We start from the raw sequence: 144,179 nt of genomic DNA, 5'->3' as shown, positions 1-144,179 counted from the left end.
ATGCAGTAGGGCTGGGACCATATTTTTTTAGCTCATACCGACTTGCATGCATATTAAAAACACGGCAGATTTCACATCCTGATAATGACAGGCTAGAAGATGCAGAATTGGCATTAACTTCCCTGGCCGCTGCATCGGCCGCAGTGTTTCGTTGGATAGGGCAATGCCCTGGTATTGATTGAAAGACTACTAAAAGATGCATCGCCTTGGAGATTTCTTTAAGCGCATCGTAAACCAAATTTGTCTTACATGCTGCAGAACTTGCGCTGTCGACGAATTTTAATGAAGCTTGTGAGTCGCGAAGATTAACTACCCATGTGCATTTCCCACTGATAGTATCAACTGTAATAAAAATAAATAGCATGCATCTTCGCTGTCATTGATGCTGCTGTGCGGGCCTGTTCAAAGTGCTCGTAGCTCATTCAGCTATGGAATTATGAGTACAAGTGCCGATGAATTTTGAATCATCATACGTAAAACACCCTTATTTGCATAATGTTTATGCTGACGGGACGCTACAAACAAGAAACCAAAATACATAACCGCTAAAGCAGTCGTTTGTACACGCTAAGCAGGAGGGAAAGAAAACATCTTAGACAAGTAATATTATGATAAATTGGTTACTCTCTGTTATATGCACCATTAATTTCAAAGCTACTTCAAACTGGAGCGATTGCGTTTTCTCGTCTTCAGTGCAGAAAATAATAATTTATTTACTATTTTTATCCGCAGCTTGAAAAAATCCTGAAATAAAAAGATCTTTAGAATAATTTGGTGGCTTCTAGTGTATTCGTTTTCTCGCCAAAAAAACAATATTTTTGTCAAGAATGTCCAACGCAACAACAATTCAGGAAACAACCATAGAGGCAATTAAAGGCCAATGCACTTTTTTCTTCCCAGAATCTCCAGAAAGGTAAGCTTGGCTCAACTTATGGAAGTGCCCAGTTAGCGAGAACAATCCCGACGAGATGAATGTACTAAAGCATTATATGTTGCGCAGAACCTTTTCCATCCGACTCCAACAACATTGACAAATGATAGAACTAATATTGGATGAGCCTCTTCCCTTCTGGGGAGAGGTTCATCACTGTACACTGTGCTTCTGTGACTGTCATCTAGAGGTGAATGCAATCTAAGCAACGCGCTAGCAGTTAGGAGGCACGACGGGCGCCTTTCGGTCCTTCAATCACCTAACTCTAGTTGCATTGCTTAACCCTGTGTACAAGCTCCGAGTGCATGCATGCGCTGGTTCAATCGCCCAAATCTAGGTAATTTTATCTAACCCTGTGTGAAAGATCAGTGTACGTGCAGGTCATAAAAAGAGAAACCGGCATCAAAAGAGTTCCTACGACTTAACAGAGAAGCCTTCAAAGAGAAAACTTGTTTTTAATTTCCTTTTCTTGTATTCTGTATCCTTGTGGTACTTGCGCCATTTGTAGAGCATGCGCCCAAATACAAAAATTAGAAATCTGCAAACACGGCACTTCGCAAGCGCTTTTGGGTTAGTGACAGCGATAAAGACTTTTGAAGTGGAAATTCACGCAATCTCCGGGCTGGCACCGTCCGATTAAAGCGAACCGTGAAGCGAATCACCATGACTGTTTTTGTTTTAAATCCGTAAGGCTTGTTTTTTAGGCGCAACTTGGTGTACCCGGTCTGCTTGCGGCAGGTTTTCTGCAAGCGCCTTGAAAACTTCCTCCAAGACATTCTGGCTTAAGGTTTGGGCTCCGTGGCTATGTTTTGGCGCTTTTTTTTCTGCCTGGAATCGAAGGGCATCTTTGATGCTAGTCAGGAGTTGAGTTGCTGACTGCCCACCCACTTGCAAACCACGCGGAAAATATTTGGGTCTTATCGTTTCTACTGGTCGACCTAGCATACTCTGCCACTGAAGTGTGTTAGAGCTTTTAAATCTAGAGTTTCACCAAATATAATCTACAATATTTAAAAACAGGGTTTTGAAGTTGGAAGAGGGCTTTATTCGGCATAAGGTGGTCAGCGATGTTGCTGTCAAAATACAGCTAAGACGTTCTAACTTGTAGGCTCTGTAAGGTTTATTGAATAGTTCGCTTTTTACTATTCTGGTTACTCTAAATTTTATAGAGAGGCTAGGAGCCCACATTAAGTGATTTTCATATCAGTTTTCAGAATTTCAAAAAGGCAGTTGCCCTCGGCGCTGTGGCGAAATGAAATTTGGCCACTTCTATCAGTTATGTGGACTGGAGGGGCTGCCAGTGCATGCAAGATTTTCGAAAACGCATGTATTGATTCCTGATGTAGGCACAATATTTGGCCGACATTGAGCAGGGCCCGAGCAGGTCGATTCCCGCCTGTGCGAGAAGTACTGTAGGTCTTGGTAGTGGCTTGAGAAGCCCAGAAAATTTCAAGGGCGCCATTTTTCGCCGCTGGCATTCACAGCATAACTTCACGTAGAGTTCTGAAAATAGCAGCTGGGGCCATCAGTACCTCACACGTATGAATGTGAATGTTCGGGTGAAAACCAAATGGCCGGCGAAAGGCTTGTCGTACCACGCATGCAAACATTCTTGGGAGAGTTAGGATAGTACAACGAGAATAAAGGTTTCCTAGTTACTGTTCCTTTTGCTGGACGTGATCCAGGAGGCTTTACAAGCCCGAGCACTGGATAAAAGCACATCTAACAGCGACGTCACGGCATTTGATATGCTAGATAGGTGGGCATAGTTTGTAGTGAGCCCATTGACGCCGGACTGATTTGGACGCTGTGAGGGCAGCAAGAAACGGGAAGTCTTGAGCAGTGTTGGGGGGGGGGGGATTAAAGTTCGACAGACTGGACACAGAAAGATGCACAGAACACAGTGTGGTGGCCATCCTTCTTCGTCCCGCCTGTCACCCTGTAACCATGGGATACAGAAACCAACTTACTTAACTTGTATTGTCGACCAACGCCCGCACGCGACAAGCACTCGGCACCATTGCGCTTATGGCCGTACTTCTACACATCTGCGATGAAGTGTTCTTTTAGCCGGAGGCTCCACCCAGCAAGCTATCCGGAGGGGCCTTCTAGGTTCGCTAGCGAGCATGAGGAACGGTCGTCACTCTGAGCTCCAATAAGGTGCCCACAAAGAGAAACCCGCATTTAGGTGAAGGCCCAGACTGCAGTAATACCTTCCATTACTGATGTCGAGTAGGTTGCCTCTTATTTGTTCTAATACTTTCACACTGCCGTTTTGACACTAAACGAGAACAACGCCAAGGCAAAGATTACTACGGTGTGTATGGATTTTCATGTCGGCTAGTTCATCAAAGTGGGCGAGAGCTAGGACTATCTGTAGCCGCCTGCGTAGCTCGGTGAAGGCGTCCCCTTGATCATCTTTGGATGAAAATGCACGTCGCCTTTGGTGCGTAGCGTAAGGGCCTCGGAAAAAGTTTACAAATTGTTGATGAAGCGCCTGTTCTGTCAAAGGAAACGAAGCTTAGGTCCAAAATTTTAGAACAGACTTTGTGCATAGCTCGCCGGAATATTTCCGCGGCAGCAGTCTTGGGGTGCAGACAAACTCCCTTAGCACTAATCACTATCCTGGAAAACAGAACGCCTGAATTCGGAAGTGATACTTCTTGGGTTTGGTCGTCGACTGCGATAGCCGCGGGACTGGAGGCAACGCTGACGCACTTGATCGGCTTGGCTCCGAATTTTTCTAAAGAATATTTTATCACTCGTTTCATTTTTGCTAGTTTCCTATTGCTCTGGACGAACGGCAGGAAAAAATTTCTGGAAAGATAGCGGTCAAAGTGCAGCCGGTAAATACATCCTTGCAACAAGATTCTTCTCTGATATTTCGTTCAGATATATGATATGTACATTCAGAACTTTTAAGACTGGCACCAATATTCCACAGCACGGAGTATCATTGCTATGTTAATGCCTGTATTCAGGTAGCCGACGTCAAAGTGACTATTGACGTCTCTGTATACCACGCAGGGATGCAAGGCCAACTGTAGAGGGGCTGAGAAAGGCTTGTAGATAGAAGGGGAAAGTAGCGAAGGTCGTCGCTTCTACCGGTGTCACCTCTAGACAGTCCGTATTCTGATGTATGGTACTGGTGCACCGCTCACACCCACGGTCGATGCACTCGGCACCGTGCACTGCTTGCACGCCGGTGCGTGGGCCGAAGTTGGTAACTAAGGTGTGCCCCTCTCCGAAACGCGCTGTGGATCAAGCAATCAAGCACGAGAATAATGTTCGGCAGCATCACCGTTTAACAGCATTTATTATTACCGGCCTTTGATGATCCTCACAGCATGATTAAGATGTGAGCGCTGGCAGTGAGGGCGCAGAGAGGTAGAGCATGTGCTGCGCTATAGAGGGGACCGGGGTTCGAGTCCTAGTACGGCGCATCTCGACCGGCTTTGGAACAAAACCTCCGCGTGTCTATGGAATCGCATAACCGGGCCTGGGGTGCGGCCTGCGTGCAGTGGCCACCACAGACAACGCACTCCTTCACCAGTGCAGGACTTGGCCACCGTGGTACAGAAATGGGTCACATATTTTCTATCGACATACCATTTAACACTCGGCCCCAAGTCCCCAGCGACTGCGGATCAACTGACCAAGGTGGCGGTCCAGATTGTGACACAGCGGAGGCTGCTAAGAATCTCTGGCTCCGTACGGCTGCCATTGCACACAGAACCTGGCAAGTTTAATGCTAAAAAATTATCCAGTGAGGCTAAACTACCAGTGCTGTTCGAAGAACTATGGGTGCTAGAAACAAGGTGCGAGATTCTTCCTCAATATGGATATCGCTGGCAACATAGAGTTCTGTAGTATTAACCTTCTATAGTATACAGGAGAGGGTTGCAGCTATCGTAATTAACTTTAAAAAGAGGTACAAGCTGAAGGTGGTGCAGGTCTATGCGCCTACGTCCAGCCATGATGTCCAGATTGTTGAAAACTTATTTGAAGACGTACACTCGGCAATGAACAAAGTTAAATCACATTACACTGCACTGATGCCGGACTTCAATACGAAGGTATAGGCAAGAAGCAGGCCGAAGACCAGGCGGTAGGCGACTACGGCATAGGCTCCAGGAATATCATGGGGAGTTATTAGGAGAGTTCGCGGAGACAAGTACTTCATGGATCATGAATAGCTTCTTCCGGAAACGAGAGAACAGGAAGTGGATTTGGAAGAGCCCTAATGGTGGGACTAAAAAAATGAAATCGACCTCATGCCATGCGCTCACCCTGCTATTGTTCGGGGTGTGGAGATCCTCGGAAAAGTGCGTTGTAGCCACTACAGAATGGTAAAGTCTCCAATTAGCCTAGACTTGTAGAAGGAAGGTAAGAAGCTAGTGAACAGGCAGTTCATTAACGAGTTAGCGGTAAGAGGGAAAGTACTGTGAATCAGGATATCGCAGCAGAACAGATATTCAGCTCTAACTGAGGAATACGATACTAACAATCCAACAATGCACGGCCATATTACAGCTATCATTCCGAAGTGCACAGTTGAAGTAGGAGGTGTGATGGCTCGACAGGATACCTCAAGCTCTCTCATGAGACGAATGATCGGATTAAAAACACCAAATCTTGAAAGCGTCTGACCCTGCAGACAGAAGCGAACTGGCAAAGATATAAATGTTAATAAATAAAGGTAAGGTATGGCCGACATAAGGAAGTTTAATATGGATAGAATCGAGCGGGCTGTAAAGAAGACAGTTAGCCCAAAAACAAACAAAGAGGAAACTAGGCATAGGTAAAAAGCAGATGTATGCACTAAGAGACGAATATGGCAATGTCTTTAGCAATATGAACAAGATAGTTCAAATCTAAAAAGAGTTTTACAGAAATCTATACGGGGCCTCCGCGGTGGCTGAGTGGTTACGGCGCTCGGCTGCCGGCCCGAAAGACACTGGTTCAATGCCGGCCGCGGCGGTGGAATTTTGATGAAGGCGAAATTCTAGAGGCCCGTGTACTGTGCGATGTCAGTGCACGTTAAAGAACCCAAGGTGGTCGAAATTTCCGGATCCCTTCACCACGGCGTCTCTCATAGCCTGAGTCGCTTTTGGAGTTTAAACCCCCATAAACTAAACCAAACCAGAAATCTATACGGCAGCCAATGTAAAGGTAACGTTAATGAGAGAGGCAGTAGCGCTCTGCAATGGGACATACCGCCAGTAACGAAAGACGATTAAAGAAATCATAGGAGCAAGAAAAGGGGTGATCAGCCATTCAGGATCAGTTAACAGCTAATCTGTAAGGGCGGAGGCTTTACTGTGCTAGAAAAAACTAGTCACCCTTTTAACACAATGCATTAAGGCCAGGAGTGGATCCGAAGCATTGAAGAACGTTAACGTTATCTTAATGCATAGAAACGAGGACGCCAAAGATTAGAAAAATTGCAGACCGATCAGCGTAGTGTCCGTTGCCTGCAATACATTTACTGAGCTAATAGCTAGCACAATCAGGAGAGCCATAAACTTCAATCAATGCAATTATCAGCCAGGCTTTTCTAAAGGGTACACCATAATAGGCCATGCACACACTATCCATCTGTCCGTTACCTTGTCCGTTGCCTACCAAGTATTTACTGAGGTAATCGCGTATAGAGTCAGGGCAACCTTAGACTTTAATCAAACAAATGATCAGGAGGGCTTTCGTAAAGGATATTCTACGATAGATCATGTTCAAGCTATCGACCAGGTGATAGGAAAATTGCAGAATACAACCAAACCCTAATTATAGCCTTCATTAACTGCGAGAAAGCATTTGACTCAGTGAAAACCATAGCAGTCGTGCAGAGCCTTATGTGAAAGTACTGGAAAATATCTATAACGACTGCACAGCTACAACAGTTCTCTAAAAAATCAGCAATAAAATTCCAATAAGGAAGGGCGTCTGGCAAGGAGACACAATCTCGCCAATGCTATTCACCGCCTGTTTACAGTAGGTATTCCGAAGCCATAATTCGGAACACTTCTGGATAAGAGTTATAGAGAAAAGCTATATAATCTACGATTCGCTGATGACATTCCGTTGTTCAGTAACTCAGGGGTGAACTGCAAATCATAATCAATGAGTTAGACAGGCAGAGCAGGGCGGTGTGTCTAAAAATTAAGATGCAGACAACCAAAGTAATATTCAACAGTCTAGCAAGGAAACAGCAGTTCACAATTGGTAGCTAGGTGCTGGAATTGCTAAAGGAGTACGTCTACTTAAGGCAGGTAGTGATAGCTGATCCAGATCGAGCGAGGGACATAACTTGAAGGATAAGAATGGGTGTAGCGCATATGGCAGGTTCTCCCAGATCATGAAAAGCAGTTTACCAATAAAAGTGTACAAGAGCTGTATCTTCCCTGTACTTACCTACAGGGCAGAAATGTATGGGCTAACGAAAAGGGTTCAGCTTAAGTTAACGACTACGCAGCGAGCCACGGAAAGAAAATTGATAGGTGCAACGTTAAGAGAGCGGAAGCGGGCAGAGTGGGTGAGGGAACAAGCGCGGGTTATTGATATCCTAGTCGAAATCAAGAGGAAGAAATGGGCTTGGGCAGGGCATGTAATGCGAAGTCAGTATAACCAATGCTTCTTAAGTGTTGCGTAGTGGATGTTAAGAGAAGACAAGCGTAGCTGGGGGTGGCAGAAAGTTGGGTGGGCGGATGAGTTCGTGGGGATACAGTGGCCGCAGCTGGCAAAGGACGGTTAATTGGAGAGGCATGGAAGATGACTTTGCATTGCAATAGGCGTAGTCAGCCTTATGATGAAGTGAGAGCTATGTTGCCACGAATGTAGCTGATAGGGTGCGTCGAGCTCGGGACGCTGCGGGGTAAGACGAAGACGAGTGCACTCAGACGAGCACCGAGTGAAATAGGTTGAACGCGCTCTGAACGCTCGCTGCAAACACGCCACGCGACATAATTCTTTGCAACCTACGGTACAAATATTGGTACATACGCGCATTTTGTACTAACGCCTGTTTTCAGTCTAACCTCACCCGGACTTTCTTCGGGTGGACTCCCCTTCCCCTCACATTGCAGCCCTTGAAGATAACCTGCGTTTTCGCGATGCACTATCTAAGTTTGTATATTAAGGAGAAAGTTTAATTTGTGTTCCAAAAGCATTTATGGTGTTGTATTCAATGTTTTCCTTTATTTTATGTAACCAACTGCCCTCTGTAATGCCCTTGGCTCTGAGAGAACAATACATAAACAAATTTATAAAAGAAATGAAGAAATAACACGTGCCGCCGCCACTGTCATTGAAATTTTTGTTACAATTGATAATAGTCATAATTTATTATCTTGCTCCTGCGATTGGATGTTTGTTCTGGATTAGATGTTTGTTGATTGAGTCAAACATCGGAATAATTTTTTTTATTGTTGAATTAACATTTCCGTCTCCTAGAAAACCATACCAGACGTAAGGGTGGTACAAATATTTATTTGTGTAATTGTCGAACAGAAGTAAAAGAATTGTGCGGCTGCACTCGAAGAACGTTCAAGAATTGAAAGAAAATACGGCACTCATTACGAAGTCGAAGACGTTGTGTCTTGGGGGGAGTGATAGGTGGCGCCTCCTTGATGCAACCCCCTCTCCAGGCTAACTGCCTTGTCCGCCACGCACGCCACCTGCACCTAAATAATCAGGGATTAAGTTGCGGCCTACCCTCTTTTTATAACGGGAGAGTTGGGAACACGGCGGCCAGAATGCTGCAAATTCATGGCCTCCCCAATATACTAAAATACGTTTTTGGACTCCGGGACATCAAGCCCAGTGGAAAAACACAACAGAAATGTTTCTGTCGTCAGAACACACTTTCGGTGATATTTCTGACCCTGAACTTGCAGTAACAACAGAAGTTTTTGGAGTAGCAAAAGAATTTAATGTGGTTACTGCAGAAAAGTACTACAGAGCTAGAGAACATTACGGCAGAAAAAAAAGTACTACAGAAAAATACTGCAAAAGAACAATCGGTTACAACGACGGAGTAAAAAAAAAACAAAATTTTCGTTATTTTTGACACAGTTGCCGTTTCTTTTAAAAAGGGAACAGTAGAAGGAAGGCAGAGCGGTTATCGCGCTGCCCGAGCTCTTCTCCCCCGCGCCTCTAGCTGTGTATAGTCAGATACAACTCAAGAACCCAGCGGTTTTTAGCCTTGATAGGACGCTCTTGCAACCAATGAAGTCGGCCGGTTTCATGAACCTACTAGTGTGACAATGTAGGCAGCGGCGCCACAATGAACCGATCAGCTGCTACTAACCCCGACCACCGAGGGAAGATATCGATTTTCATTTACCACCCCTGTGAGCAGGCAGCAGTCAGTGAAGAACAGCGTTTATTGCTGATAGGAAACGGCTTTATGAAGGGAGAGGAGCGTGACGTAAAGGGTAACGATGCTAGGTAGCTGTCAACATGACGTCAGAATGACCCAGCTCCTCCTAATCCATCTAAATTCAGCTGAATCGGCCATACATTTTACAGTTGAACGTGAGCAGCAGGGCAGTCTGCTTTTTCTCGACGTTCTAGTCACAAGGCACGACAAAGGCTTGCGGTTCTCGATATACGGAAAACCAACCGACACGGCACGGTACCTCCATTTCAATTGCGAATCATCCCAGTCCCCACAAGGCATCTGTTAACATCTTTATTGAAGAGAGCTGATATGAGCCGATTGAAGAGAGCCTTCTAGTTCTTCACATGAAGGAAAAACAACCGAGTAGTCTCCGATCTCCAAAAAAATTGGTACCCCAGTTCATTCATCCGGCGCGTCAGCCAAAAGCAAAAAAGAAAAAAAACAGAAACAGCTCTATTCCTTCCGCAAGCACACGCCAGAACGGGAAACGTGTTTGCATGCCATACGTGAAAGGCGCGAGCGAGACGCTGGCTCGAATTCTCGGCAAAGAAAGGGTGCTAACAACGCACAAACCGGCTACCACCATCGGACGCTTCCTCCCCCGCCCGAAAGACCGTCACCCAAAAGAAAGGGCCCAAGGGGTTGCATACAAGATTCCCTGCTCGGTCTGCCCGGCTTCGTAGGTGGGGGAAAAGAACTTCGCCGAAAGAATGAGGCAACACAAAGCGGACGTCCGGCAAATTAACCGTCAGCGCAGCGCGGTGGCCGAACACTGCGAGGAATGGGACCACCGAATTGACTTCAACGGCACTACTCTACTAGACACCGAAGCTAGCCAGTGCAGGAGGCTTCTGCTGGAGTCGTGGCACATACAACAGACACGGAGGAATGTTAATCGCTCACTGGGGACACTTCCTTCGCCTTACATCCATGGTTTGCGACCATTGACCAGGAGGTACTCAACACGAGGGCTTAAACAGCCGAGCTGCGCCTCGCCCGTAGTCACACCTTGAAGAAAGGACCGAGCTGGTCCCGAAACGTCGTGTTTTTCAAAAATTAACCTGGTTGGCGTCAGTCATCTTTCTACTAAATTAATTTCCCAACCAGACAGACTTCTGTCAAATGTTTTCTTTTGAGCTCTGCTACATCTTTCTTTTCCTAAACAATTAGTTTAACGTCTCTACGGCAGTGGGTATCGGCGGGGCTGGAGACAATGTTGTGTGTTTCGCCGTAGCTCTGGGGAGTCGTGTGCGACGTCTGGGTTGTCAGACGCTGGAGGATCACCTGGCCGAAGGGTTACGTCGCGTATATGTTCCCGGGTCCTCCTGATCTTCCGGACGTCTTCCGTTTTCAGGATCGCGAAACGCGATGTCTCCGCTGGCCTCAGGAAGACAGCAGATGCCCAGGTCCGAAGAAGAGTGTCTTACGTTATCTGCTGTCCCTGCGACAGGGGAGGCAGGTGTCTGGAGCCACGGTTGTAGTGGGTCCTCTGGCGCTGGCGAATTTCCTGGAGTCTCTTGTGCACGGTTCTGCTGGGCACCGTCTCTGGAACCAAGTGTTCTGCCGGTACCGGGAGCAGAGTTCTCGTCTGCCTTCCCATAAGCCTCTGCACAGGAGACTTCAGCACAGGATCCCTGTGGTTATTGCGCCACTCGAGTAAAGCCATTTGGAAGTCTGGCATCCTACGCGAGAACTTTTTCAGTACCTTCTTAGCCTCTTGGACTGCCCTCTCGGCCATTCCGTTAAAGCGCGGATGGTACGGGCTCAAAGTGACGTGTGCAATACCTAACGTGGTTAGAAATGCCTTGAATTCGGCGCTGTCTAACGGTGGGCGTTATCACTGCACAGCTTTGAGGGCAGTCCATGAAGAGCGAAAATTTACGCACACCACGATTTGAGCAGTTTCGCTGCCAGATGTTGGAATTCGCTCATTTCAAAGAAGATGAATAGAAGTCGATAAGTATGGCAAACTGCCGGCCAACGTAAAAGAACAAGTCGAATCCCACGGCTTCCCATGGCAAGCTAGGTACTTCGTGGCTCAAAAGTGACATCTTCGCATTGCGTGGTTGATGCGTTTGACAGATTTTGCAAGCTCTAGAGTACTGGTCTACCTCTGCACACTTGTTTGGCCAAAACATGACACTTACCACCCGCTCTTTCATTTTATCTGCTCCCGAATGTGCGGCGTGAAGAAGACACAAAATTTCTGCTCTCTTCGAGTGTTGTATGATTACCTTATTGCTGCGAAATTACAGGCCGTCCTAGGTGTGTATCTCCTCCCGGTATGACCAGTATGGGCGGAGAGCTTCGGGGACATTACGCTTGCCATCCGGCCAGCTTGTTTTCGCATATCCACGCAGCTGGAGCAGAGCAGGATCGCCATCGGTTGCTGCAAGGAGGTCCCGGAGACGGTCATTTGAAGCAGAAACAAAATCTAGCACATTTACTTGAAACTGCTCTGCCTCTTCAGGCATGTATTCTTTGCTGGGAAACCGTGACAAAACATCTGCAAGAAGTAGTTCTTTGCCCGGTTTGTAGATAACATTGATGGGATAGCGTTGCAGGGTTAGTCTCATGCGTTGCCATTGAAGAGGACACTGATGCAACTGCCTCTTGAATATCGGCACCAAAGGGCGGTGTTCGGTCTCAACGGTTACTTCTGGCTGGCCGTAAATACAATCGTGGTATTTCGTGCAACCGAGCACAATAGCGTCTGTCTCTTTTTCAATTTTCGCATAGCGCTGTTTTGCGCCTGTCATCGACCGAGAAGAAAAAGCTACAGGGCTGCCTTCTTGAATTAGAAGCACTCCAACTTCCAATTGGCTGGCATCGACTGAGAGGATAATAGATTTACTCCGGTTGAAGCACTATAGCACAGGTGCTTCTACCAAGGACTGCCGCGACCTCTTAAAACTTCTTTCCTGCTCTTCGGTCCACACTCACGCAATGTCTTTGCGCAGAAATTTTCGGAGCAGGGCAGTCACATCGGACATGCTGGGAATGAACCGCTGCACAAAATTAATCATGTCAAGAAATACTTGTAGCTCCTTAGAGTTCTTGGGCTCTGGAATTTGTAGTACATCTTGAACTCGTTGCTGGTCTATTTGCAGGCCTTCTGCAGTGATGATGTGGCCCCGATAACGCACTTGGCGCTGCAAAAACGCTCATTTTTTGAGGTTCAGCCTAAGATTGTTCTCTTTACAGCGTGCAACAGGATTGTCAAGTGGTGGTGACATTCCTCTTTAGTTCTTCCCCAGAGCAATCTGTCGTCCATAACTACAGACACGCATGGTAACCCTTCTAACAAGGGGTGCATTACTGCTTGGAAAATCTCTGGAGCAGAGGCGATTCCGAACGGCATGCGAAGAAAACGTTGGCGCCCGTACGGCGTGCTCATTGTGCAGAGTTTTGAGCTTCCCTCGTGCAATTTAATCGACCAAAATTTTGATATGGCATCTAAAGTAGAGAATAACACAACCCGGGAAAGTCGCTGAACTACGTCCTCTAATGTCGGCATAGGAAATTGTTCTCGTAAAAGCGACTTGTTTAGTTCTGCTAGATCGAGAAAAATGCGTACTTTGTACTTTTTAACTAAAGTGATCATGGGACTAGACCTTGTCAGTAGGCTCGGTTACCTTTCTTATGATGCCTTGCTCTTCCATACGCTATAGTTCCACTTCCACCTTGTCTTGAAGGGCCACAAGAAATCTTATAGCTGGTACGGCGGCACCCGCGGCACCAGGCTTCAGCTTCATGCTGCACTCGAAGTCTTTCAGCTGGCCTAGCCCTTTGAAGACTTCTGCAAAAGGCTCTGCTGGTGGGTAGAATTGGTCATGCTGAATCCTCTGCAAGCGGCTGATAAACCCGAAACTTTGGGCTGCTGTACCACTCATTGTTACTGGCATCTTCTGCTCCACAATGAAAAATCTTTCTTCCCGAGCTTTGCCGTTTGCAGAAAGCAACAGACGTACTTTCCCACGGGAAGTGGTTTTGTGCCCAGAAAATGCTGTAAGCGTGACCAGGCTGGTGTGTTCTGGCTTATCTGGCAGTTTTCTGATGTCTTTTTTCTTATATAAAGCAGCAGTTTGCTCCCGTGTCTTAATTTGCACTTCATTGGTGTGCCGTCAATGTCCACAATCGCACTCAAGTTGTCGGCCGTTGTGTGTGCACTGTCAAAGTTTCCAAGTAAACCTCGTCTTCTACCTGCAGCTCCCGCAAATCTTTTCTTCTCTGAATCGCGCTTCGTGAATGCGGCAACATACTTGTTCGAAGTAGTTCCGCCTGCCGCATTTCTTGCAGGTTTTACCGTTCGCGGGGCATATTCCACTACGGTGCGTCTGATAACCGCGTCTATTGCAGACGTCGTTTTTAGCAGCTACTGCATGAACTCTAGTTTCATAGGTGGTTCCTCTCGCTTCGCTTATCTCGCGGACAACTTTTCTCCCTTGTTCTAGGGTGCGACATATTTCGACAGTCTCCTGATAGGACCAGTTCTCAGCGACTAAGTTTTGCTGCAAGTTTCTGTCTCGAATGCCCAAAATAATGCGGATGCGCTGCATACGGTCTTTTAGCTCTCCAAATTCGCAATTTTTTGCCAGTATTTGTAGTTTTGTCAGCCACTCACTCAAGCTTTCGCCTTCCTTTTGGTTTCTTGAGCCAAAGCGGAATTTGCGAAATTTTAGGTTGGTTTCGTGATTATAGAAATCCTTAAACTTTTTTAGTAGGACGACCTGCTGTACGCCTCTTTAGATTCTTCACCAACCGTCACAAGCCGTATGGCTACCTGCACCTCTTTGCTTTGTTTGTTCAGCAGGGTAGTGGTAGAAAACAACGTGAACTCACTCTTCCACACTTGCCATCTTAGCCAAGCGTTTCCTGATGTGTCCAAGGGCTTCGGTGGCGGAAGAAGGGACGCTGGCGTCGACATGCCGACTAGGGACCGCTGCCACCATGTGAGCAGGCCGGCAGTCAGTGAACAGCGTTTATTGCCGATAGAAAACGGGTTGATGAAGGAACAGGAAGGTGACGCAATAGGTCACGTTGCTAGGTCACTGTCAGCGTGGCGTCAGAGTGACTCAGGTGTACAGTCCCTTGCTTTTTCATACTAGCAGGTTCATAAGAATCGGCCGATGCCACTGGCTGGAAGGAGTTCCTTTGACAGGGAAAAGCCGCTGCGCTCTTAAGTTTTATACAACTATAACTCGCTCCCAACCTCACCCCGGCCCAATAACGACATATGGCAAGAGGCTACAACGCTGCAAACTACATGTATCTCGCAGAAAATATCCGCCTCGTCAAAGGGGCTCTCCAAAGCGGAGGAGGTTGGATGACGACACCTCCAGACTGGGACTTGCAAGTTAAACGCCCGTCTCAACTAATAAGCCTCGGGTCTTACGACCCAAAAGGCAGATTGTGCGGGAAGAAAGCGGGCCTGCTACGCACGGTGTCGGCCGGCCCAAACGATCCAAATGCAGTGCAGCTACTGAGGAGTGGAAGGTTACCCTTTCCAGTTGTGAACTCAAGGATGAAAACAGGCCTTTGTAGCACGAGCACGGACTACAGCGCCAGCCGCTGGTATACTGAACTAGGAACCGCACCCACACTACCTCTCAAATCTTCCGTTTTGTTTTCTTTCAGTCATTCTCCAAGCTTGGAAATAGCGAGGTTTAAAGAGTGGCCTGGTTTGTTGCCTTCCGCCCATGCAGCTGTAAAAGAAAAGAACGCAAAATTCACTGCACACACGGAAAAAAAACAGGGAGAGAGAGCACACCGTAAGTGTCACTGTGAAGAAGAAGCAGCGCAAGGAATTAAGGTACAGTGAATTAGTGCGTTTCACCTATGCCTTGGCAGTACAGCAATTTTTATTGTTCAGAACTGTTGTTTTGAGGGTATCGACGGTGCACTACCCGAAGGTTATTTAAAAAATCTAATAATAAAAACACGCCGATTTGGCAATTTTGGGCATCGATGCCAGGGCAAATATTGACGCACGCACTGAAGAGCGCTACCTGCGAAGTCTTCACGTGCATATTAGCAAACATGACCTTCTTCGAACAAGCATTTCCTCTAAGCAGAACATCCAGGCTAAAGCTTGCTCTACGATGTGCTGAAACACAGCTGCTGTTTTCACTAAGGAAGCCTAAGAGAAAATCCCCACTCTATTTAGCAGTTTGGTAGTTGACATTTAATCTTACCTGCTGTTATTCCTTATACCTGTATATCCTTAAGAAAGACAATGGTTACGTATTTTGGGCTCTGTTCCCAGCAAAAATATCGTGTTCACCTGTTCGTTGGCCCCCGAATCTTCTTTCTCGGTGATGGCGAGAAAGACCACTTGGTGGGAAGCGCTTTATAAGTGGGGCGACGAGTCGCTTTGCCATTCCCGTTTGGCTCGAACTTGGACAAAGTCGGTCGTGGTGACACCGCTGGCCGTAGGAATGGGATACCCGCTGTCCATATAGAGTATAATCCCCTTTCTTTTACAATTGTCTTGTGTCTGGGTGCCCTCAGGAAGAGGAATCGCACACACTTCTCAAGAGAATTTTTGCGGCGCCATGGTTATCCGCATTACCTTGCAGCTTCTGAAAAAGTTCTTAAGAAGGTGGTAGTTTGGGCTTATTGGTATAGCGTATTAAAAGAAAGCACAGCGCTGCACAACGGGACAGAGAAAAGGAGCACAAACGACGAGCGCTGACAACAGAAGGATTATTCCAAGAAACCACTGGAAGGAAACAGCAAAGCATATCTCCAGCCACATTGCGAAACAACGTGACCAGACCCGCCGCAGTAGATCAGTGGTTAGGGCGCTCGGTTACCGATCCGGAGAACCCGGGTTCGAACGCGACTGCGGCGACAGCGTTTTGATGGAGGCGAAACGCAAAGGCGTCCGTGTGCTGTGCGATGTCCGTGCAAGTTAAACATTCCCAGTGGTCAAAATTATTCCGGAGCCCTCCTCAGCGGCACCACTTCCTCTCTTCTTTCAGTACCTCCTTTATCCCTTACCTTACAGCGCGCTTCAGGTGATCGCCGAGATGTGACACAGATATTGCGTTATTTCCTTTCCCCGCCAACCAACTCAATTCAATTTTGTGAACACAAAAAGCTAATCAAAAATACCACTACAGTCGTAGAAAACAATAACATAGAGGGCTCTAGAACAATTTCGACCACCTAGGGATCTTTAACGTGCACTGATCTCGCACTGCACACGAGCGCTAAGGCGCTAATGTGCAGTGCGATTTCCGTGGAAGTTAAAGATCCACAAGTGGACGAAACTTTTCCGGAGCCCTCCACTACGGCACCAATTGCTTCCTTTCTTCTCATAGCCCCTCCTTTATCCCTTCCCTTACAGCACGGTTCAGGTGTCCGCTGATATATGAGACAGATACGGCGCCATTTCCTTCACCCAAAAACCAAATTTCCATTTTCAGACAGCCGGAATAAGATAAAAGTAAAGGGATACTACCCTGTCTGATATGCCCTGTGCTGTATTGTACGCCTTTGGGTTGGTCCAGAGAGCCAGGACGGCGGTTTCGAGAAATGGGATCACGCACTAGGGACACAAAGTAGCATGTGGGTTCCAATAGGGGTCCACACATCTTTAGTGTGCAATTAAGGTTCTTCATTACCACTACCACTGAATGGACTTTGATGAGGACGACGATACCCAAGTCTGATCACGAGGCAATAGATAACTTTTATGAACGTTAGCTCTTACTCATCACGTTTCGAGATTTCGGGGGGTCTCCTACCCCCTCTGAGATCAAAGCATCATCTGTGGCTGCAACTAGAAAACAGCGCATCTCGCATTGAGACTTGTAGCGCCATCTACAATAGCACTGGAGAAACAACCACCTGCCGCGTGCCAATTATCACGTCAACAGCCAATATGGAGGATAGAGGTGGAACCAACGTTTTTACATAAGGACAGTTGGAAAACTTGCCCCCGCGATGCGGCCTTACTTCTGCTGCCGCTTTCATCTCCACAAGACGCGACCGCCATCTCTAGGGTTTTGACATTAGCAAGGTAGTTTTCTTAGTTTTCTCTGCGCCGCCGCTACGGCCATTGGCTGCGCTTGGTCACGTGGACAGTTTGCTGCATAACTGGTATACGCAGGCTCGCGCCTCGCATCGATTGCGCCGGGCGCGGCTGCTTCAAGCAGCAATCGTCTACGTATTGCAAGGTTCGCGTGCGCTCTAAGCCTGCGGTACGAGAGTCCAGGATGCTCGGGGTTGAGCTTGTGTCTGTAGATATTGGCCGAAACTTAAAGCCCTTCTTTCCGCGGTACCACGCGGGTAAAATCAGAGAAACACAACGTGCCGCTTACCCCCTCGTTATTTGGGTTCCTCGCGTGTGTAATATGCGGTTGTGCAAAGTAGACTGTAAACTTTCCTCTATTGATTAGATCACTAAAAGTGGAGCGTCTGTAAATAATTCCTAGCAAAAGCTTACAAAGACACTAAATGCTTTCTATTTCTTTTTTTCGGCATACGCACTTTAGTTTCTTCTTAAGCCACTTTGTGTTAATGCGTCGAGATTTAAATATAATCGTCATGGTGGTTTAGGCATTTTCTATAAGTGATCGAAACTGGGAGCACGTTAGCTTTACTTCTTGAATGCGTATCAAATACGCATGTGATAAGCTGTTTGCTAACGCGTCTTCTACGTACCCGGCTAAGGTTATGGCTATAAATGCTACTAAGCCGTCTTGTTTTATTGATTCCGGAAATACCAATCATGTGAAATCCAATTAGCTTTGTTCCTGCATGACATTCATTCCTATCTTGACCGCAATATTCCAACTGATGTGCAATTTCTAGATTTCGAGAATGCTTTCGATAAAGTACCCCATTACCGCCTTTTACTTAAAATGTCTCTGTTAAACATTCATCCTAGAGCCTTGAACTGGATTAGAGGCTTTTAAACTTACCGCATGCAGTTTGTTTCCGCTAATGGCTTCTTATCATCTTACTCACACGTTCCTTCAGGAAAACCCCAAAGCACAGTTCTTCGCCCCTTGCTCTTTCTAATCTACATTACAGATTTGCCTTCCACAGTAACATCTAGCATCCGCCTTTTCGCGGATGTTTGCGTACTCTACCGCCCCATAACTAACGCCTAGGATGCTTACATCTTCCAAAATGACCCGGATAACATACAGCAGTGGTGCTCTACGTGGCTAATGTCCCTAAATACTGCAAAAACTGTACAAATTTCTTTTCACCGCCGCCGAAATTAAAATTCGCCTACTTATAAAATTAACGATACTGCCATTATTTCCACTAACTCTTTTAAGTATCTTGGTATTAACCTCACTAGTGACTTATCATGGTCTTGCCACATTAACCACATAATAAACTCATCTAATCGAGCAGTTGGGTATCTCCGTCGTAACCTGCGCATGCCACCTTGTTCCTTAAAATTACTAGCTTATAAAACGTTTGTGCGACCTAAACTTGAATACGCTTGCGCAATATTTGACGCTTATCAGTCTAACCTTACCTCAGCCCTTGAAACTGTTCAGAATCGAGGCACTCGCTTTATTCCTTCAAAATACTCGCGATAGTCTATCATATCCGCCTTGAAGTTCCAACTAAAATTTCCTTCTCTCGCTTCTCGTCGCCGAATTTCACGTCTCTGCCTTTATCACAGGTTTTTCCATTGTTCTCCCCGTGACAGCAAGCTCATTCTACCAGTACGTTGAACACCCCGCACAGGTCATACAAACAGCGTCATCCCGCATCGGGCCCGCACTACTACATTTCAGAAATCATTTTTTGTCCACGCAGCTCGCGACTGGAATGACCTTCCCCGCAACTTAGCACTAATCCCTGATGCAGCCCATTTCAAGACTGCCATCGAGGAAGCCATGTCATTGTCATGATTGCCATGTAACAATCATTGTTAACAGCTGTTTTTGCGCCCGCACCAGGGACTCTTAAGGTTCAAATAAATAAATAAATACAAAAGAGACGAAGGCGCAACATACGTTTGTATTCATTATCATTACGTTTCTGTACGCACTCGAGTCACCGTCTGTTACACTCCTCAAGTTGGGAGTAGCAGACGACGCGCCCATCCCAAAGCGACCGCTGCGCCACCGCCCATGCGGCACCCGTTTTTGGTCCTCTCGGCGCCCGGCTGCAATTATCTAAAAACGTGGAGCAACGTTTTTAGATAACGTTGTATAAAGCAAAGAAAACTAACGTGGCACTGTCAAAACCCTAGAGATGGTGCTCGCGTCTCTTTGAGATGAAAGCGGCAAAGGAAGTGGGGCCGATTCCCGGGGGTAAGTTATAGGCAAGTTTTCCAACTGTCCTTATCTAAAAAAGTTGGGTGGAACTATGTGAGTATTACCTCAGGCGACGAAATGGAGGCATAGTTATCGAATCCAAGATGGCGGCCATTAAAATTGGTTGTGCCCTCTCATCCCTTCCCCCACTAACCAAAAATATCATAAAACGAGTAGGAAAACCTTGCCCTTACGAGACCGCTATACAAGTATACATTCGTTCCGCTATACCGGGTGTCCCAGCTAACTTGATCCAAGGGTTCAAAAATAAATTATTAGAGGCACGCGAGTGGAACAAGTTGCATATCGGTGACAGCCACGTTGCGCACCACAGGCAATTTTTGTTTTCTAAAGTAATGAATCGTATAATTAAGTTTAATGATCTAAATTAATACTGACCTCAGACAAACAACTGCATTTGAAGAGTTGTCGAGCACCTTCAGAGACCCCCCCTGAATGATAAGGAAATCCTCACGTGCGTCTTATTTTCCCAGCTGCAAACAAAGCCGGCGAAACAAAAAATAAACCACGTGACTAACACCTTGCGCGCCATGATCGTGCTGCTCTCAAGCGTGGTTTGAGCAAACAAAATCACCTGCAGCCTTGACTCGAAGGCCTCACACCAGCGGCAGGCCGACATGTTGGCGGTGGTTTCTCGTCTGCGTCAGCCACTGGCACACATCGCAGTGCGAGCTGCCGCCGCCAACTTATCGGAATGCCGCTGCTGGGCGAACCGGCGAGGCAAGGCTGCAGGTGATTTCGTTTGCTCAAACCACGCTTGAGAGCAGCACGATCGGGGCGTGCAAGTGCTTTAGTCACGTGGTTTATTTTGTATTCCGTGAGCTTTTTTTTTTTGAGCTGGGAAATAAGAACGCTGTGAGGATTTCCTTATCCTAAATGATGGAATGGGGGTTTCAAAAGGCGCTCCACAACTCTTCAAATGCACTTTGTTTCCTAAATTTAATGTTGCTTAAGTAAGATAATTAAACTTAATCTAAATATTAGTTATTTGCGAAACAAAGATCTTCTGGTGCGCAAGCTGGCTGTCACCAATGTGCAATTGATTTCACCCGCCTGCCTATGATAATTGATTTTTATCTCTTGGCTCAAATTAGTTGAAACACCCGGTATATAACCCGACAACAACGGGCAACCATACGGGGACAGTTGTAGAACGAATTTTTTTGGCAAATAAAACCCTAATGGGTTGTTTTATAGACATAAGACTACAATTAAAAAATAGGTAAACATTGTATACATGCAATTACTAATTGAAGCGCCGGCATATCGCACCGCAAGCCTAATTCTAGGCCCACCTTGACCCCCAAAATGAAGGAAACTTCGTTTCAGACGTATCTTGAGGGAATGCAACTCGAAATAGGGTAGACATGCATCGTAATTTCTCTTATAAATGGCGTTTGGGGGCAATCGTTCCGCTAGGCGGCGTGCGTGCGCGGGTATCCGAGTATCTGTAGAAACAATAGAACACCTTATTCTAAAATGTATTTTAAAGAAAATGGCGAATTTTATTAACAACTCACAGCAGAGTTAAACAAAATAAAGAGGAAAAAACTGAGCATGGTGGCAACAACCACTGCCCCGTTTCAATGGGGACGCTCCTACCTTCCATCCATCCATCCGAGCATGGTGGCAATCCACCCCGTTTCAAAGGGTATAAAAATTCCGCTTCTCGAGACGAGCGGCGCGTTCTTCTTCGTTTTCATCATCTAAAAAACCAAACAGCTATAACGCTCGTAAGTTCAACATCTTCCAGACGGTGGCGGCCTTTTTTCCTCTTTTGCCGGGGATTCGCTTCTCTCCGTAGACTATACTTGGAGATGCCGCTCGCTCGACTGGGGCTACCTCAATGTATTCTGAACCTCCTGTCCTTCGGGGCAAGCGCCAAGGGATATACCTTGAAACCAATGTGCGATTTTATTCGCGGATATATAATTGCATCAGTTAGATTCTTATGCTAGAATGTGTATTCACAGCTTTTTTTTTCGTCTTTTATCACCTTTTTTTAATACAAATTCGGTTCTTCGCCAAAAAATTATCTAAATACTCCACTCCTTGCCCAAGTGTGCACTTGTATCAGCAATGCACCCTGGCCAATTCACCGCCGCGCACGTATGCGCCATTCAGCCTGAGGACATCATCATCCCGAGAGACTGGAAATTATGAGAGTTCAATGTGTTTTTCTGCGGGGATGGCTTACCACTCAAATGTAGAGGCCAGCGAAGCAGATCTTTTCGAGCCCTACGAATGGAAGTTGATGCAGACAGCGCTACTGAAACCCAGCGGGAGAGACGCAGTTTAGCGCTGAGGCGTTGCGCTGCGGTGATGGCGTAACATTCTAATGCAGTGGCCAACGAAGCTGATCACTTTACGCACACTCAACAAAAAATGATGAAGACGACGCTAACAAAACCCTAGCACTAGAGCCTGGTAATTTAGCGTGAGGGTGTTGTGCTGCGGTAATGGCGTACTACTGTAATGCCGAGGCCGGCGAAGCAGATCTCTTCGCGCCCTACGAATGGAAGTTGGTGCAGACAGCGCTACCCAAACCCGGCGGGGGAGACGCAATTTAGCGAGTGGGGCGTTGTGCTGTGGTAATGGCGCAACAATATAATGCAGTAGCAAGCGAAGCTGATCACTTCGCGCATACTGAATAGAAGGTGATGAAGATGACGCTACCGAAACTCTAGCACTAGGGACAGGTAATTTAGCGTGAGGGATTTGTGATGCGGTGATGGCGTGCCAGTCTAATGCAGAGACCGGCGAAGCAGATTTTTTAGCGCCCTATGAATGGAAGTTGATCAAAACGACAATACCCAAACCCGGCGCGAAAGACTGAAAATTCAATGCGCGAGCTTGCGGGCTACGATGATCGCGTACCACTCTAATCAGTAGGAGAAAACCTTATAACTCTGCAGCTTTGGGGCATCTTCAAAGATGTTCTCTCCTTGGCTGTAGCCCTAGGAGTCTTCTCTGTCAAGCTTTTCCTCTTTTAATCAATGGTGGGTTGCCCTCAGTCCAGGGCTTCGCTGGCCACTGCCGCCCGATGAGCTCGCTGTACCAGACCTTGTTGGTCTTCACTGCGGTCGCTGGACAGCAGAGTCTCCCAGTACTCCGCACTCGGGTTTTGTATTTTGGGAACCACGTCTGTGCTTTGACAGGCCCGTGGGATGTGATATCGAGTGGGTTTTTCGTCGGCCCATGAACATCCGCGTATATCGTAGGGTGTATTTTGTTACTATGTGTAGGTTTGGATAACAACCTGTCTGTAATTGTCTCGAAGAGACAGCTTCCTCTCTGTTGAGCAATTTGTGCGGCGAGAGATATCGGATTCTTCTGCCTCTGTAGCATTGTAGTGTGGTACAGTATTCCTTGGGTGCTGGCACGAGTTCCGCGGTCTCGTAGTATGCATGGAAAGTAATGTACTCTCGAGCTATCTTGTCGCCCTGTTGGTTCCCTGCCACCCCCATGTGTCCCGGTACCCATACAATTTTGTGCGTGGTCTTCTAGTTTTCTTCTTCGTGGCTTTTAGTTCTGTCGCTCTTAGCGAGCAGTATGCGGAGCACATGACGACCTATCCTGCCAATCATGTAATTTCAGCAAGCGGTTTGAGAGTCCGTCAGTATCGTTAGCGACTGCCCAGTTCTATAGCCCTCCGCCACCGCTAGAACAACGGCTCTTTCTTCGGCCTCTGCTACTGTGCAGTCTCGCATAGACGCGCTGGTTATTTCCTGTAGTGACGAATCGACCACCGTTACCACTGCAATTTTGGTGTCTCCTCCTCTCCAGGACGCGTCTCCATAAATGGTCGTATTGTGAGGCGCGTATGTTTTCTGGATAAATTCGGCCGTCACTTCTCTTCTGCCTCGGTGGAGGTTGGGGGTACATGTTTCTTTGTATTGGCGCTACCTTGAGGGACTTGCGAAGCTCGTCGGGGGCCGTTTCCTTCCTTGTCATTGCTCGCATCTTCTCGCGGTATCCGAGTCTGTGTAAGAGCGCTCTTCCAGTCGTTGTCTGCAGCAGCCTGAGTTCTTGCGACTCAAGCTGCGCCTCCCGTCGCTCCTCGAAGTTGTTTTGCACTCCCAGGGCGATGAGGTTTTCTGTAGACGTGTTTTGGGGTAGTCGGAGCGTTGTCTTATAGGCTTTGCGCGCAGGACGTCGGTTTGTTGTATTTCGCTCTTGTTGAAGCACTGATGGGGTAGGCTGTACGTGATTCGACTAACGACCATCTTTTTGAGTAGTTTTAGTGTGCCCTCTTCGCGCATGCCATGTCGCCTGTTGGTGATCCGGGTGATCATGCGTGCGACCTGGAGCGTTGTTGTTTTGAGCAGGAAGAAAGTGGGGGTACTGCGTTGGTAGGATTGAACCCACGTGCCCAATATTCATATTGTTTTCTTTTCCGGTATAGGCGATCCTTGTAGATAGACCTTGAGTTCCATATCCTTACTGGTTGAGACGGTCTGGTTTTGCTCCCTCTCCACACTTGCAGCAGTTGCGATTTCTCAGTCGAGCATGTGAGTCCTCTTTCTCCGACGTATTGCTCTACACATTAGGTCACTTCCTGTAGCCTGTCTTTCTTCCCCCCGAGGGAGCCCGTGCTTGTCCAGACTTTAATGTCGTCTGCGTACATGGCGTGCCTTATGTCTTCGCTCTTGTCTAATTTTTCAACTAGGCCTATCATACCTATGTTGAACAGTAAAGGTGAAATGACTGACCATTGGGTGTTCCCTTGTTTGGCATGTGTTTTTGTCCGGTCGAAGATATTCTATGCCGATAGTGGCAGTTCTATTGGACAGAAAGGCTTTTACGTAGCCGTGGATTCTGCTTCCGCAGTCCAGGTCGCCTAGACCCGTAAGGATCGCTTCGTGGCTGACGTTATCGAATGCCTCCCATATGTACAGGGTCATTATTACATTTCCGCCCATTCGAGGTGCGTTTCGGAGTACATCTTCTTGTATTTGAAGAAGCCCGTCCTGCGTCGAGAGTTTGATCTGAAGCCGAACATAGTAGGAGTACACGGTCGTTATCTTCCATGTAATTTTGCAGTCGTATCGTCACCACCCGCTATAAAATGTTGGAAGCGCTCGACGTGAACGAGATGGGCCTCAGATATTTAATTTGTAGCTTTTTACCAGGTTTAGGTATTGTTTTTACTTCGGCGTGTTTCCAATCTTCGGGAACCGTCCCCACGTCCCATTGTTTGTTAAGAAAGTTTACGAGCTGTTGTAAAACGTCGTCGATTACGTTGCGGATTAGGGCGTTGTCGAATCTGCCCGCTCCTGCCGCCGTGTTTCTGGTGTGGTTCCTTATGGCTGCGTAAACATTTTGGCAGTTATAGAGAGGTCGAGTCTCTAGTTTTCGGCTCCCCTATACGTTCATTGGTATCGCGGGGGGTTGTGATCGCGGACACATTTTTCTCGTGCCATCTATAGTAGGGCGGTGGCAAAACCCTGGAAGTAGTGGATGAACCTGTGAATAGCTTTACTATTTTCTGATTTGATTTCGTCGGGTCAATTAGTGCTCTAAGGAGATTCCAGATACTGGCCGCGCCTAGAATTCCCCTAAGTGAGTCGCTGAGTTGTTCCCAAGTTTGTTTCCCTAGTTGCGTCACGTATTCTTCAGCTTTTGCGTTGATTTCTGCTACGTTTAGTTTTAGTTTCCTGTAGCGTTGTTGCTTCCGCCATCTTTTGGTGAGATTGCGTCTGTCTTCCTATAGCCTGAAGAGGCTCCCGTCTATATCGGTCGTTGCTGTTCTCCTCATACTTTTTGTGCATTTTTCTCCCGTTTCTCTCAGCATGCCGCTCCATTCCGCCTAGTGACTGGATACCGCCTTTAGATTGGCTGCACGCCCCGCGAAACGCGTTCCAGCCTGTGATATTTCTTTTTCCACTCTGGCGTCTTATCCTGTCCGATGCTATTCGCGTCCGGAGGATAATGTTATCGCTGCCTAGGTTTTCTATCGTGTCTTTTTAACCACTGTTATTCCGTGCTTTTCCTTACGAAGATGAGGTCCGGGAAAGTTTCCGTGCTCACACTATACCCGATTCTCGTGGCGGCCGCGGGATCTGTGATTAGACCGCAGCCAAAGCATTTCGTTACCTCCGCTAATGTTCTTCCCTTGATATCTTGTTTCTGGTTTCCCCAACTTCTGTCCATGGTGTTGAAATCTCCTACGATGATAAGTGCATTTCCTTTGGTGAGATTTCGAAGAATTTGGCTCGAAAAAAACCACTCTAATGAAGTGGCCAGCGAGGCTGGTATGCTCGCGCCGCCCGAATGGAAGCTGATAAAGACGACTATCACCAAGCCCGGCGAGAAACCAATTTTCTAAACCTTCTGCAGGTTTTGAGAAAAGGAAAGGCGCAAAACTGCCTCCATGCGTAGGTGGATGCCACCGCCTGCTCAAAGCGCGACTGTGTTGTCCCTGACCCAATGATCCAATCGGACTTGCTACTCTGAGACTTCACCATACGTCGGCAAAATCACGAGTGCTCACACAGGATCACTCACAAAAGTTTGGTCAATCTACAGGCTTACTCAAACTCACACTCACAGAGTCTCGGGCTCACCCGAACTCATTAACTCAAACTCATTAGGCTGACAACTCACTTGGGCTCGCTCAGACCCACCAGTCATCTGGGGTCAACCACGCATAGCGACTCACGTCTCACTGAGATTCACGGCTGATCTTGGCTCACTCAATCAATTCATCACTCATTAACTCATCACTCACCTGGAATCACTCATTTCGACTCGCGACTCATTTGCACTCAATAATTCGAGCTACCTTGCGCATTTCAGTTTAAGACTCACCTATGCTCACCTTGACTCAGGATTCTTATAAGCCCACGCGTCGGACAGCTGAATCGTTTTTACGCTGAACGGCTCAAAGGTATTAAAACCGCGGGGATGCGATGAGCTCTTAACTGCTGCCAGCCTGTAGCGCCAGCAGCCAGGCCTGGCTCGGAAGCCTAGAGGCCTGTAGCTGCTCCTCACGGGCCGTAAAGATCTAAGCCCGCTGCATGTGTTCTGCAACCAATTAAAAATAGCAAAGGAAGAACTAGAGCAACGCCGATACAGCAAGCCACGGCTAATGTCCAACGACACCAAGCGCGGAGGCTAATAAGCTTTCTTCGCCTTTTATTAATGGTCTAGAACACAGCACCCACAAAAACTACATACCACGAAACAATGAAATTGCTTTACATCACCATCTTGACCAAAAGTGTATTCAGTATTATGAGTGCACAGGAAAATGTAGCGCAATAAACGATATGAATTCACTTGGGATTGTGGGATAGTTCAACCTCGCATCACTTACTTGTTTTATTTGATAAGCCCACATTCTACCGGTCTAAACAAGACGCAGATCGTGATCTGAATGCGAGCCCACACTCATGACTTGCATCGTGAACTGAACGTGAGTCCGGACTTACTCACGACTCCGATCAGTACCTGCACATGAGTCCAGGCTCACTCGCGACTGAAATCATGATCTGAATGTGAGTCCGGACTCACTCACGACTCGGGTAATGATCTGATCATGAGTCCGGACTCACAACTCAGATCATGATCTGAAATGAACCTGACTGAGCCCGAGTCGACTCATGAGTGAGTTCGCCGACCTATGGGCTTCACGCACTTACATAAACACAGACCACTGAAACCCGTGAAGTGCGACTGGACGTGCTGAAAAAGAAAAAAAAAATGCTTACCGCCGGGCCAGCCACCATCATCTGTGGGTAGCCGTTCTTTGTCAGCGGGTGCTTCTCTGGGCACAAAACGATGCTGCTGCTCTCGGCTTAGATGGTCGCTAAGGCGGTCCACAAATCTGCGCCCCGCGGAAAATGCGAGGTTTAGGTCGTCGTGAATTCCGTCAAGTAAATTGAAAGAATCGCCGAGAAGCGCCACCTTCAGAGCGTCCCTAAAGCGTTGTTCAATGCTGGCACCCATCAATCGGACTGCCAGCAACGGAAGTCCAGACCACAGGGTGATGCAGACCACCTTGTGCTCATACAGCCGAGTCTCTTCCTCCTCAGTCAGCAGACACGCATAGTATGTGCCATGCTGAACGTACCACGACATCGTGACGGTGTGCTCGGGAAGGCGCAGCGCAGCTGCGATCCGCTCAAGCAGCGTTGGGCAGTCGATGGACAAGTCCACGTTGGCATTGAGCAGAAACATCCGCCACCCACGCAGTATATACCGCGGCATAAGCCAGCAGTACGTCCGGGCCATACGATGCAGGCGCTCTTCCATCCGAACGGCATCCTGCAGAAAATTGTTTATGTCGTTCATTACCATATCAGGGCGCACTCGGTCAGCGTTTGAAGGCTGCGGTATATGTACGGCTCGGTAGCGGAGCAGTTCATTTCGATTCAACTGGCTCAGATGTTCGCGCATTGTTACCAAGTCTCTGGCTGTCATGGCGGTAGAAGCGGCCTAACAGACACAGTGATTTTTGGAGATCTCTGCCAGAGGCGATGCAGCGTTGCTGTGCAAGGGCTGCTATATTCAAAGTCCCTAGGAAGTCGACCTGCAAACTGAACTTACGAGACGAATTAACGCTCGTTAAGTAAACGAGGAGAAATTGAGACAGAAACATGAACACACATGGCAGCTTAGCCTTCCGACTTATGGTTTTTCCTTGAAAACAGGGGACATATAAAGCCCACAACTGAACAAGCAAAAGCACAATCACAAAGCTAACACGCCCCGAGGTATCGGTGAAACGTCAAGCGTGAGTGTACTTGCTGACGTCAGAGCAGATTAAAGGGCTAACCTTTGCCATTCCAAAAGTCCAGATCTTTCTGTAAAAGTGCTAAAGAGGAAGAGCTAGCCCACATGTCACCCGCTTGGAGATAGATAGATAGATAGATAGGCTTCGCTCAGTGCTCTTTCTGTACTGGCCTTAGCCTTCGAAAGATAGTCTGTCTTTGCGAAAGCTGGTCTACAGCTTCGGCTTCTAAACCTTTTCCTGTGGAGACCCAGAATACGGTCAGTACGTCTCGGCAGGGATTGGTTATGTTCACGGACCTGCTAGCTGTAGTATCCATTTCTTTTGCCTTTACACACACAGCTTTGAGAGCAATACGTCGTAGATAACGTTTGGAACACATACGGAGGTTTATATGAAGATTTGATTTTGCACGCGCTTGATTTCGTTCTTAGAATAATACCAAGACCGAAAAAGATGGAACTGAAGCGTCCCATATCTGTTAACGTGGTGGCAAGTGTGTCGCATTACCGTCATTTATATTTCACAAAAAAGAAACTGTTTAGATAGCGACATTCAGATTTCCGACCTGCTCCTAGTATGTACACGCTCCATCTTTTATTCATTGATGCCCTGAAGGTTATAAAGATGCTGTGCTTTTGTTTGTTAATTTACTAGACTTTATATGTCCCATAGTTTCTTCTAAAAGGATCGGCCGAACGTCTGCCTGTTATGTATTTCATCACTTGTGTTTCGCCTTGGCTACATTTATTTTGCGCAGTTTTATTAGCCCACAACAATGAACCAACTAGCCTGCTCAAATTGGTTTCTTAAGCTGACACTTCCGAGACATTGATGCCATATCATGCGAGCGTCTGCGTGCTGAATTCACAGCTGATTATCATTCTAGACGTAGCCATCTCAAATATCGAGCTGTTACTGTGAGATTATCAATACGAGTTGACCTGTTTGGCGGTAAGTTTGGCAATAATTATTTTGCTTCTGCCCTGAAATATTAGTTGGTTGGGAAAGCTGGTCTGCCGAAGCGGCAGTTGCAACTTTTGCAATGCAGAGGCACGCCACTGGCAGTAGTTCTACAAAGAAAAATCTTGTTTCGATAGCCCGGTTGCTGAAAACGCGGCCTGTTTGATCTTTATACGCCCACCAGGAAGATAGAAGTAACTCGTAGATAACATTTCAGAAACACTTCCTGCGCTTTGTCTTATGATTCTCTTTATGCCTCGTTTACTTCATCAAAGGCTACCGCCAGTGACACAAAAGAAGAGGCTGAAACTCTCAATGTCTGCAGCAAGTGGGGCCAATGCTTCATATCACCATTGTTATCACTTTCACAACAAAAGCTGAACTTTTAGATAACTACGTTGCAATTTGTAATTTGCCTAGATGCCAGCATGTGCCCGCTCCATTGTTAATTCATCGATTCCCCGGTGCGTGTGAAATTCGAGATTTTGCTTTTGCTTGCTCTGCTGCTGGACATTATATAATGCTATGATATCATACAGTAATATCAGTTGCTCACGGCGCTGTCGTAATGTTCACTGCACTTGTGAATATCTTTGTCCCGGCTCAGTTCGCAGAGGTTATCTGCCGAAAACACCAGAGTTCCCGAAAAAGGTCTCCTTCATTTGATTGTCTCCACTCTTGTGAGCAAAAAAAGACACAAGTCGGAAGTTGACATGAAAGGCGCTTCAAGGACAAGTAAAAAAATTTAGCGGTTACGCTTGCATTTAATGCGCGAATTGTAACTGCATAATGCAGTGTATTTGTCACACCTGAAACTAAACACCAATGATGCAAGTTACATATAAAATAACACGCTGGACACGGCACCACATTCTTGATAGGCATCAGCTGTTTTTTAATCAAGAAACAGCAATGTACTTACCGAATAACACTGGAAACTGAAGGTTTCCTTAGAAAACGACCAGAAAAACCATTAATAATTAGGCAACGGGAGAAATTCATGGTGTACGCTGCATATACCCCTGGCAGACAGTACGTTGTAGATAGTCTTATTAGATTGTGGGTTTTAGAATTTTTTTGAAGACGCAGGCTTCAGCCTGCGTCTTCAATTCCAATAATACAACTGTAAGCGTACAGCAGTTTATGGGAGCTCAACTTCCTCGTACAAGCGTGGTCGACATTGCCGAGTTGTTCACCTTTCACATTCTTCTGATTTGCTTTGTGAAATGAATTACCAGAAAAAACGTCCCCTTTTTCGCGTGCAGAGAAGTATTTTCTTTCATGCGGGCCAAAAATTCGCGATGCGCGAATGAGGCGTTGATGAGCCTTTCACCTTCAATTTCTTCCAATCTTAGAATTATCACTATGCCGTCCTATTTTATTTTTCAGATATAAAAATTGTCTGCATCGTTCTGGACAACTGCCATGAAAGACAGGCCCCTCAGAAAGCGAATGGTTTCCATACATTGCGGGTCCTTACATTTAAAGAAGAATGCGAAGAGCTTCTTGATTCAGTCTGAATTTTTTTAACCATTACCTACAGTTTATTACACCAGAAAATCACGCTTCGAGACAGTGAATTCCCGAATTCTCTCGGTCGCTTCAACACTCTGAACGCATGTCCTTAGATTTTATGTTTCAAACTAATGAATTACTACTCGCAAATAGGCGGTGTAAATTGTGTGCCAAAACTTCTTCGTGGCAATAATACTCACCACTGTCTGAAGTTTTTGATTTTTTACGACCTTTATTTTTAAATTGAAATTTCACGTTTGTTACGTGAACCCCGTCATCCTGCATTTTCTGCTGCACTTCTTATCCAAACGCCAAGGTCAAACGCTTTAGCGAACGCAACCACTGTAAATTTCGGTGAGAATAGGAAAATTTTGGCCCTTTCTGTGGCTGTCGCGGCAAATAAGGAAAGCGGAGTGTGCACTGGTCTGGTTTGTTGCCGTGGGTTTTGTATGTTTGTATATTGACGATTAGTTTGCAGGCCATCCCAATCGATGGTGTTTGCGATGAACCAGAGTTATCCTATCACGCATGCAAACATTGCCTTTGGCTTAGCATTTTGTAATACCGGGCATCGTCTACAATCGGAACTTTCCAGTTTATCCTAATCTGTAAACTTAGAACATAGCTTCTGTGCGCTATATTAACGCTAGAAAGTGCCATTCTACTCTTTGTCATACTAAACTGCCTCGATGTTCTTTGCAAATTGTGAGTCATCCATTTTTTATGATGTCGCATGGGCATCATCACCATCATCAGCCTGACTACACCCACTGCAGGGCAAAGGCCTCTCACGTGTCTCTACAATTAGCCCTGTCCTTTGCCAGCCGCGCCACCCTATGCCTGCAAACTTCTTAATCTCTTTCGTCCACCTAACCTTCTGCCGCCCCCTGCTCCTGCCGGAGCGTTTGACGCTAATTCTTTATACACCCAAAGTATGGATAGTTTTCACTGAACGGGAGAAAGAATGCTAGTAATGAAAATTGCAGTGTTCGTCGAACTGCTCGCCACGTAGAGCCAGAAATGTTGGAATGCGAATATTATATTAATCCTGCACACCCATGATACATTGCCGGGAAAAAATTACCCCACTTTCCACTGACCCAATCGGCAGAAAAATTAAAAGATTAACCCAACGTTTTTCCTTGCGATGACTGCCTACTGGGCAAACTACAAACTATGAAGAGATGAAGTGGCCTCGCTCTCCTATTATAAGAGTTTAGCTGGGTTTGCTTTTTCGGGTTTAACGTCTCAAAGGGACTCAGGCTATGAAGAAATGCCGTAGTGCAGGGCTCTGTATAATTTCGACCATGAGGATTTTTAACAGGCACTGACGTCGCACAGTACACCAGCCCATAGCATTTCGCCTCCCCCGAATTGCGACCGCCCCGCCTGTCGGGTCAGCAGCTCGGCACCGTAACCACTGAGCCGCCCATACGGTGATCACTCACTACTGCTAATCTTTTTCCTCCGAATTGTGCATCTGCAGTACGAACCGCTCATCTACCGCCATTATTTTTACCTACCAATGAAAGTCTGAAACAAGACAAATAATTAGTGTATTTTCCAGCAATGTGCGGAGAACTGCGTTGAACCTGCGTCATTCGAGTCACCATTCGACCATCATAGACACTAAGTCGCCACTCTGGTGTTCATTAACCTGCGCTAACATTAAAATCGTAACTGTAAATCTGCAGTGTCAACCACTGATCGACCGCCAATATGTGTTGCCTACCGATGAAAGGTTAAACACAAAAACGTTTTAAAAATGATTTTTTTGGCAATCGTTGAAAAACTCGGTATACGTGAATAAGGGCATTCCTTTCATATTCTTGAAGAAGGTCGATTGTCATTTAAATTTAGCTGTGATTTTATATTTCAGCCAAAATACATGCATATTTAAAACTATTTGGAAAATTCTTTGCATGAACAGGGTGTGTGGTTCCCGTTGCGTGAATATGAATAGGGAGGCTGAAAACTTTTTCTGCGAACCTCATATTACCGCACTACGATCGCTTTCTGTGATCGGCAATATAGAAAATTTTTCAAGAACGTCTGACTCGTTATGATTTCTTATCAGTCTCAATAAATATAAATTCGCCTTTGCAAAGCTCACGCCCTCAGAAGCCACTCGCTATCAAGTATTCAAAGATGCTTTTTTTCTCACTCCATCACACTAAACCATTCTGTAATACAACTTTGATTCATTACCGAGTACCTTTTCAGTTTATTAGAATCCTTATGAAATTTACTCGCGCTAATGATTGCCACAGTTTAACTTTTCAAATGTACACATTTAAGAGAGACATTACACATCAATAAGCAAATTTTGGTAGCTTTGCTTGTTGGAGAAACGTTACATATGCCATCTCTGGCTAGAACAACTTGGACCTTCAAAGTTGTCTGTTGTCGTAGTGTCCTAGAGATAATTAGCACGTTACACTGCATCCATGTGGTTTCTCCAGTAATTCTTAAAACCATTGCCCATAAAGATTTATCAATATTGCCTGAAATAAAAGTTGTAATATATTGCACTCTTTTTTATTAACTCGGCAAACTATTGTGTAAATTTGTGCTCTATTTCATTCACAACGGCATCCCTTTAGATAAAGCGGACGCTGCCTCTTTACTTTTGGCAGACGCAGACGCAGAAGGCAGACGCGCATCAAATGAGACACAAGCGATGACCGACAGCTTTTTGAGATCTTTACTAGAACCCTGTCTAATCGCTGCACGAAATTCCTGAACTGCCATCTCACTGCTGAGCCCAGTGAGAGCACCAAAGATGCACGCTGGAAGGAAGCTTTGTAAGGACGTCATTGAAAATATGGTTGCGAGAGCATAGGGTGCATGTAACACGTACCAGCACTGGTGGCTGTACAGTGTCGACAGTTTCTTTTTTTCTGTTATTGCATGACTGGTATGCACGGCAGACCAAAGGAGCTCCTTTCGTTATCAGGAATACCAAGTTGATCACCGCCTACCGTTCAGCTAAATGTCCACAGGGCGTTGATGAATCCTTGCGTTTTTCTTCCCGATATGGAGTCGAGGGCTACAGCCCTAACTAGCTCACGTGTGGACTCAGAAGAGGCGTAGTGTTTTAGTGCGCTAATTGAAAGCAATGTTAAGGTGATGCCATTGCCATGTGGATCTTAGGGAGCACTTTGCTGCGACTTTCAGCACGCGCTACCTTCGTTTCATGTGGTCCGTGTTTGTCCTTTACGGAAAGGACAAATTACTGTTATGGCGCTTGCTTTTGTCCCTATAAAAATTATTGAAGCCTAGTATTAAAGCTTGAATACATTTCGCAACCAGTATAGAGCAAGCGAAAATGACGTGGGGTAAGCAATTCCCTCACTTTTGCGCCATTAGCCCCAACGGCGCAAAACTAAGTGATAGCTTTTCAACATATGCCCGCAGTGCATACATATTTTACCTATCATCCTCTGTATACGAATTTTTGGGCACAAACTTAGGGGTGTTATCGACCTGCGTGTTTCCGGGCGAATCTCCAGAAGACACTCCCAGTTAACCATCCGCTGCATATTAGTGCGCTCGCAGTTTCCATGTACTGTAGGTAACTACAAAGCCGAACGTATAGAGCAAAGTTCAGGGTAAGCGGATGAGGTGATCGTGTGTTTATTAGTGAGCGTGCTTAGCACTCGCCTTGAGAGATTGCTTTTAATCATTTTGTGATGCCACCAAATGTGTATGTACAATCTTCTCCCGTCTCTCTGGTCACCACATCGTCAAACATCATAACCCTCTTTCTTCCCCTCTTCATCTTCCCCAGTGCAGAGTGGCAGGCGAGATATGAATCTGTGTGGCCGAACTCTTTGCCTTCGTTTTATTAAATTTATTGATATATTGGAAGCTTCGACTAAAGCTTTGGCATAAATATATCTTACTGACTCCACAACCACCACTAAATAAATTCATAAATTTTGCGCTAGAGTTTTACGGAAGGCTATTCTGTTATGTAGTTGCACATACAGGGAAAAATATCCAGCGTCCTGCGCTTACTTCGCTACCATGAAAAAAAAACAACCTTTTTCAACAGAAACGATAAGACCTGGCACACTGAAGTTTTAATACCCGGAAACACTATTTTCGGTCTGTAGTCGAACCGAGATGCAGAGTAAAATAATCAGCATCTCATGCACATGCTAGTACCATGCGTTTATAGATACTCAGCGTGTCTGCTTTTCGTGAATCTGCGCTCCCTCTTTTCTTTGTTTTTGTTGTTTTGCTTTGCTGCATCGCAATGTATAACACTCTATGCTCATAACACACCTGCCTTAGCCATCAAAAGGCGGCTGGCAACCGACATAACGTATACTTCTTTTTAGAGGGTTGTCTGAGGCTGTTACCAAAACATGTCTACTGCACTGCCTAAAATAAATGTCTATTCATTTTACTTTCATTGAAAAATATCGTCTCTGAATTTCTTATAGATTTCCTTACCTTTTGTACTTTCTTTTTGTGATGACAGTTTTTCTTGCATCTTTTACTCCTGCAAGTCACTGTGCGTTAGAAAACAAGCTTTTCAAAAGTATATCTCGATACAGTCTGTATAGCCGCATTGTCAGATTCCGTGCTTTCTCTGCGTGTCTTAGATTTATTCTATTATTGTCATTTTCTTGAATCTTCGTACTTCTGCTCAGTGTCACAAACTACGACGTTGCTGCAACAGCCACTGATGTTTGTAACGGGGCTGCAGTGCCCATCAAGGCGACGATGTTGTTGGCTTTTTGCCACAATTCTAACCCCATGAAGTTGGGCTGAATAAATATCTTAATTTGGATTAAATTGAATGTAGTAGATATTGAATTAACCATCAAAGTTGTCATCAAGTGCTGCTTTGAGAAAAGTTTCGCCAACCGTGATAGGTGTGTGCCGACTAGCGCTCCTGTTTGAAAAACGACATGTTTCAAGAAATTTGGGGTGTTCAGTATTTTATGTTGCGAACAAGAATACCTGTAGCACAGTGAACTGCTTAGCACCATCGAAAGAACGTACCATGGCACTTAGGCTAGCTTCCAGCAACCTCACGTTAGAGCCAGTTCATTTAATTTTTCCTTTCTTAATATACCGGTGCCATATCGCCAATCAATGGCATAACTAGAAACCAATCACGTGCAAAAGTGGGTTGAATATTCAATAATACAACACTACAATAAGTCGCCAAAGCAAGAACCTTGATACGTTTTATATTACTGTATGCGTGAGGTGTGCCTACTTTCGCTCCCTACATAAACAGAAATCTTAACAATGATCAGACAATCTGTCGCAAGAGCAATGGACATGTCAGTCTTCCAGTATTCGAGACGCCCTGGCGCAGCAGCCGTGTGACCAAACTAGCAACTGTTACATTCAAACCGTGTGGACAGGTACCAACAAAACAGTCCCTACATGCGACGCGGGTGACTTCATTACATGCCACTAGCTAAGACACAATTCTTCTCCAAACATCCAAGTTTTTCAAAATAGCATAAAGCAGGCTGGAAGAATCGCAGACTAGCCATGCGTTCATAACAACCCTAAAACGACATGCAGTGGTAGCTCCGTACACTAGAACTCCAAGCAGCGGTAGTCCAGACCACAGGGCGATGAATACAGCAAGTACAAAATTTTATCTTCAGCAAATGTTGGCGATAAGCTTCCAGAGCCTGGATCCCATTGTCCAGGGCCCCACTTTCCGTAGATGTTTCGGCCTCACTAGAGATCTGTTCACGCTGCTCGTCCAGCACTGCGTAAGACAAGCTTGTGTGCGAAGAGCGGCGTCATCTCCTCTTCGGTGAGAAGACGCGCATAGGACCCACCTCTCCGGAAATTCCACGTGTCCCTGACTGTGCACTCAACAACGCGTAGCACGACTGCAAAGCGTTCTAACATTGTTGGGTGAGTCCACCTTTAGGCTCGTAGTTGAATTAATAGACACGCCTGCCAGACTCATAAAATGTTGCACGGCATGAGCCAACAGTAGGTCGGGGCGACACTCTGCAGGCGACTTTCCGTCGAAAGAACGTCCAGCAGGAAATTGCTGATGTCGTTCATTAGCCTATCTGGCCACAGTCTTTCCGCACTTGAAAGCTAAGGGTAAAGGCACGACTCCGCGAACAAGTAGCCAGCTTTGGTTCAAGTGGGCCAGATGGTCACGCATTGCCGCCATGTCCCTTGTCATCGCGGTAGACACAGTGGATTTTGGCGATCAGTGGCAGAGACGGTGCATTTGGTGCGGAAGGGCTGCCAAATTTAATGTCTCTAGGACGCTGTGTTGCAAATTCATTGTTGCTGATTAACAAAACTGAGCTATGTAATAGGTGAAAATTAAGAGAGAGTCAAATAGCACGCAACAGCGAAGATTTTCGGATCATCGTATCGAATAAGAACAAGGGACTTAAAGGCTCAGAAACACGACAACCGGAAGTACAGTCACTAAGATGACAACTCGCGGAACATTGATGACAGATCCTGCGCGCGTATACTTGCTGACATCACAACCGGTTTCAAGTCTGAACGTGGCCACAGAAATCAAGATCTTTGGTTGAAACTGTCAGGGTTAGCTTACACACTTGTAACTGCTTTTAGAAATTTGATAGGCAATAATCGCTTATTTTCCTATCCCATTTTATTCTGAGAAAATATCTTTGTTTGAAATGGGGGCTGGCTCTTATCGCTATTAATAAAGCTTCGAGGGGATCAATCCTGTTCGAGGGCCACGGGGAAAAGCAGTGGTTCGTTAACTTTTGTACAACCGCCTGCAAGATAGAAGTGTACTGTAGATAAATTTTGAGACATACTTCTTGCCTTTGCAAATTGATTGTTTTTACACGCGCTTGATTTCTTTAGAGACTAAGACCAGTGTAAAAGAAAAGTGGTTCTTTTCTGTCCCCTAAACAAGTGAAAAGTTCGTCAGATTGCCCTCCTTATTTCATTCACATAAATAACACGGAATTCTTAGATAGCTCCGTGCAGATTTTTGGCCAGGCTTGATGCCAGCATGTAGTCTTTCCTTTGTTGCTCGTACATGATCTGTCCTTAGCGTCGTCATATGCGCTACGTTTGTCAGCGCAAGACGCTTGTATAAAGAGCACATGAAAGACGTTTACTTGTTGCGGTGTATATAATCACACATGTATCCACAATTTGCAGCTTCCTTTTGCGTATATTGGTGAGAATTCACCAACGTTGCCGGTCTTTTCGAGAAAGAAAATTATTGCGCTGCTTTCTTCGGCGCTGTGCCTTTTAGCTTGCTATCACCTTTCGTGGGCGGCATTCGTAAGTTCCTATTCTTCTATCTTATACCAGATTTCTTCTTTCTGTTTTGAGCCTCACGCTGAGATTTGTGTTCTGTACAAAAAAATATGATTGCGCTCCTTTATATTGCACCTTGCTTATCAGCCAGTCGTTCTCGTCGCCTTGGCGAGACTGTGGCAAGATGTTTCTTCCCTTCTCAACAGGCAGCGTATTGATTTGTCGCTTTTGGTCATATAGCTGATCATACGTTTATCAGACAGCGGGGGCCGTATTCTATCAGTGTCCATTGTTCACTTGTCTATTTCAAGCTGTGCCATTGGTCACAGAGCTATATCCGCGGATTTGAAGCGCCCCTGGGAAGAGACCCGACCTCACCGTTGGCTGCCATTGGCTGCGATATGTTCCCACTGGTGGCCACTGGTGAGGTGCATAGCAACGCTCTGTCAACAGCAGGCGAACGGATCTTACCACTGGCTGCCTTAAGGTGCGGTCGCCAATCATTGAAAGGCCGGCTCTCTTCAAGCAGAGCCTTGAATGCTGCGAGTATATCTCAGTGACCACTGACAAAGGACCAAGTGGAGAAAGGACAGGCCATGCTATGTGGCCTCAGACGTCGTTCTCCAAGCACAGCACTGGAGAGGGAGAGCACAGCAATCAAACGTAAGCCAAATGGATTAGAGGAACAACGCTTTCGGAGCGCTGCCTGCAAGCGGGCTGCCCGGTAAGATCCTGCGCATCCATTTATACGTGCCGCTGATATCTTCGCTAAACGACAAGGCCCGGTTACACTACCATCCAAAGCTGTAGCTAAAAATCAATTTAAAGCTAGTAACAATGGTGCTAGATTTTTTAGCGCATCTTTCAGAGATATCGCCGCTAGCTTTATCGTATTTATTTGTAAAAGCACCATTGAAATGTAGTTATTTCTCTTTTCGATTCACAGAGCAGTCTGCCATAGGAGCAAGCCGATCGCCCTAATTGATCAAATAATTTACAAATGTCAAGGACTAGTAAAAGCAAACGATGCATCTTTTCAAGTCACGTGCAAGAATTAAAAACCAATATCAGGTCAACACAGCGAGAACCAAAGATTGTACAGAGCGCAAAACACATGTCTAGAATGACCGAACTGTCTGTTCTGAAACTCCCAGATTGAACGGACCAGAAGCAAAAAATGACGATGAAATTCTATGAGTCTAAATGAATGTGCTTACATCCAGACCATATTTAACCTAATTTTATTTCTAGATCTCGTATATTGTAGCGATAGCTACATTTCGCCAGCCGCTTCGCGATGTCAGCGTCGCTGCGCGTTGTGCTGTGGCACCACCACTCCGCCAGCTATGCGCATGCGCGGAGTGACGTCATACCACGCAGCTGGTATTACAATAGCATTTAGAGCCTTCACCATGGCTGCGCCGTGGTTGATCACGTTGTCGATCACGTGGTGCGGTGGAGCGGCCAGCTGTGCGGCGCGCTGCCGAAACTGAGTGGGGGAGGAGTAGAGAGGAAAGAAGGAAGAGAGAGTGAATCCACTTCCAGGAAGAGAGAGAGAAAAACAACTTCATTGAGCCGTGCTAATTACGACGTCGTCTTAGATGGCGCCGATGAAAGTGGATCCGTCTTCACGGGACCCATATGCTTCCCTTGCCGCCTGGCCCCTGGAATTCAGCACGAGCTGGCCTTCCAGGTCGAGGCTGGTTAGCAAGGTCTGCCATTACTCGGGGAGGGAGGATGAGGGATGGGGCGGGATAGTGGGGCAGATAAGAGGTGAGGGACTGCCATGACGAAATCGCATACTCCAATGATGTGTTGGAGCGTGCCTAACTGGGTCTTGCAGAAATTACATTCCTTCTCGTATCTTTCCGGGTACATCTTGTTTTGCAGGTAAGGGAGCGGGAAGGATCTTGCCTGTATCTACCTGTAGATCGCTTGCTGGTCTCTGCTAAGCCGTTTGTGAGGATTGGGGTAACGTCGCCTCTCCGTCTTGTAAGGGTTCGTAATGTCCCTAATGCTATTTATTGACTGTGGCTCAGCTTCCTCTACTCTTTGTTCCATCTCTCGGACGAACCGGTGGGCAAGTTCGTTGCCCTCGAGCCCAGAGTGAGCCGGTGCTCATATCAATTGAACTTTCCTTTCAGGTACGTCGCATTTACTCTTGAGAATATCTAATGCCGCAAGAGACACCCACCATTTTCTGTAGCTTTATACGCCTCTTGCGAGTCAGTGACAGTTCGTCCCACTTTGTGCTGCGCGAGTGCTGGCGCTATCGCGGCCTCTTCTTCCACCTCCGAAAAAGACGTCTCGATGGAGGCGCAGGTTACGAACACATCCCACGTCGTAACTGCCAGCGTGGCTTTCTATGAAAACTTGGGCAACGAAGCGTCTGTGAAGAGAGTGACTCCCTCTTCCTCTTCTGTTTGATTCGTCAAGGCCGCTACACGAGCTACTCTGCGGCCGTCGTTACAACCCGTTCTGATGTTTCAAAACTACGGCTTACTGACTTTCTTATACATCCGCAACCTGGGTAACGGCCCCGTTTCCTTCCGGTCTGCCTCTTGCCAGCCCGAGTTGGCAAGAACGCGACGTCCCACCGAAGTTTGACTGAGCCGAACTCTTTGGTTAAACAGATGAGCTTCTGTTAACTCTTCAACGACGTTGTGCTTGGCCATGCCGAGAAGCTTGTCGATCGAAGAATGCTCCGGCATGCCCAGCGCCATCTTGGTTGCCTTGCGTATAATGACGTTCAACTGGTCCCTGTCTTTCTTGAGTAACTTGAGGTACGGAGCCGCACAAACGATGCGCGGCGTCATGAATGCCTGGACGAGCGTCAGTGCATTGTTCTCCTTCAAAGGCCTTTTTTCTGTTTGTGACTCAACTGAACATGTTCGAAATTTGTTCCTTTGAAATATCGATCTTGTCGGGCGACGCCCCGCCTTGCCGTTGTTCTGGAAGATGACACCCAGGATACGGGCTTGCGTGGTTTGCGTTATGTTCGTCTCGTCGATGGTGATGCCGACGTTCTCTTGGACTCCTTTCTTTCTTCTTGGCTTGATGACTTGTAACTCCGACTTCTGTGGCGAGCAACTGAAGCCGCTCGATTTAGCGAACTCGTGCGCGGTTTTTGCCAATCTCTGAAGGGTCTCCTCGATCCAACCCTCCGTCCCGGCCCTCAACGTCCACACATTGATAACGTCTGCGTAGACGAGGATGAAGCAGGGACGCCCAGTGAAACGGAGCGGTGAAAGACAGACTGTGCAATTCGACTGAGCGAGTTCCACTCGGCCAGCTGCAGCTATCTCGCAACTCCTGGTTTAACCTGAACTAAACCACAGCCATTTTTTAGACGGAAATACACCCAAAGCGTGCTCTGTACAGGCGCTCTGCCCTATATACGATATAAATTGCGGTACAAAGGGCACACGTAGCGAAAAGTTCAACAAATGGCGGGAAAAGGAGAAACAAGTAAGACAGCGACATTACAGTAGGAAAATATGTGACCAGTGCGCAGTTAGAATTATCAGCGGAAAAGAAAATATTGGCGAGAGATAAATATATTAGGCGGGGGGATGCCGAAAGAATTAAAGATTTAAATCAAAGCAAGCTGAGCTAACAATTTTGTAGTAAAATTTACTTTTTTTTTCAATGTGTTGCGTGTACAGGGCAGTATTGGAAACCTCAATGCTATGTCTATTAACACCCTCAAAATGAAAAGAATTCCGAAAGCTGTAGTTAAGAGCGGCATTCGGAAGTAACTAAACAATTACTGTGGTAACCTGGTGGTCCGAAAACATAAATGCAGTAATTATGATTGCATGTCACACTGACAGCACCGAAGCACAGAGCGGCCACACATTATGTACACGATACATGTTCACTTAAGCTGGCTTCTATTTGTGCAATAAAAGTGCAATTGATTACTTTCACGTTCTAAAGCTTCATTCGCCCTTGAGGCTCGTTGACTGCTCTCCTCGAAGTAAAAATGCGTAACTATTGAAAGATTAATAAATATGTTTGCAAAACAAAATATTCTTCGATCCATGACGTGTCACCGCATGTAATAAAAAGAAAAGCGTTCATTTCTGAAGAGAAAATATGGAGGCCAAGGTAAAGAAATTATATCTTATAGGCGCCAGGCACCTTGCTCTTATACAAAGCAGTGGTATATTTATTCTTGCCACTTCAGGTCAGCGAAGGAAAGGTGGAAAGCCATTCTGGTAATTCTTGTGCGCTTCGAACCTGCAGTTTTTTTTTTTTTTTGCAGAAATTGCCCTTCGGCATGCTAGGCCCAGAAACACCATGAAGGACTTTATAAACTGTACGGTTCCTGACTTCTACGCGGTGCTAACTGAGAGCGTGACACTGAAGCCAAGGTTGCTTGTCTTGGGATGCCACCTTGCAGAGGTTTGAGCGTGGAGAGGTCGATGGTGCTACCTGGAGCCGGGTCGCTTTTGTTCCCTTGGTTGCGGAGTAGTTTCAATACAGCGTTGCTTTGAAGGCGCCTTGCGAAACCGCAGCTGCTGAAAAAAAATATAAGAATCTTTACAGTGCAAAAGAGCATAAAAGTACGCTTAGAGATTCGTACTGAACGATCATGAAAAAAAACAAACGCAAGGAGAGATTCCACGACGAAGGCAATAAATACCAGCCATTTTATACGTGAGCTGTCCGCGCCGCATTTTTTTTATTCAAAGTGGTTATCTATTCAGAATACCCCGTAAATCAGCATTAACCCATTAAGGCTACAGCATAATAGAACAGATCTTGGGACACTGTCCAAACCAAAACATTATTTATTTATTTATTTATTTACTATGTATTTATTTATTTGGTTATGTATTTCACAATTTGTCCTCCGTTGAGAAAAGAATATAATGAAACTACAAGTGCCATTTTTAATATTTACCGAATAAAAGCGGGTAAAACGCATTATTTGCGGCTCCACATGTGAACACAAAAGAGCAGCAGAAATACAGCTGTTACTGAAGATCCGCCGAAAGTCCGGGATAGTGTTTATTAAAAATATCCCATAAATCTTTCCTTGCGGCCTAAAATTTCGTAAAACATATTTACCTCTTTTGTCCGCCAGAAAATGAAAGCTATGTGAGAGGAAGGCACAAAGAAAGGCTCAAGAATGAAGGACGCCCCTGCACAGCAGATCTGCCTCAGCGCTCTGCAGAATTTCTCTTAAAGAGCAGTGGCCAGGCACAAGCGAAAGAAATGTGATATGAAATATATGTGGTTCCAATGCAGCTCATGAGCTGCGCCTCTTTCATGCTCAAGTACTAGTACCTAAAGCTAATTGTGGACGGACACTCTTAACATGGAATAATTGAAACATCCCTGCACCCTGCACACGCACTTAAATATAAATACAGCTTCATCTCTTTTGGGCGTAGCGTTTCATACGTTGGTTTCAGTTGATTTGAACACGTAAGCTACATGCCACCAGCATTTTAAATTCCTTTCGTGTTTAAAGTGTTAGGCTTGAATTTTAATCCCGTGTCGTCATGAAAATCTAGCGGATTCCTATAATTTATAGTCTCTCGTGTCGGCTATCGACAACGAGTAAGCAGCCTCCATTAGATTTGCAACCGTGGAGTCGCACCCTTGCAATGAGTCGCCCAAAAGCAAGAGGGATATATGCACTTTATAAAAACTTTGCCACCAACAAAAAAGAAATTCAACTTTTGTTTCGCACGGAGAAAAAAGGAAATCGCTTACCAAACTTTCCGACAACCTCGTCTGCGGGCAGCTGGTCTCTATCACCGGCCGCTTCTTGAAACGCACCGCACTGCTGCCGTCTTCGGCATCAATAATCGCCAAAGGAAGCCACATGCGTGCGTGCACCAACAAACCCAGCATCTATGCTTTCGTGAAACCGATCCAGGACTGTGAAATAATCACCGACAAGCGCCGTCTTCAGAGCGGCCTTATAGCGACTTTCAAGGCTGGCTCCCTCCACTAGAACTGCCAGCAACCGGAGTCCGGACCACAGAGCTCCACAGAAAACCTTGTGCTCCATGTGTTCAGTCTCATCGTCCTTGGTGAGCGGTGAAGCGTAGACAGTCCCAGCCGCTGTGCCCCACGTCATCCTTGCGCCGTAGTCAGGAAAGCCAAGAGAGTCTGAAAGACGCTCCAAGAATGATGGGATGTCAAACTTCAAGTCTGCTGGCGAACTCTGAAGACAGAGCCGCTACACGCGTAGTATGCCACGTGGCATTAGCCAGCAGTATGTTCGGACAATACGGCACAGGCGCTCATTGAACGGAGCGTCATCCTCCAGGAAATTTCATATGTCGCTAATAATCTTGCCGGGGCGTAGTATGCCCGCGCTTGAAAACTTCCGCATAACCGTGGTTCGGAAAACAACCAGTTCATTTCGGCTCGCCAGGCTCAGGTGTTCACGAAGTGTGAGCAAGTCTCTGGCTGTCATGGTGGCAAAAGCAGGTAAAGCAACGCGGCAATTTCAAGGACCCGTGCCGAAGGCGATGGAAAATTTCTGCGCAAAGGCTACCAAATTTTAAATTGCTAGGACGTCCGCGTGCAAAATAATTTCCAGAGAAACCAAATTTTCCTAAAAAACCTGGAGAATACGGGATAAGTAGATCCACACTCAAAAGCCAACACCTCCGACTGGTAGTTCTTGCTATGAACAGGGAACTTATAAACCCAGCAACAAAAGAACGGAAACGAGAGGCACGAACTTGACGCACCCCTAAGCACGCATGAATCCTCAAACGCGCTGAAGCTTCGCAGTATCAGGTATGAATGAAAAACTGATCAAGGCAATCTAATCAGTCGACCTGTTTTTGTCAAAGTGTAAATCAGAGCAAAGAGAAGCACTTGTCACTCTTTTTAGAGATAGGAGAAGCTTCAACCACTTCTCTTTTTGTCCTCGTCTTAGCCTTGTGACTAACGTTTTCAGGAACGATTTCTGCAGCTGCAGCTTTAGCACTGCCGAGGCAGATTAGTGCCAGAATCTTTGCCAAGACCTCGCGTTTTTTTTTTTTTCGTGTGCCCCTTTCCTGACTCATCGGCACGTTTGACTTGCTGATAGGCGCTCACAAGACAGAGGAATCTCGTAGATAACTTCTGGGGCGTGCTTAGTGAACTTCTATAGCTTGAAACACTCGTATTTTTCTCCCCATCGGAGTCTCGGAAACATCGGTTTTCGGAAATATTGTCTGCAGCTGCAGCTTTCGCAGCTTTTGGAGTGCAGAGGAAGATGAGGCCGGAAATTACTGCTAACTTATCGTTTTTTTTTTGCTACGCCCATTTCCTTACGCATCGGCACGTTTGACCGCGCCCGCAAGATAGAGGTATCTCACAGATAACTTCTGAGACCTATTTACACAACTTCTCCAGATGATTCAGTTTACACAAGCTTGGTTCCTTTCGAAGCGCGAGTGCAGGAACGATCGAGAACTGTCAGAAAGTTTCGATATATCCAAAATTTATTACGGGTGCACCAGATGCTCTCATTGCTAGTTTTAAGCTCGGCTTTTAAAATTTCATAGCATTAAGCATAAAATACTCTTATTGATCGAAAGTAACACGCTGGCATGATGTCACAATGAGTGCCTTAGAGCGCATTAAGGGGTCTGTTTCTGCGCCACCTTTTACTTAGAGAGATAGCTGTCATCAGCTCGTTCTTCCATTTCACACTGTCGTCTTTATCGTCGGCATGCAGAACGCCACCTGCTTCGGTCGGATGGTGGCCCGCCACACTCTTCTCCTATTGGGGTAAATACCGTCCTAGCAGATATAAATATCGGTTTATTTCGTTCCTCCGCAGAGATTTAGACCTCTCCAAGCGTGGTTATTCTGCGGTGTTGAAGGAAGAGGTGATCAAAGATACAGATGATTAAACGAAGAAATATATTATCTGAAATATACAAAGGCAAACTGTAAGTTAAGAAAGTCAGATAGAAACTACAAACAGTAAGCTAAAGGTACACAGAACAAGAATCTGAAACCATTTTTCTCCCGCGGTAACTCAATCTACACTCTCTGAGCATTCGTAGAGTCTCCGAATTATGGTCCTGTGCAGCCGATTTCCCTATTAAATCGAATAAAACGCCCCGACTGCCGCCTTTTTTTTTTTAACTCACCTTCGAAAAAAGGAGGGATCTGTGGTTTATGGTTTATGGGGGCTAAACGTCCCAAAGGGACTCAGGCTAAGACAGACGTCGTAGTGAAGGGCTCCGGAAATTTCGACCACCTGGGGTTCTTTAACTTGCACTGACATCACACAGTGCACGGGCCTCTAGAATTTCGCCTCCATCGAAATTCGACCGCCGCGGCCGGTATCGAACCTGCGTCTTTCGGGCCAGCAGCCGAGCCCCATAACCACTCACCCACCGCGGCGTCTAAAAGGAGGGATCTGCCAAAGCATGGAGTTCCTTTCAGCCAGTCGGGAGGAGGCTTCGCTTTCTTTTTATCTTCTTTTAGATTTTTTTTAAAGGGACACTAAGGAGAACCCCATCAAATTTTTTTGTTAGCAAAATCTGATATTTCGGCATTTCATGGCTTTGTTGCCGCTGGTCCGGGAGCGAAAGATGAATTTACTTCAAAGAACACTGGATTCGACGTTAAAACCGTTTTTCCCGCCGCTCCGATTTAAACTCGAGAACTCTTATGACGTCACGAAGAACTATAATGATGTCACAGGACGAAGTGACGCAAAACGTGACGTCAACGGAGACTCCGTGATTTCTGGCGGCTATCGGTGCAGTCTAGCACCTGCCAAAATGAAAGCTATTGCCACCGCAAGTTGAAGGCATCTATCGGGAATCGCTACCGTGGCTTCGTTTACGTTTGCACCGGCGTCTTGCCAGTGTTACGATAGATCCCGTTCCCGAACCCGACGACGTAGTCCTCGCAAAATCTCCGGCCTGCATTTCAGCGACCTCAGCCCCACAGAGCGTGCGATGCTTTTGAGGGAGCACGGTTAGGTTAGCCGCCGGAGGGTCGTTACCCCGTTCCCCACTGGGCAGCCGTTGCAAAGTAAATATTATAACCCCAGTGCGGGGAGTCGCGAGGCGCCAGTAGAAGGACGGGTGCCTTGCGCCCTTCGGAGACTGGCCGGGGCTTTGGGTCCAACGGATTGTGATTCCTTGAATGGCGCGGTTGCACGGTCCAGCAGGCGGCGTCGAGGTCTCCCAAGTTTGCAAGGGCCAAGTTGCTTATTTACATTTTTGCCACAAAAAACGGATGGGTGCTCCATGGCGGTCGCGTTTAAAGTTCGCGGCATGAAACTAAAGCCGGCGCACGACGCTTCAACGGCTTCCGCAAGATCCAACGGGTCCACTGGATCGGGCTCTCTCGCCCACTTGCATGTACCTTCAGACATGTACTGTGATTGGATTAAATTAGCCGAGAGATCGAAAAGAACAGCTCCGCCCAACTGCCGAAGCTATTGAATTACGTCATAACGCGCACCTCGCCGCGGAGCCGAATCAGTCTGGCCGGGCCGGCGGCGGCTGGCGCACTCGGCGCGAAATAGAGACATGCTCCAAGTCTGCCCGCCAGTGCGGTCAGAGAGCGCTGAAGGCGCCGAACGCGTCGGCGGTCAAGCTCAGTTGGAGTATGACAGTCTCGCTTTGGCCGACGTGACGTTGCAGTGCAGCGCGCGCGCGCGCGTTACGCCGGAGCATAAACGCGCCTTAGCAGAGCCTTCGCCTAACCGCTAACCAACGTATTCGGTGGCGGCATCTATGGGAGCCACTGAAACCCCCTCCAACTCACTGAATAAAAAAAGAATGCTGTGCCAAGGTTCGGAATCGAACCAGGACCTTTGGCGTTTGAGGCGGAGACGCTACCACTCCGCCACGAAGGCCAAAATTGTAACTGTAATAAAGGCGCATCTAGTGAATGCACTCTTCCGATGCAGAAACCTCCGCGCTTTGGTAACGCATATCCTGGTCTAACAGAGCCAGGCCATCAGCAATTTTTCTGAACTGCCTTGTACATTGCCTCCCGTCTCTAATAAACGATTTCTGTTAGGTTGTTTGAAGTTGACTGGCACAGCCGGGAATGTTTCGCCGGGCGAGCGTGAGAAGACACAAGTGCTGCCTTGTACGATCACCGACCATCGTGCGATCATAGTTTTTCATCGACCGTGGTGATCATTTGACAACCCTTAACAGGCTGCTTCAAAAGTTAACTAGCACTTGAAACGGCACCTGGAGTTCCTCTGCTGTTTGGTGCTTGTAAATCGAGGCGAGTCAAAAACAAAACTACGGCGCACGCAAAGCTCATAGACGCAAAGCGCCATAACAAATCGAAACTCTCCTGGCCACCTGTGGAGCCGCCAAGCATCGGTTTTCCTTGCTTCCAACATTCAGGTTGTCTTTTGTCTGCTTTCCTTGTGTGATAAAAGTGCACTATAAGTTTTAAAACAAAACTTACTTTTAATACTGAACCGCGGAACCTTCCTTTGTGAGCTTCAGAGATTCCCGGCCCCATGTAGGAAGGAAAATTCCTCCAAGGTGGCGTCTCTTGTCCTATGACGTCACCATGCTTGTACTTGCGAGATTGGCCTGTGGCGGCGATACCTGTATTTTGGTTCTTGCTATTTTCTACCTTACAAGAGCTTTGTTTTCAATAATAGCGGCGTTTTTGTGGTTAGGAGCTAGTACTCTATCGACAGAAGCCAACTTCAATTTCTCCTCAGTGTCCCTTTAATATATAGTTTCAGTTGCATACCACACAGCCCCAAATTATTTCTACGGAAATAAAAATACGCGTGGACTCTTTGCTTTTAGCCGATGTCTAGGTATCACTCCATCGACAGCAGAGGAGCAAGCGGCAACAAAGCTGGCTGCAAAGCAATCCACGCGTTGGCTAACACGTCCTATTTTCGGAGGTGAGTCCAAAAAAAAAGAGCGGTCTGAGACGTTTAATTAGATGGAATAGAGAGATCGGCCCAATCGGGAAATAATTCGAGGATTCTAAGAAAGCTGGCAGCATACAGATCGAATTCCCGCTACAAATACACGTGCTGAGAATCCGCTTTTGCGCTCCGTTAATAAAAGCGATCTCACACAGAGATAGCACTCGGTGACATTACCTAACTACTGAACGATTTCGGTTAAAGCCTAGCCGTTCTTTAATGACGTGCTAACCACGCTACGTCCACCCAGACCGATGTCCAATTTTCTTTAGCCCCCTTTTAAGGGTCCCATAAACAAAAGATTTAGGGTGATCATGCTCCGAGGTCCGCCCTAGACTTCGCTTAACTAACGAAGTTTTAATTACAGGTAACATCAGCCCCTGGAAATTGGGCACAACCAGGAACCCAGGGCTTGGCTAAAAAAAAAAACAAACCCAACATGAAAACGTTCATGACACCCTCTCCAAGTGGGAGTCCATGACCCCTTCGCTTGATGCTCTCTCTTTTCCCTTTGCACATCCATTCTCGCATGCGGCATGTGTCCACCCAACAAACCCTAGACTTTCAAGGCCGTAGTGCTCGCTCCGAGACGTCACGGGGTGGAGGCGGGTGCGTGTTATCGGTATGAGAGCATGACGTGGAAGCGCGTACGAATCTGCACCCATTTTTTGCACTATATTTGAGCAGATTATTAGCCTTCACGATATCTATTACGAACAACACCACCAGGAGCAAATGACTTCAAAGGCTGGTTTTGTGGACCCTCTGGACGCTTTTTAGCTTGATTTGCCCAATGAGACGCTTTGTTTTTTTCAGGGTGTCTTTCGTGTCTGTTTAAGCGCCAATCTCTATGTCCTAGAATTTATGGCACAAAAAGGAACGCGTAGAGGAATCAGAACTTGAAATTGTATTCTCATACGGTGCACACCCTCCTACTTGTTGCTTAGAGTTTTGAGTTTTCCGTCTTCTTTTTGCGCTAAAAATCAGTGTTATTATCGTTAAACATATGGCATTTTTTTAAGTTGAATATTTGCGCTATATTGCAGCACGTGCTTCAGCACCAGTTTATTCGTGCGTCCGCAGTCAAAGCTGTAGAAATATTGGCCATCTTCTGTCGTGAGAAGCTCTTTTGCAGGTCTGCCACAATTTTGAGCTGCAATGGCATGATGAGGGGCAGTCACTGGTCTTTGATATATACCTGCTCAACTACTGCGTAGATTTGGGCAACAGCATTCACCAAAAACATCACTGCATGCACCTGACCTTCTAGGTCCAACTTTCTAATGAGTTCACAGGGTTTCTCCACGCTGACTTTTATTCAATGGCACTGGGCCTTGGTGAAGGCGCGGATATGGCAGAGGAGCCGTGTCTGTTCCCCTTGAGGCACCATAGAGGTAGGAAGTTTCCTTCACGGTATGCTCTGAGCAGAAATGTTCCTCGCATGCCTAAAGAGAAACATTACCCCACATGAGTAATTGTCTTTTCTCATGCACCATAAATCCAAATTTATCAAGTGGAAGTCTTCTCATAACAACACTTTTCTTAACTGTTTCTTTATCTAATAGAAAAAAATTCGCTTGATGGCGTAGGGTAAAATATAATCATATAGATTTAAAAAGTAAAGATAACCTAATAAAGAAGCGTTGTTCAATGCAGATTATTGAAATATACGCCTTCCTACTTGTACGAAAGCCGGATGCACAACACATATTGGGCATAGCGTAGTCAGAACAACGTCCTTGCTGCAGCGGTCCGTCGTAAAGAGTCCCCGTGTAAGTCAAATCATGTGTACGAGATCCAACAACAGGTGAAGCGCAACAGCGGCTCGTAGGCCTACACGCGGCTACGAAAGGAAGACCGAATTACCGACAAAAATAATTCAAGTAGATAACACCGCACAACGCTCTCAACCGCGGACAAAGTGTTGACAAGAACGCGTGGAAGCAAACATTTATCCCGTTCAATCAGGCTAAACTTAGTAAGAGGAACGAAAACTCTGTTTAGGTAAACATTAAAATGTAAGCACACGCCACACGTTTCTTTATAGCAAACGGCGCGTCACGTGGTTTCCGGTAGGTGCGAGAGTGCCGTCGGCTCCACACACGCAGTTGTGGAGAGGCGCAGCGAGTCACGTGATTCGATAGGTGCGATGTGCGCAAGTCCCGTCTGCTCTACTCGTGCAGCTGTGGAGAGGCGTAGCGAGTCATGTGGCTTGACGTCAGAGCCAAGACTCCGCCTCTCCTGGTTTGAAAGTGAAATTTCATAGCCACATGACTATCAGTTTTGTACGTGAGCTAGAGCAGAGCTTTCACTTTTGAAAGCTTTATTTCTAACTGCGATATTTTTTTATTTAGCAATCATAATGCTGTCTCACTTTATATTGGCATTTAGGGAACGCTATTTTTGAAATGAAAACTTAAGGGCCGTTGTACGATCGCTCTTTTGCACCTTCCGCACGGCGAGCGTATGGCGGACCGTTTAGTCAAGACAATAGGCGTCCGCCCCGTCCGGCGACCGAATGGAAAGTTGGCTAACTATTATGCGGAAGTGCGAGGGCGACCGGCATGCTGCTATTGGCTGCTTTTTATGTGACGTCAGTGACGTCTCAAGTCCCTCCCTCCACCTCGCTTCGGCCTGGGCAAGATGGCCGTCCGTCGACTGAACTGGGGAGCGAGTCCTAGGCGGTGGCATATATTTCGCGAAACAAATTATATAGGCCACGTGCTGATATTACGAGTGTTGAGAGCGACTGCGAACTTCGCCGCGTGCAGCAGTGGCGAGCGACAGTTCCACTAGATGAATTCTGTGATCATCTAAGCCGATGGATTCGACAGAGCGCCTCTTCGAACAGACGCAACATATAGGCGTTGGTAGTGTCACGAAGTATTTGTGTGGAGCTGTTTGTGGTTGTTGCAAGCGTTCCAAATTTCTGCGACGATCATCACAGACCGCGGGGAGTAACAGCTGCTTACGGTGAATTTCTTGTGCATGCATGAGCTGCGTAGCACAGGGAGAAGTGTCCGCGTGGTGAACGTGATGGCGATCGGAGCGACCGATTTTACGCCAAAGGAGAGAAATCTGCACCTGCGAAAGTTCTCCTGCTTTCGGAATACTTGAATGATTGTGGCCTTGTGCAGCTAGCCGCATTCGTTGCGACGGTTGCAGTGATCGCTACCGAAGTGATCACACGACGTTGTTTCTGCTACGTATCCATTATCATTTTGATCGCGATTCGTGCGGGCGCTATGCTCGAGAACTGCCGTCAGTGCGACGTGACACGATCTTGGCTGCACGACCGTCGCGCTGTTTTCTGCGGCGACAAAACTAACGCCGCCATACTTCAGCCCCTTGGTGCTTCATTCAATGCATTTTGTGATGATGGGTGCTCGGGTTACGACTGGCCGGCGGCACTGAGTAACTTGTGCGAAAACATCTGTCTTCAGTGCAGATGTATCGTCGGAAGCGGCATTTCTTTTTATTTCCGGTCAGCTATGCGGACATTTGTCGGCAACAAATATTTGCAGGACGAAAGGGTGACTGAACACTTCCGCTAGCCATTTCGGGGTAGGCTGTGACAGCATGATATTACGCGATTACGAACAAGAATCATTGCCGCTTTTAATTCACGTTTGTTTCACAGTGTAGAATCCCTAATATGTGCCAACTCATGAGTCTGGTTTTCAATGAGCATTTCACTCGATGTTATCCCCCCCCCCCCCCCCGAAAAAAAAAAACTGTTACAGCAGTTCATGCGACCAGAACTGTCCGCAGAGCCAGTTGGACACAACGAGTCTTGATGAAAAACAAAAATATATATTAGAAATACCTTTATCATTTCTTTTTTTTTTGCTTTCACAAATGCTTGGCAATATGAAGTTGAAGTGCGATCTTGGTTTCCATTGTAATCAGAAAAAATAGCTGATATTGAAGCGCTTCATGGGCCAAGACAGTGTTTGTTGCTGATTCTGCTCACGGTCCCTTTCGATCGGAGATGAGTGGTACCAAAGAGGATGATGTGTGAGCAATGCTATTGCTGCAGAGCTGCTCGCGAACTCGGCTTTACTGGTGTTAAGCTGCTGTTCAGCAGCACTCCTTGAATCAGCCGCACCAGTTTTTATAACCAGATATTTTCGAAGCCTTGAGATGGAGATGTCTTCGATGCGCATGCGCACGTCTATCTGCTGCCTTCGTTTGCATCTGACTGCTTGCTACGGACGTGATTACTTTTCGGCTGAGTGAAGAAGGTGAGCACAATCAGCTGCGTTTCGGCAGTGTAGAACGCTTCCCAGATTTTCTTAATCCTCCTTGCATATTGCACAGGCAAATATTTATTTTCTCACATATAGATGCATACTTGCACCTTCCTGCGTAATCGGCTAATTTTCCGGGCACATTTGTTCATTCACATTTGTGTGGTCATGACAGTACAATTCCTGCATACATTCAAAGCACAATAACAACGCATATTTCAGTTCTTTGACGGGCAACAACCCCACTGCGAAGGGCTGCAATTCTTGCTCTGTTGTCCTCGTCCCGAAAGCTGTGTGGGCACACTCACGGGGAGCAGCGACAAGTTGCACGGTATGTCTGGCTGAGTAGACCTGCATGCACTGGAACACAATTGAGCAGTACAGCATAAAGAAATACCGGCAAGCGAAGAAAAAAAGTGAGGGCTACCAAGAGAGAGGGAAACAAGAGGTGGATGGGGTGCGGTCGGAAACGGTTCCTTGGAAATGATAACAGGTGGCGGAGAGCTTCAAGTAGGAGCTGATAAGAAAGAATGATAATAGAAGAAAGGGAGGAAAACTTAGTGGCTAGGCAGGGGAGTCTGATGAAAGAAACAATCAAGAGGCGATATGCAGCACTGGAAAAGTCTGAGTATTTTTTTTCTTTTTTTCCTCTGATAATGTGCAAGACCTAAATATAGTGAATTTGGAATGTCTGTCTATATTCATGGCATTCCTAATCCACGAAACGAAAACATTACAGCCAGCATGAATTAACATCTCCAAATAAAGATAAGAATCTTTCTGATACTTTCTAGAAGTGATGTAAATCTTTAAAAAGGTTATGCGTCTTGGCAGCCGAAAAGTTGACAAAAATAAATTCATTATACAGTGCTGATCCATCATCAAAGTCACCCCGACTATGCCCACTTCAGGGCAATGGCTTTTCCCATTTCTCTCCCAGCAAACTTAATCTCATCCGCAGAGGGATGGATGGAAGACAGGAGCGTCCTCTTTGAAACGGGGTAACTCCAGCTGCCAACTTGCTCGGCTCTTTTTTTATTTTTTAACTTTATTATATAAATGACCTAAAATTCATTATTTTCTTTAAAGACGTTCTCAATGCTACACTTATAACCTTATGCCACCTCTCTGATTTTGAGCCACCAAACATTCAATCGCTTTTTGCTAACTTCCACCGCACATCTCTTTAGATCACTGTTATCTCTAAATCCTAAGGCCTCAAGGCGAGTGACTGTGCCTGCATCGACATACGGAGGGATACCAATACACTGGTGTGCGAGGTGTTCAGTTGCTTCTACAGGTTTACCACACACAGAGCACGTGTCATCATTGTTAAATTTCTTTTTGTAACTGCGCGTTGTAAGACATACTTATCAAGCTTCAAATAGCATGGCACTGCCTTTTGAGTTATCATGGAACTATTCCTGCTTTGCCTGCCTTTTCCGGAATCGATGCAGTTATTCAAGACTTCTTTTCTAATTGATTACTTATTTGTCCTTTTTCCTGTATACTTACTGGTCAGTTCCTCAATTGTTTTTGTCATTAGTTGTCTACAGCTTTCTGTGTAAGTTTTTAAATACGTCAGCTGCCAACTGTTATCGCAAAATGCCCACAGTCGTTCTTCACATAATATTTTACTCCGAGCTTCCTGTGCTTCGAAAAATTTCAAGCCCATATCTTCGTTTACTCATATCTCGACATATTTGTGTTCGGAATTCTGGATACGGCCTTGTATTGTAAGCACCCGATCAGATGTATCGTTGAAAATCATCACCTCCGACTTATATGCGCTAAAACTGAAGCCTACATCAACTCCTTCATCTCAACAACAATTAACCACAGTTTGCAAACCTTCCTGGCTATCTACTAACAGTGCAAAACCCTGCGAGCCGTTGCTGAACGATGTTCCCGCCTACTGTTTACGACAGATTATAACATATATTAGTTACTTTAAACGATTATCACAGAAAGCGTGAACAGCTGCAGTAGTACTTTTTATACCTTCCCATGTAATTTCAACTTTATTAGATTGGTAGGCTCACAGAAGTGTACCATTAGCATCCCGTTACAATCTATGTATCCGCGCAGATCCTTGCTCTCGTTGTTTACGTCACCTAGGAGAACAATATCGCCACCGTTTACAAACTGTTTTATATCGTCATTCAGACAACTACATCCTTCTTTTCTTGCCTTTATTTTTTTCCTGTCTTTAAAACAAGTACTCTTGTCATGTCTTTTTACTGGCAATTGTTCCTGATACCCATAGTTATTCTTTGCAATTTGATTTTATTCTTTGCCTATTTATTCCCAGTGAATGAAGTTCGTGCACATGTGAACTCGGAGATACAGTTCACGAACAGCTGAGCGCCCGGCAACAGAAGCGCATTTAGTCTCGACAGCCAGAGAGCTCGAGCCGCTCGCCCGCGCGTCGTCTTTAAATCCTTCGTCTGCCATGGAGGAAAACACAGGCGCGTTCATCATAGTTCACTACACCGGATATATCAGCATAACCTCCCCTCCTCTCTATTCCTCGTTGTTTTTTTGCACCCTTCCTTGACGTAGCTATCAATAAACTGCGGATCTTTTAGATCCCTAAGATGTGTTTCTCAGCGCACGTACTTCCGTATTTCATTGTCCTTTAACTGCGGTTCTATTTGCAACCAAATCGCTCTTCACTCTTTGCACGTTTATGTAACCAATACTGGTGCTAAATTTCTCTTCCAGCAGTTTCCTTTCAGGACCTCCTAGTGCCATTTCGTTGGGCTCAGCCTCCATCATTACACCTTCTTCTCCGCTTCCACATGCCCCTACGCCCTGAGCTGCAGTCGAACCCTGGAAAGTGATGCTACCAGGACTGCCAGGCGCCAGCCGATCTCTGTTCCTGCTCTTCCATTGATATTTTGATGCGTCTTGTGTCAACCCTTTACTAGTACCTGCTTCATGCACTTCCCTCTTTGTGTCTGCCACTTTACAGTCTTTCTTCAGGCTTACCTTCCTTATCGCTCAATTTGTACAATTCCGTCCTTGCTCCTCCGGTATTGTTTTCTGATACTGTCCTTGCTCCACGATCTTCCCTTCTAGCGCTATCGTCCGCTCCCTCAGTTAATATCTCCACAACTGCGCAGAATCACCATTCAGGACATCATTTTGCCCCCCCCCCCCCCCCTGTTACCACTACCCAATTGTACCCTGCAACATTACCTGGAAGTTCGCTTTTCTTTTTTCTCAGCCCTGCTTTCATTGTCCTCGCAAGGAATATCCCGAATGCAACCACCCATCAGCAATTATGCGCTCCATTATTGCTATTTTGTACCTCCATATGTTTGAGTGAGGACTGACCAGCAATGTGCACAAGGGTAGGCTTTCCCTCCTTCGAAATTTCTCGATTCTTCTTCCTCTTATCAGTGACTGTGACCTCATTCCTTGGGTTTACAATGTTTACCTTCTCTTCATCACCTCCAAAATTCCTTCCCTCCACCTGTGAATAGCTGTTCCTGTAGGAACCTGCTTGAACTACTTTCTTGTTGTTCTCTATACCATCGCTTATCACTTGCCAAGCTTCACCTAACTTTCTCCAGCCCTGCTCTATGCTTGTCTTCTCTTGGAATCCATTCCATCATTCCTTAAGGACAAGTGGTAATCTTGCGTTGTCTTTACCTGCCGAGCCCAATCCCATTTTTTCTCTTGATTTTGACCTTAGGATATAATTAAACCGTGTTTGTTCTCTCACCCCATCTGCCTGCTTCCGGTCTCTTCATGTTACATCAATTACTTTTCTTTCTAGAGCAAAATACTGTGCATCGCCTCTTTATTGATTCTTTCAACTTACTACCTGCCTATTCATTATCTTCTTTTCGCTTTCCTTACGTTTCTTTCAATAACGCTTTTATAACTTATACATTCTGAGCTGCCCCATATTCTATTATTTCTGATTAATTCTTCCTTTTGCCTTCTCTCCTCCTCTCCTCTGGATGTTTCTCTGTTCTCTTCTTTGTTTTTTACTTCGAATCCCGATATTTTGTTCAGACTTAATCCTCAATTGTGTCATCCAGAATTGCCTATCCTGATCAGGACAACAATTCGTATCCTGCCCCTTGTCGCAGCTCCCCTTATGTGGCCGTGCACGCAGCTTTTCAATCGTGTTCTGCGTGTCTGTCGGGGCACCCCACTTACAAATCGAGCACCATATTTTTCTACGTCAGTTTTTTGGGGTCCTTGGCTGAACTCTGACAGCAGATAAAAAGAGGCGAGCGTCAGCCGCTACTCAGGACAGAGCTACTCAGCGTGCTTTGCGGTGTAGTGAGACGCGTTCGAGGCGCGGAGTATTCAACCGTGCCGGGAGGGGTAGTCTTGGTTAATGACCCAAACGCATCGCTGCCACAGAAGGGAAGCAAGGAGTGATCCCTGTTTCTCTCATATGTAACAACTCTAAGGCGCTGCCGCCGGATGCGGATGTTGATTTTAGCGGTGTTCCTGCATGGCTCATCGTTAAGAAGTCGGTTCATGCGACAGCTCTGCAAATGACAATGAGCGCTCGTTGGCACGTGTAATTTTGTAGTAAGGCTCACAAGTAGTCGATAGAGGAGACACGCTTTGTCGAACAGGCCGTGTTTGCCCCTAACTGTGCACAATAGCGACACTGAGGTTTCTCGAGTTGACAGTTTAATAGGTCTGCCTTGGCGACGGGCTTTCGACAAATTTGTGTACATACTATATTTGTCCTTTATCGGACTCCAAATACGCAATGCTTAGCAGAGCGGTATTGTTTGCTGAGCTAGCGGAGGGTGCATTTACGTGTGTAGTATTTCATGAGGAAGATTTGTCCTTTTCTCATACCTTCGATTTGGTATTTGTTCCCTTTAACAAGCTTTAATTGAACGAACGTTTGAAGTTACCCAATCGGTTCTTATCCTCACTGAGGGCGGAGACAAATGGATTAATTAAGCAATTTTGAGGGAACCGATGCCTGGCTTCGTGAGGTGTATCGATGATGCAGTCATCTGTTTATGGTTTTCTCCTTGATGTACTTCGGTCATTTTTATTATTTTTTAGCTGTAACATAAAGGTTCACTCCCAAAGTTGACATCTAGTAAAGTGATCGAAGGAGTCGAACGGAAAGACGTTCTTCATGCCTTTACCAACATCGTTAATTCTTCCTGTCAAAAAACAGCAACGAGAGAGTGGCGAGAAAAGTCACAACTAAGCCGATGTTTTCTGTATTTCCCCCTCCCCACCTCGGCGGTTTCTTTCTGCTCTGCTGCTGTATCTATTGTCAGATTTTCATGTGTACCAGTTAATCCTCTTTAGCTGCTATTATGACTGGACCACATTTACACTATCTATCCTATCATCTTCCCAAGTCATGGCCTCCTCAACTTCACCGGACATTCCTCCTCGGAGTGAAGGCCCTTATTAAAACCCGCCAATGACGAACGCATGGCCCATGTTAAGACGAATACTCTTGTCGAAATGTTGACGAGCACCCTGAGGCTTTCTCCTACGTTGTTGGCAGTTGGCGTCAAGAAATCATGCGCCTTCCCACTTTCTATCAGGTAGTGAGGGAAGAATAAACACATCTGTAAAAAAAGATCTCGTCTGCGGTTTCACCATGCAAATAAAAATTCCGCGCTTCCTTTTTATTATTGAGGCTTGTGCAAAAACATATTAGTCGATTATCATAGTCGGATATCACAGCAGGGAAGTCTGAGAGGTCCTGTTTCTTCTAGGCATTCCTTGGACGCTAGGAAAAGTCGTCAAGCTGTGCCATGGCTCTAAGCGGGCTACGGAGTGGCAGTTAACTATACCAATTGCGCCTATTTGGGATACCAGGCACCGGGATTTAATTATAAACTCTTCTCTGCGAGCAGTTCTGGCCGTGTCTGGGGTGTGAACTGAATCCTGCACTCCACAGCAAATGTAACTTTTCTTGGAAGCGAGCGTTGGATGGCGTCACCTTGATGCACTCCCGTCAGCAGGCTTGAAAATAGCAGGACTTGAGAACTGCGCAGGTGTGCAACTGGAAAAGAAACGAACGGACGAGCACTTCAGTAAACTGCGAAAGAAGTAAAAATAGCAGTCTCAAAAGAACAGTGTCGTGGTCTCGTATCGTGGTCTCCTAAAAATCGTATGGTCCAAATTTTATGCTTATGCGTAAAAATCAGAGCCATCCGTACTAAAATCACCACAATAACGACTGAATATTTCAGTAATTGCCTTACCAATGAGAATGAGACGTTTCTAAATATTTTACGAAGTTTATTCAGCATGTCTCTAAGTTCGCGCCCTGCAACCACATTTTCATCAAAATTATTCTCGTAATTCTTAAGTGCGTTACCTCAATTTGCTCTTTGAATATCTAACGCCGCAATTTCTCACGCCTGAGGTATAATTGAAAGGTTAAATGCTTATCCTCTTAGTGCAAGTAACTAACAAGCCAGAAGTCCAAGGCGAATTTCATGCATTTTCATCTAACGAAATCCGTCAAGTGTCCTAACATTCGAATGGTTCACATACGAAATTGACGGCCGCACAGAAATTGACGGTCTGATGGGCGAAATCAGAGTAACCAGCTTGCAGTGACGCCTGAATGCTGTTGCAGTTGGCGCCTTCGTTTCATGGTTCACGTTCTCAGCGAACGAATGTTTGCTCTAAAAGGCGAGATCGTCTAATTCATCGGCTCCAACGTGTGTGCAGGATGGTTCCGCAGCCTCTCTTTCCTTCTTGCTTTATTTACCTGCTTCATCACTTACTCCTCGGCAAAGCGCGCCCACCGCGCAGCCTCCGTCTGCGTCCTATTGTCAGACATGCTAAGTCACCTCTGTCGTGGGCTAACCTGTATAGTTCGGAAAAATCTTTATACATCTGTGGTGCTATGGGCGCTGCGCTGCTTTAAATCTTAAATCTTTCGATATAGCGTAGCAACGCTAGCTCATATCAGCTAATGCGCCGCTTCCTCCTCTCTCTCACCTCTCTGTTGCTCGCGCTGCAGCTGAAGACGAGGCTTCACGGCGCAGCGACTCACGCCGGCATATTTTCCGAGTGATGGTAGAACTATTCCGCAGTAAAACAGTCTCCTCTCTTAATGGATTGAGATGAACAAATAAGTTCAGCTCCTAAGTAAATGAGTCAAAGGGTTGTTGGAAATACGGCCTGCGTTCATTGTCGTGCGCCTGCATTACGTAGCAAACACAATCAAATGATGAGTACCACTGCAAATACTTCGTGAACGTTCCAAGGCTACGGCACTTTTCTTGCGGCTGATGAGCGCATACAAGTTGACAAGGAATTCTGCTGGTGTGAACTGTCGTTCTTTGTACGGTGCAATAATTTTTAAAGGCGTCCTGTACAACTTTGGTTTTAGGAAAAATATGTAATACATGCATGGGTTTTGTATAAGTAACAAAATATACATACCAAAAAAATACTCAAAAAACTGTCCCCAGTGCTTTATACACCACTGCACAGCATCCCTTGTGACGCAGTATGGAACGCGCGTGATTTTTTTGCTGTTCGCAAAGTGAGCCGTAGTTCGCGTTTAAATTCTTGCCTTTCATTGCGCTAATTGTAGATGCACCCACTCCAAGTATCAAAAGCTTAAACTACACCTCCACACAAAGGTCAATATAACTACAGGCCTGTCTCCTTGGACAGCAGCGTTTCATTTGTTAGTTCTTTTTAGGCGCGCCGAAAAACGGCACTGCATCTTTAATTTCACTGTGCTTCGTCTTTTCTAAAATTGCAGTTAGATTTCAACACTTAGCCCTCGCGCAACTTTACCGGCTTCAGAGAAATTATGGTGGCTGATATTGCAGAACGAAAAACAAGGAGTAAGGAGCCTTCAATAAAGCTGCAACCTAGTCCGGCTTCAGCGCAACTAGAATCACGAGTCGGCGTTGAAATAAAGACTGTTGGGAACAATTGAGCTCCGCCTTAAGGGTAAGACACGATAAACTAGTGGACCAATGCTTCATATATGCAGAACTGGTCGGTCTCTACTTAACATTCACTGATCCCGGGTTGTGCTCCGCTCCTGGCGCTGTGGTGCAGCGGTTATGCAATGCGCCCGTGCCCTGAAAAGGCAGGCGCTCCCATCGATGGGGCTTGCTGCCAGGTTGCTCTCGTCAAGAAAACTACCGCGCAAAAAATGATATAACTGCACCCGCCATAGGGCGCATTTTGCTCACATACCGATCGGCTGGTTGCGACGACACCACATTGTTCCGCAGCATAGGTTTTCCATCTGACTCCTAGGTTGCTTCCCTTGGGATTTTTTGTGGATTTCTCACTCACATACAACAACGCCGAAGGCATGTCCACGCTCCCGCGTTAAAAAAAGGTCCCCAAAACATGATTGCTGTAAGTGGCTTTCGGGAAACACAGCCTGTCCGAAGAAGAAAATCTACCGCAGAGAGTAATAATAATGCACTTACCGCTTTGTCGGCCAACGTCTTCGATGGGTTGGTGCTCCTTGTCAGAGAGCCCTTTTCGAAACCCACCTCAATGCTGGCGTCCTCGGATTCGATGGTCACTACAGCGTCCCAGATGTGTCCGTCCAAAAACAAACGCGCCGTCTAGGCTTTCGTGAATTCCTTCAAAGATACGGAAACTCTCGGCGCCAAGAGCGGCTTTTAGAGCGCCTTGAAAGCGACGCTGAATGCTAACTCCCTCCACATGGGCTGCCAGTAACGGCAGTCCGGACCACAGCGCAATGGAGATGACCTTCTGCTCGATGTGCCGAGTCTCTTCGTCTTGGGTGAGCAGACACGCATAGTAGACACCATTCAGAACGTACCACGTCATCGTGACGGTATAGTCCACAACTCGCAGGGCGGCTGCAATGCACTCGAACAGTGTCGGGCAGTCGATGACAAGGTATGCGTCCGCAGTTAACAGATGCACCTGCCAACCGCGCAATATGTTTCGCGGCATTAGCCAACAGTACGCCCAGGCAATATGTTGCAGGCGCTCTTCCATCGAAATATCCTGCAGGAAATTTGATATTTCACGGATAACCTCATCGGGTTGCGCTCCGTGTGCGCTCGAAAGCTGGGGTAGATGCTTGGCAAGGTAAGCGAGAAGTTCTCTTTCGTTCAGCTGGCTCAGATTTCCACATATTGTCATCAAGTCTCTAGCAGTCATGGTGGTAGACGCAGCTTAAACAACGCCGTGCAATATGGCGATCTCTGGCAGAGGGGGTGCCGGTTTCAAATTGTCGAGGACGTTGGCCGCAAGTTAATTTTTGTAGACTAGCTATCTAGCTAACATCTAGCTATGTAACATCTAGCTATGTGAACGAAGTCAGCGAGGGACACAAGTCGAGTCGTCCTCAAAAGGAGACCCTTCCGACAGATCGTTTTGGGGTGAAAATGGGCGTTTATAACGCCCAACAATTTTACAGGCAATAGCACAATCACAAAGTCAACACACCAAAGGCATCGATCAAATATCCAGGGTCCTTTCACTTACTCCCTTCAAAGCAGATTATAAGGCCTTGAGCGTGAACTTCTGGATATGTCGAGCGCTATCTGTAAAAATATCCCAGATATCTGAGCCAATTCACACTGCTGACCGGAAATATGATAGCCTTCAGTCACATCTCCTTCCACCCTGAACTTAAACTAGCTTAATCTTTTTTAGAAAAGCTGGACAACAAAAGCTTTACCTCCTATCGCATTCCAAAAAGAGCTCGTTATCAGTACTGCTCCGCTGATATCAGCTCTCTTCAAAGACCCATTGGCTGAAATATAGGCGGAACTGGCCTGAGTACACCCGACCGCAAGATAGCGGTATCTTGCAGATTAATCCTCAAACATGCTCAGTCAGCTTTGCCTGAAGATTCTTCTTGTACATACTTGAGTTATATCTAATGTCAACAAATGAGCTGAAAGACATGTGATTGAAGTGCTCCAAGTGTACACAAATGGTGCAAAAAGCCGCGATCACCCGTCTTATCAGTTTTGTTGAAAGAGCTGAAATTTTTGGGTATTGGTATTGAATTTTTTAACTTGTTAAGCAAAGCTGAATGGTGGGCTAGTTGGTATGACATGACGAAGAATAATTTTTTACCAGCCGAAAAAAGAAGAGGGACAAAAGGAGAACCTACACAGGACAAGGCTGTACTAAAACTGACATCTTTATTGTGCTCATTCTTTCGAGTGACCGTCACACATGCGCCAAGCCAAAACAGACATCCTACGTTGTCTGTTCTGGCTTGGCATGGCTCTGGCGCCACAGATGGACTGCTCCCTCCAGTGGGTACAGACATTTGTGCGACAGTTTTATACTGTGCATTTTCTTTTGGTGAAGTCAAATGCAATGTATTTAGTGTGCAGCGGAGCAGGAAGAGGAGCAAAGGCAGGTTAATTTAGCCGGAAGGCCAATATCCTGCCGTGGGTATGTGCATTAAGTCTGAGGACACCACCATCATCATCAACCAGGAGAATGCCGTTTTGAGGCAAGAACAACAACAACAACCTGAAGAATAACCGGTTCACTACGCTGATAATGAATCCAATGACCTCGCGTACTTGAATGAAGCCCATGACATTACGTTGGCGGATTCATTTTCTTATATACCTTCCGTAGCAAATCAAGCATATCGCTTGTGTAGCTGATGGAAACTCACTGCTGGGAGTGCACTGACACCGCGATTTGCATAAAAGGTGCGTGATTCGATGGGAGTCTGACGAAGTTCGGAAAAATGTATGCCAGAATGGTGTTGCAAGTTAGCGTCTCGTTCAAACTGCCATGCGGCGGACACCACGGAGGCTGGAATTTTCCCCCAAAGGCTTGTCGACTTCTACCCGGCGGACGGACGGCAGAATCTGCATCTTGGCGCCCATGACTCCGTCAATACTTGCGCAAGCGATGACACCTGCTCTCGTGTACCACTTCGTTTCCAGCGTACCTTCAGCATCCGTGAGCCGTCTTGGGTGGTGACCGTCCAAGGAAATACCTTCACCGCTGCCCTGCCTGCAGCGGCGCATTTAACGGCCCATTTTACTGCCACCACGCCGCAAGCGATTTACGCAGCGCCATGACAAGGATTCCCGCGCTCGGCTTGATTCCCCAGGCTTTTCATGCCCGCTGTGCAGCAACCTGCATCGCTAGTCGTGCCGTGCTGTTGGTCCTGCCAAGGGCGGTTGGCCCTGTCGGCGGTAGTGGCACCACCAATTGAGCTGAACTGGGCGGATAGCACATGGTCGGGCAGGACGCAATTTGATCAACAACTCGTTGTAGCGACTGCATTCGTCCTATGTTTAGATAAAACCTCGTAGACATCCAGGTCAATCGACGGTCCACTCACAAAGAGAAGTGTGGATTGTCAGTTTCTACGAGACAGCACTGACTGTGATCTCAATTCTCAGGAAAGTTACGTCGGAAAGAACGACGAAGGATATAGGTTTCTCAGCAAGCTGTTTTGTTGAAGAACTTAAGTTCAAAAGCAACTTATTCGCTGGCAGATTAACTTGCCGCACTATTTGTCCAAGAACCGAAAGATTGTGAGTTGGTTACCACATGCTGCAAAAGGTCGGCGCACGGGACGCGAGAAAGTGTGATTAAGAAACGATGATTGCATAGAAATTACGGCGGTTAAATAACGGGTAGTGCGTTCGTAGTCAACACGAGCTGCGCGAAGAGCAATGCCTCGGCATCAAACGGTGACAGCAGTACCCTACCATTCTTAAGCGTGCTCGCAGTGAGAGCGCAATAGCGAATGTATTTATTTGTATCAGCAGTTTATCGCATGAATAGTAATTATAATGTTTGTGAGGGATTTGTATGTTCTTCCTGCGCTTATCGTTTGGGATTCATGAGGTGAGCCTTGCATTGCTCGTAAGAAAAATGATCGCGCTCACTTATCATTCCCATTGCTTGTCAGCATGTCGTTCTTGTTGCACACATGGCACTGGGCTTAGCTGCAGCTACTATTCTGAGCCAGCTCTTTCCCGGTTTACCGCTTTTGGAAACAAAGGCGGTCATCCGTGCAGCTGATAGCAGGCTTCGTTCTAGGAATGCAGCGTAAAGTGAGAGACAATAGCACGGAAGCATGAGCCATGTGGATTAGATAAAGAACGCTCGGGGAACGCTGGCTGCTGACGGGCTGCTTCACAGATATTGTAGCAAGGTCTTCGACCTTCCAACCTATTTTTCCCCAAATGCGCCAATGAAATGGCGCTTTGTTTGTTAATAGTGCATAGCTGCGACATCTGAGAGAGCAAGCCGATTGGACTGCTTGTACAGATAATAGAGAATTTCCAAACACAAGTAAAAACAATCCATCGTTTTATTCAAGTCACGTGTCAGAAATAGAAATGAATATCAGCCCCACACAATGAATATGCAAGGTCTCTATTTCCTATCACAGAAAAAAGGAAATCGCCAAGTGAACTTCACAAAACTGGGGCTAAAGAGGGAAACAGGCTTAATAGGCCACATTACGATTTGAAAACTTCTGACTCCTCGATTGCACTTATCAGCGAAAAGAAAAGTATGGAACAAAGACTAAGAGATTATGCGGCCGGCAGCTCAAAGAATGCAAATTTAGAAAAAGGTAAAGGGAGCTAGTAGTGCTGCACTGAAATTTCATGTTATGTAATTCATTTTCCGGTACTGGAAAGGATTGTAAACCACGGTACTATGTCCTTATACAGCATGGTAATGTAGATATTGAATGTGAGGAAATTTAATGGATTCGAAACGAAACGAGAAAGCAATTACAGTCATAGAGGATTCGTGCAAATACATGAGTGGAGTAATCGTGACCAAATGTCGCATTCGGCGTACTCATACGTGCAGCGACCACAGAATATTTATTATGTTCGTCCTGTTTTAAGCGGGGTGCCATTTATGATATATAAGCATAATGATTATTTTCATCAAGAGCTTAATTAGCCCCTGAGACTCGTTGACACCGCTTCTTGAAGTGGCAATGCATAACTGAAATGCACCTAAATACGTATAAAAATTGTATAATCGATGCAGTGTAACATGCCGGTTCAAGAACAGAAAGCATTTATTCTTGAAGGAAAAAAAAAAACATTGATTCTAACATTAGAAGGTGGTATATCATAGGTGCAAGGTACTGTCCTCGTAGAATAGACGCGGATGTTGTATTTTTGGCACTCCAGGACAGCGAATAAGAGGTGGAAAACCATTCCATGACATTTCGTGCGTTTCGAAACTGAAGTTTTCTTTTTCTACTATGTTATTAGGCGTACAATTCCCGGGAACTCCATGACGAACTTTTTGGTCTAAACGTTGCCTGAGTTGTCCTAGGTACGAACTGACAACACGAAACTTGAAACCAAGGTTGCTTGTCTTGGGATGATGCCGTGCAGAGGTTCGAGCGTGGGGCAGTAGATGGCGCTACCTCGATCCGGGTCGCTGGTGCTTCCTGGGTGGTGGAGTTGTTTCAATACAGCACTGGTTTGACGCCTTGCGAAACTGCAGATCAAACAGAAAAAATAAAAATAAGACTTTTCGCAGAGACACAGGAAGAGATACAGGGGACGCTTAGAGACTCCCACTCAGCCATAGTAAAAAAAAGGAAACATACATGATGAGCACCTCCTTCCATTCCTTTGCCTCCTAAAAATCGATACTATACAAGTTCAATAAATGCATGTCATGGTTTCCTTTTCAAGTCTATGCCCGGGTTTCGAGTTGTCGATCTTTTTGTTTTCACATTGCTCATTTTATTCAAAATTCCTCATATATGGGCGTTAATCCATTAACGCTGTCACGTAAACGAACTAATCTTGGGTCAGTGGTCCAGTCGAAAATGTTAGTTGTCGTTCGGCACGATTCGGGCGGAACAGCGTTCTTTGAAACAATGGATGACATACCGTAATACCCTGCAAACAGAGCTTACGTTTCCACGATTTTTTTTAATGGCCATTTCTTGGAACCGATGGTGTGCATCCGTGAGCGTAACTCCAAAAACAATATTATAAAAAAATAAATAAATCAATGTCCACACACTGAGTCCACACGTTATCTACAGAGACAAAACGACCATTTTCTTCCTGGCCTTTGTGGCCATCAAGCATTTGGTTAAAGCTAAATGCCACAGCGGTAGTTTTGAGAGGACGTACAACATCGCCGGCACCGTTTACTTCAGGACAGCCGCAAAAGGAGACTTTCGCTAAAGCCTCGCACAGCGTCCCTAAATTATACTATCACCGACTATCATAAATTGTCTGTTTTTATCTAGCTGTCATTAATTCGCATCAAGAGTTACTGCTTATTTAATCAAGAGAGCAGTGACAAACATTATTGACTATTTTTTATTCTCTTGGCCAAAGGCACTGGTATATGCCGTGGTGCTATGACATAAAAAAGAAAATGTTATTATAGCGTCCAAGACACTTAATTCTGACGTTTTTGAATAATAAGCAGTCGCATGCAGCATCTGTGAAGGCGGAAACATAGGCATCTAAAGCGGGCGTGGTATCAGAATTCTCATAAATAGATTGAATATGTTAACCCACTCTCGTTTTAAATCCAAGAAGTATCCATGCATTAGAGTTTTACGCCTAAATTCATGCTAAGTTAGTACCCCCAACGGACTGCGGTGTGGAAGCATACACATTGTTGTAGGTCAAACACGTTGGTTTGAAGCATCGGCCTAGAAATAAATACCTAGAAAAAAAAAGCAAAACTGTTCAGTGACGTGCAAAGTCACAGTGATCATCAAGACTCAACCGTGCTATCACTTTCTGACTGCGTACCCTAAACAGCCGATACCAACCGATACATTAAAGGGTGCTTCTATTCTGTAAACAAACTCGAACACAATTTCCGCGAAAGCAGTCTTTTAGCAGAGCAGAAAAAGTCATCATCGAACCGGACAGCAAATTGAATTTTCGTGTCTAACCTACTCTGTGACTTCATAGCAGTGCAAGCCAGTAGGCAATATTGACGGCCGTCGTCGGCAACCACTAATCTTTCGTTCCTGTACCCAACACCCAATGTGTACTACACACCACATATAACACGGCGTCATTGTCGGACATGCATTTACATTTGAATACGCTATTGAAGCACTTTAGTTGCCTCTTGCGCTAACTTTCAATTATTATATGTAGCTCTCTGAGCAGGAATGAATACTGTATACTTCTCGTAAAATTTGCAAGTTTTACAGCTGCCGGAATAACTATATTGAAAGACCAGTTATTGGGAACGCGGAGCGCCGGTCTGACACATATTCCGTTGACAGGGAAAACGTCTTGGCATATAGGCGGCTCTCCAGTGTGAAAGTCGACCATTGTTAGTTTGTCCTTAGAAAAGTTAAAATGGAGTTTCTGTTATCTTTATGCAGGGCTCTGTTATCATTGGGCGGGGCTCAGTAAACTATGTTAAGCGCGGTTGAACCCCAGAAAATTTTTCCCATTATGTTTCCTGAAGCACGAGCTCATCATGCAAGAAGACCTCAGAGCGTGTATCATTTTCATGCACGGCACAGTGATGTTTTTCAATTTCTTTGCTGTAACCATGTGCGTAAACTAAGGGAACATTGTGGTTTATTCTTTTGATTAGCACCTGCCAGAAATTGTAAGCATGACGCCAAAATTGTTTCCGAAAACTTTGCTTAGTACAGCTCTAAAATAACACCTGCTGGGGGAGTCGTATTAGGAGTATACAGCTACAGTTCGGGGTATGATTAAGTTCGGATGGGGTGAGTACATCGGTTGGGAAAGTATTTCCAGAGCATTGTTATGCCATACTCTTGTCAGAGGGGCGATGGAAGCTGTTCGCGGTACTGATTACTTATGGTCTGTGCTGCTGGGTTGTTCCATGCTTCAGCGCAGTTTGTATATATAACAATAGAGTGAATGTTTAAGGTACATGCAGGAAAACACCGTAGTGTCTCTACGCGATGTAAGGAGACCTTAGAAAAAATATTCAAAGCACTGCTTGTTTCCCCCAAAGGGCTTTTTTGCATACATAGTAAAACACTGAGCACTGCACTGAATTCAAGAATTACATCCCAAATTAAAGAGAATCTCGAGAAGGAAGAAAAACATCACGTCGTAATCAGAAACACGGTGCACAATATAGATCAGCATTTCATGAGAAACTAATGCAGAAGTCATCTCATATACCTATGTACATGATGTCTCAAATAATTGACTTTATATAAGCAACTCATCATTCAATTTTGTAACATATGTAGTATTTCTTGTTAAAATCAACCTGAGCTGGAAAGCTTAACGGGTTGACCATAATGAAAGAACGAAGCAAGGCACTTGAAGTAATGTACGGAAGCCTGACTGTTGCCCAAGACATTTGTGTACTTGCTAATTTTTTTTTTCCACATGCTCCGCGTTTTACCCTTAACGCTGAAGTTCGTTACAAGTAAGGTGCGAGTCTAGAGTGAAATTATCAGAATATGAGACAACTCAGTTCTTTGTTAACATACAGAAAGCAACTGAGACACGAGTTAAATGAAAAAATTCGTGTGTCGTGTGTGTGTCGATATTACCTCTATTTGCAAAATATACTTGTGTGCAAAAAAAAAAAGGCGCGGGTGAAGGTTTAGGCTAACCTAGAGTAAAAAATCTGAGAAAGATTTAAGTTTTGGAAACACGGTCTACGTACATTACGATGCATCTGCGTTAAGAAAAAATATAGAGAAAATAGACATCCCACTGCAAACATCAAGAGAACAAGAACGGGTAAAATGCATTGTTTTCGGTGGCACCAGTTAGCACAAGACTGAAGAAGTACGAATGACATTTAACAGTCGCTGTAAGCGCGGGACAGTATTTGTTAAAAGCATCCCATAAATCTGGTAGCTTGCAGGCTGAAACTTGCATGACCAATTTTACTTTTTTGCGCACATCCTAAGCGAAAACTATTTGAAAGGAAGGCACAAGCAGAGGCTCAAAAGTGCAAAACGCCCCGGAGCAGCAGTTTAGCCCCTGCGCTATGCTGAGATTCTTTTTGCAAGCAATGGACAGGTCCGAACTAAAGAAACGCGAAATGAAACTTATGTGGGTTGACTGGAGTCTATGAACTGAGCCGTCATTCATGCTCAAGTACTAGTACCTAACGCTAATTGTGCACGGACTCTCTCTTAGCAAGTAAAATTGGAAACATCCCAAGCACGCATTTAAATATACATAGAGATGCGTCTCCTCAGAGAGTTTAGATTTTCACTCGTTCGTCTTACATGACTATCCAGATACGCTGCACGCCATAGGAATTTTCAATGTGTTTCCTTTATCAAGCGTTAGGTTTGATTTTTAATTCCGAGTCCTCATTCAAATCGAGCGCGGATTCCTGTCATTTATGATGTCTGATGTCTTAGAGTAGAACCGGAAGTCGGCACACCTTGAAATGAGTTCCCCGAAAGCAAGAGTGGTATTTGATGATTCATAACAGCGCGACAGACGGGACGGAAAAGATGGGACAAAACAAAGAGAGCTCTGTGTTGTGTCCCTTCTTCTCTGTCCTGTCGGCCGCGCTGTAATGGATCACCGTGAGCACCAACTCGCCCAACAACTGGTATTGTAGAGCTATTTGCACTTAAAGAAAAAGTTGCGATAAGAAAAAAATTTCTTTGGCAGTCTTGACAAAAGAAAGCTGCTTACCGCCATGTAGCTGGTCTCTATCGGCGGCCGCTTCTCGAAACGCACTACAATGCTGCTGTCCTTTTCTTCAGTAACCGCAAGTTTGGGTCACAAACGTGCGTCCAGAAACAAAGGCGGCATTTAGGTCGTCGTGAAACCCTTCCTGCATACAGAAGTCATCGCCAACAAGAGCCGTGTTCAGAGCGGCCTTAAATCGACGTTCAATGCTGGCTCCCTCCATTCGAACTGCCAGGAACGGTAGCCCAGACCACAAAACAACGCACACAACCTTGTGCTCATTGTATGCAGTCTCTTCGTCGTAGGTGAGTAGCGTAGCGTAGAAAGCACCAGCCAAAGGTCCCCACTGCATCGTTACACTGTAGTGAGGAAAGCATAGAGCGGATGCAAGGTGGTGGAAGAATGATGAGCAGTCGAACTTCAGGCCTGCAGGGCAACTGAGGTGACACAGTCGCCACCCGCGTAGTGCGTTGCGTGGCATTAGCCAGCAGTATGTTCCGACCACACGGCGCAGGCGCTCGCCGATCGGAACGTCATCCTCCAGGAAATTGAATATGTCGCTAATCATCATGCCGGGGCGCAATACGCCCACGCTTGCAAACTGTCGCATAAACGTTACTCTGTAAATGGCCAGTTCATTTCGGCTCACGAGGCTAAGGTGTTCACGAAGTGTGAGCAAGTCTCTGGCTGTCATTGCGGAAAAAGGAGTTAACGCAACGCAAAAATAATTTGGGGTCTTTGACGACGGAGTTGCAGAACGGCTGCGCAAAACCTGCAATTTCTAAATCGCTAGAAAGTCGGTCCTTCAAAATCAAATTTCCAAACAAGTATTGGTAAGAAAACCTCTAGCACCACAGACAAGCCGATCCACTCACAACAGCGTGAACTTCAGACTGGTGGTTCTGGAAGTGAACCGGAAACTTCTAAACCCAGCAACAAAAGAAAAGAAATATGAGTAACAAAGTCGGTACACCCCTAAGCAGACGTGGAATCTGAAACGTGCTGAAACTTCCAAGTATAAGATCTGACTAAATATCTGAACTATGCAATCTAAGCAGTTGAACTCTTTCTGTGAAAGTGTATAAGTGAGTAGGAGCTGAAGCACTTGTCACCATTTTTAGAGATATGAAAACAATCAACCACTTCTTTTTGTCCTGGTCCTAGCCTCTATAGATAAGTTTTTCTATAGTGGATAATCTCATCTACAGCTGCACATTTCGTAGCACAGAGGCAGATTAGCACAAGAATCTTCGCGAAGACCTCGCTTTTTTTTTTTCGTGCGCCCGTTTCCTGACTAATAGGCAGGATAGAGGTATCTCGCTGATAACATTTAGGACCTACTTATTGGACATCTATTGATGATTAATTTTACACCAGCTTGATTCCTTTCCCAGCATATGAGAACTTGGTACAATGAATGAGAACTGATTGAAGCTTTCCAATCACCGAAATTTGTTAAGAGTGCATCAGACTCTCTCGTTATTACTTTTAAACTGAGCTTTCATCTTTGCCAAGAAAAAAGTTTCCAAAGCGCCTGTTCGATAGAAAATAACACACTGAGCTTGACTTAATATTGAGCGCCTTCTTGCACCACTCGTTTCTTTTTTTGTGTGGCAGCTGTTTCTTAGAGAGAGGGCGTGTTATATGTGGTGTGTAGTACACATTAGGTGTTGAGTAAAGGAACGAAAGATTGGTGGCTACCAATGACGCTCCTCAATATAGCGACTGATTTGTACCGCCATGCAGTCAAAGTGTAGTTTAGGCACGCAGTTAGCGTCTTAGCACGGAAATCCAATTTACTCTCCGGTTCGATGATGACTTTTTCTGCTTAGCTAAAAGACTGATTTCGAGGATGATGTATTATGTTCGACTTTGTTTTCAGAATTCAAGCGCCCTTTAATGTATCGGTTGGTATTGGCCGTTTAAGATGTGCGGTCAGAAAGTGATAGCACGGTGGAGTCTCGGTGACCATGGGGACTTTTCACGTCATTGAACAGTTTTGCGTTTTTTTCTTGGTATTTATTTCTTTACCCACGTGTACTTATTTACCCACGTGTTTGACCTGCAACAATGTGTATGCTTTCACACCGCAGCCTATCGGAGGCTCCAACTAAACATGAATTTAGGCCTAAAACTCTAATGCATGAATACTTCTTGGGTTTAAAACGAGAGTGGGATGACATATTAAGTCTACTTTAGAGAATTTTGATACTGCGCCCGCTATAGATGCCTATGTCTCCGCCTTCACAGACGCTGCATGCAACTGCTTATAATTCAGAAACGTCAGAATTAAGTGTCTTCGTCGCGATAATAACATATTTTCTTATGTCATAGCACCACGGCATATAGCCAATGGCTTTGGCCCAGAGAATAAAAATATAGTCAATAACGTTTGTCACTCCCCTCTTGATTAATTAAGCAGTAACTCTTGATGCGAATTAAAGACAGCTAAGAAAAAACAGACAATTTATGATAGTCGGTGATAGTATAACTTAGGGACGCTGTGCATGACTTAAGCACAAGTCTCCTTTTGCGGCGGTCTTGAAGTAAATAGTGCCGTTGATGATGTACGTCGTCTCAAAACTACCGCTGTGGCATTCAGCTTTAAGCAAATGCTTGATGGCCACAAGTGCCAGGAAGTAAATGGTCGTTTTGTGTCTGCAGATGGCATTCCTCAAGATGTGGACCTTGATTTATTATGTGTATAAGATTGTTTTTCGAGTAATGCCCAGAGATGCACACCATCGACTACAAGAAATAACCATTTGATGCATGGGTGGACGGACGGACGGACGGACGGACGGACGGATGGACGGACGGATGGACGGGTGGATGGAATGGAATGAATGGAGCGATGGATGGATGGATGGATGGATGGATGGATGGATGGATGGATGGATGGATGGATGGATGGATGGATGGACGGACGGACGGACGGACGGACGGACGGACGGACGGACGGACGGACGGACGGACGGACGGATGGATGGATGGATGGATGGATGGATGGATGGATGGATGGATGGATGGATGGATGGATGGATGGATGGATGGATGGATGGATGGATGGATGGATGATTATGGTTTATGAGGATTAAACATTCCATAGCGACTCAGGCAGTGAGGGACGCCGTAGTGAAGGGCTTCGGAAATTTCGACAACCTGGAGTTCATTTACGTGCACTGTCACCGCACAGCACACGGGCCTCTAGAATTTCGCCTTCATTGAAATTCAACCGCTGCGGCTGGGATCTAACCCGCGTCTTTCGCACCGGCAGCAGAGTGTCATAACCACTCAGCCACTGCGGCGGCTGGATGGATGGATGGATGGATGGATGGATGGATGGATGGATGGATGGATGGATGGATGGATGGATGGATGGATGGATGGATGGATGGATGGATGGATGGATGGATGGATGGATGGATGGATGGACGGATGGATGGATGGATGGATGGATGGATGGATGGATGGATGGATGGATGGATGGATGGATGGATGGATGGATGGATGGATGGATGGACGGACGGACGGACGGACGGACGGACGTACGGACGGACGGACGGATGGATGGATGGATGGATGGATGGATGGATGGATGGATGGATGGATGGATGGATGGATGGATGGATGGATACGGCTGCACCCTTTAAATCGGGCGATGACTCAAGCTACCTAGCCATGACTTATGAAATTTACGCAGCGACCCGGATTGAGATAGCGCCATCTACTGCTCCACGCTCGAACCTCTCCACGGCATCATCCCATGACAAGCAATCTTGGCTTCAGTTTCTTGTCGTCAGTTGGCACCTGGGACAACTCAAGCAACGTTTAAATCAAAAATTTCGTCGTGGAGTTCCAGGGATTTGTTCGCCGAATAGCCTAATAAAAAAAATGCAGCTTCGAAACGCGCCAAATGTAATGGAATGGCTTTCTGCCTCTTATTCGCTATCGTGGAGTGCCAAGAATACAACATTCGCGTCTATTCTACGAGGACAGTGCCTTGCACCTATGATATGCCACCTTCTATAGCGAGCATCAATGTTTTTTTTTCCTTCAGGAATAAATGCTTTCTGTTCTTGAACCGGCATGTTACACTGCATCGATTATACACTTTGTATACGTATTTAGGTGCATTTCAGTTATGCATTTCCATTCCAGGAAGCGCTGTCAACGATTCTCAGGGACTAATTAAGCTCTTGATAAAAATAATCATTACGCTTATATACCATAATTGGTACCCTGCTTAAGACAGAACGAACATTATAAAAAGTGTGTGGTCGCTCTGCGTATGAATACGTCGAATGTGACACTTGGTCATGATAACTCCGTTCATGTAATTGCACCAACCCTGTGTGCCTGTGATTGTGTTCTCGTTACTTTTCAAAGCCTTTTAATTTCCTCACATTCAATATCTATATTACAATGCTCTTTGTGAGCGCGGCGGCAATACCAGGTTGAGGGCTTCAAACCTTTTTGTCTTATTTATCCAGGTTTTTCTCGATTGCTTCCTCTGCTGGTGGGGCAGCCACCGACATTACACTGAGCATCGTTATCGGACAGTACGGCTGCTTGCATCGATCCTGTCATCACGTCAACTATCCCAAGGTTCCAAGAAGAGTCCGAATTCCAATATTTCTACCACAGCCTTCTTAGCGGCGCCACTGCTTCGTCGACGGAGGCGGCAGGAGCATCGGCAGCAGCAACACCCCACTGTAGAAAAGAGGGGTGCCACGAGGCACGCGGCAGGGGGCGCGGTGGCAATACCAGGATGAGGGCTTGAAAGCCTTTTGTCTTTTTTTTTATCCGGGCTAGCAAACGCTATGGAAAATGCTCCCGTCGCAACAATGTTTGTCTTCTTTTGTTGCCGTGCCCGCGGCCCGTGCTTGACTTGATGTGTAGGTTTTAGTGTTTCACTGTGATTCTTGTTGCTCCTGGGGGGCGATATCGAGGCAAACTCTGGACCAGACAATTCGATTTCGGAGCAATTGAAGTTGATTGCAGCAGACGTACATGAAGTAAAGAAAGGAAAAAAATGTAACTAACAAGAAGCTCAACGTTATTGAAAAGAGCTGGAAAAGATAGGAAGCCTTAAGGAAAAAGTCATGGAATGGGAAAAAAAAGTAACTGAATTGGAGCAACCGCTGTCCTTAATGACAAAAAAAACGATGATTTAGAAAATAGAAGCTGACGATCAAACCTGATTGTTTTTGGCATAGTGGAACAAGAAGAAGAGTCTGACGAACAACTTCAGACTATAGTTACCAAAAATATTCATGAAGATAATCAAAACGTGACAATTTCAGGTAATGAAAGAATACATCGGCTCGGTAGACGAAAGGCAGACAATGGAGACAAAGATTGACCTGTGATGCTTAGGTTACTAGACTACTGTGATAAAGTAAACATTTTAAAGCAGTGTTCTAAACTTAAAAGGATCTACCTATTCTATAAACGAAGATTTTTCACAAAGTGTCCGAGAGGTAAGGAAAAAGCTGTGGAATCGAACCAAAGAAAATCGTAACAGGAAATAAATAGTGAGGTCCACGTATGATAAAGTCCTAATTAATGGTTGTCTTCTCACCTGGGACAACGATAGCAAAGACATCGTTGAACTAGGATCAAAAAACGAAGAAAGCGAAATAGAACACAGTGTGGAACCATGGACCACTCGGTCAGGGCGCAGCAAAAATTGATCAATGTAGAAGTGCGCAGCCTTATCAACTAGCCTTATCAAATCACCATGATTGAAGTAAAATGTAATGAAATATTAACAAACTTTTTTTCGTTGTCTCCACGTGAATGCGCGATCTGCCGTGAATAAAACTGCTGAACTTGAATACCTGTTTAAAAATCTAGATACATTTGAAGTGTTAATGATTACGGAAACCTGGTACTCCTATGATGAGGTAATTAATATGCCCGGGTACAACTCGTTCTTCATGAACAGATCGTTAAATCTTGGTGGCGGTGTTTGTGCTTTGGTAAAAAAGTGTATAAATTGTGGCCTATAACCAAGGTTTTGTTGTGTCACTTGTGACTACGAAATAGTTTGCTTAAATTTTGACAGCACTATTATTGCAGTTTGTTACCGCCCTCCTGATGGCCGCATTGCAGAATTCTTTTCTTTCGTTGACATATTTTTGAATTTTGTGAACTCTAACAACTTCAGTGTCATTCTAGGCGGCGATAATAATGTAAATCTCCTTTCCGATAGCAGCACAACAAAAGATTTTATTCTGCTGCTGTCCGCAAATGGCTGCATTAACACAATTGATACACCTACTAGAGTTTCTATGCATACAGAATCACTTATTCAATACCTTTTTATTACTAATTTTGATGAAGAGAGCATTGTGTCCGCTGTCTTTCATCATGACATTAGTGACCATTTCCCAGTACTGAGAGGGGTGAAATCAGGCATGAAGAAAAAACCAGCACGTGCTTGCCTTCATCAAGCGATAATTGAGAAAAACCTTGCTTCTTTGAGACAGGCTGTTTCAGATATAACCTGGTCGGACGTGTTCTCTATGGCAGACGTCGACGCCGCTTATGATAGCTTTCTTGATAAATTTAAAGTACTTTACACCGAACATTTTCCATACAAGGCGCACATAGCACCTCGAAAAGGGCGCAAGGAGTGGATTACGTCACAAGTGCTCAAATAGATACAATCTAAAGAAAAATGTACCAAGACTTCATTAAAACACGTAATCCGAACTATTAACAAGATACAAAGTCCTCAGGAATAAGCTAAGCACAAAGTTAGGGCGTGTTAAGGATTTGTATTACTACGGAAAATTCGAACCATGCGGCGGTGATTCTCGAAAGTTATAGAACCTGATTAACACCCTTATTTTACGTATACCGCAGCCTAGCTATCCTGAAAAAGCACTTATTCAAGGACGAAGTGTAAATGGGCAGGAACTAGCAGAGGCATTCAATCAATATTTCGTTACCCGAGAACACTAAAGTTCGTCAAACATATCATATGATGCTCTCAGCAGGCAAAGCAGCGATTTTATGTATCTAAGTCCAACTACATGTTCTGAAGTATTCACTGCATTTTTAACATAAAGAGCAGCAGATGCCACGAACGATGCGGATGCTCTGCTGATACGGCCTGTGAAGCATGGGTTAAATATTCTAGCCCTAATTTTAGCACATATATTTAATTTAAATTTTGAATGCGGAGTGTTCTCACGGCGCATGCAAATTGCTGAAGTGACTGCTTTTTATAAGAAAACAGATAAGCTTTGTGTTTCAAATTACAGGCTAGTTTCCGTGCTGCCAATCTTTTCTAAGGGACTGGAAAAAATTATCCACGCGCGAATATCATTCTTTTCTAACAAACGCCAAATAATAACAGATTCGCAGTTTTGTTTTATCAAACATAAATCTACCGAGGCAGCATTACTAAGCCAAAAAGAGTATATCTTGCAGTGTTTCGAGGAAAGAAAACTTGCCCTTGATGTTTTTATAGAGTTTTCGCAGGCTTTGGACTACATCAGTCATAATATACTTCCGGCTAAACTGTTCGACTACGGCATTAGGGGTCGTGTTCATGCGCTTCTTTCGTCATATCTTGCACACCGCTTTCAGTTTGTAAGTATTAATAGCTGTCAATCCTCAGTAAAAAAAAAAGTAACTACTGGCGTACCTCAGGGAAGTATCTTTGGACCGCTTCTTTTTAACCTATATATAAATGATATTGTTAATAAATGCCTGCATGCGAAGTGTGTTATGTATGCAGATGACGTCTCACTGTTCTTCTCATCAAGCGTATCTGGAGATATGATAAACGAGGCAAATAGGACACTAAGTGCACTCCATCAATGATCCCTTAATAATGATTTTAAAATTAATGTAACTAAAACTAACGCTATTATATTCAAACCAGAAAATAAAAACATTATTCTACCATGCGATCTTAAGCTAGGTCTGGAAACGATAGAAATGGTAGACAATATTAAAATATTACGGGCATATTTCAACAGCCACCTAAGCTTTGATAACTATGTTATCGCTGTCATCAGTAAGCTTTCTCGTGTCCCAGGTATCATTAACCCGCATCGTTTCTTACTTCCATGCAAAGTTAAACTTATCCTGTATAATTCGCTCTTTATGTCCCCAGTAAACTAGGCGCACTTAGATTGGGGAAAAACTACAGGTACCAATAAAAATAAGATTTACGTTTTACATAAAAGGGCTCTACGTGCAATGCTCAAAGTCGGTTCAGATATAAACACATGCGACTTATTCCGCCAGTTATATGCCGTAAAAGTATATGAAATGTATAATATTAGGCTGGCTGAAAGATAGAAGAACGACCTAAGACAAAAAGTGAATTACTTGCTTGACACGGTACGCCTTTCGCTAAATGTACAAGTTTACCCTAGCAGACACAGCGAACTGTGGCATATTCCAACATGCCGCACAATATATGGTACATATAGCCTAGCAAACACCCGTCTTTTACATAAGTTTCACGCCGCAAAATTTGATGTATCACGAGCATGCCGCAAAAGTATACAGGATGTATGTGCTACTTTTAAGATTTCATCATGCTTTCACTGCTTCCTTATCTCTTTCGTTCTATAAACTGTTGACCAGATTTGAGTAACCAATGACATGTTTTTCTGTGCAGTATATTTTTCTGTTGCTGTTTGTTACGATTTTTTGTGTACGCTTCATTTCCTCATTGTCTTTTCTAATGGTTTTTGTGTATGTATGTTGCCTGCTGCCTGCAATCTACAGGCCGAGGGGCATGTCAAGCCACAATTTCTCGCTTTCTTCCCTCGACCCTCACCATGTATACATAGGAACATAAAATTGATTTGAATTGAATTAAGTATCGTGCTTTAGAATCCTTCCCAGTACCGGAAAAAGAATTGCATATTTTGAAATTGGAGTGCGGCACTACTAGCTCTCTACCTTTTTCTAAATTTTCATTTTTTCAGCTGTCGGCCGCCTGATGTATCAGTCTCTCTTCCACACTTTTCCTTTCGCTGATAACTGCAATCGAGTGTCTGAAGTTGTCAAATTGTAATATGACCTTTAAAGCCTCTTTCCCTCTTTAGCCCTATTTCTGTGAATTTAACTTGGCGATTGCCTTTTTAAGCGAAAAGCTTCACTACTCTAGTGAACACCGCGCTTCGCGGGAGCTGGCGTATGCTGGAGCTTGAGTGACGTCACGCACGGCGCAGGTGGCCGCCGCCGACTCCGTCGACCGACTTTTCGTTTCTCTCTCTCTCGCTCCCTAGTCAATACTGCGCATGCGTCACTAGTAGCACCGAGCCACTGGTGTTCCGCCGCTGCGCAGCACTGCGGCTTTCTTCGAAAATCGAACTTTCAGTTTTCTCTTTCTTTTTTCCCTCCCTCTTTTTTCCCCTTCCTTTATGGCGAGATTCCTCTGTCAACCGAGATACGTGACGCTGTTACTGTGTCATTTCCTTTCCTCCAAAACCAAACAAAACAAATGAGCCGGCGGCGTTCATAGAGTTCATTGGCGTTGACAACTTTGCAAAGGCCGTTCATTTTCACGAAATGAAAGGTGCACAACCGGTTCCGTGGGTCAGTGGATACCTCAATCTCGCTTTGTCTTTGTATATCCTGGATTAGTAGAGCTAATCCACTATAATTTTTTTTTCTATGACTGGTGTGAGAGACCTTGCTTTTTCATTGTGTGGGTCCGATATTCATTTCTATTTCTGTCACGTGCTTTGAACAAAACTATGGATTGTTGTTACTTGTGTTTGGCAATTCTTATTATCTGTACAAGCACCTTCAGAAGTCGCAGCTGTGCACTATTAACAAACGAAGCGCCATTTCACTGGCGCATTTGGGGTAAAATAGATGGGAAGGTCGATCACCTTGCTACAATACCTGTGAAGCAGCCAGCCCTTCAGCAGCCAGCGTTCCCAGAGCGTTTAATCAACATGGCTCATGCTTCCGTGCTCTGATCTCTCTCTTTACGCTGCATTCCGAGAACGAAGCGTGCTATCAGCTCCACGGATAATCGCCTTTGTTTCCAAAAGCAAGAAACCGGGAAAGAGCTGGTATAAAATAGTAGCCGCTGCTAAGCCCAGAGCCAAGTATGCAATGAGAACGACAGGCTGACAAGCACAGGGAAGGATAAGTGAGCGCGATCATTTATTTATTTATTTATTTCAGTATACTGCAAGCCAGAGTTGGCCCAAGCAGGAGGGGCATACAACAAAAAATTTCTAAAAGAGCACCAGCTACAAAACCGCGAGTCAGTAAACAGGACACAAAACCAGAGTCATCAAACAAGATACTGGGAGCCATACAATAAGTTCTTGAGCTCCTTCTCAAAATTCCTAGACTTACATAGACCCGAAGGAAGGCCATTCCACTCCGCGACAGTGTTCGGAAAAAAACTGTTCTTAAACCCACTAGTTCGCGCGAAAATTGGTGCTAATGACTGCTCATGTACATGACGTGTTCTCCTAGTGCTCGCCAGCTTCACACAATCAGGAAGATCTGCCTTCAGATTTCCAGACATGTAATTATGAAGCAGTACTAGACGGGTAACTTTTCTTCTTATTGCCAAGAACTGTAAATTACTCTTTCGAATTAATGCGGTTGGAGAGTCTATCCTTCTATATTTCCCATAAATAAAACGAACTGCTTTTCGTTGAACACGTTCCAGTTGAGCAATGTCTTTCTTGTTATGCGGGTCCCACACTGCTGCCGCATATTCAAGTCGGGACCTAACACAAGCCTTGTATGCTTGTGAGCAAAGCAAGGATCACCTGATGAAGCCCAAAAGATAAGCGCAGCAACAACATACAAAACCCACACAAGCATGAGAATTACTATGCATGCGATACCCTGCTGTACAAATAAATACATTCGCTATTACTTTTACACTGCGAGCCCGCTTAGGAACGGCAGGGTACGGCAGACGCCGCATGATGCACAGGCATTGCTCTTTGCACAGCTCGTGCTCACTACGAACGCACTACCCGTAATTTAACCGCAATCATATTTTAGCAATCATCGTTTATTATTCACTTTTTCGCGTGCCTTGCGCCGACCTTTCGCACCACGTGGTTAGCAACTCACGTTCTTTCTTTCGCTTCTAGGGCAAAGAGTGCGGCGATTTTAACGCCAGCAAGTCCGTTGCTTCTGAACTTACGTTCTTGAACAAAACGGTTTCCAGAGTAACCTACATCCTTCATGGTTGTGACTGACGTAACATTTCTGCCTGCGAATTGAGGTCAGAGTCAGGTTTGTCTCGCAGAAATTTACAATACGGATTTCTTTTTGTGAGCGGACCGTCCATTGACCTGGATGTCTAGGAGGTTTTATCTAAACATGGGATGAATGCAGTCCCTACAACGAGTTGCTGATCGAATTCCGTCCTGCCCGATCATGTGCTATCCGCCCAGTTCAGCTCAGTTGGTGGCGGCACTACCCCCGACAGGGCCAATTGCCCTTGGCAGGACCAACCAGCACGGCACGACTAGCTATGCATGTTGCTGCACAGCGGGCAGGAATAGCGTCGGTAAGCAAGACGAGGGCAGGGTCCTCGTCATGGCCGCCGCGCAAATCGCTTGCGGCATGGTGGAAGTAAAAAGAGCCGCTGCGCGCTGGGCAGCGGTGAAGGTATTTCCTTGGACGGTCACCTCACAAGACGGCTCACAGAAGCTGAATGCACTCTGGAAACGAACCGGTTCCACGAGAGTGGGCGTCATCGCTTGCGCAAGCAGTGACGGAGTCGTGGATGCCAAGATGGAAGATTCTGCCGTCCGCCCGCCGGCTAGAAGTCGACAAGCTTTTGGTGGAAAGTTCCAGCCTCCGTGGTTGCTACCGCAGGGCGGTTTGAACGAGACTCTAACTTGCGGCACAATGTTTGCATACATGCTTCCGAACTTCGTCACACTCCCATCGAATCACGCACAGGCTGTCATAACGTTTATGCAAATCGCGCTGTCAGTGGACTCCGAGCAGTGAGTTTTCATCAGCTACGGAACCTATAGGCGTGAAGTGCTACTGAAGCTATATAACAAAAAGACTCCCTCGATGTAACATACTGGGCTTCATTCAATTACGCGAGATCTTTAGATTCGTTATCAGCGTAGTAAGCCGTTTATTCTTCAGGTCGTTGTTATTGTTCTTGCGTCAAAAGGGGCATTCTTCCGGTTGAATATGATGATGATGTCCTTAGGCTTAATACACATACCAACGGCAGGAGGTATTCCTTCCAGCTAACTTTCATTGTCTTTCCTCTTCCTCCTGCTCCGCTGCACACTAAATACATTGCATTTGACTTCACCAAAAGAAAATGCACATTATAAAACTGTCGCACAAATGGCTCTGCCCAATGGAGGGAGCTGTCAATCTGTGGCGCCAGAGCCATTTTGGGGCTGTGGCTCCGCGCCGCGCGCTGTGTTGCACGCAGTCTTCGCTAAGTTGTGGCCCTTATTTATAGAATTTGCTTGCTCAGGATATTTGACCTGTGTGTCTATTGGAGCATCCTCGGTGTACGCGGCAGGTATTATGTGAGGACGAAAGTTTAATTCTCTCAAACGTAACCGGTGCAATGCAGGTGAAGAAAAGACTAAAGTGAAGGAGTAAGTTGAGAAATATAAACTAACAATGTGGCATGCTTTACAATACCCGTCGACACCGCGGACACTAGCCGCGTTTACGTAAATGCTACAGAAGTCGACTCTGGTCCATGTTTTGAGGGAAATTGCAAAACCGTTGAAGAAGAGAGGAAAAGGTTTCACGCGTTTCCTTCTCAAAACCTTCTCTTTGCTTAAAAAAGCTAACTGCAGTCGACTTCTGTCGCATTCATGTAAACGAGCCTACTGCGTTCCTAGTTCGTACTCAGGAAACCAAACGGCCTGCGCAACAGGAAAGGATTCAGCGGTTGCAAATGTTTGAGAGTCGAGCCAGGGCAACAGTCATCTCCGGGTAGCTGGTTCACGAGAATTTTAAGCGGTTCGTGTGAATTTTTCTATATTCAAAAGTTTCATCCAAGGATGTCGAACATGTCGAAGCCTATCCTAAACTATAAAAGGAAATTTTTTACCAACATGACGTAACAATTGCCCGTTAAATTTTGAAACAATATTGAGTGACATTACGCTGATGGCTCTTGAATTGGCGACGGGTATGCAATCTGTGGATGAAGTGGTTTTATTTGCCTGTGAAGAAGTACTTGTCGAGGCCAACAAAACTAAAAGAGTATCTGTCTTCCTTCAAACAGCGATTTGAGTGTATGTGCTTAGTGTGGGAACACCGAAACAACCGTGAACTAAGAACATTCCGTCGCGACCCCGCCACCTCGTTAAGCGACCCCAAGAAAAACAAGCCGCGGCGCCATAAATGTTTTCCAGGCGTGCGCATCACGGGAACTGCTAGGTGTGCATTTTAAATTTGAAATTTCTACGCCCTAGACCATTTTCCCCTATAATGTGCAAAAACGCTTTATTTGCTTTTGTAAAATCGAGTACCTGCCCTCAATCATTGCTCAAGCCCGCCTTAGGAAATATAAAAAAATGTTGGCTTTGAGGAGGTTGAGGAAACTGTTTGGAAACAGTAAGGTTGAGGAAACAGTGAAGGGAAGCAGATGAGACTGAAACAATGAGGAGGTAAGGACGTGCTGCAGTGGAGGCCTTCGGATTAATTTCAAACGCCAATCGGCTGCCGCGGCGCCAAAAGGGGGCAAAGATAAAGAGAGAGGACTCAAAACAGCATTGGTACATGACCAATAAACGCCTACTGCGGATTAAATGCTTTGAACCTAACAGCGGACTAATCAATTTTATCAGTGCGGGGAAAAATGTTAAGCAGTTTTTTTTTTACTCGAGCAATATTATTGCGTGGTAAGACTCGCGTGCGGAAGTCCCACGCATGGAATCTGATATGCAATACTGGCATGTCCTAATGATTCCACGCCGGCCCCTCAGGTATATGTTCGCCACCTGTGGTGGACTTCCCGAGGAACGCAGAACTGAAGAAGACTACTGGAAGTCTGATTTACGGCTGCAAATGACAAATTCCTGTAAGTGGTGATAACAAACAGCGCTCTGTGCAGGAGCCTGCTAAGATTTCTTGAAAAGAATCCGCTCTGTAACATACTTTACGTTATCCTCAACCTCTCCTTATGACCCAAGGCAAGCCTTCCAATAAAAAAAAAATCGCACTAGTAAGCTGACAACGTTTTTACGTTGACCGCACCGCCGATTTTTATTTGTGATTGTGTGGGGCACAGTAAAGAAGCTCTCCGTTAAGTTTGCCTTATATTTGCTGATGCTGGAAACACCAGTACGCGCTGTATATTTTTCTTTCTGCAATTTGAAGTGCACATATATACTTCTCGCGGTCGGTTCGTTCGGAGAGAGTACTGCAGATTCGGAATAAGAAATACGAGTGTTTTGCCCCTGTTGCTCGTAAAAGCAGTACAAGTTCAATGGAATTTTCAGCTGCTGACAGTGCAGGTCAAAAATTATTCCATTTCTGTATGGCTACTTCTGGTACATGTTTTTTCTTGGACGTAAATATAGCGGGTGTCTTTTATACAAAATATATCCGGGACGTGACTATATTTCATCTATAGTCAATCCTAGAACGCATCAAGAAGCCTCATGACCACTGTGTCTCTATCCGATTGTCCATTATTACCCTCACACTATATCAGCGCAGCTTTACTGCCTACAAGGTAATAATACTTCGGTTACACAAACACTTTCCAAGGCCATTGAGTTGAGAGCCATCGAGATTCTGAATAGCTATCAAACTCGATGATATGTTCCCGCTACTACACTGCAAACTTGCCGTTTGAGAGATTCCATTATCTCAGAGCAAGTTGTTGTGGCGCCACGATTGCCGCAAATAATTTTGCAGGTGTCCAAGCAATCAGCTTAAAACTTCAACCTGACGAGGATAAATCAGGTAATGCTTTTTCGCTACACCTAAATGGGTAACAGCGTTAGATTTGCTTTCAGAAGATAGAATCTAAATGACCGAGTTACCGATTTAAAATACCGCTTAGGAGCATTTTGTAACTTATTACGCGCCCCCACTGTGGCTTTGGTAAAGCTAAGACGCTCCTTCCTTCACCTCCGCAGCCTGAAACAAGCGTTCTCATATATGGCTATTATTTATGCAGGTCCAGACTTTTTTATATACTTTCGGGCAGTGCCTTAACTCGTGCTGTTTGTGCAGAATGCGCCGCATGTTTGCGAGTTCTTCCCTTCCGGTTAAGTGCAGGGTCCAAGAAACATTTCTAAGCGTGTGGCGGCGCGTTTTTGCCGCGTGTCCAGCCCGCTTACCACTCAGCCAAGCAGACATAAAACCATTCTCGCCTTAAAAACAATATTGCGAACACAGTTCTTGCAAAGAAGAGGTGCGACAGAAGTTCTAATACATATTCCCTGGCCTGCTTACAAAGGCTGTTTAATAGAAACAGTGAAACTGACAGATCATGTTCAAGTAAAATCAAAACGCTAGAAAAATGCCGAACCTGCTGAGCGTTTAACAGCCCTCTGCCATTAGAAACGCAAAAGCGCAAAATGTGCCGCGGAATTAAACAGGTCGAAGTCATTTGAAAATAGGAATCCAAAACTCAATTTTCAGGAAATAATGAAGTCATGAACTACGCGACAAGCATTTTTCACATTTTATTGACTTGAGCTGGGAGATCATTGAACCCACGTGCCGTGTGCAAAAAACATTGTACCGGCTGTTCTCAGTGTAACGTAAGACACTGAAAACGAGCACTGCGTTGTTTGTAATAATGGGCTATCTTAATATCGTAGGGCATCAAATTTAGGTCATTGTTGATGGTCCGCTAAGCAGCATTTTGCAGGAAAGTTCTCCTCTTTCAATACAGGTAGCTTTACCCGGCTTCCTTCGGAAGTACTAAACCAGAAGAAAAAAAATCGACTCCTGCCTAGCGCTCAAAGTTAAATCTTCTAGCATTATAAGGTGATTCGTGCCGGCCTATTAGCTGTGAAGCGGCGAAGCCGCTCATCTTGTACTAGCTTGCAAAGCTTAGCTTCAGTATTTTTCATTAATTAACGTCTTGGCAGCGAAGAAGTACGCGGGACCAGTAGCTTCAAATGGCCAATACCAGTGCTGCAAGCGGATTTTATATCTCGCTTACAGATGTATACCAGCGCACAAAGTCGTTCTTCGTGAAGCGAATCAGGGAAAACACACAAGCTGATGTTCTCACTTAGCGGCTTGCTTGAACACAGCGGGTGCGAAATACTCTTTAAAGCAGCAGCCTTTCATGACAGAGGTACAAATCGACATGTACGAATCACTCTCGGCACCACATACGTAAGATACCAGGTAATGCGTTAACAATATCTCACTAGCTGTATTTTCAGCCGAGTAAGATTTCGTCGATTGCTGCTTCTGACTTGCAATGTTTGGAATGGGCTTTAAATAATATTTTTGTTATAGTTCTACTGAGCATCTGCTTTGCAAAACATACGTCTGTGTTCTCATGACGGCATAAACTCTTGATGACAAAACTCGTTTTTTGTTGCTTTCTACTTCTCTTATTTCCTTTTTTGGAACTGATTGTGTTAAAAAAAAGGGACATGAACTAACCTGAACTGAAGTTCTGTGGCGCTCTTTGACCTTAGTCTCCCTTGCGCCAAAAAATTACCGACTAACTAACTAACTAACTAACTAACTAACTAACTAACTAACTAACTAACTAACTAACTAACTAACTAACTAACTAACTAACTAACTAACTAACTAACTAACTAACTAACTAACTAATGGTTTGCTGCTGTTAGTCATGCTGTTATTATGAAGGTATGCATGGGCCAGCCCCGGGACCAAAATACTACCTTTCCTAGACTTCTCTTATGCAGCCGCGTGCGTAGCATGCAAAGAGCTATGTAGCACAAATAATTATAACTCTGCCTTTGAGCAATTGTTTTGTTTTCTGGAATAAGCATGTAGAGCACTGAAGACAAACATATTTTCGAAAATAATCGGGTGCAGAGAAAAGTTTTTAGACGTGTACGCTCGGAGTACCTAAGAGCTTAAATTTCACACATTGGAGTTTTATTTAAGGATTTGTCGTAAATGCTCATGTTATCAATATTTCTCTATACATTATTACCAACTGCCTTCATTTGCGAATTCTCCAAGAAAAAAGTTTTTGGGGCGTTCTTTCCCGTTTTTATGAAGTGATTGCTTGTCAACAACTTTCAGATGTCTCTACCGGATCCGTATTAAAAAAAAAAAAACTCTCAACGAGCGGCTACATTCCATGTACTCACCTTTTAAATATCAGCAGCGACAATCGTTTGGAAGATTTTTAAATTATAGTCGACTCCCACTTCAGGGCACCTTTCGCGACGAGTAGGCCTAGCGAGTCCGCAGGATTTGTAGGTGCGAATTCTTCGATTGCGGAGAGTGATCTCGCATGTTTTAGCCAAAGCAAATTGCCATCAGGTGTAGTGCTGGGAACTTCGAGCTCAAATCGACTACTTGATGCATCGCACGATGCGCGGGCAATAAGTGGGAGGCCCCGGCGTGACACTGCCTGATTAGCAATGGTGAAGGCCTCCGCCATGCAGCAGTCGTCGCCCTCTTTTGAACCCTAAATCAGGCTTATACTTCCGTGTAAAACGTTTGAAATTCAAATATTGCTCAGAGTGGAGAAAGCAGATACAGTAAGCGGGAAGTTCCAACAAGGCAGGGTCAGCAACTCGACTGTCATGAAGTATCCGAGGCAAGCTACTAAGGCGATAGCCTTCAATGGCTCATACTCGCGACCATAGATCTGTCAGGCGTCCGTTACATCCAGCACCTTGATAAGGAAAAACAACATTTTTGAACTGTGGGACTCAAACCACCATCCTTCCGCTCCGCAGCCGAGCGTGCTAACGACTGCGCTGCTTCCTACACACGCATATGTACTCCTCCTTGACTAGGGCGCTGGAGTGTGTTCGCGGAAAGGCCTTGAATCAGACGGGTGCCGCCCGAACTCCCTCCAGTGTCTCCAGCATTTAAGATTCGCAAACAATTATATACTTAGTCGTTTCATCAGACCCAAACTTGAGTACGCCAGCCCCATCTGGAGCCCACACCATGCATACCTAACAAATGCACTCGAATCAGTTCAGAACCGCGCCATTCGTTTCATCCACTCTGCATATTCATATACCACCAGCGCTTCAGCTCTGAAGAAGAATTCCGCTCTTGAAAGCCTCGCAGACCGCCGCCGCATTGCCAGCCTCTATTTGCTTCACAAGTGTTTCCATAGTTCTCTAAATCAACCACCCTACATTACTCATCCGAACCGCATATCTCACCGCACTGCCCATCCGTTTCAGATCTCCCGCCCTGTGTCGCGTACTGCAACTTTTTCAGGTTCATTTTTTCTCCGAACTGTTGCGGACTGGAATGGCCTCCCCACCGATATCGCTGCCATCACACACCTGTCTGCATTTTCAGATACGCTAAGCAATTATTTCAAAGAAATGACTTGTACTTGTTGATCAACATATTAACCCACCCCTTATGTAATACCCCCTGAAGGGGGTCTTTAAGGTGAATAAAGTGAAGTGAAGTGATATATCATAACCACGCATCAGCGACACATGCAGTAACACCGCGCTATTGGCTTTCGCCTCACCGCACTTTAGGTCAACAAAGTACTCCCCTGGATGTTTTGCTTCATTGGTGCCCTTTTCATAATTATTGTAACGCGTGAAATATAGTCATCACTCTTGAAGGTAAGAAGTGAATACTTGAGGTAAGGCGAGCGCAGATAGCATTGCATGCGTCACTTAGCTGTTGCTGCTCAGCAGTGTAATCAACAGCAGATTGCAACGCATTCGTAGTAATCGGCACATTCATGTGGAATGTCGTGCTCGATCTCTGAACTTTAAATGCCACTTTTTCTTTATCTATATATCGAATACACGAGTTTTTGTTTCACCACGAGGATAAAAAGCAACGAGCAGCAAATAACTTCAAGCGGGAGCTGGAGCTAATACACGGCGCCGCTGTGTATGGACTGAAAGGAACCTGAATGAACTGAATGGTATCCTTGTACGGTGTGGCCAGTGAAGCATTCTAGTAATATTGGACATTGCTAAAGGATTTAACACGCCGAAAATAGTATATACGGCCAATACGCACGCATACAGACCTTCAAAAGCATGCTTTAAGCAAACAAAAGCCGTCTCGTTCAGCAGTTCTCATAGCAGCTTTTATGCCGCCGGATTTACTGTAGTGGCATCATGTCCTTATTGAGTTTTAATTATATAACGAACAGATGAATAGCCATGAAATTTGTAGTTGACAATGCAACAGCGGCGCCATACCCGCTGCAGCACACACTGGCTGGGGCACGCTCGGGACCTGCCGCTTTTCACATGCGGGGACATTTCGCTGCTAAAAGGGGACCTATCCCATAATGTTTCGATAATATACTATTATTTGTATGTTTTAATAATGTAGCATGCGCCCATCAAATCCAGCTTCCTTACAATTCCAAAGGGGGAGGGGCGGGCGCCAACAAGCCATTTCTCAAAGATAACTAAACTCACGTGCTATGCTGAAGGCTTTTGAAATGTGATAAATGGAAAGTGAGTTTTATTCGACTGAACAAAATTAAACCTTTTCGTGCGACAGCCGTCCATGGCGCCAATACAACCATACTAATAAAGCAGACAGCATGCCGCAGAAGACGTGCGATGCATACGCCCTTCTGACACCAGCAATCAAATGTGAGCATGCCAGCAATTTTTTTTACACAAGATACAAACTTCAATAACAAAATATCTAGCACATCCAACCTACTCAATGTTTGAGGAGCACAAGTTGGATGTTTGGCGGCTAAAGTGAAAAACGTTTATGTTTACAATTTTGGCGGCACTCCCCATTCAAGGCCTACATAACCCACAGAGCTGTTGACTTTGTGGAAACTTGGGTTGCCACAATGATCGCCATAGGTGTTCGGACAGGTCGGCGACCCTGGCCCCACGATTGTATATGACCGCGAAGTGAACGCCAACGTGACCGTCAACACCCGTCAGGGAGTGCTACAGTTTTAAAATTTCGGTGCCGTGGAAATCGTGTGAAGTGCGAAATCGTACGCGCAGTGGTGGGCGGCAGCAAACGAAGTAATTCACATTCTCTGTGTTTGAGTTAGGGGATGATAAATCGATGTGGGGCGCATTCTCGTCCACAGAAAAACTAAAGAAGCCATATAAGCACTTGTACTTTCTTGTAGCAGAACGATGCAATTTCGCAGGCTCGGAACAGCAAAGTGTGCTGTCCACCGCATGATCACGTGAACACGTTTCATATAGTGCACAAAATTGGCATTTTGGAACGCATGTGTTAAGGCCGGGACTGCAATCCTTTGCTGAAGAATTCTTGTAAAACCTTAAAGCTACCAGCATTGTCTCCAGCAGCTCACTGACTTGTAGGCTTATAAAATGTCAGAAGCTTTAACATTATCAAAACAACCTCTACACAGATAGATCGAGCTCTCTGCCCGCGTTGTTGGTAACAGGCTGATAGAAGTTACGGGTAAAATTTTTTGAGTAGCTTTTCTCTTTTGCAGAAAACAGTCTCTACAAATCCCAGGGCACGGGTTATTGACCGTGTAACAGAGAAACAGGTACACGGAGGGGAGCTGTCACTATATGCACCTCGCGGAGCCGTGGTGGCAGGTGCAAGCACACTCAGTACGGGAACCGCCTACATGCTGAAGAATCCAGATTAGGTTTAGCACGTGCTGCATTTTGCAAAACAATGGTGTGAAGATGTCCGGTCATAGAATAGATGCTGTAGCGTGAAGCAGCAGCCGGTTGTTTCCGTGGTAACGCCATCTTGCCACGCATTCTTACACTTCCCCCATAACCTCCTCTTTGAACGGTTACCGCCCGGAGGCAGGTTCTCGTGAGAACCGCCCTCAGGGTGCGCGCTCCTCGCACTCGCCATACCGAAATGGTTCAACAATGAACCTCCTCCTTCTTTCACGGTAACCACTCTCCGGATGGGTCCGCTTTCGCATTCCTCCGCTATCGTCATGCCCTCTTCTCACGGTAACCACCCTCCAAGTGGTTCCCGTTGCTACAGCCCACCTGTTACACAGACTTCTTTTCGCAGCGACGCTGAAGGAATGGGCGCTTAACAACTCTCATTTAAAAAATGTACTGCTGATGAAAAAAATGGCAGTTTTTCACTGCGTTACTACAATAGAGCTTCGTCAGCCGCTTAGCCGTTGTCTGTGATATCCCTGTGTGTGCCCACCGGGTTATGAGCAACTGCCCTATGAGGCTTCCTAAGTGACAGGTGGGTCAAATGACCCTGTGATGTCACTTACAACCTCCCCACTTAATTGTGAGCAACCTGCACACCTTTGCAAGTCACAGTTTAATCAATGATTGGTCGCTAGAGGTCGCTCGTGCAGCTCAATCTTTGTCTCACAAGCCTCGCCGATCGCAACACCTTCCATCGCGGGGCAGTACTATATTGCTTAACCGCTGCGCAACTACGCCAGGAATGGTATATGGACTCCGAGCGATGTGCTAATGTAGAGAATAACTAATTCTACATTTATCGGCATTAACCCATTAGCGCTTTCAAGGCATACCTTCAAGGCGCACCTTGATCCGATTTCGCCTCTCTTTGTCTCGACCTGCTTGACCTTGTAAACTGAGCCACGAACCGAAATCGAGCTACAAGCATAAGATTTAGCGCACCTCATTCGCATTTAGCCTAACCATGCTAAAATGTCTGCATTTGTTTTTAATTTGACGTACCAGACAGTGCACAAAATTTGCTACTGATTTCTGAAACCCTGCGTCTGACCTTTCAGGTGATACCTACGGCCAGCAGTCTACTCATTATGGACGCCAAAAGTAGCAGGCGAGATCTAGCCAAGTGAAAATAACATTGACATAGCGAAAGGCCCACGAACTTTCGTGGGCTTTTAAAGTCGTATATTTTTCGCTGGCCATAGAGAAACGTTTATACAGGGCAAGCCGCTGTGCAGTCACAACGCATAAAAAAAGATGAAGGCAGCTGAAAGAAAATATGAACGGGTATACACACGAGGTACACTGAACTTGTCGGATGACTCAAGTTTGAAAATGTAGTTGATGTCGTGTTCCCTTTTCCTTGCCGCAATAAAACTAGCTTTAAAAATTTATTATTTTGATTTACACGATAACGAAAACTGCAGAACGAAAATTTTTCTGGGGACAAGCATTTTGTTAGGGCATTCACTGAGATCAACTGTTCACCGCATCAATTGCTAAATTTAACTCGCGCATTGCCTAAACCAACCATAGTTGCTGCTTGGGGTCTAGAGCAACACAAACGTAACAAAAGCACTTCGCCTCTAGCACTCATCGTTCTTTTAGCAACCACATAAGGTATTCACATATATTTTTTGGTGTGAACTGTGCTTTTGTGTGTGTAAACGAGCTTTTCCTCTCTATCACGGTGGTGATTAGGAACCGCAACTTTTCACCGACATCATCACTGAAGAGGAGTGAAAGACTGTTTCCTAGGTCGCTGCACCTACTCTCCTCTGTTTTGGGAGCGCTCCGCCTGCGTTTCCTTAGGATCTTCAGCCTCGGTGAAAACCATGACGTCGACGACTTATTGTTGTCTTATGAACGAGTGAGCACCTATAAAATTTGAGGCGTTGGCACGAAGCTCGGTAACGTCTTTTTCTGTCATAGTGACGCTGCCAGCTTGCAGTTGCGCAACCACGTCGCCGACCTTTCTTATTGGGCTTCTTTTAAGACCTGTTTTAAAGAAGTTTTCAGCTCTGCTACCGACCGCAAACTGCGCGCGGTACACAGCAGCTCCGCGCTCCTCCTCAGCATCTTGATGAGCCCCTTACAAGCTACATCAAAGGCGTTTTTGAACTTTGTAAACGCATCAGTTTATGTATGCTGGAGGCCGTCAAGACTATTAATCCTCTGAAAGTAAATAACTGACGTCGCCTTCCAGATATTTCTTCACAACAATCTCCAAACCATAAGCACAGTCATTAAGCTCTGTCAAAGCGGGCAACTCTTGAAAAAACAGCGAGTTCCTACTCGCCGTTCCTGGCTTCTGAGAAGTGTCCGCACCAGTTTGTCTTTGGCCGTCCCGGTGGCAATCAGTCCCCGATGTACATCGCCATGAAGATCTTCACACGTGTTGCCGTGGCGGGCATCGATAGCTGCTTCCTTTTCCCACGAGTCTGCGCCATTTTTTTTCTCCTCCCTTGCTCGAGCTCCTAAAACAGGAGCAGGTTGGTGAAGTTCACCCGCTCTCACAGCGTCCCTTACATACAGTGAGCACGCCGCAAGACCATAGGGCGCCTGCAGCTCCGGCACCGAAACTTCTCTTCACACCCCAGCCTCTCCCACTATCCATTGTCAACCATTTTCGACCTTTCGGTGACCGGCTTCGAGCGAGTGGTGAAATCGGGACAAACGTTTCATATGCTAGTGTTTGTCATTTCTTCGAGAAAATGTGAAATGCTGGGGGTGCATATTCACACATTTTTTTAGGTCACGATTCAGATGAATATCTCGAAGAAAGTTTAGTAAATTGCTCAAACTAACGCGTCATTAACCTAAGAATGGCGTCGTCTGTCATTTTCTTCATGAGTAAGTCTCTATGGCACGTCAGCCTATATCATGGAATGAAGATGTTCGGAGTTTATTGTCGTTCCATTCAGAACATCTGAGGGCTAAATACATGACGATTGTTGAAATATGAATATGTACTAGGCGAAAGTTTTTTTAAGCTCGATGATCCGATGAATGAGATTTACTGATATTCTTCATAGATGGACAAATTTTCAAACATTGCATAGGAAACATCTTCCAGAAAGTTCCGATCTATCTCCGCGCAATTTTTGTTTCGTCCTCTCTCCGTCCCTCAAAGACGGACACAACAAATAACGAATAATGCAAAAAGGAAGATTTTACTTTCCCGGCGAACTTTTAGTTTTGTTTTCGTGAGATGCGCGAGTGGTTTTATGCCTAGGTGTAGTTTTGTAGTGGTGCTAAATACAAAAGGAATTTTGTTGTAGTGCATTCAAGAATCAATTGGCATGTTGATAGAAAAAGTTTGATGAGCTGAAGGTCATAAAAATATTGCGTTTAACAAGTGGCCTCTTAGCTTTAGCTCCACTAAAGAAAGTAAGTAGGGAGCATGTTTTAAGCTCGTTGCCGCCGATCAAAAGGTTACTTAACCCCTTCGGGCGCTGCGTCCACCTATGTGGATACGTCCTACGCCTCCTCATATTTTCACACGCAAGGCGAATTTCCTTCTTTGAATAACGCGCTCTTAACATTTTTACAGACCCTGTCAAGTTTCTGGCGACATCTTTTGCAGCTACAGCGAAATACGTTTGTAAAAAAAAAGAAAATATGTGTATTACGTCGTTTTTCGGTAGGACGAGTAAATATCTTTCCTTTTGCATTTGATCTCAACAAACGATCGCGAATGATGCAATTAAGCGCTCAGAATGTGTGGATAGGTTAATGTAGGAGCGGCACACTAATTTTCATTCTCATAGGCGAAGAAAAAATGCTGCACTGAACGTTCAAAGCGGCGCTTCCACAAATGTGGACATGACGCTTTAACTCCGAAAATATTAAAGTGGCCTTTTCTCCCCACAACGTGGCGCCGTTTTTTTTTTTTGTGCACATATGGTATGAAATAGGCTTACTGCTACGGGGGTTTAAAACTATGCTTGTACAAAGAGATCGTTGGATGACTCCAGCGCTGAAGTGTTTTTCATAAAAATAGGCGATGGAGAAGCACCTCCAAAGAAGTTCGGCCGACCGAGCAATGAAGACCCGCGGATGGTCGCAAAGAACCGCCAATTAGCTGAGCCGGTGCCGACAAACAGAGCGCGCTATGACCAAATCTTATAGTCAGGGAGGTCTAGGAGGGTCTTAGGTTCTCTGCCAGTATTAAAAAAGGGGCCCGAGGCCACCTGTGCTTGATAGTAGAATGCATGAATCCGAAGGAAGCACCAATTTCTGTGACGGCCAGAACATTTTTTCTCTATCATTTGAAAATTTCTCTGTGGTTTTTAGCAAGAATCATTACATTTTGTATAAAACCCAAGACGGAGAGAAAAACAAAACGGCAGCACTACACAAGAGGGGATGAAAATGGGCAACCAGTGCCCTCACACCATGGTCAGTTCAGAGGTGGACGCTCAGCTCTAAGGCTACAAAAAAAAACAATCAGCACATTGGTAGAGTGAGGGACAGCTTGATTCAGGTCTCTGACATAAATTGAGCAAACAATGACCTTTAAAAATTATTTTTCATTTTTTCAAAACCCATGCGGAAAACAGGCTGCCAAATGCTATCTCTCTCCCTTTCGACTAGTGCTTGGATCACTCGAGACCCCTTCGATGCAGCCGGACTTGAAGCCTTACTTATGATGAAAGGAACCATCGGCCCCACCTTCAGAACACGTTAATTACACAGCGGTGGCGACGTGAAGCCTGCACATCTAAAGCCACGTTCGGTGCACGAAAAACAGAATATTCCTCTGCCTGTCGTCACATAATGACTGCTTTTATCTGTTCTATAAGTCATGACCTACAGAATAATTCTCCTAAGCGCTTAATCCCACATTTCAACATTTATTCATGTATAACGACCAGTTAGAAAAGGCAAGCAAATGTAGCAGTGTTTACGTTCATGTATCAGGTTTAAGGCGCCAGGTCCACAAATGTGGAAGCGAATAAAATATTCTTTAATATGAATAGTTTTGCATATCTTTTGCACATCACTTCTGCTTAGCCTACTGACCATCATTTATGCAACAGAAGAATTCTACTTTCAGCAGATTAAATTGGCGCCTGAAGGGGTTATTCTAACGTGATAATGAAAGCGGTCAGGTATTACGCGGAATGTAGGAAACGAATTTGGCAGCAACTAATTTCGGTCAACACCTGCATCCAGAGAGGGAAAAAATGCGATCGGTGATTTTGAATTTCAGCTGATGTCAACTTCAGCAAACACAGCACGCTCAAAGTGGAAGTTTGGGCTTGTTGTTAAGGCATGATTTGGAGGGATGCTTAGAGCGAGAGAAACAATGACATGGGAGTGATGGAGGAGGTGCGCTAACAAGCAACTGAAAGAATTCGAAGAGAAATGCTGAGTTCGAGGAATCAAACGCGTGTGCCCAGCATTCCGCAGACCAGCTAATAGCTGGGCGTGCGCTTTTGATTCTTGAAGCCCGTGATTTCGCTTCCAATTCTTTCAGTTGCAAGTGGGCGCTCATCCTCTGTCCCTCTGATGTCGTTGTTTATCTCGCGCTAAGCCCCTCACCTAATAATAACTCACGCACGGGGCCTTCTTCAAACTCCAAAATAAAACTGTTAATGACTTTGTACAGCACTCTGTATTTTCAAGCATTAACCAGGAGCCTGCATATGACCCGCATACATACTCTGAAGAAATGCGAAACGTCGTTGATGTGCGCTCACGACCGTTCGGGAACGACACAGCCTCCTCTAGCGTATCTGCCTAAAATAAATCTCCAGGCATTGGAAACTGAGAAAGACAAGGGGTTTACCGACGGCTGTAACCAAAGTGCACGGCGAAAGTCAGGCGCAGGAAACGTTGCATGGGAAATTGAGACATTAGTTGTTAGTTGGCCTTTTCTCAATTATCTGAGCAAAACTTACTCTGGAATTAAGTTACTCAGGAGTGTCGATCATCCTTTTCAAATAAAATGACTCAGTCCGCAGGAAAGCCACCTTAGCACAAATTACCCACCTTATCTTAATGTACCTATTTCCTTCCCGGGGCTCTTACGCCGTTATTTTGCGTGTAAAGTAGTGGCACGTACTTTAGAAGAACCATGCAGGCAAGAAACTTTGCAGCTAATTGAGGTTGTTAATGGCAAAACTTGTGTGTAAATAGCTTTTTTTATTTGCTGGTTTGTCTTCTGCTGTGCGAGCATTTACCTGTTTGCTCATTATCTTCTCTGGACAGAGCTATCTACAGGCCACCTCGTCTACCGAGCAAGAATGAGAATCCACTTTACAGATTTGTTTTGTCGCCCTGCTTCGCTCGTAGCGCAGGTAGCAGAGCACGTGCCAACACGACAGATAACGTGTTATCCTGCGCAGATACCGGCACTCGCTGCGAATTCTGTTCTCGGAGAGAAGCATAACGAACAGGTTCGCCTAAGATCGATTGTCTCCGAGAATCCAACCAAGACTCGTTTACCTCAGACATGATTCATATACGCCGTGCGCAGATCCCAAAGCGTCTCCCGGCAACGTGGCTAAATATGCCCAGTACAGAGTGTTTTTCGCTCCGATAAGGCACTGATAAGTGCCGTCGGATGCTGCTGTGCCCGTTTATCAGTGCTCGACTTTGGCACCGAACCTTCATATGAGGTAATGCTCTTCTGAGCTTTTCAAAGCACTTCTGTTGTCTCCGCAGAACACTAAGAGCTGTTCTAAAATGCGGATGTTTTCCACTCTATGCCACTGTATTTACACGAAAACAACGACGTAGGTTCTTGCGTCGCGTCAACAAGCTGCGTTCGGGAAAGCTGTCAGCACTCTTTTAGCCGCAACTTTTCTCTTTATACAGAGAAAATAAAGAGCCAAAGTAAAATATCCGTAAGTTTTGAGAGAAGCTTAAGCAGAAGCATATGACATAAAGAGGACTAGACGAGACTATAGCTAAATCGCAACTGGAGCTTTAGTTAAGCAACGGAATTTAGGAAAGAGTTCAGCATGCTAATCCACTTCCCTGCAAAGAGCTTAGTCGTAATACTTCTGAGTACAAGAGGGAACGTTGTAGGGTAGGTTAAGCAGGGAGATTCTAGAGGTATCACTAATTAGCGTCGTTTTTTGCCCTTGATGAAAAAGAAGTTTCTTTGCTGAATTCTAGAAAAAGTTGCTTGTTTTATTTTGCATTTAAAATTAAGAGATCTTAGTTTTGTTTTTTCCGGAGGGCAGATATTTTTTTAATTTTTTCTCCTTTTATAATTGTTTATTGTGGTATGCACCTTTACTGTGTCAGTCTGAAGGCATATACCGCTAACGGTTTATATGGAAACGGCTCGGCATTCATGACAATTTCTTGACAACGTTATTAGAGTGAACAATGACTAGCCGGTCGTCACGTGTGCCGTTCACAGAACAAATTGTGTCATGAACTGTGTTTACGCAATAGCATTGACATGAATGCGCAACTGTACGCTTGATTTTCGTGTTAAGCGTGCTACTAGGGGAATTATTTTAAAAATTATGACCACTTTGTTTCATACGACTCCTGAACTGCCCAGCTTAGCACATAGTGGCAACAGACAGTTCGCTAGAGAAATTTGCCGTTACTGCTTTAAATTATCTATATTTGACAGTGTGACGATACAGAGCAAACTAAGTGTTTAAATGGCAGACACTTAACCTCACATAAATAGTTATTTTCGATCCATCCTCTTGGCTGCCAGGGAAGCCAAGGACTTGTGAGAAGCCACTATGTTACAAAAACGAATGCAACATGATCGTTCTCAATTTCGTTACCCAGATTATCTAAATAATGAATACGAACAAAAACCAAGTAGAGATGCCACTTTGCCACGACAACCAGTTATAACTTTCCGGCCATCGTGTTGTCAGTAGCGTTTGTTGATGGGCTAGTTGTATATGCATGTTACACTTCAAGAAAGAAAGCGCTACAAAGCACACGAGACAAGACAGGACGACGATACAGGCGCGAACTTCCAACTGTTTATTCGGAGAACGAGGTAAATGCATTTATACTACACAGAACGGCCCACATTCACTTCTTTCGGTGCATCTGATAAGCAGCGAAAGAAGTAAATGTGGGCGGTTCTGTGTTGTACAAATGAATGTACCTCGTTCGCTGAGCAAACAGTTGGAAGTTTTGCGCCTATATCGTCGTCCTGTCTTCTCTCGTATGGCTTGTAGCGCCTTGTTTTCTTGAATCGTGCAGTCAAAGAGACTGCATTGCACTTAAAATAGCGGCAGTCAGGCAGAATGATACTGCCAGAAGGAAAACAAGTATGTACTGCATTTTTCCAGTTCAACAGCGAAATTGGAGCGGCCACGCCACTGCACAGAGACCTCAGAGGACGATGAGCATGTAATAGGTTAGCAATGACAGCTGAACAAGCATGGCGCCGCGAGGGCAGAAGGTGCGTCAAGGGCTATCTCCACCCTCCAAGCGGAGGTGCGGGCAACGAGGAGCCCTATAGGAGAGGCGGCTCGCGCTGGTTTTCGAGGCTTTTAGCGGCTGCTTGAGTCCGTCCAGTTTTCGGCTTGCGGCGCCACCCAAGCAGCCCTCTGCCCAAGAGCCGCAAACCAGGCGGGAATGCTAGCCAACGGGGAAGAGTACGAAAGAAGGATAGCAGGAGGGTCCGTTTCGTGTTATCTAGCTGAATTGAAAACATAAAGGTTGTGCTATTTGGGACGACTGAGGCTATGATGTTGTGTTCGAGTTGAGCGGAAATCAGTGTTTCAGCAGCTCACCTCTGGCTAGCTGGTGGAACTGACTGGAGCAAGAAAGTGATAGAATTGTTTGCAAAGCCAGCATAGATAGTGCCCTTTCGGTTCCTGCTTCGAATGCTTTTATTTCCAGGTTCTTCTGTGATAAACGGTAGGAAGAGTGGTGACCGCTTCCCCGCGCCGGTTCCTATCACCGCCTGGCAGCAACACTCTGGTAGCAACAGTAAGGTGTGCCGTTCCCGCTGGTGGAAGTTACCAAGAAACTGAATCGCACTACACTGACGATGCTTCAGAGCGACGACTCACAAGTTCTCTTCGGATTCTCTGAGGAAATTGACTGGGTACCTCTTCGTTTCGTAAAGCCCCTTCCTGAAAACATTGTGTGCAGCGCTTGCAAGTGCGTGCCGAAAAGGAACTGCTTTCTTCCATGTCGTTGTGTGCTCTGCGAGCCGTGCTACGAACAGTGCAAAGCTAGGGGAGGAATCTGTGCGCTCGACGGGCAAGTTTGCTTGGCAGGTCAAGAGGACTGGCGAGAGGTTTCAGCCGAGAAAATCATGAAGAAAGAGGTAAAGCGTGTGCTACGTTTTAGAGGGTTGGGACAATTTTTAGACGGAATTTACTTTGCTGTAGATATGACTTACTTAGAGAATTTTTTGAATAATTTGAACTGCTGCTCCTTCAAAAGGTGATTACAATTATTACACAGAAATACTGTGCGTACGTGACTCCGATAGCACAAGAGATGGTTTTATATCGCTTGACTATAAGCTGCTAAAAAAGCACTCCGCAAGGGCGGTCTACTTGGCCGCATTGGAAGATTTCTCGCTATGTGCCTGTGTAGCTTTCCTAATCTTCTTAGATAACAAGGGTACCTACGCCGACAGGAAGCTGCTTCTGCTGAAAGTGTGAACTGTTTTTGTTTGAAGTGAACTTTTATTCTTGGAAGTTTAGGTGTTTCTAATTTAATTTATGGTCCAACATCCATGTGGACGTAAGCGAGATGCGATGACACTGCAGTTACCGGCTAGTGTTTTAAAAGCTTTAAATACTTGAATACTTGAAAGTTTTAAATATTTGAAAACCAAAGCTTTTACAGTATATTTCTGAATTCACATTTAAGCTGTGACGTCCTGTCATCGATAAAAAAAGCTGACAATAACCAAGAACTGAATAATGAAGTACGCGACGTCATTTCGAAGTAGATGTATTCTTAAAAGATGGTAACAAGTGTGTCAAGGAGATACCCCCGGTCGGAGTCCGGGCTGGGAGCCCGGCCCTTAGGAAAATTTGAATACAAAACCTTCCAAAATAAATTTCCCTTCCATTAATGCATCCTTGTGAGCCGCAGTTAATAGCTGGCGAGTACTTTTAGACGAGTATGAAAAAAGTATCATTGCAGTTTTGAAGGTCGTACCCGCTTAAAACGTTACGACATATATGTGCGGTGTGATACCGCACATAGCGCCCTCAGGATGTAGCCGCTCAATGAGCTCTGCGTTTCTCTCAAAACTGTAGAAGCTTCTCACCTTGTCCAACATGCTTCCAAGTGCCGTACATTTGCTGGCAACTACAGTCGTTCAAACTGGGCAGCCTAGACATCACTACATGGAAGGCAGTTATCCAGAAGCATAATAAGCAAACTGCGCACCGTACGAGACGATGCCTCTATCGAACCCCCAGGCTGCTCCGTCATTCGCGAGCTCCCTCTATGTTTAGAAGCATACAGGTCGTTTTGGTCGATTTTTTATTGCATTAGCATTAAGAGCGTTATTGTTAGCACCCATCGATCTAAGCACATGTAAGGTTATTTACACGACAGAGCCGCCTGCCGCGGTTGGCATGTTCTAAACTGAAACGGTCCGCTAGTAAGTAAGAGGAGGCAGAAGCAGAAAAGTGGCTGCCTCTGAAAGAACCCCTTCTGCCTAAAAACATGATTAAGGAAATGACTTTATAAAACGGGCACCGACAAAGAATGGCTAATATTTACTCATCAAAAATTAAAATCACTAAGAAAAACAATTAAAAAATAAGAAAGATTGTGTAAGAAGGAGTATGAAGAAGTTTTACGAGCGGTTAAAATTGTGCCTCGTATGGGGAAGGAGTCTAATGTGTCACGTGCTGCGATGTAGTCTGGATCTTCTGCGATTCTATTTCTACGGTAGCATTCCGATAAATACCAAATGTCCTCCCCGACACTTGGCAGCTTCTCAAATGGCTACATGGTATACAAATGCTTTTAACGCTAAGCAAGCACTGTGACCGCATAACGCCAATAAGAGCCCCTGATAAGTTTATGTCCTTCCAGATGTACAAAACATGAACGACCATTGACCAGGTGCGTGCTGCAAACCGCCTAAAGGAAAAGATATGTGTGCTGATCGATGCTAAGATGTATTCAGTTTGGATTTTCCTTTTGTAGTCAGCTGAGCGACTCTTGTAACTATCACTATGCTCTTTATTAGGTTTTTTGAGCTTGGCGCATGATAGTTTTGCATGCTTATGCGGCACTAAACCCAACACAACAATATATAAGACATTTATGACTGCGTACCATAGGCGCTGTTCACTTTCAGCTTGTCCGGCGCAAATATTAAGTCATGCTCTATATTCTGCGCGCTCAGCGTGACCGTATGTTTCATCACTTTTCCTTCTTCGTGGCTCAGTTACCTGTTCAAAGTTAATAAGTGCGTGAGTATATGTCCTTAAAGCTCAAATGCAGATGCTGGGCCAAAAAAGCGGAGTGATCTGTCGTAACCTGCCTCTTTTTTTAATCCTAACGCATGCTTTAGCGCTGCAAATCGCAATGTGCGCACAAGTGCCATTATGTTTCTCATTAGCATGTACGCAGTGTACGCAACGCATACAACCATATTTATGATAAAATTCGAAATCAACAGTCTTCTCTACACTCCACTGAAGAGAAAAAACCACCCGAAGACGCAGGAACAAGTCTGCAACAGAACGGTTAATTTATATGCCCGCACAACTTACGAACAAGAACAAAACTCTTGTTGTCGAGGGTTTAAAAAACTCACGAAGTGTAAAAAAAAGAAGCAAGAAGCAAGAAAGCGCTGCTATTCACGAAACTCAGTTTTTGAAGGGTTGTCTTGATTGAGGTCGGCCGAAACAGGGTTTACTGCAAATGTGAATGCATTTCCTGAAGCGTTACATTTATTATTGGCAGTTTGAGACAATATACGCAAGAGCCTTGGAGTCTGGAGCCCACTGTAGGAGCGCAACTGTGACCACGAAAACTCCACTCAGAGCCGGCTTCGACTTTCAGGTAGACTGCCTCTGCGGAACGAAATTAACTAATATTTAGAATGTTGTTATTAAAAGAAAGCTCCTTGCTCGTTTACTATGGACGCGGATTCAAAAAAAATATTTGATGTGATAGCGGGCTTGGATAACTAAATCAGATATGCCATGGCTAAGAAAAGGTACAGAAATTCGCTTCTACAGAAAATCATTGATAATGTAGTTGCTTAAAATATTTTACGCATGTACAGTGAAATGTAGAATTAATGTGATAATATTGTAGTCGCCAACAAACCCAAAGGCTCCGACAGTGTCCGAGACCAAAACCCTGATTGTTCGAGAGAGGTCACGTGACCTACTGACGTCGTAAAAACCTGTCCACAGCGGCAGGTGGCAACCAACCCACCGGTATGAGAAGTCCCGTGATCTTGCGGTGTCTTCACAATCTGACCGGCGTGCGGGTGACAATCGGTCCACCGGATTTCGAGCAACCTGCCCACCCTGGCAGGTGGGGATATGTTGATTGGATGAGAGAGGTCACGTGATCGTGTTGCGTAAATACAACGCGCGCACGTTAGCAGATGGCAACCGGCCCAACAGGTTGAGAGGTCGTGTTACCCTGTGACCTCATCTGCTGATTAAGCTGTCATTGATGTGGACCTGTTCGAGTGCTGACGGTGCTTGAGGGCTACGCCGAAACGCACAATAAATGACACAGAAACACCAAATTCCTTACAATTGGGGTCCCTAATGCTCTCGGATTGCACTCTGATGATGCGTTATGTGTCCTTCAAGTTTTTCAAAAATCTCTCTAGCACTCCCCTCGTGCCTTCGCGAACACCACTAGCGGCTGCAGACACCGGTTCCCTGCCCAATTTAAGTTTGACTCTAGGTTTGGGCCTCCTAGTTCACTTTGCTGTGCTATTCTTGTTATTTTTCACGCTAGGCACCCTGCGGGTACACACAGAAAGCAATAACCAGGCAGAAAATATGGATGGGCCATTTTAGCTCAGCCTAAAGAGCGCCATAGCGTTAATTGGTCAATGGCGATATCTGCGAAATTAGTCGTTATCTAATTTACACGCATTTAATTGGTGGTAGTGGTGTAAATCTTCCGGCGGGAATAGCCTGACAGTTGTCTATCCACAATTGTTCCGCTTGAGCCATTGATTTAAATCATTGCGTCCTCTAACATTGTACCAAATGACCAGTGTTCGATAAAAAGTGGCAAGAGGACTCCCAGGGGTCTATGAACGTAACGTCTAGAATGACCAATTCCTCATATATTGGCATTAAATCTTTAAATCTATTGCGTCATAACCTTCAGGCGGAGCTTAAAGGCCAACTGCACCACTTTTTGAGAATTACGCAAAATTGAAGGATTCAAATCTATATCGGCTGCAGGTAATGCATGGCAAGTTTTTTTGCCCTAGCCTTTAAAATACTGACGTAATCAACGATTGAACTTTAGGCTTCTTCTTAGAGCATAAGGTGAGTGCGGGCAAGTTCGGTGTGACGTAATGGAAGTTAAGATTTCAAATTACTGCTGTAGTCAAACACATCCTACCGTGCCTGGTTTGATGCTATCATACAACTCTCAGCGTTTTACGCTTTTAGTGGCGTTGGTTCATTTCTTTAAAAGGAAGCGTTTATGCGTTGGAAATGTACCGGTACCTTTCTTGGCGTCGACATGCACCCCCCTTTGGCGCTATGTGCGGCACAGAAGCATGAAGGCCATCAAGTTTTTAATCGGCGGTTTCGTCAACATTTCAAATCATAGCCCAAAAAGACTTCGCATGCTTTACCTGCAAGTTTCACGCATTTGACTTCTTTAATTTTGTCGCTTTTTTTTTAATCAAAGCAGTTGCCCTTTAAGTGTTGCATTCAATTTATAATTATTTATGTATTTATTCATTAATTCGTTGGGATGTGCCCACCATCAGACATGGGCGTTTTGCAGTGTAAAAATCAGAGCACGCAAAGAGAAAACAACAATACAAAGAATAACAAGACTATAATAAAACAGCCGTAAAAACTACAAAGACGATGACAATGACGATGAGGAAGGCATACACCTCATCCTTCTGAGGGCCGTTCAAGGCAGATTGCAGGGCTTCATGGCTAAACCAAAGTTATAACATATTTGGCTGATTCATGCCATAAGCCGGTAATCCTGGCTCTAAAAAAAATTAATGCGATACCGTGAAGGATCTCGTTTGACGGAAACTCCGGTGTTTGTCGTCGTTGGGGCATGAAACTGAAGATTTGGCCGACAAAGTGTTTACGTCAAAGCTAGGGAGTTTTTTCTTAAAATAAAAGTTGGTCTGTGAAGTGCTGTAAAGGAATCTGTGTTTCTTGGCTTGATAGCTGAGCACGCTAACTCCCCGCTAAAGTAAACTGCAAAGTAAGCAGAGTGTCGCCCCAATTTGTCGCCTCAGTTACAGCAGGGTCTAACTGGTCTTCATAGTACACATTTGACAAAGCTCTAGGGTGCTAGCGTGAGAAGTACCCAATATAGCAATGCCATTATAGTTGCCACTTCGCTATAACACTCCTGTTGTGTTTAAAGAACTTAAACATAATTTAAGGGTTGTAACAAACTAGGCAGTGCATATTGCTTCATAAAACAAAGCAAGTCGTTACACCTAGAGCATCCCGAATTAATAACCAGCGTTCTAACTGAACACATAAATTCTAAGACACATGATGTGCTTTTTCTTTCTTCGCAGGTCCATTGCTGGAATAGAGAGAATGGCTGCGAAGTGGTCGGCGACGTCTCTACAATGATCAACCACTTTCATACAACCTGTGCTCGCCATTCAACGCACTGCCCCACGTGTGCTGCCTCAGTGCTTCGAAGAGACATGATTGCCCACTTGCAGTCAGGCTGCAGTGAGCTCGTTTTGAGTCGAGTTTTGCCAGATCATGGTAGTGCCATCCCGAGAAGTGAGCTGGAAGTTATCAATAGGGCTCTGCGAGACGTCAAGGACGCCTTGCGGAATGCATCGAGAGAGCAGGACGCCTTGAGGGGAACAGTCGCCGAACTGGCTGCAGTCCATCAGGAGAGTCTGCGTAGTGCCTCGTCCAAAGAAAATGACCTGGAGGAAATCAAGGAAGGGTTATGCCGCGCTGAGGAGATAATAACTGAAAACGCCAGAATAAACGAAAAACGACTAGCTGAGCTCGCTGCGCTGAAGGAGACTACAAAGCAAGATATTGGGAAGCTTGCATTAGCGGTAGAAGAATTGAATCATTGAGGAGAAGAGCAAATAGACAAGGAAAAGTCATATCAAGACGATATGGCTGAGAAAATCGCTGGCCTAGAAGAAGAAATACGAACACTGAAGGAACAGCTGCAGGGCGATAAAAAGTGAAGTTCTAAATAGCAGCCAGCTGAAGCAAATTGTAATCCATCTCTCTGGCCTACGGAAGAGAGATGAAATGCGCAGTAACTCACACCAAAAAAAGCGGCAAACAACTGAGGGGTAGGTAGTTTCCTCCCTCTCTTCCGCCTATGTTTAACTCACATGCTGCATAAACAACGAAGCCGTAATAAATCGTGCACATTACAGCAGAAGTTTGAGTTGTGGCCACTGTAAAGGCATCATCACCAACAAGATCAGCCTGATTACGCCCACTGCAGGGCAAAGGCCTCTTCTTCATGTCTCTCCAATTAACCCTGTCTTTTGCCAGCTGCGCCCACCGTATGCCTGCAATTTTTTTTAATTTCACCCGCCCACCTAACTTTCCGCCTACCTCAGGTACGCTTGCGTTCTCTTGCAATCCACTTCGTTACCGCTAAGGACCAGCGGTTGTCTTACGTTTGCATTACAAGGCCTGCCCAAGCCCAATAATTCTTTGTGATTTCGACTAGGATTTCACTAATCTGAGTTTGTTCCCTCACCCACTCTGTCCACTTTCGGTCTCTTAACATTACACCTTCAGCCGCCGCGGTGGCTCAGTGGTTAGAGCGCTCGGCTACTGATCTGGAGTTCCCGGTTTCGAACCTGACAGCGGCGGTTGCGTTTCGATGGAGGCGAAACTTTAAAGCGCTCGTGTGCTGTGCGATGTCAGTGCACGTTAAAGATCCCCAGGTGGTCGAAATTATTCCTGAGCCCTCCACTACGGCGCCTCTTTCTTCCTTTCTTCTTTCACTCCCTCCCTTATCCCTTCCCATACGGCGCGGTTCAGGTGTCCAACGATATATGAGAGAGATACCGCGCCATTTACTTTCCCCCAAAACCAATTATTATTATTATTATTATTATTAAATTGAGAACGGCCGACAGCGGCGAGCATTCTGTTCGACGACCACCGAGCACGCTTGTTGCTACGCCGGCGCTGAGCGATTCAGTCCAGTGTGGGCGAAAGTCAGCACAAACAAAGAGTTTCGTTCAGACGCCATTTTCGCTGTCTCTCTGCTGTCCAGATTGCAACCACGACTTCGTGACAATATTGATGCACTTAAGTGAACCCAGTCTCTTGCTGCTTGCTGGTTCGTCCTGGGATAGTACGATCGCTTCATCAGTTTCACTGTGCTAAAGAAAACCTAGACTGGACGGCTCTTTGAGAACGTGCAAAAATCTAAACCTGAAACTTTTTTACCCTATATACCACAATGAAACAGGAAGCTGTGCGTCTTCTTAACTTCATTTGCCCCATTTGAAAAGATCACAAATGTAGAGTTCGACTTTACACTCCCCGAACTAATGTTCGGAATTTTTTTTTTTTCTGCGAACCACTACTGACTGAAACCGTTTACCTCCGGATGTGGTGCGCCGTAGCTCTGTGAAAGGAGTTTACAAATCTCTTTGCCCCCTGCAGTAATGAATGTGGCGCTGCCAGTTCTTTCTGAATAAAGAACAAAGAACTATTTTGTGAGTTTTCGTAGAAGACTGAAATTTTTCTAATCAGGTATTCTTTTTCCTTAGTGGGTGATAGAGAGGCTCACTTTCTTTGGCATCAATAAAAGAGCTGTTTCAGCTACACGGTGCTTACCTGCACAAAATCAAAATTATTTTGTGGGTGAATTAATCTGTTGCGGACACCACCATGAAGTTGCCGGTTTTCCCGGGGCAAGAAGAGTTAACGCGTGTTCGCGTGACCAGCTCGAGTCACTTGACCACGCACTCGTACCGATGGTTATGCTAGCCCGGGTTGACACAAAATGCCTCAGAACTTATGGTTTACATTTTGTCTTAGGCATTAACAAGAACTAGGCAGCAGCACTCGGGAAAATTTCGTTGCGCTTAGCGTGTTATCCACCAGGAAGTAAAAAATTTGATTTTTTTTTCTCTTTTTGAAACAGTTCTAAGCCCTGGTAGCAATTCACGCTCTCTTCCTGCAGTTTCTGGCACCTAGTGAGGCTTAACAAGTGTTTTTTTTGTGCAAACTCTTGGCAATTCGTAAAACAAAACATTTTGCCTTCTTGTCTGCAGTGATTAAAGAAACGCGCTCCAATCAAGACAACGCTCCGCAAACTTCTACATGGAACGCACGCATTCCGTCAGATTTGTCACTTGGATCTTCTTTGCAGTCAGGCTGCGCAGCAGACAATTGCGCACAAAAAAGGCTTGCGGATCACATTATGCCGCCTGAATAATATTGAAATCCTAGTGCTTCGTTTTTTTCCTTGCCGTCAAATCTCGTTTGATCGCGTGTCATCTGTGTACTGATGTCGCATACGACCGCCCATGGGCGACATCTGCACAGGCGCTGCCCCGCCCGTGTTGAGTTGCGCCCCTGTTTTCGCCATTTCGCTGCTCGAGAGCGGATGTGGCAAAGAATGTCACGTGGTACGCGAGTCAGGAAGTGTCGCGATTTGAATGACGTCGCTTTGCTCTCCAAGCAGGCGCCCAGTTTTCGAATGCCGTGTTTGATGGCCCAAGTTAGTTGAGTCTCAGCGTTGAGGGCAATCGCGTTTTCGAAACTTTCAGAAATGTCGACTAAGTGCCGACTATAAATTTGGAAATATTATCACACGCATATCGTTAGTAGTTGATCTTTTTCCTCTTTTATATGATTAGCCTGTTTTTCGACGTCCTCCTACAATGGTATTGCCGGAAAAAGCTTCTGTTCACCTCAAAAATCATATATTTTAAAACCAGTGGTGGACTACCCCGAAACACCTGCTTGTATAAGATGTTCAATTTTTTCTACGCATTTACCACACACTAGACATAAGTCAGCTTCATGGTTAAAATTATTCTTGCAGCTAGCTACGCTTTTCGAGACCTCCTGGTCTAGTTTCAAAGAATAGGGTCCTGCCTCTTGAGTTTTCGCAGAACGCTTCCTTCCTGATTTGGTTTTTCGAATTTCTATGCAGTTTTACAGATTGTTTCTCTTCGATGAATTTAAGCAGTTCTCAACTTTTGCGTTTTTCACCGGTCTCTTAAGGATCTTCATTTTACCGTTCTTGTTTTTTAATACTTTAGCTGCGGACATGTTATCGTCCTATTTCCTGGCGCGTTCTTCACATAGTGTTTTACTTTGAGCTTACCGTGTGGCGAGCGATGTCCAGCCCACATCCAAATGTACCGTCTTGCTTGTGGTTTTGCTGTGGGGACCTAGCACTAATCTTTTAACAGTTCTGTCATTTTTTTCTGCTCCAGACTGAACTTCTGCCCTTACGCACAAAACCGAATTCCTAATAATAAGCCCTGGCACTAATATTACTTATCAAATGCCTGTTAGCACTTCATACTTGCTGGACCACATAGTGTAATATCTTCATAATTGCAGCATCTGCCCGCCCTTTTTCACTTACAGTGTCTTCATGCCTCTTCCGTGTATACCTGTCCTCCGTTAACCCATGCCCCAATGTATCTGTAATCTGCCACTTTGCATATTTCATGGCATTATATTGTAGGCAATTTATCTGTTGAATCTTTTAAAATCACTCAGCATTACTTAATTGCACTAAAAGTGAAACCTAGAGAGTCTCCGTCTCCACAACGATTAACGAGTAAATGCGAAGCTTTCTAATAGAACAATATCGTCCACTTATAGTAAAGCAGAGAGCCGCTGCTCTGCAAACTTTCCGCCTAGTCTGTGCGTTACAATATACCCAAGCTTAGTGTCTTGTAGCCTTTTTTTCATATCTATCACATAAAGCATGAAGAGCAGCGTTGATATAGCTGAAGCCTGCCTTAGTACTTAGCTTACCTCGGCAGTTGTAACTTTTATCTCATCCGAAGCGATTTCAATTTTATTACTTTGGTATAGTTCATTCAGGAAATCAATTACCTCATGACCGATAGCTCCATCCTTTAATATGTTCTGCAGGAATTCTCTATTGACGTTGCCGTACGCACTGCTTATCTCTAAGAAGGCTAAATACAGACCTCTTCTACAGAGCTATTTCTATGCGTTGAGCAAGCATTAACTGATTATCATCTAAGCGTCTACCGCTTTATAACCGTTCTGAAGTTCTCCGAGCCTCTTATTAGTGCGAGAGCACTCATACGCACACCAACACCGGCCAAGAACCTTGGCGCCGTACGTTGGATCACCGTTCGAACACGTACGTACGTACGATCTTGCGCCGTTGGTACGCAACCCAAGCACCACTTAACCTTACCCGAGCTACACGGGCAAGGTCAGGTAGTAACTTAGGTAAGCTGTGATCAGTTGGGAGGAGCGTCGCGCGCGCTGCGGGAGAGGTTCCTTGGGGAGAAGAACATGGGTCGTGCACGCCCTGCCGGTGGCTGCGATGGCAACAGCCAGCTGCCAGTGCACAGGCGCACCTCTAAACCGCTGCGCCACTGCGCTTGTAGAGGCATGAGGACTAGCCGCCATGTATGACTGTTAAGTTGAGAATGACCAATTCTGAATACGTGAGCATTAACCCTCCAAAGATATTATGTCCTGTCCCTACGGCGGAGTTTAAGTGGTCCCTCCAATTGAAGAATGAACACCTGCTTTCGCTAGTCTACTCGGTTTAACTACGTTAAACTCCTAACAGTTTTACTTTGTATCCGTGCCTGCCTTTTTAACTGCATTGCCTGCATTGCATTGGCAGTCTGTATATAATAATGTTTTTTAATCGGTCTGACGAATTTTGTGTTCGTCCTATCTCCTTTTCTTTTATAAGCCAAATTTATTCTACTCTGTCGTCAGCTGTCCGGAACTTTTTCCTTTTTTATTATTGTTTCGAACTTTTTATCAACATTTACTTGCTTCTTGGACCAAGTGCATCTTTAAACTAGATGGAATTTCTTGTATCATTAACGCTGTTCATTCCGAAATATGTTCCTCCGCCTTTTTCTAGTTCTGACATGCTTTCTGCTATACTGTCCTGTGTTGCTGCTTTTTGGGGGAGAACATCCCATCGTCGCTCCTAAGTGTCTGATATAAAAAAACTGACGTAATTTAATATAAATTTTTTTGGCATTTTGCGTCCATTCCTGCTTTCTGTAAGTCTTTTTACCCAGACAGCTTATACGTCACCGTAAGTTTCTTGGGCCACCTTTTGTGGCGTCGGGAACTTCAACCACCCAGCAAACAGTGGGCTGCTTTAAGTCACCTGTGACGCGGATCTCTAGTTCCAGTTTCCTTTCACTATAAAGTTCTAATTTTTAGTTTATTTCATCTTCTCAAAGGTGCGTCTTCTGCTACAAAATTCCCGTTATGTTCTGTGCGTCCAGCGAGATCTTAGATGTGGCCAATCATGTTTCCAATAAAATATTATCGGCGTCGTCGACAAACTATTTTGCACCGTCAGTGAGACATTTAACAATATTCTCCTTTCCTTGCCTGCTTTTGTCCCTGTGTAACTTTAGCTAATCTAGCAATGGATAATAAAATGGGAAGAGGTGCTCGTTATGACATACATGACGGAAGCCAACAGCCATCGAAATCAAGGACCATAGGGGACGTCTTCGTTATTTGGTACTTGTCATCAATGAGAGATTAACAAAAGCCTAAGAAAAAACAATAACACGCCACCTGTGGAATCCGAACCCATGACCTCCGTATTTCGCATCCGGTGCACTACCAACTCAGCGAAGTTGACAGCTGTCCAATCTTAGTTTCGTGGATATTTGTGTGTAGTGAAACTGAACCTTGAGGGCGTTTACCACTGCCACCCTCGTGCATGGCTGCGGAAGTTACACGTTATGTATTATCGCTGTAAACCTATTCTCTTGGCTCAACGTTCCTTATTTCACGATTAACAGTTCTCACGTTATTGCGTTAACAGTTACCACAGTCTGCACCCGCGGTACTGTAGCCTTTATGGTGTCAACTCGAAGAGTTAATCTTTCCAATAATTTCAGCCATCTTTCCACAAAAGGTTTCGGTTAGACAGCGACCTTGGCGGAACATATGAAAAACTTTTATGAGAAAAAATCAAAAATTAACAATTATTGATTATAGGTTCTATGGTGCAATGCCTTAGCGTTGCGTTTCGTAACAGACAAAAGGTCGAGACATCCGGTTGATTCCTCTTGAGCAAGTTAATATTTTCTCGTATTTTTTACACCAAAACTTACAGGCAGGAAATCAGCTTCCTCTCCTCGATCTTCTACCTTCTTATTAATTTTTCACAATTTTGAGCCAAAATAATTGTTTAGCAGGAGACGAAACATAAGTTGCGTATGATAAAGTTGAGAGAACAGAATTATCCGAAAATAAGTCACGGAAATAAGAAATGATTAGTTCTTTCATGAAGGCGTTTGCAATAGCAGTGTCTTTTTATTTCATTGCATTTGTGCAGCTCTTTGGCCTTTTTCACTGCTTGAAGAAGCAAGCACTGCCACGAGTCCAAGGCGCGGGTCAAATTTGTTAGGTCTACCGGGCCATCTCCTTTTGTAAGTTGTTAACTTCCAGTTCGTTGAAAAATGACCATTTATTGGCACCTAAAGCAAACTAGAGGAAGAAGAGTTGCTATAGGCATAAAGATATTGCCTTTATTTTATCAACTGCGGAATTTTTATATTCCTGATGACCTTCTATCGGCCTCAAGGAAGAGACAATAATGGAAGATTCTAATTTACAGAATTCCAGCAAAATTTCCGGAAGTATACGTCCAAAAAATGTGATTAACATTTACAAAATAACACTTCTTTATTAGGTACATTTCAGACTATGATTTCTCCGGTGACCCGGATAATATTGCACTTCTCTTTAAGATGATGAGTGCTTTGCAGTGGCGTGCAAAATTCCTAAATTAAAACGCAGCGCTGACATGAGCGAATAAAGGCTGCCATAGAAAGATGTCCTTCTAAGGCGTCAAAAAGGAACTTTTTTGTATCTGCTCCCAATCGGTCGAAACTTTCTATATCTGTGACGTGAAGAGTCGCCATCGCCACAAATGCCATTCTTAACTCTTTGATGGTTTCTTCAAGAATATCTTTCAGCTTTTCTGTTTCATCCTCTTGGTGATCGTGGATTTCGTTGCTTCCTTCAAGAGCATTCAATGCTCTTTCGACGCCTTTTATTATTTCTTTTAGTGCAGCTGCATTATGGGAGATTAGCATGAGACTACGCCGATGAGCTGTGCTAACCTGAGCTACAGTTGCCCTTTGGAAGACGCACTCTTCTGACACCTTCTGCAATCCGTCCTTGATACCTCGCAGTAAAATCTTGATGAGGTCTTGTTCCCTCGCCATAGTTGCATTGCAAGCCGCTGAATAATTTTTAAGCAAAACTAGTTCACTGCACTGTGATTTCAGGTGTGGAATTTGGTCTCTTCGAAGAACATGGGCCGCGCACTTCGGGCAACGCGTAGAGTGGTGCGCGCAGTTCGTATGGAAGTGCTTCATTATCGTCGAAACGTCGTTGACTGCTTCACAGCCGTTCGGTCTGTTCCAGCAACTCACCTGAAAAATTAAACAACACTGCTTAATAAAGTTTCTGTGGATTATCTGCGGCACTGACAAGAAGAGGTGGTGTGTGTGCCTTCATTTGCGTAAAATGTGCGGTTCTAAGTGGTACGTGGATCGCCTACCTGGAAAACATCAACATATGTGGTATATTTCAGAGCATTCAAGCTGCTTTGGTGTATCCGCCTCCAAGCATTCAAAACATCCACTGAAAACCACGATTCGCCAAAACACTTTTTTGACGGAAAGATTTACACAGGCACAAATCACACCACTCTAACTCCATATTACAGTGCTGACGTCGACGCCACTGAAAAAAAGACACTATCAAAAGCTCAGCAATTACTGTGATCTCCTTCTTGACTACGCATTCACAGTAGCAATTGAGGAAAATACAGACCCAACTCAAAAAAAGGTGAGCAGGAATTATATGACGGTAAAAGCGAGATACGTATCTCACCTTTATGAAGTATGATCAGTCGATTGGTGTCAACCAGTCAGCCAAACTGTTTGGCTCTAAGTATTGCTTTTCACATTACATTCTGTGATATATTCTGCTCCCATGAATTAAATACACCACCATGCCTCGTGGCAGGACTCTGGTGGCGTAGGATAACGACTGTCATAATAAATAAGACAATCTAGAATGCCACTGTTCGTGTAGTGGTCTCTGCCAGTCTCCTCTAACCGCAGACAGTCTGTACCTTGAGATATTACCTACCAGAAGACGAAACCGCGGCGACAAGGACAGGAAGGAAGAGGACCAAAAGACAGCAAGTGTAGCCCGTGGCATTCGGCATCGCCACAGGCCTTGGCAGCCAGCTTGTGCCGACTGCTAAGTGTGAAAGCACACGGAATCAGGAGCATTTGAGTAATCTAGGTTGGCTAATTTATCATTTTGTTTTTTCCCTCGCATTTCATGCCCATAGTACCATTACGTATGCTGCCGCTCTTTATCAGCCTTGAGAATACCGGCTACCCGGAGCGGATGCGTGAACACGATTTCGGTGAAAGTGGCGCGGAACAGGCTACTCACCGTGCCGGCTTTCAAGCGATCCATATTTTGTCACCTACTCACCTGAAGTTACAAAATGCCAGGATCAAAAAATACATAACATACGTTTCTTGAATGCAAAAGGGACATTACAGCATTCAACCTGCAAATATGTATGGTTTAAAAATTCAACAGAAGTCGCTTATTCAACAGAAGAACCGTCAATTTTCTCTCTCTTACAGCAGAATTTCTATATTGAAACCCAACTTTCTGAGCATAAAAAGCAAGCATTGGCAAGCTTAAGTTCGCGTGCTAATAACACGCTTGCGAAAAGCTGCCACCTGTATTTGGATGCGGCTACACCTAAATTTTCGCGAACTATTGGGGACACAACTGCCCAGCATGACCACTATGCCGACTTACTCAACTAGATCTATGCCGACCTACTAGATTAGAGCGCAGGGAGGCACCACAGGCTGAAGCAGGCCAGCTTAAGCGGTCCTAGTGCATTGGTGGGGCTTACATTTCGCACATCTGGCCACGTACCTTTCATGCTGTGGCCCATTTCACTGTCTTTTAAGATCAACGTGTTCATTTTATTCAGTAACACTACAGGTCGGTACACTGGCATAAAAAAGAGGTGTTTTTCAGGAAACAAAATGAAACAGGCATGGCACACATAAAGAAGCACTGATCACACTTAGAAGTAGCTAAAGTTTACAAAGGTAGTTTTTAACGCAGCTATGAAACAGTTTGACTCATTCGCAATAATTAACTAGATATAAAAAGCGACCAGTAAATCCTAGTCGTCTCGTCACAGTAAATAGCTGAAAATGAGCCAAGCGTCATTCACACAGAAGCGGCATTTGTATTTATATGCTTCCACACCTGACTACCTCCTTGCTTTTCACACCTTACGACTTCTGGAAGTGCTTGTGCGCAGGTGCCTTCGGGGACGTGACAACGCCGGCCTTAACACAGTCCTCAATGGCCGTACGGCGCTTGCCCTAATCTTTCTACCCTAATCCCAATCACTTGATTCCGCAAGTGCCATTGCCTTCTCGAAAATGACGAGCGCTGACGTTCTTGTTGAGTTTTTTAACGCGTTCACCTCTGTTAGAGTTGCACCTGTGCTCCCGCCGTCTGGAGTTTTCACCTATATCTATCCACGTGCCATCGATACATCACCTCAAAGCAGCGGAATTTGCCCTTCTCTTGATTGCCTCAGTGGAAATGAAACATCTGAGTGTTCCTCTCCATTTCAGATGTTATTTCGTTTTTAACGCGAGTATTTTTAAACTGGCATCTCAACTACAACGTTTGTTCCTTCTTCGGTTTTTGAGATTTCAACATTTTCAACATACTTCATTAGTTTTACCTCTTATTTTTGTGCTGTTCATTCGCAATACTGTCAAATGGCAAGCTTTAAAAACAACTTAACAAATCTGACGCCGATTTCACAAAAGCTATCTGTTCTTGACAAGCACCTTAATGATGATGTAAAAGCAAACCTTCATGAAGCCAATATCGATATGTGAGAGTTGAAATAAAAATTTCAAGGATCGATAGCGGCCAGCAGCGCTCAAAGACATTACCGTGTTTCTCACTGAATTTCCAAAATGAAAAAGTGCTGAAGCGCCTACCTTACGCAGAGCAGTAATCAACGCTAAAAACAGTATAAGGAAAGCGTGCACGCTCTATTAATGGGAAGATTCAAAGCCCTAGGGACCTCATTTGGTTTCAAGATTGAATGCTTTGTCTCAGCTAGTTACTTAACGAGCGAAATCTGGTGGCCTAAGTACGCAAAAAACACCGTGTTCCTTTGCGCTTTTTGGACACAGATGCCTTTGCACCATAAAAAATAATCACCATTATCTTCATCTAAATATAATCACAACATTTAAGCTTGCAAGAACAGATTGGCTGCTAGAAGACGCGTAATGTACGGCCAAATCACAGTATTGGCTTCTAACAAGAATTAGGGTTGGCTGTTTGCGTGAACAGCCTCTTGATTGCAAGCAACAAGGTGCATTTGTGCCTCAAGGTATGTCCTTGACGCACAAAACCAACTTATCACTGAGATGCAGTCACTACTTGACTCGATGGAGACAGCGACAACGCAAATGCGCGCTCAGATAAAGAACCTTCAAGCTCATGTTGATGACGCTGAGTACCGGTCACGTCGGAACAATGTAATATTTTATGGCATCCCTGACACTGATCCTGCAGAAACTTACACACAATATGAGGAAGCTGAAATCAGTCTTTGTTCCGATACCCTACATATAACAGTTGATCCAATGAATATTGAACGCGCGCATTGCCTTGGCCGTCACACACTTGGCAAAATAAGACCAATAATCGTCAACTTTCACTCCCACAAAACGAAGCTGAATATTCTGTCCAATGGAAAAAAATTCAGATACTGGATACAGCGGCGGTGATGACTTCTCGCCTGCTGCTAGGAAGGCTCGAAAGTAACTTATCACCTTTGCAAAAAGCAGATCTACGGCTTATAGGCTGAGTTACAAAACCTTGTTTATCGGCCGTGCACGACACGTTTATGACAACTCTTCGGAATCTATCAAAGAAATATTATAGCACCCACCTAGAAAAAGCGTCCCACAGCATCACTCCAGGCCCGCGTCTCGACTAACACCTCAGTCCACACTTTCTTTTTCCGTAGTTTTCACAAACACCCGCAGTTTTATTCCTAAGAGGGAAGAAATCTCCAGTCTTTTTCGCTCATCCAATAGCAATATCCTCGTACTAACCGAAACCTGGCTGACTCAAGAAATACACGACAGTGAAATCCCGGCAGATTTATCGAACGTTAAGCTTTTCCGTAAGGATCGTCAGGGGTCTCGCAGCGGAGGAGTGCTCATTAGGTTTTCTAATGATTTACCATTTTCAATCGCTTCTATTTCTTCTGATCTCGAAATAATGTGGCTTTTCTGCCCTTGTCCTCCTCAGTCAGTACTTCTTGGTGTTTGTTACAGGCCCCTGCACAGTACCCCGGACTTCACAGAGAAACTTAATAACTTGCTGTGTGAAATTATTGCTAAATATCAAAACTCACATATACTTTTCTTTGGTGATTTTAATTTCCCGGATATTGACTGGAATAATAACAACAGCATCAGGCACGGTGGAAGCCAAGAAGATCATAGAAGTCTGCCTGAATTTTGGCCTTACACAAGTTATCCAGGCTCCAACAAGAATAACACAAACGAGCGCTAACGTTTTAGACTTACTACTCGTCAGCCATCCCGAAAGTGTTAAGTCGGTTACGATTCTTCCCGGAATAAGCGATCACGAAGTAATTCATGCCAATATAGCAGTAACTCTGCTTCGGAGCCATATTTTCAAAAAGACGATCCGTTTGTACAACAACGGTGACTATACAGAGATCAATCGTGAACTGGATGCCTTCTTTGAATCTTTCCACACTTATTTCCATAGTCAGTCTATCGAAGAAAATTGGGCTAAATTTAAGAACAAAATTATTGAACAAACTGATCTGTTCATTCCTAAGTTCACCTTCCGAGAGAATTCTCAGAAGCCATGGTTCACTAAAACCCTTAAACATCTGGAGAATCGAAAGAAGCGACTTTTTCGCGCAGCCAAAGCACAAACTAACGAGACGGCCAGGGATAAGTATCACGCTGCTGAAAAGCATATAATTCATCTGCCCTGAACGCTAAATGTTCCTTTTATCACAAGGACTTGCCTAAAATTCTGCGTACTAATCCTCGGAAATTCTGGGACATTATCAACCCAAAACACAAACGCGATGTCAGTATCACAAATGAAGCGGGTGACGTACTTAGTCATGCCGATTGTGCTCACATGTTCCATGTTGCATTTCAATCAGTGTTCACAAATGAATCTGATGTGCCATTTTCAATGCCAAACACTTTTTTTGATGATTGCATGTCGCCAATTGAATTTAATACTTCTGGAATCCTGCCACTAATCGATAAAATGAAACTTTCATCTTCTGTCGGTTTAGATCATATCAACGCTAAATTTCTTAAGAATACTAAACCTACCAGTGCCAGATATTTATGCTTCTTATTTCAGCAGTCTCTCTCTTCTGGCCAACTTCCTCAAGACTGCAAAAATGGGAAGGTCATTCCAGTCTTCAAATCCGGTAACACAAGTCTTCCTTTAAATTATCGCCCCATTTCTTTAATAAGTGTACCCTGCAAGCTCATGGAAGACGCCATATTCTCCCATATCATTGCCTACTTGGATGCGAACAATTTCTTTCATCCTGCGCAGCACGCGTTCCGGAAAGGCTTTTCTTGCGATACTCAACTAGCCCTCCTTGTCCATGACTTGCATGCCAACCTAGATCTTAACCTACAAACTGACGCTATATATCTTGATTTAAAAAAAAAAAACTTTCGACAAAGTTGCTCACAAATGCCTGTTACACAAGTTATCTCACCTTAATATCGTTCCTAATGTTGTTGAATGGATTAAAAAATTCCTAACTAACTGCACTCTGTCAGTCTTTGTAAATGAACACACTTCCAGCTTCCTTCCTGTAACATCTGGCGTCCCTCAAGGTTCCGTACTAGGTCCTCTTCTGTTTTTAATTACACAGATGATTTGCCCTCGCATTTTCCCCGTAAAATTCGCATGTTTGCTGATGATTGTGTTCTTTATCAAACAGTTAATAACGTCTCTGATCAATTATCTCTCAAAAACAGCCTTAACAAGATTAAGGATTGGCGTAAAATCTGGCTAATGGAACTTAACCCTCAAAAATGCAACGTACTCTCGTTTCATCGTCGCCGTAACCCGCTCGTGCCCTTCTATCATATCGACTCCGTTCCCGTGCTGCCAGTAGAATCATACAAATATTTATGCGTAAGCTTGTGCGTTGACCTCTCCTGGAACAAGCTTATAAATAACATCATTTCTTCAGCTAACAAATCCCTTGGTTTTCTAAAACGTCTTCTTCGTGATGCGCCCGTGGATGTTAAGTTATTAGCTTACGAATCACTTGTGAATTCGAAATTAGAATATGCTTCACCCATTTGGCACCCACATCAAGCTTATATGAACAACGCATTAGAACTTTTGCAAAACCGCGCCGTTAGATATATTCATTCTTCATACTATTATGGCACGAGTGTTACATATCTGAAATCGCTTTCAGGCATTCAGCCACTCGAGCTGCACCGCCGCACAGCCAGTCTTTTATTATTCCGCAAGTTCTATTCTAAATGGCGTGAGTCAGCCTTTCTTTATGTTTACATTTACAATATCTCGCGGAAAGTCTCCTGTCGTCTTTAGCCAGCATAGATAACTTCCCCACGGTAGCAACAAGCAACCGATTACAGCGTCAGGGGACAGCCATAAAGAAAGGCTCTTTGAAATGTCATACGAGAAAAGTTCCGCTGGAAATAAAAAGAGGAGTTACATAGTTGCGACATCATTGATTCTATGAGCCAGGTTAAAAGGACGCTAGTGCCGGGTATGACCATTTTGAATCTTTAAAAAAATGAAATATTCACTACGTATCGTCGCTATTACGGTTAACGACATTTTCTTCACACCGAAATGTAGCCAGTGTTTCTGCGACGTTACCTGTGCAATGATTCTTGGTTAGCTGTGCACGCGTATTCATCAGAGAAAACCAGGCTAACTACGTTGGACGTTTTTCCACTTGCTGTGCCTTAGAGCTTTCCTCCTTTCCTGTCCGAATGCGAGTTTCAACCACAGCGAGTGCTTACATGTTTTCTGAGGATCTTCTCCGGGGACACAGTTCTGCACTCCACTTCCTCCTCCGGGCAACCTTGAGCGTCCAACGCACAAGCTTCTCCGCTGGCCTTGCATTCCTCGTAGCACGGCTCGCAGAGAACGTGGCAACACGGCAGGAAGAACGTCGTCTTGGGCACGTACCTGCACACGCTGCAGATCCTGTTTTCAGGAAGAGGCTCGACAAATCTGAGTGGCCTAAAGTCGATTTCCTTCGAGAATCCGACGAGCGCGTACGATGCACCGCGCTCCGACATCGTCCGTGTATGGGGTATGCCGACCTTTGAGCCGCTACCGATAACCCGTTAAAGCAGCTCTATACACGCCCATCCCTCGTGCCGGGATGTGATAACAGCCGTCAGCAACCGGTGTACCGTCGTATCGGTGGTTGGGTTTGACACTGGCGCCTTCGTTTCAGGAATGCCTCTGTTTTCGCTTTGAAAAAAAAAGGGAAAAAGGCGCAAATTCGTGACAGTTTAGATTCACGATCAGTCTAGAGAGAAGTGTACAGTCCTGATTTTGAAGAAAAATATTTTTGCCCTTGCTATCATTGCTCAAAGTTTAAGCAATTGCCATAAGGTGGGTATTTTTGTGAAATATTCTACAGGAACCGTTCCTTGCTGCAAAAGTTCATCTCGCCACGTAGACAGGAATTGAGATGCCCTGTCATGCTCCTAAAAGGTTAGCCGTAGGTGACAGCATTTCGGTTCAAAACAAAAGCGCTTAATCGGAAAAAAATTTCAAGACTTTTAGCAGCTTTTTTATAACTTTGTAACAGCACTGTTGGCGTTAATATTGAGAACGGCCCTTGAATTGTGCATGTTGGGTGAACAGCAAAAACGAACGAAATTCAGCTGGCGCGGCTCCTTCACTGGAATTATATGATACTTATATGCACCTTTACCAAATCGCTTAAGCGTTCATGCTACTACCTTGCATTGTTCTTGGTTTGCGAATGTCCTCGATTTCTGCGCAAACAGCCACATTGAGGAGCAACAACATCCTAGTGGGTAACGGCAACTGGCAAAACAAATACAGCCAAATTATCAAGCCACTTAGTTATTTTAAATATGGAAAAAAATTGAAAGGAACTTTTCATTCCTGGCGAGAAGTCAACTTTTAAAAAGAAGCCGCATCGGTCTGGCGACCCAGCACCTACGTTGCTGCTTGCGCATGACGTCTTCTGCTACGGCCGAGTGAAAGGTGCTCCTTCGATGGCATTCGGTGAGCAATGTGTGCTAATTTAATGAAAATTATAAAGGGGTCGGCTTCCATGATAGTTTTAAAAGGCAGATGCTAATCTAGCAGCCTGAATTCTCCAAGCATTCCTAACGTAAGCAAAACTACCCTCTTAAGCAGTCGGATTGTGAATGTTCATCAAATGTGCGACACTCTTCAGGTCATAAATCAAACTAAATCTGCTCGAATGCAGTACAGCGGCGTCAAGAAGTTTACGGGGATAGGTTGGCCGCGGTTGGTGCCGGACAGGGTCAATTGAAGGGACATTTGAAAGGTCTTTGCCCTGCATTGAGTGTGGTTAGGCTCATGATGATCAGTAGATCCTGGCGCCACACCGATGTGACTGCTTTGGAAAAAAAAATTATTTCTCACCTACAACGTGAAGTACTAACTAAATTGCTTGACAACTTGGCCATTTTGTTTTCGAGTGTGCCGTTGCCCACATGGCGTTTTTAGGCCCTAAATGTGTACGCTTTAACGGAAACTGAGATTTTTGAATTTAAATAAAGAACAACGCTAGGCCAGTTTCCGACTTAAACGAAAAAGGCGCTATTAAAAAGTTTCAGAAAACATTCCAAAGAACTGCTAACCATGAATTGGTATTCCAAATAGCCTGCAATTCACGATGAAAGCATTTTTGACCGGGAAACCATTTATGAATGCATTTTTATATAATGTTAGATTTCATTATAACAACAAACATATCTGCGGATCAACCGACGGCACTCTCGAATTTGTTTTTCGAATAACGTTTTCACTATCGTCAACAGCGTTACCTACTGGTTTCCTATGGGAGTTCGGTGTGACCGATTAAAACACTTTTAAAGAAATAATTTGCTACATAGCAGAAAAATGAACAACTATCTTAAATATCATCGCGAAAGTATCTTACAATTTTCCAATTTTCAAAATTTTTGTTCGAAAATGCTGGACATGGAAAGTTTAATAATTGCATATAAATTTTTTTGGGGTAATAAGTGCTTCGCTTTTCAACAAAAATCGCGTGTTTTATTTTTATCTTGTGATGCACGACATCGCAATTCCTATTCAGATACTTATTTAAATTTTCTTGCATGGAACGATTCCTGAACGCTAATTGTGTGGAAGTACCAAGATTAATGCAACTTTTTGCAATTTAGAGCACGACATGCATGCGGCATTTTTTTTTCTTGTAAAGCAAGCCTGTACAGTTACATTTGGACTTTTCTAACCTTGTATGAGTTTTTTCAGCCAAATCTAGGTTGTCGTGAATCTTGGATGTCAGGCGCGTTCCCTTTAGCCTGGGGCACGGAACAAGGCTATATAGGAGATGAAACTCCTGTCAGCGCGAGCGAGCGCAGGCGACCAGATAAAGTCAAGGGTCGCATGCAGTGGCGGCGCCATGCGGCGCGTCGTAGAAGCAGCAGCGAAAAAAAAAATGCAGCGCCCGGGCAGGCCATGAGCAGGATAAAGCCCCTTGATCTCCCCGGCGGCGCGCGCTCAAAGCAGACGACAAGCAGACGACACGGGTGTCTGCTTCAGCGGGCACGCTGTGACGTTCTATTTCTGCGCCCTTAAGTCAAACAGCAACAGTTCTTGTCGGTGTTTGTGCTCAAATGGTTGAATCGTAGCACCAGTTGCTCTTCGGGCTACCAGCGATAAAGAAGCGCGTGCGAGTGCCCTCAACAGAAGCCAGGCACGCGCGGCAGAACGGGAGCAACACGCTCGACCGGTTGCTATTGCAACCGAAACAGGCTGCAGTTTCTTTCTAGGCCGCCAGGCGCCGCCACCTTGATAGTGGCGCCGCGGGCTTGTGACCTTTTCTGGTCGCTGCAGAGAGTGGAGTTTCCACTCATATATAGTCTTCCTCCGCGGCCTGGAGTTACCTCAACTCTTTCGTACACTCTGTAAATGCGGAAATTTTGAGTCATCCAACAAGTACACAAAGTGTTCAGTAGCAAAAAGTACGTTTAATCATGAGAGTATTTCCAATTTAGTTCATAACATTACATATTAAAATGCAATTTTCTTCTTGACATCATATAACGGTCAAGATTTCCTATTAGCGCAGCGTACACTTCATAGGTTAAAGAAATTTTCAGAGGTTCAGATTACCGCCACTAATTCGATGTAAGAACAAAATTTGCAAAACAAAATGCAATAATTTAAAGCGCAAAGACTAAATTTGAAGGGCCCAGAAGTTAATTTTCTTTAACGCTTCGTTAATGTGATGCCGCCTGAATGCCATCAGGCACTGCGAGCGAGAAATTGCCGTACACACCCAACGAAGGGCCGCATTATGAAAATTTGTTTTCGAGGAAAGGAAATGGGGCAGTAATTGTCTCACATATGTAGGTGGAAACCGGAACCGTGCCGTAAAGGAAGGGAGGAAGGTGGGAGTGAAAGAAGAAAGAGATAAGTAGGTGCCGTAGTGGAGGGCTTCGGAATAATTTCGATCATCTGTGGATATTTAACGTGCACTGACATCGCACAGAACACTGGCGCCTTTTCGTTCCGCCCCCATCGAAATGCAGCAGCCGCGGTCGGATTCAAACCAGGGTATCCCGGATCAGTAGCCAAGCGACCTAATCACTGAGCCACCGCGGCGGGTGGGCCACATTATTTCTTCCGTAATTTTCGTGAGGTGCGGCCATTACATACAAGCGGCATTTTTCTATTCACTTTTCTAACAATACTGCTAGGAAATTACCTTATTGTGTCACATGGTCTGCCGGTATATCTGACGCCAAGGTGCACGATCCTATAAGCTGCTGCACCGCTACAGCGGTCGCTGCTGCACAGCCCAGCTCATCGCCACACTCCTAACAAAACATTGATCTTCGGTTCCACCCAATTCATTCGAAATCACCATTGCTATAAAATATGAAAGCAATCCCGGGGACATTTCACGCGGTGAATTCAGAATTCACCTGTATACCTGGTGCACTGACGGTCTTCATTGTAGCCCGGATAACGTCAGTTCATGGTCGGCCATTGCCATCCCTTCCGAGTATATATGAGACAAAATTCAGCTTTAAATTACAAACAGTCGCAGAGTTTTGAATGCTGCGAAGTAATAATAAACATAATAGAAAGTAGCCGCCGTCGTTTGTCAGCTACCAGGAGAGACAACCGCGTAAGGAAATTTACACAAACCTGAAACGCAGATCGACTAATCAGGTATATTTTTCCAAATTATTGACTCCCGTACTGAAGCGCCGCCCTTTAACGACAAGTGAATCGTAATTTTACGTTGCCTAGAATTCATGCTAAAATCTTGGGCACGAGATAAAAATTAACCGCGGCAACGTTCGACATTTCTAAGAGAAACAATATTTTTCTTATAAGCGTTTACCAAACCCTATTGCACATGACGCGTAAACCTGGTGGCGTACCGCGCAATCAGGCAACTTCAAGGACATGGCGTAGGTACTGAAAACCGAGAACGTGCGTCAAGCCTGTCCCATTTTGAATGAACGATAACGAACGGCATGGAATGCCGGTCTGGTGGCTGAAATGCGGCTTTGGAGCCCTAGTCGAGTACTGTGCAAATATCGGGGGAAATTTTTGACACGATTACTTCGACAAAACGCTGTGCAACCATCGTTGGCATGAAAGCGCTTTCAGGACAAGGACGCTCACGCGGAATACGTTTTCGAAGTACTGCAAAGAACGAATGTTGTGCTGTGGATGGAGACCTCTTTTCTTCCGCGTGACTTTCTGGGGGCGGGGGGGGGGGTGGGGGGTCCCTTGCATGGATTGGCAAAATGAATTACAAGTCCTCACTGTTAGTTGCGTTCCTCCATAAAATACGTTTTTAGCTGGAAAAAACACAATTGTTCCAGCTCTAAGGAGCAACTGTGCCCTTCTGTTGATCATGTATCTGTTGCTTACAACAGTACAAAAATTGGTTGATATGGAAACAATATTGCAAATGTCACCAACTCGTTTCTGGGAAGCTACTTCATTGCAAACAGCAAACACTGACTGCTCGTGTTATCATCTGTCTTTCAGGAAGTGGATCATAAACCCAACCTTGAAACTCACTTTTGAGTGCCGTCTCATTCCGAAGCGTGTTAGTTTCATGTTTTTCCTTTTTTGATCCCGTCACATATACTAAGGAGCCTAAATTAAATTTTTAAGGAAAGAGGTGTGAAGAAGACAAAGTGGATTAACCGAAGAATAAAGAAAAGGAAGAAGAAGCATTCGGTGAGATGGAGAGAGATGATTGATGGAGAAGCATTGGGTGAGGTGGACAGAGATGTCTGGTGGAGAAGAGAAGAAGAGGATGACAAGGCTTACGTGGACTAACGCCGAGGGTATAAAAGGGCGAGTGAGAGCGAGGCACGGGGGGAACAGCAGAGAAGCGGAGGCTCGGGCGGGTCAGGGACACATCGACTGTTAGAGAGCGACGCCAGCTACTGCTCTGGTGAACTCGTGTTCTACGGCATCGCATCAGGGACTGCCTGCCGTGCCTGAGCCCGTTCCGGGGAGTCAACCGAGGAAGCTACCACCTGCTACGGCCAGGGGTGTCTCCAGCGCTGTTGCCACTCATCCGGGTAGTGCCCGCAACGCCAACAACACCGGCATGACCTCCACAGGCGCTTGGACCGGGAGCTTATACGACGCAGCCAGCGATGCCGCCAGCAACGCCAGCCCAAGCACGCCGAACGGCGCCTCGACGCCGGATACTGGATCCATACAACGCCGCAGCCGCACCGAACCAACCGTGAGCGCGAACGCCGACCACGAATAGTAGAACGCTAGTAGTAGACGCTGGTAGCAGTGTGCCCGGGTCGTGTGTATTTATAGTCTGTTTTGTGTTAGTTTTGTTAGTTTTGTGTTCTAGTGTGTGCGTCACGTAGGGTGTATTAAATATGCGTTTGTGCGGGTACACCCGTCGCCGTGCATTTAGTATGTGTTTTGTGTTAGTTTTGTTAGTTTTGTGTTCTAGTGTGTGCGTTACGTAGGGTGTATTAAATGTGCGTTTGTGTGGGTACACCCGTCGCCTAGTCCATTTTTCCGGTCTGAGTGTTCTCCGGAGAGATCCGTGACAAAGATAAGTGGCCAGCCTGTGCCAGGATATATTTCCTTTTTCTTTTTTGCTTTGTCTCGGAGCTTTCCAATCTCTCGACGGCAGAAAGTATGGATTTGGCAAAAACGTTAGAAGTGGCGCTCAAGCTTGAGTGAAGCAAGGAAGAGGCGACACGTCTCTGCGACAAGCAGAAAAAGGAGGCAGATGAAAGGGCGCAAGAACGCGCAGACGTTCGCGAAGCAGAAGAGCGCGAGGATAAAAGAGCTCGCGAGGCAGAAGAGCGAGAGGCTAGAAGGATAGAACGGGACAAGGAGGTTATTTTGTGAAAGCAGGCACATGTCGCGGGAGTATATGAGGAGATCACGGACATTGATCAACGTTCCTTAGCAGGTAGACAATCTCCTAGACCGGCCAGAATTTGTCCAAGGAAGCTGATGGCTCCCTTCGATGACAAAAGAGATGATTTGGACGCATATCTGCAACGATTCGAGCGGGTAGCTTTGGGGCAATGCTGGGAGCGCAGTGAATGGGCCACGGCATTGAGCATGTGTTTAGTCGGAGAGGCCCTGAATGTGTTTGTAAGGATGCCCGCTGCTGATTCCATGCACTACGAGAAAGTGAAAAAGGCTCTCCTCCAAAGATTCAGGCTTACGGCAGAGGGTTTTCGTGAGAGATTTCGCACCGCGAAACCTGAGGATTCGGAAACCGCTAAGCAGTTTTCCTGCAGGCTATTTAATTATTTTGATAGGTGGCTTGATATGTCAAACACAGAAAAGAATTTTGAAGGTGTGCGTGACAAGCTGGTCACAGAGTAATTTTTAGCGTGTTGCAGCTCAAAGCTGCCGCTATTCCTGACAGAAAGTTGTGTTCGTTGGAAGAGTTCGCCGACACTGCAGACCAATTCCTCGAGGCTCAATGGTTAAGAAATTTCAGTAAGGCAAAGAAGGAAACCCAAAAGACCTTAGAGACAGATGCGGCAAAACCAAGAGCATATCGCGGTGCATCTAAGGCGCCAGTAAGGTGTTTTCTCTGCGGCAAGGTTGGACACCGTGCAGCTGACTGTCCAACTAGTAGCGCTGCACAAAAAACACAGGTTGTGTGTCAAGGTTGTAAGAGGAGGGGACATACTCTGGATGAGTGCCGATACAGAACGCAGGACAGAGCTGCATGCGTTTGTCGACTCTAGGGTAGAACCTGTCACGCCACCCGAAGTTCTATAGCTGAAATGAGAGCAAACGACGCTGGAAAATGAGGCATTGAGTGGAACACCCAAGTCGAAAGCAGCAATGCCGGTGGCGGTTGGTCAAATAGGGGACCGTCCTATATTGGTGCTTAGAGACAGCGGCGCCAACTCAGTCTTGGTTCGGAGAAGCCTGGTGAAGGACGAGGATCTTACAGGGGAAGCATCGGCTGTCACTCTGGTAGACAGCACAGTAAGGTACCTTCCTGAAGCCAGGATTCTAGTGTCCACGCCATATTATGCTGGGCAGGTAGTGGCAAAATGCGTTGACCAACCCATCCACGATCTCATCTTGGGAAACATTACGGGTGCAAGAAGTGTCGAAGACCCCGATTCCGAGTGGAGGATGCTCGATGGTGAAGAACATCCAAAGGAGGAAAGGCCTGCGACAGCTCAGACGGCTGCAGTCAGTTTCTCGTCGGCAGTGGAGACAAAAGCTCAAGTGACAGCCCGAGGAACGCAGCGTTCTCTCTCTACTCCTGTTACGATGTGCGTGAGCGTAACACCTGGCGAAATTGCAATTAAGCAAAAAGAAGACCCGAGCTTGAAGGCCTGCTTTGAAAGAGTCGGATAAAAAGTGAAAATATTGAAGAGTCGTACGTCATTCGAATATCAATTGATAAATGATCTTCTGCACAGGGAATGCATATTTATTTCAGGAAGGCGAGTCCAACCGCTGGTGTTACCAAGAGATGTGCGAGAGACCGTGCTACACTTAGGACATGACGACATTATGGCCGGACACCAGGGTGTTCAAAAAACGGTGTCTAGGATCACCGAGTAGTTCTTTTGACCGGGTGTTCAGAGTGGCGTTAAGCGCTTTGTTCTCTAATGTGACGTGTGCCAGCGCACAGTTCCGAAAGGAACAGCTGGTCCCGTACCTCTGGGCAAGATGCCAGCCATCGACCTACCGTTTCAGCGAGTAGCGATTGACATTGTGGGGCCAATCTCTCCAGTATCCGGCAAAGGTAATAGATATGTGGTTACTCTGGTTTATGTGGTCACTCGTTATCCTGACGCTATTGCACTGAGAACTATTGACATTATCCAAGTGGCGGAGGGTCTCGTTGAAATGTTTTCGCGTTATGGGTTCCCGAGGGAAGTTTTGAGTGACCGGGGCTCGAACATCACATCGGAACTAATAAAGGAGGTTAACCGCCTTTTGTCAGTAAGGCAATTACTGACAATGCCTTACCATCCAATATGTAATGGGCTTGTAGAGCGGTTCAACGGACCCTCAAAAATATGATCAAGAAAATGTGCCAGGAGAGACCTATTGGTTGGGAAGATATATCACAGCTCTATTGTTCGCTTACCGCGAAGTACCACAAACGAGTCTTAGTTCCTCGCATTTCGAGATGCTATATGGGAGAACCGTTAGAAGTCCACTTGCAATACTCAAGGAGCTGTCGACTAATAAAGAGATTGCATCAGATCTCAAGACAACATACACGTACGTTCTTGAGCTGCGGGACAGGTTGAAGGAAACATGCACGCTTGCACATCAAGGCCTGGAAAAGGCGCGTGAACTCCCTAAGGGATATTATGAAAAGAAAGTCATTCACAGTAATCTAGATCCGGGCGACTGGGTTCTCGTCCTGCTACCCGCGGACCATAATAAGTTACTGATGCAATGGAAGGGCCTGTATCTTGTGACGCGGAAGGAAAAGGATATGGATTATGAATTATTGATTGATGACACTAAGGAGGTTTTCCGTGTAAATATGTTGAAGAAGTACGAAGAAAGGGATCCCGTGCGGCACGCCCCCAAGGTAGCATGTGCGGTAGTGGCCAAGGATACAGGGCATATTTCCGAGGTGTCAACGTGCAGTGGGAAGGAAAATGCAGGAGGGGATGAATTACTAATGAAGCCCAATGTGAATGAAGACAGACGATCACAGCTCTACTCCAAATCAAGAAGGAGACGTTTTCGGATGGGCCACGCAAAACGGAGGTCATATGTTACGAATTAGACTTGTATACAGATAGAGCTAACGAACAGATCTAGGGATAGCTGGAATGCATCTTGTTGGTGCTGTGCTAACGTATCTCTGGGATTTATCTTGTTGTTGTTGTTGCTGTTTTTGGTGTTATCTTATTATACAAGGGAGTGCGTTGCGGACACGAACGTGTTTATTAAGGACTCTGTACGGACAGCGGCACTGGTGTGTTAGTGTTCTGAAAACGCAATTTGGTGTGCTGTGTTAGTGGTGTGCGCTGGGTGTGTGCTCGACATCTGCGGTGTAGTATGTGCTGGGTCCAGAAACCCCACAGAAGTTAGTCAGTTGGCTGGATGGCTTGAAGATGATGATGACATGATCAGTTTTTCATGGAAAAACTCTTGAGAGAGGGGGCCTTGTCACATATATTAAGGAGCCTAAATTAAATTTTAAAGGAAAGAGGTGTGAAGAAGACGAAGTGGATTAACCGAAGAATAAAGAAGAGGATGAAGAAGCATTCGGTGAGATGGAGAGAGATGATTGGTGGAGAAGAGAAGAGGACGACAAGGCTTACATGGACTAACACCGAGGCTATAAAAGGGCGAGTGAGAGCGAGGCACGGAGGGAACAGCAGAGAAGTGGAGGCTCCGGCGGGTTAGGGACTCATCGGCTGGAAGAGAGCGACGCCAGCTACTGCTCTGGTGAGCTCGCGTTCTACGGCATCGCATCGTGGACTTCCTGCCGTGCCTGAGCCCGTTCCGGGGAGTCAACCGTGGGCGCTACCGCCTGCTACGGCCAGGGGTGTCTCCAGCGCTGTTGCCACTCATCCGGGTAGTGCCCCCACGCCAACAACACCGGCATAACCTCCACGGGCGCTTGGACCGGGAGCTTATACGACGCAGCCAGCGACGCCGCCAGAATCGCCAGCCCAAGCACGCCGAACGCCGCCTCGACGCCGGATACTGGATCCATAGAACGCCGCGGCCGCACCGAACCAACCGTGAGCACGAATGCTGACCACGAATAGTAGAACACTAGTAGTAGACGCTGGTAGCAGTGTTCCCGAGTCGTGTGTATTTATAGTTTTTGTGCTTTGTGTTAGTTTTGTTAGTTTTGTGTTCTAGTGTGTGCGTCACGTAGGGTGTAATAAATGTGCGTTTGTGTGGGTACACCCGTCGCCTAGTCCATTCTTTTGGTCCGAGTGTTCTCCGGAGAGATCCGTGACACATTGTTTTGCACAAGTCAACTTATCTATACCCTGCTTGTGCCAGCTCCAACATAGGTGTGAATTTCTTAAAGCGATGTTCTCTTTATTTTCGCCTCTACCCTCATTTCACATCAATGCAAATTAACATTTCATTATTGCCCCGAGTCCCTCTGAGGGTGATTTCTATCAGTTTTGTTTACCGTCCGTGAGGAGCAGCAGCAGCGTCCTGCAGCACAACTGCACGGTGCTCAAGCGGCTACCTGCAGTAGCATGTATTAAGGGAAACATAGAGGCTAACGAAAAGGGTTAATTAAATTGAAGTCAACGCAGCCAACTTAGGAAACGAGAATGAAAGGTGTAACGTAAAGAAACAGGAAGAATGCAAAGTGGGTCAGGGCACAAACGCAGATTACCGACATCGTTTTCGAAATCAAAAAGAAGAAATGGGCTTGGGCAGCGCATGTAATGTGAAGGCAAGATAACCGCTGGTCGTTAAGGATAACGAGCTTATTCAAGGTTAGGTTTAAGTCCTCCTGCTTTTCCTTTCAGCCCAACTATCATGCAAGTGTAACATCGACAAGCAAGATTCTGTTGCTCGCGTTTGCCAAAGACGAGAACACCTTAATTCCCACACACCATTTTACAGATCGGCGACTGCGTTTTCAAACTCGACATGCGCAGTGACGAAAGTGATTAATTCCAAGCTTGTAATTTAAATATGCTTTGACTCTGGTTGCAAAAACGAAGTGTTCAGTAAGATCGTACACAGAAAAAACAACACTGAATATTGTTTAGACCAAACGCCAATTCACACTCCCCTAACCGCCTTAAACGGTGTGCGTGGCGCCCACTATATAAACCACCACGACTAAGGAAAGGAGATTGCGCTGCAGTACGCCAGCCTGAAAACATCACTTTCAGAGGGCACTACGCTGCCACAGGAGCTCTCTATTGCTCTTATCCCGTGATGACATTCACTGTTAAAAAAGCGCGACAAAGACACGGACGCAGAGAAGAAACGTACGCAGGAGCGCTGTCTTACATCAGGAGATTTATGCGCTGTTTTAAGAATGATCTTCCACCAACTCGTCCAAGATTCTCCATTGACAGTGACGACAGTACGCATGACAGCTGCGCTAGCAGCAGCTAAAGGGGGTGCATTTTCACCTTTGGCAAAGTAGCTTTCGCTTAGTGGTGCACTGCGTCGCGTGATGTGTTTGAGCAGGTGTTTCCTTTAAGCTGTGTTCCAGTTTAGGCTTTCTTTGTGCATCATATATTTCATGTGGGTATTACATTCTTTTTTGGGCTAGATCAGCAATACGTGTGCGCCCGCTGCAAAGAAGCTGGCCCATGTATCACCATGATTACCGCGAAACTACCTTGGACGCAAGCTATATCTAATGATGAGGCGCCGAAAGCATAAGATTTCATCATATTCTAATCGAGATGTTTCGTCGCGCAAATAAAAATTCCGTTGTATGCTTTGGTGTTCTGCGCTACCTTTTGGGGTCTGGCCTTCCATATAATCACTAAAGAAATTGTGGTCAAGTTGACACCAAGACTATTTCTTGCTCCTGGTGTTATTATGAGATGCCCCGGGCGAACACAGTATGTACGAACAGCAGGATTTAAAAAATGCAAGCACAATTACCTATGAAGGGGTGCTCATTACAATATTGAAAAATATTTTTGTATTGTTGCATGCGACAAAAGAGAGAGGAATTAAAGCTCCCCTTAACTGCTTCATCAAAAGAAATTTTTGCACAAAAATGAACTTAAACCAATAGTAACTTCGCCTAGAAACTGTTTTGCGCGTATTAGAGGCGTGGTAGGTTTCACGCCTGATGGGCGGTTACTTCGAGCACTCTGTTTGGGGAGAGGGTACGATATTTTCATTACATATATGTCAGTTTGTAACATCCTGTCCATTCACTTTCAAGCTTTGAGTGTGCCTCAAAATTATACTACCCCACAATCCAACATTTAACATCATGCGCGCGGAAATAACAGCCGCATGAAATCGTACAACGAACACGTGTAATTCTGACCACCTGAAAGAAGCACATTTGAAATCGCAAGTTCAAGCAGTAATTGAGTTCATAGTGTTATTTTAGAAGGTAAAGCTCCCGACAGGTAACGTCTCAAATTTTCAGGTTCCAAGGACCGGTGAATGACTCCTGCTTTTTTAAGGTTATCTGAATGACGTAAAGTGTGACAGCATTGGCGAATTATGCAATCATCTTGTGTGGGTGCACCTTTAGAGTTCACCGCCTTCTCCTTCGATTCAAGCAGGAAGACGGGCTAGTTGGTGCTTTTCATTCGCACGCTGAAACATGGTTCCTAGCGCTAAAAAAAAAGACAAGGAACAGCCGCATGTAACGTTCGAATTAGAGTCAATGAGTTGTGAGCGAGCATTGTTGTTATACCTTATGTGATTTCTTTAACATACTTTAACACGATGTGCGTAGGTACAAGTTTTTTTCCTTCTCACACCTCAACCTACTGTACATGATAATATCACAGTCCAAACTTAGCTCCTAACTCACATCTTGCTGCTTGCACTGTCACCAGATCTGTCCAGTCTCCAGTCGTGCATTCGATTTTGGCTCACTATAAACGTTTTAGTAGATCCAGACTAAAGGGGTTCGTTCGCCTTAATTCAACAAAGGCAGCATTTTGCTTATGTAAACTACATTGAGCCCAAAAAACTGCGACCATTTAAAGTAACCTGCATTAATAATTTGTACATAATGCATCTCTTATGAAATCCGTACCATATTCTAAAGCGTGGTTTCAGCAGAATTCACCAGTACTTGCTTCAAAAGATTCAAGGCTGATTTTATTTTCTGGATGCCAAGCTGAGTAGATAAAACGGCACTTAAATACGCGTTGCCTCTTAGGATTTTTGCTGTATGTGCAAGCTATGCCTAGGAGAGCAAGGACTTACTCATATGATATTAACGCCATTCTTTGCTTTCTGCAATGATCCTCAAAAATCATGGTGTTTCTGCCACTGCCATAGTTCTGTACATTTCTTACAGCTACTCCATGCTGTGGTATCTGTGAAACGTTCTGGGTCGTGCCTAAGGGCGCAGTAGACACCGATTCCGTGTTTGCAACAAGCGGCTATTACAGCGCTCACATTGGCAGCTGCTGAACTATGCATATTAAATAGCAGATCTAAGGCTAGAAACCGCCTGAGACGTGCCAGTTTTAATCCCTCGCTCAATTTTTTATTCCTTTTAAAATCGAAAAATTTAACTCATTTAATTCATCAGTTAATAAAGAAAAGCCCGTGCAGATCCGAACGGTGCACTGTGCCACCAAGGTTTGGCACTGCTTAGCTATAGACTGAAGCACCAACTAGATTTGTTGGGTTGCCAAAGCATGATCGTGCATTGCAATGTAGTAACCAGTGGTAGTCCTAGAGCAGTGATTTCTTCAACCGTGTTCTGTAAATCGCTGCGCGATGTGCAACAGCATTTTCTGCCACGAAAGCACGCAATAGGCCACGCACTAAGAGCTCTTTATTCAGCACTTCGGGAAGCTTTCGAGGCTGAGAAGAACTTGATTGCGCATTTTTCATGCCAAAGGCTACCGCACCTTGGGCTCTATGGCCTCCTCCCCTAGATAGAACGCCTTTGTAGCTCTAAAAGACAGCAGATTGGTCTCGGATCCATCCAAAGGCCCCGCAGGAAGTTTTAGCGGCTGCCCCTCTCCTGGTTCGACTGAAATAAAGCGCGATACACATTTATTGGTATATTAAACTCTTATTTGCACAGTAAACAGGCGTAATAATTTCAGCACATTTGAGCAGCTCGTTCTGCTTGAGTTGAATCTCATATCATAAAACAGCTGCGTCAAGACCAATTGCTCTTGGATCGGTTACGTCACATTTTAGGGCTTCAACGCTGAGCGAAGGAATACGACAAAAAACATGCCTGTAAGTAGTATTGTGAACACGGAAGGATGGGTGAACGGAGTGAACAACGCTATCACTGAATTAAGCAGGGAAGATAGCAGTGCTATGGTATGTCAGTTATTGCATTTTCTAGATCAAACACTTGTTCTGTTTACCTCTCTGATGAACTTCTAGCTTATCCTTATTCGTGACCTGAATGATTTGTACAATAACTACTCTACATTTAGTGCAGTGTACCTGTCCACTGTATTTGGTTGCTGTCTTGCCATCGCTACTACTGCAAATAATTAACGGTCGATTTTCTCACAAAAAAAAAACGCTTGTTGTTTAGAAGCTTCTTCAGGATTAAATAGGGTGCCTGCCACAAGTGTGCCTGTTGCCATTCATTCCGTCGCCATTCAAGTGTGCCTGTTGCCCGACAACAACTAAAATAAATAGGCGCTATGCATGAAAGGCACACCGCTCCCATTAGCGGCAGTGTCTGTCGAAACATCGACCCAAGGTCGGCGTGAGGTTGGCGGTGGTAGCGATGCTGAAGTCGCCGTCTGAAATTCATTCATATTAGGAATAAAACTTTCCAATCTTGTCGGTATGGATACAAACCACCGAAAAAAGAAGAGGTGGCGAGATGCCTTATACTGTGAGATGATTGTCCACACGACACGTCCAGTGCCGGTGATGGTATATATAGCATACCCTCACACATGCGCTCTCCAGATTTCCAGTATGGGTCGTTGTTTACATGTACATGCATTCCTTTCTGCTGAACTTTATCACTGCTTTCAATCGTTTAATCACTGCGTCCTTCTAATCTCTACTTCCAGTATAGTTCAGCTCAGTTTACTGCCACATACGTGTTAAACTAGGGACTTAATGAGCATTTCCTTAGCATATTCCCTCCGCTTCCTTTGCGCCACTAGCCGGATACTATACGGACACAATGGAATGCTATGACTGTACTCTAAGCGGTCTCGTCGAAGAGAGTAAAGCGACAGCCATTTCCGTATCTGCTCGTTCGGCAAACCTCCGCTGACGCCGTCATTGCGCCCCCCCCCCTCCCCCGTCCGAACGTAATGAACGTAATTAAAGGAGGAATTTGGGCTAACGTGTGACATAACGAGCAAGATCTAACCACAAGAAGGTTTTGGAATTTTAAATATCTCCTGTATCCCTTTTGAATTTTTGACTCGCACGACCGTTGCAACCGCAGCCCATCTCTTGCGTGTTTCCTGAACTCGTCTGCCGCGTTATATCGGACGCTATTGCCTGCTCAGCGGTGCCAGTCGCAGTCGCGTGGGCGTCGTGTTCTTTCATGCGGTAGTGAAGTCGCTGCTGCGAGAGCTACGGTGGCGTTTGGTTTTGCGCTCATAACCTTCGAAACTGCGAAAAGTGCCGGGAGACTCTTACGGATACGACAGGAATCGCTACATGCTCATGTTTTCTCGGGAGCCACCCCTTATTGCGGCCACACGGACCAGTAACTCTAATTTAGTCACTGCTGTTGACGAAGCGGTCATCGTTTTGTAGCGATAGCTACATTACTGTAGCATTTCGAGCCTTCAGCGTGGCTGCGCCGCCACGCTGTCACGTGGTGCGGAGCAGCTGCCGGCGGCGCGGCGCCGTAGCTGATCACGTGGCTCGTCACGTGTTTGGTCGTGTGACCAGCCACGTGGTGCCGAGCAGCTGCCGGCGGCTCGGCGCGCCGGCGAAACTAAGCTGCCACAGTTCTGCACATGCACCGTGTCAAGTGGGACGAAGATGAAAATGGAACACCGAGCGAATCGGGGCGGCGAAAGATTAACTTTGCCATTCAACTGAGCAAGTTCCACTCGGCAAGCTATAGCTATCGCGTCACTCCAGGTTTAACCAGAGCTAAACCACCTTCAATTTTTTGGTCCTCAGAATAGTAGGCATATTGTAGGAACGGATGATGGAACTGTATGTTAACCGAATTCTGTTAGTGCCGCCTATATTAGCATCCGTGGACAGTGAGGGCCGTTCCGTGATTGTGGTTTGTTTTCATGTGTTTAAAGAATACTAACCAATTTTCTTGCAATTATCTTAAGCCACACTTTGCATGTGTCAAATTTCGCGCACTCACTGTGCGCGCACGCACATTCATTGCGTGAAAAATGCAAGAAATTATCCACTGAAAATATCAGTGGCGCCGTTTGAGATAAACATAACAACGCCGGTGAGTCGACACACAATGTCTGTATTGTACAGAATGCTGGAACATAGTCATATAGCGAATTTTGAGAAGTCTTCTCTTTTTGACTAAAGGTAAATGGAAGCATGCATCAAAAAACGCGCAAAATATGTGCTCTGTACTCTCTAAATCGGACCAGCATTGCAGTTACCAACGTTGAGTTGCAGCACGACAAATTCTAGCTTGCGAGAACAGCAACAAAATGCTTAACGAGAACCCAAGTAAAACGCGGCCCGCCGCTGCGGGCAGAGCACGCTGCCAACGATACATCCGCCCACCATTCCTGTCGGGCTTTTTTGACCAGTCCGCGCGTGAAGCAGATGGCATACGAGCACCGCCTGCACCATCGTGTTTCGGTCGTTAGTTGGCATGGAGATTAATACGCCATCGTTCCGCCGTCGCCCGCTATGAACGTAATTGAAGGAGGAACTGGCGCTAGCATACGTGGCCAAAGTGACGTAAAGGAGCTTTCATCGCGGTTGCCCAGTTGCACGTGCATGAAGCGGCAAGTGGCTTCGCCTACTCAATGAAACAAAAGGGAATTAAGGAAACCATTTCTTTAATCACCGTCGTATATACCCTTTTAATCATGGTCGCCCTATGCTTTGTTTAAATCTGTTGCGCCTATCGGAGGCTAAATGTACATTGAGACAAATTCGAAGCAAACATAAGGCGTGAATTCGAATGATAGGAGACAGACCGACAGGTGATCATTCTGTATATTTGCGAGAGGAACCCGAGGAATGGATAGTTGAAATTGAGAAATATTCAATGTTTCAAGGTGTCTGCTAGAACTGTTGACGTGCTATAAACATGGGCATTGAAAAAAATCTGTCGTTGGTCCGTCCAGTGCAAAACAAACTGATAGAGGTACTACTTGTGTCGATGTGTAAGGAGGCTAACTGAACGAAAAAAAATAGTCCCACGTTAAGAAGTCAGTGACAAAACGCTGATACGCAAAATAGAAACCTATATTTATAGATTCAGAGTTGGTGCCGTGGTGTTCCTACTATAAAATATTCAGTCAGAACCACGTTGCCGCGATATCTCCGAAAACCTCGCGGATACAGCTTTTGCTCTAAGAAAATTGAACATCGGATACTCACACGAATGCCATTTGCAATGGCAAACGTCGTTTTTGCAGAAAGCTTCGAGATTGTTCTTGTCCGGGTACTGCTGCTGACATTGATATGCACACCTTGGCAGCAAGCACGCTAAGAAAGGACGAGATGAAAAGAGGTTTTACCCGCCACTCAGCAACTCGTGAACTAAAAAGCAAAAATGCTTGGCAGTTACAAGGGGCTCCTGCCAATGTTTTGCAATTGTGGCGCAAGACGACGCTAGTAGCCTGTCACTAACGCTTTACACAATCTCAAGTCACAGGCCTAGCAAGAGAGAGCGGAAAGTGGAAACGAAAATTTCTACTTTCAATTTCAATTCAAATGTCCACTTGAAAACTGCGCACTTAGATCTACATTACACTTCTGCGAAAAGCAAATGATATGCCGAGAATGTCGTTAAAAGGTTAATTACAAGAATTATAAATGTACTTTTACAGAAGAGAAAGGCCTACTAGAATACATTGCGCGAAATACTGCAAATTCAGCGGCCTAAAGCACCAATGACAACAAAGTGTCACGTCGCCTGTATACCTATGCGAGCGAGCATGTCATGATTGCAAGATGAAGAGCCCGGACTTAATTGCTCACTCTCTAAATCATACGAGACATATGCCGCATGATTTGGCGGCATGATTAAGCAGTTGCTCAACTCATGAACAGAGACACATCTGGGACGGCAACGTGGTACTCAAGAATAATTAATATTTTTTTTTGCAACCGAATAACGCGTCTGTGTGCGAAGAACTTGCTATAGTAGTTGTGTTGATATTTTTTGCTTTTTGTGAGTTGTGCTGAAGAACTATAAATGCAGAGATGTGGATAAATTACTGCAGCAGAGAACTTCTTCAGGAGAAAAAAAATTCTTGAGTCGGTTTTGCCATCTGTTGGAGACTTTAAGTAGCAGCAGCAGCTGCAGTTCTTTCATTTTTCGGCAGGTGGCAATAGCAGGTCGGCACACAGCTGAGCTCAACATCTGCACATTTTTTGCCCGTGCCTCAGAAATTGATTACTTCTTGTTTGAGTAAAACAGAAAAATCTAGATAAGCGAGGCGTTGCTAATTCGCAGACGCTTTCGGTTTTATGCATACGTGGGTAAAACAAGAACGAAGTAGAAATGCTTTGCCGCCATCGGAAACCTTGAAGATGGTATCTGGCACAACGTACGTGTTTGAATGGAGTGCCCTTTTTGTGATTCGTAATCAAATAACGTTGCTTATCTTTCTCAGTGAGTAAAAAGTTATTGAACTGACAGCCAAATACAATCGTTAGAGCCGCAGAACCGACTTGAAAGTATAGCAGTCTGATTTCAACAGCTAAGCAGCGAGGAGTCAAAATAGGAAATGAATTCCCGAAACGTTTCGACAGTTGACTAAATCGTTGACAACGCTGAGATTGTTTCATAGCTGAAAAGGGTGCCGGATAGCAAATGGATGACTTCTGCACGTATAAAGATCGCCTGTTGATGGCGGTATAACATCAGATATATTGTGGGAAAGTTGAAAATGACCAGACAAAATAAGGGGAGGGGTGTTTCAACGCTCATGTTAAAAAACGCCAAAAACATGGACACAACGAGAATACTGCCGCACAAAGCCATTGAGTTGCACCTCCTCGCTTCGCAATGTGTTGACTATTTCTCCGCACAAAGCCATTGAGTTGCACCTCCTCGCTTCGCAATGTGTTGACTATTTCTGGTTGATGCGCATGGCTGAGAACCATGCTCTCAATGCCTTCTGACTTCTCGAATTCTTTGTTAAAGCGAGATGAAAGGTATCAATTAGACTGTGTTCTTTTCACATCGCATTTTTTTTTAAATTAAGCGTGCCATTTCTCCGGCCAAAAGAACAAAAATGTCCAAATTAACAGCGAAGCACTAGCTTAAATTTTCGACGAATATTCATCGGACAATAATGTTTCTCATTCTCAGTTGCCTCGAGTTGACACATATTGCAGCTATCAATTGGTTCGGTGGAATGGTGACTTAGGTCCAAAGGACACAGATCATATGAAATCCTATTAAGACCCATTCAATAATGAGGTCATCCGTGATATACAAAATGGTATTGTACTGTCTGTGCTCATCACTTCCGGATGAAGTCAGGCTGAAAGCCTGAAAGAATACTCGTGTTTTGTAGCGAGAGCTACAATACGCCAGCTTCTCGAGCCTTCAGCGTGGCACCCCTATGCTCCGTGGCCACCCCTTGACCTCCGTGGCGGCGCTGTGGTTGGTCACGTGGTTGGCCACGTGACCGGCCACGTTGTGCGGAGCAGCTGCTGCTGCAAAAGCTGTAGCAGCTGCAACAGCTGTCCGCATGCGCCGTGTCAGGGGGGGGGGGGGGGGGGGGGGGGGGCTTTGGACCGGGGAGAGGGGAATAGACGTTTTTCAGTGTATTCACTGAGGCAGTATTGAACAGATATAGTAATCTGAAGACATTTCGGACACTGCACTACACTGCGTGGCATGGCGTCCTGTCCATAAGCCCGCTACCCTCACCTCAGGGCCCTAGGCACGGGCGCAATACTGGGACCAATGCGCCGCCTGGGCCTACCCTACACAGACGCCAAAATATTTGCCACTTTGAAAATCAATTCACTACTATTTTTCGTTTTATTTGTAGCATGACATGTATGTAATTCTATGCTCCTGAATTAAAGTACAAAACGTAAAGGCCCATTCGATATCCGTTTTCTTCTAAACTGGTTTTTCTTGAATACGTCATTGTATATATGGAACCCTCTGCAATGCAATATAAAGATCATTCTACCAGCATTTTCGTGTCCAGAACCAGGAACTGTATCCTATATCCTGTAAATTTTCAATTTGGTGTCCATTTCGTTCTCTCCCATTGGTCCCTAAGATATACGCAGGGCTTTCGAGCATCTGCGAGAAGCGACCTATCCGCTGGGTGGGTGCCGACCGGACCTAAATATTGGAAGCATAGCGCAGCCAGTCAGAGCCAGTGGACAGGTCCGATCGCCCGCTATTGATAGAGCGCTGTTACGCACCTCGCCACTGGCTGCACATCCCAGCCAATGGCAGCTAACAGTGAGGTCCTATCGCCAACCACTGAATGGTGCGGTCGCTTCCCACAGACGCTCGAAAGAAGCGGGCATATCTGAGTGGCCAATGAGACAGGACCAAGTGCACTTGAAATGGTCAATGGAAAACAGAAAGCTTAAAGAACACGGCCCAAGATCAGTTTCCGAAAATTCTCGACGTTTTGCTGTGACACCATCAGTAAAGTATAAATGAAAAAAATTACATTACTTCACTGTTATAACAGTGGCTACATAGCAGGGTTCAATTTATTTCTGGCCAACTTTTCTATCATCCGTATCATAGCGATCATTTCCACTACCTCCACGTCAAAACATAGGCATTTCCTATACCCCTTAACAATTCCTCCCTTTTGCAAGATGTGGCACCATATGCCTCAACACTTTTAAATCTGATCCCCACCTGATTCCCTGCCGCTCTTTTTTACGTTCGCTTTTTCAAAAAATCCACTCCTCTATCTTACGGGATCATCAGTATTCTTTCATACGCATTGCACAACTACGCTACGTCGGTTTATTGTTTCTAATGCTAGAGCGGATGTGTTACTTTCATTTCTTTCTTCGCTTGTGTTGCACTCCGCTGTTCAATAGAGTTGCCGCGATAATTTTTATTTCTAGAGCTCACTGCGGTATCCTCATTTTATTCCCATGTATTCGTAAACTCTATAGGCAATTTCATTGCAGGTAAAAGCTCCACTATCAAATGAAAATGTATTGAGATTAAAATACCTGTCCTTGTGCTCTCCGTACACATTAAGCATTCTGAAGGACATGGCGACATAAATATGAAGGTATGAGAAAAAAAGTACGCCACTTACTTTGGAAGTAGCCGCAGTAGCAGACATTTTGGGTGCAGTTTGACAAAAGGCCGGGCTTTCCGTTATACTGCCGCTGGCATATCTCCAAGCAAGCTTTCTCGTTGCAAGCTGCAAAAAGTAAGATGCACTGTAAGGGTGCACCAGGATTCTCGTAGGGTATCCTTAGTTTCACGAAACTGTCGAAGGAAAATACAGCATTGTTGAAGCCCTATAGCCACCTCCACTTGCCACTAGCGACAAACGCAAAAAAATAATAAATTTACTCTTGTAATTATAAGAAACTACCGAGCGCCGTGAGAGAGTGGGCAGACATGTTGAAGTAGATGCTCTACCATTCCTAATAACAGAAAAATATCCTTTATATTGTGGTTGCTGGGATGACACGGATGTACATTTCCTTTTCAAGCCACCACAGTGGCTTAGTGGTTATGGTTCTAGTTTGCTGACAAAGAAAATATGGCTTCGACCCAGAAGGCGGTAGTCGCATTTTAATGCGGGCGAAATGCTCGAGGCCAGTGTACTGTGCGAGGTTAGTTCCACTTGAAGAACCCTAGGTTGTCGAAATTTTCGGAGCCCTTCATTAAGGCGTCCCTCATAGCCCGAATTCCTTTTTTACGAAGTTATACTACCATAAACTATAAAGTTTTTCTTTTTAGGGAAAATTGTTAAAACTGTATTTATTTTAGTAACACGTGATATCGAAAATGTTTTCCTCCAATAATCGCTCCCATCTGAATGCCAAGCATTATAAGCGAAATTTTATTTTTGTAGATATTCCTCCTAGTTCATTCAACTTTCCCCCACCCCTGTGTTATGCTCGAAAGGGAACTGTGGATAAATAGGTAGATAGCTCCTATGGCCATAGAAACTCACAGATGACTGCCGAACATTTAGAAGTCGCACAACTTTGGATGTCCAGCGCCATAGGGCATGTAGTACCAGCAGCACAGACATTTACTAGCCTTAGCCAAACTTATCTGGCCTTGATTTTTTTTCAGTCTGTTTCTTTTTCTTGTTCCCCGCATATCGTCTGATAATAATCGTGACTGCTACTAAACAGGACATGAAGAAAATAGTCATTTAGTAGACGCCAAAATAAAATGCGCCTAATGCTCGAAGATCATTCTTGTTTTTTTTTCCTTCGGCAGTGAAAGGATAAGATTCAGAATAATGTTTATTTAACATCATGTCGATGTTGGGCGCGTCCACAAAAGCCAGTGAA

At 45.2% G+C, this 144,179-nt stretch overlaps 3 protein-coding genes and 1 pseudogene across 5 annotated transcripts in view; all 4 read right to left on the bottom strand.

The window, feature by feature from the left end:
- Nucleotides 1-8,493: 8,493 nt before the first annotated feature.
- LOC144105697 (uncharacterized) lies at nt 8,494-27,907 on the bottom strand. The gene is made up of 2 exons (XM_077638801.1): nt 27,355-27,907; nt 8,494-8,610 (listed from the first exon to the last, which is right to left on the bottom strand). The coding sequence occupies exons 1-2, from the start codon at nt 27,896-27,898 to the stop codon at nt 8,576-8,578; spliced, it is 579 nt and encodes a 192-aa protein (XP_077494927.1). The 5' UTR covers nt 27,899-27,907; the 3' UTR covers nt 8,494-8,575.
- On the bottom strand, nt 10,501-13,222 carry LOC144105084 (uncharacterized; annotated as a pseudogene).
- Nucleotides 27,908-66,350: 38,443 nt separating the features above from the next.
- LOC144105064 (uncharacterized) lies at nt 66,351-121,521 on the bottom strand. Of its 3 annotated transcripts, none has more exons than XM_077638264.1 (2): nt 121,166-121,521; nt 66,351-66,704 (listed from the first exon to the last, which is right to left on the bottom strand). In XM_077638264.1, the coding sequence occupies exons 1-2, from the start codon at nt 121,445-121,447 to the stop codon at nt 66,627-66,629; spliced, it is 360 nt and encodes a 119-aa protein (XP_077494390.1). In that variant the 5' UTR covers nt 121,448-121,521; the 3' UTR covers nt 66,351-66,626. The 3 variants fall into 3 exon arrangements, with proteins under 3 accessions (XP_077494390.1, XP_077494389.1, XP_077494391.1); XM_077638263.1 differs by lacking the exon at nt 66,351-66,704 and adding an exon at nt 113,267-114,421 and having other exon boundaries at nt 121,166-121,493; XM_077638265.1 differs by lacking the exon at nt 66,351-66,704 and adding an exon at nt 119,490-119,533 and having other exon boundaries at nt 121,166-121,513.
- Nucleotides 121,522-135,344: 13,823 nt separating this feature from the next.
- LOC144105244 (uncharacterized) overlaps nt 135,345-144,179 on the bottom strand; it is a 20,117-nt gene continuing 11,282 nt past the window's right edge. The window contains exons 4-6 of the mRNA XM_077638388.1: nt 142,958-143,065; nt 139,068-139,175; nt 135,345-135,558 (exon numbers count right to left, since the gene is read on the bottom strand). Of these exons, the coding sequence (XP_077494514.1) occupies nt 135,425-135,558; nt 139,068-139,175; nt 142,958-143,065 (350 nt within the window). The 3' untranslated portion in view covers nt 135,345-135,424. The remainder of the gene's footprint in view (nt 135,559-139,067; nt 139,176-142,957; nt 143,066-144,179) is intronic.

The sequence above is a fragment of the Amblyomma americanum genome, chromosome 9 (assembly GCF_052857255.1).
Source record: "Amblyomma americanum isolate KBUSLIRL-KWMA chromosome 9, ASM5285725v1, whole genome shotgun sequence".
Lineage (NCBI taxonomy): Eukaryota > Metazoa > Arthropoda > Arachnida > Ixodida > Ixodidae > Amblyomma > Amblyomma americanum.
This window is presented reverse-complemented; position numbering and strand designations above follow the sequence as displayed.

Excerpts from the sequence above, each read along its gene's own strand:
- LOC144105697 (XM_077638801.1), bottom strand. The coding sequence starts at position 27,898 with ATGGAAGAGCGCCTGCATCGTATGGCCCGGACGTACTGCTGGCTTATG. Across the intron at positions 8,611-27,354 it reads TGATGGTGGCTGGCCCGGCG|GTGCAGGTGGCGTGCGTGGC; the intron begins GTAAGCATTTTT and ends CTGATTATTTAG.
- LOC144105064 (XM_077638263.1), bottom strand. The coding sequence starts at position 121,447 with ATGTCGGAGCGCGGTGCATCGTACGCGCTCGTCGGATTCTCGAAGGAA. Across the intron at positions 114,422-121,165 it reads AGAAGATCCTCAGAAAACAT|GTGAGTTGCTGGAACAGACC; the intron begins GTAAGCACTCGC and ends TTAATTTTTCAG.